At 42.6% G+C, this 144,179-nt stretch overlaps 3 protein-coding genes across 3 annotated transcripts; 1 reads left to right on the top strand and 2 right to left on the bottom strand.

Moving 5' to 3' along the window:
* Window positions 1–43,582: 43,582 nt before the first annotated feature.
* Window positions 43,583–74,998, bottom strand: LOC136101265 (tyrosine 3-monooxygenase-like). The gene is made up of 13 exons (XM_065837306.2): window positions 74,873–74,998; window positions 73,339–73,530; window positions 72,243–72,423; window positions 68,738–68,826; window positions 66,505–66,572; window positions 65,560–65,610; window positions 61,488–61,633; window positions 56,559–56,694; window positions 55,838–55,907; window positions 54,082–54,138; window positions 50,923–51,018; window positions 45,342–45,475; window positions 43,583–43,742 (listed from the first exon to the last, which is right to left on the bottom strand). The coding sequence occupies exons 1-13, from the start codon at window positions 74,996–74,998 to the stop codon at window positions 43,583–43,585; spliced, it is 1,506 nt and encodes a 501-aa protein (XP_065693378.2).
* A 5,987-nt stretch (window positions 74,999–80,985) lies between these two features.
* On the bottom strand, window positions 80,986–121,844 carry PAH (phenylalanine hydroxylase). Its single transcript, XM_065862753.2, has 13 exons — window positions 121,700–121,844; window positions 117,161–117,268; window positions 104,387–104,570; window positions 95,913–96,001; window positions 93,557–93,624; window positions 90,542–90,738; window positions 90,037–90,172; window positions 88,681–88,750; window positions 87,438–87,494; window positions 86,332–86,427; window positions 85,879–86,012; window positions 82,756–82,871; window positions 80,986–82,133 (listed from the first exon to the last, which is right to left on the bottom strand). The coding sequence occupies exons 1-13, from the start codon at window positions 121,739–121,741 to the stop codon at window positions 82,090–82,092; spliced, it is 1,341 nt and encodes a 446-aa protein (XP_065718825.1). The 5' UTR covers window positions 121,742–121,844; the 3' UTR covers window positions 80,986–82,089.
* An 8,454-nt stretch (window positions 121,845–130,298) lies between these two features.
* On the top strand, window positions 130,299–132,790 carry ASCL1 (achaete-scute family bHLH transcription factor 1). The gene is made up of 2 exons (XM_065846836.2): window positions 130,299–131,502; window positions 131,693–132,790. The coding sequence occupies exon 1, from the start codon at window positions 130,830–130,832 to the stop codon at window positions 131,478–131,480; it is 651 nt and encodes a 216-aa protein (XP_065702908.1). The 5' UTR covers window positions 130,299–130,829; the 3' UTR covers window positions 131,481–131,502; window positions 131,693–132,790.
* Window positions 132,791–144,179: the final 11,389 nt, after the last annotated feature.

Below are 144,179 nucleotides of genomic sequence, written 5' to 3'. Positions count from 1 at the left end.
TCCAGCAGTGCTTCCTCTTTCAGAGTTGGTTAGAAAGCCCCATGAGCTTCAGAGGGCAGAGTGACCCTGTGATGGTAAACCATGAAGGTTCAGAGGTGATTATTTTTAATAGAGATCCAAAATTCTGCTTCTGGGTATGGGGAATTCTGAGAGTTTATCCTCTCTCGTCTTCTATAGATATTAATTTGTGCTTTACTAATTGTTTGAATTCATGTATCATAGTTGTTGGTTTTGGTTAAAATATTTGCTTTTCTTATCAAATTTTCCAAGATTAAAAAATACCTGGAGGGCAAGGGGACATAATTTAGAATCATAGAACCATAGAATCATTTCAGCTGGAAAAGACCCTGAGAATTGAGTTCAACCATAACCTAACTCTAGCACTTAACTATGTCCCTAAGAACATTGTCTAAACACCTTTTAAACACCTCTATGGATGGTGACTCCACCACTTTCCCTGGCAGCCTGTTCCAATGCCTGACAACCCTTTCCATGAAGAATATTTTTCCTAATACTCAATCTAAACCTCCCCTGGTGCAACTTGGGGCCACTTCCTCTTGTCCTATCACTTGTTACTTGAGAGAAGAGATCAACACCCTCCATGCTACAACCTCCTTTCAGATAGTTGTAGACAGCAATAAGGTCTCCTCTCAGCCTCCTTTTCTCCAGGCTAAACAGCCCCAGCTCCCTCAACCTCTTCTCATCAGACTTGTGCTCCAGGCCCCTCATCAGCCTTGTCGCCCCCCTCTGAACTCTCTCCAGCACCTCAATGTCCTTCTTATGATGAGGGGCCCAAAACTGAACACAGGATTCAAGGTGGGGCTTCACCAACACCAAGTACAGTGGCACAATCACTTCTCTAGTCCTGCTGACTGCACTATTCCTGATACAAGCCAGGATGCTGTTGGCCTTTTTTTGCCACCTGGGCACACTGCTGGCTCATGTTCAGCTGGCTGTCAATCAACACCCCCAGATCCCTTTCTGCTACTAAATCCAGTGGTTGGGTCTCTTGTGACCCAACTCATATCCTATGGTTAATGCCAGGAAATACCAACACTCCTTTGTGTTACATTACAATATTGTTTTCCATTAAATGAAACAATCTTTCAGCAGCTTCTCAAGTAAGTCATATAACCAGTAGTTTTTTGTTTTGCGGTAAGGGCTGAGATGCTCAGTTTGCATTTCAGAATCATCACCCAGTTTCTCAGCCACAGGAGTAGGGCTCTTTTAAAAGGTAATCTATTGTTGCCCCAATGTTACTGGTGCCCACTGGCGGAAGAGTACTGGTGTCATGTAACCAGAAGTATTCATGTGAATGAACTCTAAGTTGCTAGTAGTTCCTCTGGCACATCACATGACTTTTCATTGAAGCAATGTACGTATTTGGAAAAAAAGCAACGAGTTTTAGCCTTTCAGTGTGTTCTGCCTGTGCCACTTCTCAGATTCAAATAACTGCCTGCAAATATTTTCAAATATTTTTCAAGATATATTAGGACATAATTATGTTCATATCACATATTTCTACGTTATTGATTGGTGTTTTTAATATTATGAGACAACTGCAGTCTTTTCCAATAAACTTGTTTTTTAAAGTGTGTTTATGCGTTCTGTTGCAGAACGCTGAGCTTTCAGTTCTTTTGTATGTGTACACATTCATCCTTGCTGAAAGCCTTTCATGTTAAATAAAGATAAGTCTGACGTTCTACTAAAGAACAGTAGTAATTATATTCCTAGAATATAAGAAAGTCCAGAAGGTATTTTTCGCTTGTAAATAAAAATGGTAGAAGCAATTTCTCCCCTGCAGACACAGGAGAAAAACAAAAAAAAAAAAAGTAATTTCAGGTCATGATGGGTTCAGAAAGGTTTAAGTGTAGTAATTCACCTTTATCAATGTTGTAGCAGTGTCTGCAACGACTATAATGCTAAAAATTGTCTTTAAGAGCAAAAACAAACTTTCTGAGGGAAAGTTAATTTAGTTTTCAAATAAATGGGAAAGCAGTATGCTCTATAACTAAACTAAGTTATTGCATGCTACAGTAAGACAGACTTCAGCCTTCAGTCACCAACAGAAATTTTCTTATCCCAATTAAGAAATAAAGGTAAACCAAAACACTTCTTATTTGTCTGAAAATTCTGAGATTTTTAGGAAAATAGTGAAAAATTCTGCAAACAGTCTAAGAGACTGGGATCTGGTGAGACAAACCAGACAGTATTTTCTAAGTTCTGCTGTATCAGGTCAGAGAAGATTTGTTTGTCCCAGTCTTCTGTCTCTGGATCATGGCTGGTACTTAGGGAAAGAACATAAAATGATATTGTACAGACAGGTTCTTCCACTGGTATAACTCTCTGAGACAGAAGGTTCCAAGCCCAGTCACTGCATCTTTGTATCCAATGCCATTTAAGTCATTTGCCTCTTATGAAATATATCAAAACACTTCATGCACTTGTGTATGCTTTTTTTTTTTTTGCCAAATCCTGCAGCAAGGACTTCCATAATTAAATTACACCTTATTAACTAAAATACTTCTTTTCATTTACTTCAACACTCCATTTTGATGACCCCTGTTGTTTTTTTTCTAATTACATAGTGACAATTGTGACTTTATAGGTCTTACTTGTCTTTAGCTCTCATTTGTCTTTTTTTTCAAGTCTGAAGAGCTCTAGCCTGATGTCTCCACAAACATGGTCTACCTCATGCTTTTGATCCTTCTTGTCATCTTTTTTTATACTGTTTCTAATTCTAGCATGTTCTTTTCGAGAAGTAGTTGCCAGAACCAGTCACATGGTGGCTTCATGATTTGGCTGTTTTGATTTTGGCAGTAGATGCTTAGGGAAGTACATTATAGATGGTCACCATACAGAATCACTCTATTCTCCCAGTGCCTAGAGTTTAACTAACAGCCAAATAGCTCTTATGTCAGTTAGAAATAACTACAGCAAAGACTAGCTCTTATCTGATTTATGGTGTGGGCCTGCATTTTTCAAGGCGAAAATGGTTGGGCATAGAAAGAAAGAAAGGATCAGGAGCTCCTTAATTTAGAGGGGGGAAGCAGCACGAAACGCTGGCCACAGAAATACAGTCTGGATTAGAATTGTAGAAGTTGTTACTTTTCTATTTTTTTAAATAGTTACTTGGGGCTGGAGGGGGGAGGTTCAGTGGTTGAACCCAAAATAAATATGTACTTGAGGTCAGCCCAAAATCAAATTTTTGTGTGAATTGAAACAAATAGTCATTGCCAGTAGGAATGTACAAACCCATAAGGAGAAAACGCAGTTTCTAGGTTCTGATCTCAACAGCAGAGGTTCCCAACAAATATTCACCTTTTGCACCATATGCTTTCATGACCCATTGTAACCCCACATCCTGTTGCTCTGAATAGGAATAAAGGCTTTCCTATACATGTTTCCATTTTTCCTGTTTCTGAAAGAAATGAGACTTTGTTTAACAGCAAATCTAATTTGGATGTGATTATTACTGTTGAGAGAATAACTGCTGGCTGGGTGGGTAGGGAGCCAAGAAAGGTTTCTAGCCACAAGCAAAGAAAACAGCAAGATGGGACTCAACAACTTCATGCCCTTGCCAAAAGGGTAACACCAAGTTTGAGGGAAGGTCATTGCATATTAGGTATTGGAGTATGCCACTGATTAATTACAGTCTTAAAAGACCTGCAAGCAAGTAGAAAGACCACATAAGCATCTGGTATTTATGATGAGAAGATAGATGGCAAAGGCACAGGACTGTTGTTATTCATATTTATTTTTTTTTTCCTGATGAAGAAGACTTGCTCCATTCACTAATACCGTCTTGGTTGTGTGTGTTTTGAAGTAACTGGGCAAAAAGGGCTGAGCCACTGTGTTTCCTCCACCCTCACTGATATTACACCTATATACAACTCCAGGCTAAAATATCCCAGTATGAGAAAAGTAAATAACTATACAATATCTGTAGTGGTGGGGTGGGAGAGATAGTGGGGAAGAGAGGGAGGAAATCAAGATATAGATTCACCTCCCCTCTCCCTCTGCCATCCTGGTAGAGGACCACATTGGCAAGAATGGCAAGCAAACTGTAAGATCTTAGACCCTGGCAAGTAAGATACCTAACTCCACCCTAAAATTCCTTAGATTGCACACAGTCCCCAGGCTCCTTGGAAATTTTCTTTGGCAAAATTTTTAATGACAGTGGCGAACAAGTGCAAGACAAAGTGAATGTAAGAGAAGACTGCTGAAAATTAGTGTATAGTGTATGTACTCACTAGGTTGTGTGACCTACATACAAGATTCCAAAAGCTTTGTTTCCCTTTAGATGGTGGGCTTGCTCAGAGTTAGTTACAATCTTCTCTAATGCTTACACCTCCATTGCATGCTTGTATCACCACAGCTGCAAAGAAACTACAGTTTGTGCTAAACAAGTAGCTGTTGCTCTACATGCCTGGACTAGTAACAAGATTGAGAACTATCCCCCCAGTTAAGCCGAATGGATAGTATTCAGTAGTTCAGTGTGGGACTGTTACTTATGATAATAGAAAGCATCACTTACAACAAAAATAGTCATTGTCTACACACTTCCAGTAACTTATAATGGTTATGAAGGACTCACCATTGAAATTATTTAAATAATGTAGTTGGAAATACTTTTCCATAAGAAAATGCATGAAGAAGTGAAAACTGGAGGTATTATTTAATAGTTTTGTTTATTTTTAAGAAAACATTAAAAAATACCCTACAGAAAGCAAGTATTGTTTGTTGTGGTGGGGGTGGTGGTGGTGATGGTGGTGGTTGTTGTTGGCTTTGGGGTTTGTTTTTGACAAATCCCCCATTTTCTATCACACAGTTTCAACAAAATTCTTCAAATAGCACAAGGAACAAGAAAGATCAAATGAAATCCGTGAAGTGCTCTTAAAATCGAGGAGTAAAATCCTACAAAGAAAAAAATCTTAAGCTGTTTGGACCACAAAGGAATATTCAGGGAATGATCCCTAAAATCAGCAATTAGTAACAAAATAAGTCTATACAAATAAGGGTCATTGATTTTAGGCATTTACTAAGTTAATAAGAATAAGGTTCACAGATGTTAGGTTTTAGACAGCCGTTAAGTCCCAAGAATGGTATTTGTTAAGTAGGAGAAAGTTAGGAGACAATGCCCTTGCTCTCAGAAGATAAGGTGGTGACACCAACACAAGCAGGTTACAAGCAGAATAACACAGGGTTGTAATGCATATGCAAAGCATTTCTTGGAAATGTAATTAATATGAATGGTCTGGATGGATATAACCTGTGTCTGGAGCTTCTTCCACCGTCCTCCACCCCTGAAGGATGGATTCCCTGGGCTTGGTGGTGTGCCTATAAAAGGATGCTTGCTTTTAAAACCACAAATTTTGGTTTTAAAAGTTTATTTAATTGGACTATTTGCAGTATCAGGAGTGTGCTAAACACTAAATTCAGGAGTTTGCCCTGAAACTGCTAAACAGCTAATGGAGAAAAAGTTAAATTCAAAGAGTTTAACCTAGACCTGACTGAAAAAATACTTTGAGAAAAACATCTCAATATCAAATGACTTTTTGCAAAACCAGAACTTTCAGGAAAAACTTTCAGATTCCTCTAAACTTCCACTTTTTTCTTTTTTAATTGGAACCAAAGATTTTGATCTTCTATTCCTCTCTTTTTTCCTCTTTCCTTTTTTCCTTTTTTCTTTTTTTCTTCCTCCCTGAACCCTGTTTTCTTTTGTCACTGAATACAATGTAAAGACTAATGTCTATTCGTTCCCAACATGTTCTTTAAGTTTGTTTGTTGTTTTTCTATTTGTGACCTTCCAAAACATTCACAACTTCGGAAACATTGGGGACTAACAAAAGGGGGCTGAAGAGGAAATACGTATCTATTTGTAACCTGTAACTTTTTCAAAGTAGAGAAAACTTTGAAAAGTTGCAGGATAGCGATTTTCTGCTGAATAAAATTAATTATGTTCACAGAAAAGGAATGGGCTCAAAACCAGAAATTTAATTTAAAATTTGGCAAAACTCCATATGTCAAGCCACATATGAAATAGCAATATCAATATCTTCTGTAAATATATTTTTTCCAGAGTCATAGATTTCAGTGTCAGGAAGGACCATCAGATTACCCAGTTTTCCTGTGAAGTGCAGGCCATAGTGTATCACCAGTTCTTTCTGTGTGAATTTATTAACTGTGCCAAATTAATGTGGGGTTTTTGAAATGGCTAGTGGACCTTCATTTTGTTCATTAGCTTTCCAAGGTTGGCCGGTGCTGTTGACCACCACTTGAAACTTGCCTAATAATTTGACCAGCAAAGAGAGCTATAGGCATGCTGTGTATTTCCCTCAAATCTTACAATGCATTCACAATAATGCCTGAATTTCAGTATAGAAGTGCCTGGGTTCCTTCAGAAACAGCTAGATCTGGTACCAGGATTTGTGGCTGCAAAACAAACCTGAGGATCTGGATAAATGCTTGGACACTTGGTCTGCACTGACCTCTAGCCTGATGCAGATAAACTCCTGCCTGAGACAACTCAGGTCTTTCTGTACTGTCATTCTTACTGCCAAACAGAGATACCTTTAGACACAAGATTAAATATTTTACTAACTCTAGACCTTAGTTAATATAAAATATCAGTCAGAGGAGCAATTGGGATTCTTGGAAAACAATAAACTGACATAATCTATGGTCAGAGTGCAAATCAAACATGGATGCTAATAACAAGGTGACACTGACTGAAACATCTGAAACAGATCCTGAAAGGACAGCAAATTTCTGCTGAAGCTCCTTCAGTGATAGGTGACAGGCTGTGAATATGCCAGACTCTCCCTGAAGTCTCACTACAAATTTCAAGGTTTTCCAAGTTTTCCAACCTGCCAGTTGGCAATCAACAACTGCGTGGTACCACTGCCATGGAAACCCTGTGACATAGATGAAAATACTTTCTTCTATTTGCCTTTGTTGTGAACAACTTTGGTGTTAGCTGTTACTTTTGTTTATATTTGAGAATGGATAGTGGAGAGTCTGAGAGAAGAGTTAAGGGGCACAGAGACAACAGACAATAGAATAGAGCTACGATTATTATATAAACAGGAAAGATTTTTGCAGTATACAGAATTTTAAAGAATAGGTGCAGAAAAAGCATGTCAAGAGAAGGCAACAATTAACTGTGAGACTAGGAAGAAGTCCAAGAGTGATTCTAGATTTTAAACAATATCTGATCAAGATTAAAGGCTAAAGGAAGAAAACAATCTCAAAGGAGTGAGAGAATCAAACAGAAGAGTTTTTTGTACTTGTGAGGAAGGAGGAAAAATATGTAGAAGAGAATTTAAAGTAGAGAAACATAACATAGGAAAGAAAAGTAATGATTTGAGGAACGTGTGTCAAAGTTGATGCAGAAATAATAGCTTTGAGTAGGTGTGAAGGGAAGGAAAAAGATCACAGAGGAAGTGGCAGGGGATACAGAAAACACGTGAAGATGAGAAACGAGTCAGGACCTCAGAGAAAAACAAAAAAATATAATTGTGAGTAGAATTGGTTTTTTGGTTTTTTTCTTTTTGGTTTCTCCCCTTCCCTCCCCCTTATATGTTCTCCGCTGTTTGGTTATCATAGAATAGTTTGGGTTGGAAGGGACCTTCAAAGTTCATCTAGTCCAATCCCCCTGAAATAAGCAGGGACATAGAGTCATAGAATCATTTCAGTTGGAAGAGACCCTAAGGATCATTGAGTCCAACCATAACCTAACCTAACTCTAGCACTGAACAATGTCCCTAAGAACCTCGTCTAAACATCTTCAACTAGATATCATTGCTCAGAGCCCTGTTCAGCCCAGTTTTGAATGTTTCCAGGGGTGGGGCACCTACCACTTCTGTGGGCAACCTGTGCTGGTGTTCCAGAGTTTAACAACCCTCATTGTAAAAAATTTCTTCCTTATCCAGCTGAGGACAGTGGGATCTTTCACTCTCTGTCAATGCTGTTCACGTTACCTCTAGCTTTGCTGATTTAATAACCATACCCATCACTGAAGGATTTGGTATGCAGAAGCTAGAAAATGACTGTACATCCTGTCAACCATGCGTGCTTAGCTAACAGCATGGGAATTGAGCCCACACTGTCTCTAGCAAATTAAGCAATGACAGGGAATGTTCCTGGGAGCTGAAGACCACTTTTTTCCTATTAAATTGTTAGCACGGATGCTGGCAACACTCTGATCCAGGTCAGATAGCACTCTCCTAGACAATTCCCAAGGATGGCTCGAGAGTTAGTGCATGCCAAGGACAGTTCCCAGTAGGCAGTTTGGATGCACTCACCCCAGTTTGGCGGGTAAGGGAAGTGAATCGGATTGAGGCAGCCTGTTTTGTGCCAGATGCACTGTGGGCCAGGGAACATTCCTTAACACTTCTAGTTTACTAGCATGGATGCAGCCAAAGAGTGCATTGTTTCCTGTCTTTGAAAGAAAGGATGCAGTTACTCCTTAGCTTAGAACAAGGTCAGCTTCCTTTAGATAGGAAAAGGTAAAGAGTTAGAAAGGTGCTGGAAGAGCAGCCCCGAGTCCTTGAAGGGTAAGAGATGAGATATACATAGAACGGCAGAAACACCTCCAGGCAATGAAAGAATGGGGGACAGTGGAACTGCAGGTGCCTCTATAAATCTTGGGTGGAGGGAAAGCAGGGAACTAAAGTGAAGACAGAGCTGTATCTGGATGTTGTGAAACCATCGCCTGCCATGCTGAAACGTATGAGTGTTGCTTTTGTACAGGTGATGATGTGTGGGGTCTTGTCCATGTCCACACTCACAGGCACAAGGGGAGAATATTACACATCAAAGTGAGTGATGTTACTTGTTTAGTGTCTTCTGTAATGATCTGTGCTCATGAAAGTACATGTAGTGAGTTGTGGTGCTGTAGGCAGGACACACAGTCAAGAAGCAACATGAATCTTGTGTCAAATGACCAAATGTTGAACCTGCAAATTGGCAGATGATCTTGTGGAGGGACTTGGAGGTTAGGTACAACTAGATCTGAAAGTAAGTACACAGCATTAGTTAATGTCCACATGTTGAAGATGAAAGATGCTTTATAAACTTATAATTATTGAATTTAAAAAAAAAATAGCTTACTGGTTTACATCATTTGTGCCTTTGTGCCTGGATCCAATCAGCCAGCTGAAATAAAATACTGAGTAAAAACAACTTTTATGGTGAATACCATGTCAATTAATAAAGCCTTCTGTAGTGCCGGAAGTGTTGCTCTTCTATGTTAGCAAGCAGAGTCTGCAGGAAGATTCTGCACTTCTGCAGGACACTGGAGAGTTTAACAATGGAGCTCAGTGCTGTGATCTTGTCAAACAAAATCCTCTAGACTTCTACTCTCTGTTTCCAGTTGGGTCAGGTGCACATACTTTTCCTTTGTTACTGTCTGTCATTGCATAACAGAAACACCTACAAGCCCCACCTCTCAGCTCCTGCCCATCCTAGATACCATATAGAGACTCATACTAAGACACAGCCCTTAACTCAGAATTTATAATCCAAACTGCTATGACAAAAAAAATAATAATAAATGGAGTAAAATGGCTTGACAGGGAAGATCAAGAACTACAATGCAAGCAGATTAAGATGAAATCCTGGCTTCCTAGCCTCATGTCAACAAGAGTTCTGTCATTCATTTACATGTGACCTGGATTTCTTTCCTCTCTGGTTTGTTCAGAACTACAGGGGAAGTCTGCATCAGAGACAGGAATTGAACTCTGAGTCCCTATCCAGAGACACTGCCCTTCCTGTCAAAGGGTTAGGATGATTCAGATGAGCTCCATGCATGATGTGTTCAACAAAATTAACAGAAATTGTGTATGTTGAAGGCCTACAGCAGGGGTGTCAAACTCATTTTCATCAGAGCCCACATCAGCTTCGTGGTTGCCTTCAAAGGGCCGAATGTAATTTTAGGACTGTGTAAATGTATCAGTAGTTACATTTACACAGTCCTAAAATTACATTCGGCCCTTTGAAGGCAACCATGAGGCAGATGTGGTCCCTGGAGAAAATGAGTTTGATGCCTCTGGCCTACAGGCTTTAGCCATTCATCCCTTGTACATCTTTTCCTTTCACCTCCTGGTAGAACCTCCGAGTTCTGGTTGTGAGAGATGAGTAAACTCAGCAGGTTCACAAAGAAGGCACATGCAAACCTTTTGCAGCCTGAGTGTGAGCTTAAGGTTGGAAGGAATCCAAAACCTCAAAAGGAAATTCAGCTGAAATGACCAAGATTTTGCCTGGTTTGGGGTCAAAACCTAGTGAAAACAACATTCAGATGGTTTCCATATGAAAAACCATGAAGCCACCCAGGTTTGTAGAAAACCACCTCAAAATTTCTTACTACACAGCCAGGTTCAGAAAGAAGGTATGGAAAAATGAGTAATACTGCTCAAGTTCCAGGTTGATGGCAAAGATTCAAAATATTTTAAGCTAGCTCCACTCTAGGCTCATTTCACTTCTAAAGCTTGGCATAAATCCAGGAGCTACCTAAAATGGTATAGTACCAAGATACTTACCATACATTTGTAGTCTTGTCCGTCAAGCCATTTGCTAAGTTTTGTTGGTTGGTTGGTTTTTGGTTGGGTTTTTTTTTTTTTGATATTTACATTTAAAACTCCTTTTTCAGGCACTTACATTGATCCTGTCAAAATCTCATTACTTCCAGTGTTCCCTGGAATTTTATTCTCAAGAATTTTGATTCCAAATGGGTCTACCCCAGTGAAGGGTATAAAATACTAAGGTCTAAATTAAATACATTCCAAGAGTTCTCCTTAATGATAGGTCACCAGCCTGTGCCTGTAAAAAGACAAGGCTACAGAAATGCAGCAAACCAGGTAATTTGGTAGAACTAGAGCTCATGAAGTCTTGTTCTTGCAGCAGTAGACAGCTGTCAGCTTCAGCTTAGGTATTCTATGAGGCCTTTATTTTCTTGGTGGAATGTTAGAAAACACACGTGTTTGCTGAAGCTTCATGGTGTTAGATAAAGATCTGTGAACAGTGATATATCAACAGTGATAAGCACAGCAAGATATACGTGAAAGAATAAATTTACCTCTAAGTGAAATGGTCCTGATTCAAATCTGACTGAAAATATGTGTGCTAGTTTCTTCATAGAATATGAGTACTCTACTTGAGTCCAAACTAGATAGTCACTACCATGTAATTAAGAGAAAAAGAATCACTATGATTTTTATGAAGTTGTTCTTCTTGGGAAACTCTACTAATGGTGCCACTCAATTGAAGTATTTGAAAAGGTGAGAATTTGAATTCACTAAATGTGATTAAAAGCTCTTCTCTTATCACAAATGTGAATCAGGATATTACCTTTAGTTCTGGAATAAAACACAAAAACAGATAATGCACAGATTAAAAGTAACTTCTGTGTATGTGTATTTTTAGTAGTCTTATGATTGTCTTTAGTCTTCTCTGGACCAAGAATAAGGTTTTCCCAGGAAAAACAACACTGCGTTTTCAGTTTTACTGAATTTAAAGCCTTACTAAAGTTAGCCATAGCAGTCATGTTATATGAATACCATTCCTTCTATTTTATAATGATGGGAAACAAGATTAAGGTAGATGAGAGAGACATAAGGGGGATAAAAATTGCAATGAACTGGGTGACACTTAGATGGGCCCTCTTTTTCATAGCTTAAATTATTTTACTTACTTTTCTTTTGTGTTTGCTGTCAGACAATGCAGTAGCTGCTAGGATACAGGTGACTTAGGGAATTACCTGCAATTAGATTCTACAAATATTACAAATGAGCAAATTTGTCCAACCTATGAGACTGATAAGTGCTTTGATAAGAAAACTTGTGATTTCATTTCAGTGCTACCATCTGGTGGGCAAAATGCAGACAGCAAAACTCACATTGTTATAACACTGGAACATTCTGATACAGTGAGTTTTTGTTTTATTTTGCGAAGGAAACATAAGATATTATTAAAACAACTTGAACATCTGGTTTGGGGATAAAGTCATTTTGCAGTGTTGCTGCCAAGCCTCAGGGCCAAGCACAAAGAGAACAACCTTCCCTTCCAGCCTCTCCATAATGCATAACTCCAAACTGTAAAATTTCATCTCCAACACAATGAGGAACAAAATATACTGAAGCTATAGCTGTACACATCTAGAGAAATTCACCTGATGACTTGAAAGCCAAATAACTGTATGAGATTAAAGCTGCAGAATTTTAAAAGCCAATAGCAGGGAAGAGGAAAAATGTTCATTTTAGTAAGTTAAAGACAGTTACATCAGGCATTCTGAAGAAAATAAGTGGAAAAGAAAATCACTAGGAAATCTTGGTAATTAGTTCTTGAAAGGCTCTGTTAAGATGCCATAATGAAGAGCAGTGCTGTTTTCTTTGGTACACTTAGAACTTAGAATGTGAAGGTGGAAACAAGGATCAGATCTGATCTTCTCCGACTACTGCCTGAACTTTTGGGATCTGGAAGCAAAGGGACTAATTGTTCCAATTTTGTATTACTTTCAAATTAATCTGACCCCAAACCTCAAACATTTATGCAAACTTCTTGCCTGTTAAAATGTGCGTAACTGTCATAACCACATGACTTTAAGTTTTACAAAACCTTGGGAGAGATTTTACTGAAAACACTTCTTCAGGGTTGAATTCTGGTATCATTAACCTTAGTGTGGCTGACATTTTACCACAGCATTCTACATCTTTCCTGTACTGTAATTTTCTCAGATGTAAATCAGAACTAGCCTCTGATGTTTCAAATGCTTCCAGTCCCTTGCTCTCTTTGGCCTTCTGCCTGCACCCAATAATGCACTGTCTTTTAAAATGTGATTGAAGTTGTATTATACCATCTAGGATCACTGACACCTTTATCCTGGCATAAATCTATGAAAACTAAATCCAGCTTAGCAAAATTTAATCAATAATGGGTTTTTTTTTGGAGCAGGTGTGAATACACCGTTACTGGTGTCTGAGACTGATACATTAAATCCTTTAATTTAACTCAGCAGGCTTTATATAATAATCTTCTGTGTTCAAGTGCTGATAGTGGTATTTTTTGAGTCTTGGGTGATGTAAATCTTCTACTCCAGAAGGTCAGCCAGTAGGTGACTTAATGTCTCTAAGAACTTCCACTAATGAGTACAACAGTAATTCATGATAATTTCAACCTTGGTAATAAGGTTCACAGAGATCTGGTCAAGCATTCCAAAACTCCAGCTTCATCAGGAAGTCTGTACTGTGGTTGAATGAGAACAAATAAGCGTTTTCTGAGATTTGTCTCATATATTGCTCTTCTGAGTTCCTGCCAGCCTGTCAACTAGAACAAATATCCATTCTTCCAATATAGATTAAAGTGACTTCTTTTTTTCCTACTACAGTCTTGGCCCTTGACTTACAACTGGTAGTGATCAGATGCAAGAAAGACTGAGATGAGTTACTATGTTATATGTAGAGAAATGGAAACCATTTTTTGACTTTTGATGAAATATGTTTCTGAGGTTTGAGCCCCTCTACACATTTTATGTTGAAAAGGTGAACAAATATTACAAATTCTGAGATTTTAATGCCAGAAGAGCAGGAAAAACAACTGCTGTTTATTTAATCTGGTTTTCTACAGCAAGCATTTCGAGGGCATATGTAAGTTTGGGTTGTATTTTGGTTTGTCTTTTTTTTTTTTTTTTTTTTTTGTAATGCAAGTGTATTATTGTGATCTGTGGAAAGATCTCTTTTTGCAGTACACCAGAAATTCAGTTATAGCTTCTAGACCTTCTGTGGATAGGAAATGAAACATACTGGCTCAGAGATGCCGTTTCATCCATATACAGTGTTCTGTATTTTTTGAGGGGCAATACCGATTGAAACAACTTTTGCCAAATGCTGAGCTTGAGAGAACCTCAGCATGTACCTGGGACTTTAATACCATGTGCTTTCCCTTGCCTTAAATGGTTAATTAGATACCTCTTCCCAGAGACAGGCTACTGGGCCAGACAGAGCTTCTCTGAGCCTGTACAGGTGTCCTCATGTGTTTTAGTATGCTTATGTGAGACCTGGTCACCTGGGAGGCAATATTTTGCTTTCCTTTGCAGCAAAATCATTTCAAAACCCCCAAGTCCAAAAGGTGATGTGCTGTAATCCAATATGGTATGGTCCTCCCACTGTGGGAAGCACGCCTGCCTGTCTCCCTGGACTATGATCTCAGAGGAATCTGGGGACTAGGAGCAGCTGCCTCATGCCAGAGGCCATATTCTGACTCTCTGGTACTGGCTTTCAGTTCCAGCTGAATTGAAAGTTTACCATATGCCCTAACTCCCGAAAGGATGGAGTCTTCTCTGTGTGAAAAGCAAATGATTTTGGCTCCCCCTTATACTGAACTATACTGAATTCCTATTTTCCCTGCTTCATTTCAGGCCTCTCCTGTATGAGGCCAGCCATAAACTATTCCCTAGAAATCACTTTTTTAACATATTTCTTCTTTTTGATTGCTATGGTATATTTTAGACAGAGATCCAGTTCCAATTTGAAGACTTGATCTGATAAATATTTCTTCCACTCCTCAGCATTCAGTAACCTGACTACATACGTGTGTATGCATTTATTTATTCCTTGGCTTTGAGATAGGATACTACACGGCCAGGGAAGAGATGTAAATAACATGCCCAGAGGAAAAGCATGAAAAGAAAACCATAAGGATTCCTTACTCAGGTTTTAGTGCCTTTTGAAGAAAAATTGGTTTTGACATTTTTCACAATTTTTGGTTTGCTTTTCGTGGTAGTTTACAAAAAACATTTTGAGCTAAGTATTTCTTATAGAGCAGGACTGAAAACAACATCTCTACATCAGGATAAGGTGCTGGTAGTACTGTAGGAACGATATGCCGTTGAGATTATCCAGGAGATCTGCTAGGTTTTTCCCTTTCATCCTATCACTTTTTTTTATGACCCACATAGATAAGTATGTGAAAACTATCTTGGGCTCTGGTCTTGCATAGGCAGCATATTTTTCACCATCAGAATTACCTGCTCTGTATGAAGCTAGTCTGACCTCACAATTTTCTTCATTATAAACCACAGAAATATCAGTCTTGCTGCTAGTGTCTGTCTCATTAAGTGCACTCACAGATATTAAAAAAATAAGCAAATAGAGTTGTTTGCTTCCTCCACAGGGAATCCAAGTTGATTTTTAAACTGAGAGTAGTGGAGTCCTGCAAAGACTATGTATTTTTTGATATGTCTAGCAATACCAGATTTGAGAGAGGCAATTTCCTGTATTTAATGTTTTAGCATGCTGAGTGGCGAAGTAATGACTATTTTCAATAACAGCACTTTTTTTTTTTTCCAGTGGCAGCTCTTTCCCTTTTCATACAGCAGCTGCTTCCTACAGGACTACTTTAAGGCTGCACATGTTACAAAGAGGTATTGAAAGCCACAATGGCTGGATGCTCTTCAACTATGTCAGAAAAGAAGCCTACAGGCCTTCAAAGTGCCTGGGATGGATGGCACAGGATCAGAAAGTGCAGACTGGTACACCTATTAGATCTGAAGCTGCAAGAGTCCATCATCTCTAGGCTTTTGTTATTAATCTGTGCATTAGCAATCATTTCACATACATTCTGCCAATTCCCCAGGCTTCTTTGCTAGTAGGGTTCATTCCGCCAGATTTTTCGGCCTTCCTTCTGGACCCCTTCTCTTGGGGATCACTCCCACCTCCTTTATGTCAGAATGGATAACAAGGCACTTACCTCAGTAAGCCAGCAAAGTTTATGCAACATTTCCCAGCAGGCTTCACTTTGGATAACGAAGCAGGTTGTGTCTGGCAAGGACTAGTGGTCTGTGATATAGTCCTTTTAAAAGCTATGGTAAAATAGCATTTACAATGATACTGACTATTGAGAGTTTGGTTTCTCTGGTGCTGTTAACAGAGTTTTATTCTCCTTCAGTTTTTTTGTCTCTTAGCAATAGTATCCATTCATTTCATGAACTTATGAATACTCTTATGATCCTTTTGCGGCCAGCAACAATGTCTGGCACTAGAATGTTTGATTATGGACAGCAGAAGAGAAAGTGAAGATGTAACCTCCCTATAGAAAGTGTAGAGTTTTCAAGGGAGAAGATGTATTGAATATACAGGTTACCTTCCTGTGTAACTAGCTGGCTTCCCAAGCTTTTGCTATCAGTGTAGTATATAATAAATAGCATTATATCACCATTTACCTTCTTTCTGCTGATTTTTTTGAACAGTACCACAGCATAATGATTGAAATTCTTGGATTCCTGCACTAGCTTTTTCAGGACCCGGTAGACTCTAGTGAAATTCCTTCTTTTTTTTTAACTTTTCTATGCCACCAAGCATTTCAGCAGACCTATGGAACACATTCTAATGGCTTTCTTGAGTTTTCCATTACATTTCACAGATGAAAGAAAAAAAAGGGTGTTTTTAAAACACTAATCCCAGTCTTGAGGCAGAACTGGTTATGCCTGTTGACATTTTCAAGTGTGGAGGTCCCCAAAGTTTAAGAGTTGCTTCCTGCCCTGCTATCTGTGATAGGACAAGGCAAACATGAGATCAAAGTATCAGTGATATAGAGGCTGCATATATTCTTATGGAAGTAGGTGATTTTGTTTGCATGCAGTCAGTAGGTACTAAACTGTGTCATTTTACACACTTCTAGCTAGATCCCCTTTTTATGGCGAGAGAACAAGCTCAGGTTTTTGATTCATGGGAAAGTTAATGAATAGTTTGGGGCAAACCTGAAAAGAGTGCCTGGAGATTAGCTAATCCTGTACATTGGAAGACTTAAAAGCTAATCAAATCCATGCTTAGGGAGTGACATGGTAAGTTTTCCCTGTACTACTTCCTGATAATGATCAAGCTTGGAGAAAATTTCCCATATTTCCTAACATACTTTACAGATGCAGATGATCTCAGTGAAATCAGAGAGCCTCCTGGCCTTCTTAACCAGGTGTGTAGGAGCAGGGCCTTGTGCATTAAAAGTCCAGTTGAAACACAGAAGATTATATTATGTGAAGGACTGAAGAAGAGCAAATGGTATCACGTCCAAAAAATGTTATTTTCATGGACCTTTCACAAAAAGTTTCACTACCATTTAAGTCAGTTCTTGTCACTTGAGGGTCCTGAGAGACAACATTTGCAAGTTGTATTTATATGAGCCTCTGTTAAGACCAATAATTACACACAAGCTTCCTGTCACTGCATTTGCAATCACACATACCTTTCCTGTGCTTCTCTGTGTTGAAACCAGTTAAAGTCTGATTCAGGGACAGAATAATTGCCTTTCTCTGAATATCAACACAATAGTTTGATTATTCATTTTTCATGACTAATTAATTCAGAGCTGTAAGGATTTCATTTTTTAATTTTTCCTTTTTCTTTTATTTTTCCTTGGAAATTCCTGATCTGGAATAAAAAGAAGGACTTATGTAACGTTACGTATGATCTTGTATGTTTGTGAGTTTTTCCTCAGTTGCAGCACCATTCTTTGCACCATAGGTAGTGTGTGGCCTAAATGAAGCCTTCAAATCAGAGCTCCTACAGAAGACCAACTTCATGCCTGAGGCTAGTCTCTTCTAAAAGGCTTAGTTAAAAGTCAATGGAGTGGTTAAAACCGCCTCTGATTCCACTGTACTTGGGATCAGGATGATGAATATACATTTCCATTGTAAATCCTTTCATATACCTATGTTTGTAGATATAGTGTCTTTGTAACATAAGAATACTCAAGTCACAGACATCTGTAACACAGGCAGTAGACAAAACTATAAGCAAGCAACTAAACAAAACAAAAAACCAACCAAACAAGAAAACCCACAAAAAAAAAAAACCACTGAAACCACATAGACAATACATTTCCATAAAGGCAAGATAAAGTTCAAAGGGAACGCTGGACTCAGACATTCAGTTATAAGAGAGATTTATGACTGTACTGGAGAAATATTTAAATATGACAGTTCCTATGTTTATGACCAAAATGCCAACTTCTCAATGCAGATAAGTAAAATGTATTTCAATATTTTTATGCTAGTTTATATGAGTTTATGCCGGAATTCAGACTAATGAGAAGGATTTGCTACTGCAAATAACTGAAGATTAATCCAGATGTTCATGTTGGTTCTTACAGAAGTACAAAGCAGATGGATTGAAAGCAGTGAAGCTGCTGTTGACAGTTTCTTATCTTTAGTATTACATTTTGTGACATGTGGTAGGGATGAAAGCGGTTCATAGAACAGTTGAATGATATTTCAATGTTTATGGAGCAGTTAGCAAGAAACAAACTTTGTGCTGGATGGTGGATTATCATAAAGCATCCAGTCTTTCTTCCGTGCTTTTGTAGAATTCTGTTTTTATTAAAAATCTAATTCTCCTTGTGTCTTTTTTGTTGTTATAAGGGAAAACATGGTGACTTTGCTGTTAAGACTTGTTTTTTTACCATATCTGAAAAAAAAAAAAAAATTAAAAATTAAAAAGCTGTTGTTTTGCTTTGGGAACCTAAATGCCTTGTTACAGAGTAGGATGGAATGTGATCCCTTCAACTCTACTATGGATTACAGGATACTGTAGGGCAAAAAGTACTCTTAGTGCACAGAAGGACAACTACTACTGACGGAATGTAACTTCCTGGGAACCATGGAAGCAGGGGTCACCATTCAGTCTGATAACCAGTTTGTGCTGCTGGATCAGATTTACATGAGAGAAATACCAACAGCAACTAGAGGAGAAGACGAAGGACAGAGAGTAGGAAATGCAGAGAGAGGAGCACCAAAGCTTCACTCATTCTTCCAAAAGTTCCAAACCTCCTAATTTCCAACCTAAATTTAGTCCCAGCCAACTTACAAACACTGATACTGTTATTGTCTTTAGATTTTCAATTTTCTTCTCTGTATTTACTTTCATATCTTCCCCTTATGTCTGCTGAACTTACAATTATTGGAACATCCAGCAGCCTTTGTTTTGCTAGACTAAACAACCTATTGGTTTAGGTCCTCTTCTGTGAGGCAGGCTGTGATCAGCTGTGTGGCTACTCTCTGTACCTGCTTCATTTTCAGTACATTTTTGTTGTACATGGGTGGTCAGAATTGTATTGTATTCACAATGGAGGCTTGCCAAAGCTTTTTTGCAATAGCATTAATACTTCCCTTCAGCAAGACATGCTAGAGTCATAGCTGTCATCTTTATTGCTATATCTCATTAATGACTAATCATCAACCTTTTCCCTCTTCTCCTGTCCTGTTAGAGATGTCCTTATAAAATCTAGAGCTGTGTGCTGTAACTAATAAGATGGATTTTGCTGCAAGGCTATGCTTGAATATTGCAATAAAGGTTTCAAATTAGAAGTTCCTTCTGTTTGTATTTTTCTGGCAAAATTCACTGCTTGCTCTGACCTCAGGAGTCAAAGTATTGTTTTAATAGGTCTGGTGTTTATGGGTAAAGAATCAAACAAGTGAGGTTGGTTTTGTAGGGCTTTTCCCCCTGTTTTCATCCTTTCCTTTGATTATAACAAAAGATCCAGGAGTAAGGTGAGTAGAGTCAGCCGATGGCAGATGATCCCACTTCCACTCAATTTGTAGAGCAGAAAGAATTCATCAGCTGAGCAGTAGGACCACATTGTTTAGGTGACCTACCTAGGTCCTCACCTAGTGCTGTGGTGCCACTTGGCAACTGTGTACATGGTCATGGCTGGTGCTTGCTCAGCCCTGCCTGCCTTCCCCCACAACTACCTAGAGGAGCTGCCTGGGTCAGCAGCATTATTTTTAAACAGGCATCTGTGTTGTTCTAAAGGAATACACAAAAAATGACAGGCATGATGGAACAGAAAAGCAGAATTTTAGTAGGGGTCTCCTCATTCTCTCATTAGCACGTCTTGATGCTCCCTGCTATTCCAAACCACCATCTGCTGCCTAATGGGTCCAAATGCACATCTCTCAAATTTACAGCTCCAGAATGCCTATGCAACCGCAGAGACCGTACAATCATAGAATGGTTTGGATTGGAAGGGACCTTTAAAGGTCATCTGTCCCTCTTCCAGTGTCTGGCTGAAAAGCCAGAGAAAATAAGCCCTAGTTGATGTTCTCAGAATGAATTACATGGAATCCACTAGGACTCACTAGAATTCCATCAGGAATTCATTAGGAATAGAGTTTATCTCTTCAAAGCCTATTGATATATTAATGTTGCTACTATTACTACCATAAACATCACAGCTTATACAGTATCTGAAGGACACCTAAGGCTGATATAAAACACCTTGTATATTTTGGATAACACTTTATTCAACATTTCATGTAATGCATGTTCAATTTCCTTGGACATTTGGTGTTGACATTGGTTATTTTTTCACTGTATCCAAAGTTGTTCTTCAAGGTGTGATCCTCTGCCTTCCTCTCATGATTGCTTTGTTTTGCCTTCCAGGGTTTTTTCCCTATGGGTGGAAAATTCAGCCATCAACAGCATCTGACTCTTTTGCATTTAAGGCACAGGGCTCTCTTTAATGGTAAGAACACTGTGTTTGTCCAAAAGCAGCTTTACTGCGATGCTCATACTCCCATCATCCTACAGCACTTGAGATCAAGTCTCCCAGTGGTTTCTCTGCCACTGGAAGGTTCCTGTATTACACTGCTCATAGCTCCCAAAGGGCTGTTTCTCTAGCTGAGGAGCAATAAAAGTATTAGGTCTTTCCAGTTAAAACATCATTATCTCACTACCCTGTCCAAGGAGGTGAGCAGAGTGCTACTATATTCCAAAATTACCATCCTCCAAATCAGAGAAATTGTCCCAAAGGGTGTGAAGCCAGGTGTGAGGCATGTTTATGCCACTGGCCTGCTGCACGGTAGTCTTGTTGGAGCTGGCAGGCTGGCCTGGACCATAAGTGTATTCTGAGAGGCAGGCAATTCAGAAACTCAGGAGCCACTTCTCTGTGCTGGCCACAATTCCTGCTTCCCCTGCCAATAAGCTTATGGTTTGGCATTTGTAGACACACCGCAGCTGTCCGGTTGATAAACTGACACACTCTGGGTGGCCCTCATCTCTTGAGATTTTACAACTGCTGTTTGCTTCACCAGACATGAATTGAAGTCTTCCAAACTCTCCCACAGAGACTTTCCTGGTACTCTGGTGTCAAGTTCAGAACAAGAATCTGGAGCAGACATTTTATTACTAATAACACTTGTTTTCCTACAGTGCTGCTCTCCTTCAGCCAACTGGTGCCTGTAATGAACCCATACTTTTGTTCACTGGTTTGACCTGCTCAGCAGTAGTCAGGAGGTATTTACAGTACCCTCCAATCCAGTAGCCCTCTACACTTGAAGGAGAAAGGACTGTATATGCTCTACAGTCAAACTCAGGACTACAGATCAAATGCATTGCTGGGCATGTACATTTATATGATCCTTGGGTCTCTTCCTGATGTTTTCTGTATGCTCATTGTCCAGGTTAAAGAATCAGCTATCACCCACTTACATACAGTAAAACAGTGCTGAAAAATGCAATGTCCTTAGCAGAGATCTTGAGAAACACAGCTGGTGGACTGTCTGCATTTAAGATGAATTTTGTAGTAGCTTATAGTGACTGTTACGTGTCTTGGATCTCTCATACAATTCTTGCTTCACTCACGTATTACTCCTGGAATACGTAGCTACTTCATCTAGTAGAAAAGGAAAAAAGAAATTTAACGCCCGTAGGCGATGATGTTTCAAGCACAAGGAACTGAAATAGTTTCAGTTTTTAGTGGCCGTTATCAAAATATTGTCAGTATTGTTCTTTTCTGTCTCCCACATCATGGCATTCAGGTAACAGTGAATATAGATTTACGGCTAATTTTATGCCAAATTGATACCATAGTACAGCAACTGTTGGATTGCGGACAGAAGGAGAGGTATTCATTTCCGTTTGCTTCTGCAGTGGATTCATTGAAATGTGTTAGCTCAGCTGTGTGCATATATGCTGATGTAATCAAGCCAGGTGCATGCACAGGATTTTCTAACAGGAGGTGGAGATGAGTCTGGATCATGTAAAGAGGAGATGGAGAGCTGTGCGGGATGTTTAAAGGTCACAAGGATGCTTCACATTTTGTACCAGACATGTGAGGAGGGAAAATAGCACAGGGGCACAGAGTCCTTAGTACACTGAATGACAAGAGAGGTACAAGTTCGGCATTTAAAGGTCCAGAGTTCCAGATCATTTATGGTGCAAAGGAGAGGGAGGAGACTCTGCCACTTTGTGAGTTTAGATAGAAAAGATTAGGGAACCTGGGTGGCTTATAGGAAAGGCAGGGAACAGAGCAAGGATTATCTAGGGAACATTTTACTATGCCACTTGTTTGCTTCCAGCAAAATGGACTCAGAAGCAGATCTCATAAAATGTAGAAGGCTTTTTTCAGTTGGCCAAATACTACATTCTAGTTCAGTATGTTATTTTTCAAGGGAATGTGGTTTTCCTTTGCCTTCACAGAAGCATAGAGAGATGTGGGACAAGGGTGTACAGGAGGACACATGGATAAACAAGGCTGAGCTTGTAGAGAAAGCTCTCCAGCTTGATTCTTGCCACCAGAGACTTGTATACCATTAAACTTCCTAGATAGCCTCTCAGATTGTATAAGTGAAAAAGACATTACATAAACTGCCAGCATTTTTCTCTTTCTCACTTTGAGAACCACCCTTGTGGGATAGTTGTAAGGAATGTAGTATGGTTGGCTCTAATAAGTTTCTGCGAATAGTGCTCTAAAAATGCAGACAGAAAAGGAAGCAATGCCTTTTTTCTGGTATTGTTTTTAAACAGTTATAGAATTCTACAAAAGAGATAATTATTTCAAAAGTTTTATAGGATACTGTGTGAAACCTTTCCATTTTCATTTCGTCCTATTACACTTTCAGTATAGAGCAGGTGCCATCAGATATTTTCAGTGGATGTGAATATGTGCTTTCTGGTCTAACCAAAAACTAATTACATTATGTGCTCTATTCCAAGCCTTCCCCACCTCCCTATGTTCACCTTTTCTTCTCGGTAACAACTGCTGTCTCTTAATACTGGCATCTCATGAATGGCTTCAGTTCCAATCCCAATGGCAATAGTCTGGGATAGAAGAAATCCTTTTTTTCTTTTATAGTTTCAGTAAAAGTTTCATGACCCATGAATACTTGCATGAAATCCAAATCTAGTTAGTTTAGTTTTCAGGTTATATGGAGGCCTGAGATCATTTTCTCCCAAAGAAGTGCAGTTTGACATACCAAGTAATGGGTATAAAAAGCACCACCCTTGCTTATTTCAACCTAGAAGCTGCCACACTAGTTCCTGCAACTGGCCACTGCTGGAATATGCAGGGCAATGCATGACCTCCCACAGAGCTCTGCCACCAGATCATCTGGAAAAGCTTTGGCTCTTACCTGTCCCACATAATTTCTCTTTCTTGTTCCCTCATGGAGTTGCTCAAAATCAACTGAATTATGCGAAGAAAGCTGATGGAGGTCTCTGTTGGTAAACCCAGTCTTACAGGCCTTTGCACAATAAGTCCAGGATCAGACTTTCCATCTTCCACGAAATTTGATAGCTAAAGATTATGACAACTTTGCAGAGTAACTTTTCCAGATCAGTGACCATTCCCTATGAAGGTTTCATCTGTCACTGAATGTTCACGGTGACTTTAGAAACAATTTCTTGTATCCCTTTTTACTTATATCATTTTGGAATTACCAGTGTTTCTTCCAAGGTCAAATCTATACCAGCATTCATTTTCATGAAAATCACTAGTTACCCCTCAAAAAAAATGACCTCGCAAATGACAATATTTGTCAAAGGCATTTGGAGGAGAATGGTACCATAGACAGACATACACTCAGCAGCTGGGAAAAAAGAAAAAAGGCTCTTCTCAGAACGTCTCTTCATGTATATTTTTTGTAGCCAAAAACTAGAGTGGGAAAGGAAAAGATAACATCTGAGTTGGGATGACCAAAGAACACAGAGAGAACAATTTAGTCTCTTAAAACAATGCAAGAAGTTAGATTCCAGTAGTAATTCAAGTGAAGGCAGGGGGTTGGGCCATATCCAAATATCTATGCTGTCCCAGTGACCCGAACGATCACATGCAATATACTTCACTTTTTTATTTGCTTGTTTATTCTGAATGACTACAAGGGCATTTGATGTGATAAAATGTGGACAATGTCCTGAGTTCAGCTGGAGAGAGTTAGGGTATTACCTTTCTGGAGCTTCTCCCTGCAGTAATGATGATACCTGTTTTGGGGTTAATTTTCTGTTGAATAAGCACGTCAGGTTTTAAGGCACTGGTCCAGACTGTAAACAAGTCAGTCTCTTTGGAGCCTGCCTTGGCAGCTCAGCTGAGGTTACTATTTGTATTAAAATATTTGCTAACCTATTCTTCATAAAGCCAGGTATGTTTCCATGAAAAGGAGAGGCAAGGTTGACATCTGCCCTCTTGCCAGCATAAGCAATCATGTTTCCTTGTTATCTCAGCTAGCACCCCCCCCATGCTGATGCACTAAATAAGGGACTGTTGAAATTCTGGGCTGGGGCTGATTACATTTCTACTCCATACACAACTCTGAGTATCTGTGCAAAAGGCAAGAGAAATTCGGTCCCCTCGTTCCAGTGGCACCGAGATCAGAAGAAACCTTACTGCCGAGAGAAATCAATGATAGAGATATCTGGAATGTAAATTTTAAATTAGGTAGAGATTTTTCACATGTGGCAGACAAGCAATTTAAAGCACTAAGGAGAGTTCAAGAGCGAGTTAAGTGGTCCATGTAGATATACAGCTATTAGAATAATTTGGATGCATTTAGGATGCAGGATAGACAAAGAATTCATCTCATCCCCAAGCTGTTTGGAGCTGTGACTACATTTTGGTTTTCTCAGCTTGTGGAGTTTTCTATAGCAAGACTGGTCCCAACTATAATAGATCATTGTAATAGCTCTGTTCTTATTATGAGATCGGGGAGTGGAAAGCAAACAATCTAAACAATGTAAGACCACTGCAATTGCTTCAATTGTTTTTATAGGTTACCCATAAAATTGTGGCCACTTTTCAAGCATAGAAAAAGGCATAGGCTCAGACTTAGATCTTCTAGCCCAAAGCATGCTCCTTGAACTTTCATAACTGCCATTGACTGTGGATAAAATTACCTAGGATCATCTAGATCAACTACCGTTGACCTAGGATAAAACGCAGGAAGTTCAGGATGATAATTTATGCTCCAAAATTCAATGAGGTGTTTGCAAGAAGAAAAAGCACTAGCTCTGGGGGACAGAAAGTTGCTGTCCCTTTTGTATAAATGTGCAGTCTCAAGGCACAGGAGTTTTTATCAGGTTGGGATTCTTTGCATTTTGATACTTCAGTTTGCCATTGGATAGAGTAGGCCGCAATTACTTTGCTTAGACTTGCTGTTCTCCATTTCTTTGCATTAGATATACAGTTCAAAGTCTGATGAAGAAATGTTAGAAATAATTGGTGTTTTTCCCACAAACAAGGAATTAAATCAGGCACACTATTTTCTGATTTTTAAATGATGGGAGATTTACACCTGTAAGGCAGAGAATTTTTTTCTTTGAAATAGGGAAGATTTTTCAAAGCACCTGGGGCTGGCCTCATCCCGCTCCCACCAAAATGAAAGATCAATGCTTCCACTCACTTCAGTTGGAGCAAACGTCGATAAATGATCAGAACATTTGGGAGCATTCCATGTAAAGCAATTAGAACTAAGCATGCTGCTGCCTAGATTCTGGAGTGATTTATCAACTAATAAAAACTGATATGCATTCACTTTACTCAATGTAGCTGGATCAACTTATATCTGACCCTCTGTTCTGGGAATTTCTAGTGACGATATCGATATAGCTATGATGGGCTAAGTATACAGGCAAAATAAGTTTTGTGGGAAGAGGTGGTACATTTGTTACTCCATCTCATATTGTTGGAATATCAGATAAACTTCAAGGCATACAAAGTCTTTTTCTACTTCATACTTAAAAGTTGGCTGATATTTCTGAAGGCATGTTTGTTTTTTTCTCATAGTATTTGTTGGACTGATGGGAGGTGCTATCTTTCTCTGCAAGCTTCAATATGGAAATTTCTTCAAGGCACAACTGTGTTGCAGCTCTTTCTCAGGTATCTATCTAACACAAGGCAGCCTCTTCTTTTACTCGCTATTCACTGCTATTAATTACTGCACTTTTTCTTCTCTTCTTCATGCTTCTGTCCATTCCCATCCATTATGGTTCCCTTCTTGTAATCATCATGTTGAACTCGTATTTAACTTTTTGCCATATTTGGTGGTATGGATGGGCTTGCTCTGTAAAAGACAAAACACTCCATAGTATCTTCGTTATTGTGTTTTGACATTTTTCAATTTTCATGTAATTATAGACTGAGTTACTTCGATATGGACCTGGTCCAACATTTGAGTATTTTATTGGTCTGCATGCAGTCAGTGTTAAAAATTCCTTTTTTCTTTTAAAGTGACAAACTTCCTTTATTTTTCCCATCTTGTTTTCATTAACTTTGCTTGATGGTAGGTCAGGTTAGGTTCTTTACCATCTCTGCTGCTTCTGTGATCTCCTAATGTTGTAACTGACTTTTACAGAGGCTGTTTTTCTTATCTTTGAGCTTTCAGAGCAATGTTTGTATGTGGGGTAGATTTTTTTTTTTTTTCCCTCTCTCTGTCTTCTTTGCTGTCTCTGCTCCTTGTCTTTTTGGTTTGCCTTTGGCTTTTGTCTTTCTGTTTTTTTGGCTCAGCTGTTCAGTAGCAGAGGCAAAGTTATTGTTAGCTCTGGCTGAGAGAAAATACAGGATGGAGAGATGCTTCTTTCTTCCGCAGTTTAGTTTGATGTAATTCTTCCATCATAAGCCTGGTTTTGAATCCCACCCTGAGTTTTCCAAGCTAAAATTAATCTACCTGAGATTTCACAGGCAAACTTTTATGTCAGACTACAATTTTTCAGGAAAACTTGACTGATATTAGGCAAAATATTTGGGAGATAAGAAGATAGTTTTAAAAGTGGATTGATGTCACTTTCTGGATAATTTACTAATGCTTATTTTAAAGAAATGTCATGACTCAAAACTATCTTGACCAAGAAACTCCAAATTTGGGTTACTTTATTGTCCCTGGCAAGGATAGGTGCTTTGGACTCAGTATGGGGATGCGGGTATAATTTAGATATTAGTAACAACAGTGTATCCATACATTAGAAACACATCAGCTTTCTGAATACCACATTCTGGCTTGTGCATTGTTTATAAACCACATACCAGCAGCCTTTGTGCTCTTTAAGCAGCATGCAGTAGTACACATGCTTTAGGACTCACATAGCCAAAGGCTACCAGATGCCTGAGCAGTTGCTGTTATATCCATCAAGCAGGATGTAAGAAACACTCAGTTTGAAGCATCTTCTGATCTCCACTGAAGTTTCTACAGTGTCTGTCAACTTCATGGGCATTCTCAGGGTTGTGCATGTTGACAAGACCCCTCAGTGCCTCTCTAGGTATATCCCAAAAGCAAGGTCTCAATGCACTCTGTTCCTAGCCTAAGACTTGGTTGTGTGTAGCTCCCTGCATTAACTATGGCCTCTAGGGAAGCACTTACACATTTCTCTTAAGCCCCAGGATGCTGAAATGTGGCAGTTCCTTAACCTAGAACTAAGTCTAAGGAAAAAACAGTAGTTAAAAGGTCAAATGAGGATGTGAAGGTACTTGTGGATAAAAGGGTAATCCTGAAATAATGTAATTACCTGAACTCAATTACTGGCAAATAAATATATGGAAAGTACAGACTTAGGGTAAACTGCCCCTAAACATCTTGATAAAGAAAATGACTCTGTTATGCCTGAATCTTAGCACATTCTAAGGCAACCTGGTCTACCATGAAAGCTTTGCACTGCTTATATATAATCTTATTATTGTTATACATTCATTATTTATAAACAATAAGTTGATATAATAAATACATAAAATTATTGTTATATATAATAAATATAAGTATTCTGGTTTGTAATTCCTGAAGTCCCACATCTGTTGTTTTGGGGTTCTCTGCTCTTAAAACTGATGTAGGTCAGGCAAACACTTTATGAACTGACATTACTATGGCACATCGTAGGATATCTTAAGAATGAGCTTTGAGTGAGCTTTGATTCCATCAAAACATCAAGGTGGCAGACTTGGCTTCCAGCTGCAGATGAGTGCCAGCAGGGACAGTCTGGGCATTGGAGCAGAGAATTCAGCAGAGACTGCGGAACTCTCCCGAGATGGCTAAAGCAGCCCTTACTAAGCTCCTTGCTGGCACAGCTACCAGTGCACAAGAAAGGCGGCTTAGGTTAGGCAAGTTTACATTACAGAACGTTTCTGTCTGCCATATAGAGAAATGCTGAAACATTTTGAAATTCCTGTAATAGCAGTACCTTTATTCATAATGAGTCTGGGATAATATACCACCTTGTAAAATCATAGTCCAGACTTACTCAGAGTTTAAATACTTACAATAATTAAAACAAACTATCGAAATGCAATCTACTTCCAAAAAAGGAGACCAACACTTCCCCAGGATACTACTTTGAATGCTTCTCTTTTGGACATTCCAGTTGTCATGGGGAAAGTAATGAAACGGGATATGAAATATCCAGTTTCTGAAATACTCCACAGAGCAGTGAACTTATGAGGAAGGTCTTCTTGTTGTGAAATGCGTGTGTTTCACTATTTTGGACCCAAGACCTCTGTTCCAATCTGTAGAAATGAGAAACAAATTTACTAGACTAGTGAAATGGGCAAATGGATATATCTCCAGCAGAGACCTTCTGTACTCCAGGGATTAGATTTGGCAAAAGTAAATGAAGCTTCAGGCAAAAAGTAAATGAAGTTAACAAATGTAAGTACATCTTCTGAGAAGCACTAACTATCTTTTACCTTTGGGAAGGTGAATTTTTTGACAGGTTAGGATTTTCTAGAACACAGAATATATAATTCCTCCAAAATCAGTCTCAACTGTGCTTGCTGTCTCTTCCAAGCATCATCAGAAACACTTTGGGATAAAGGATCAGTTTCTAGAGAATACTTTGGTAAGATGAAGGGTCTCTAGCCAAATATGACAACAGTCAACAAAGTTCCTTGTGTACTTCACCGTTAAGAAATCTTATTGAAAGTTCAAAGGATTGGATTAAATTCTGCTTGGATTTCCTGTGATAATCTCAGTTGGATCATCTGCTCTTACATGTTAGAGCTCAGCAATGTCTGACTCTGTTAAGGAAAAATGACATTTATTAGAAACAACTTTCCTTTACAAACCTTCCTCATCTGGCTGGGACAACTCCTGCTATTTAAAGGGCTGTCTTGCATCTAACAAGAGTTTTGTATAGAGAACCAATAAATATCAGATGGGAAAGAATGAACTGCATTAGCCCTTTACCTGAAAAAAATCAATAAATACAAAATTTTGGACTTGGTTTCTCACCCTCTGTTTATCTGTTTAATATATACTGCAATTTCAGTTTTTGTTAGAAAAGACTGAATTCATCCTGCTTTGCATCACTTTAGGACCTGCTTTTAAACTGTCATATTATCCATATTCTTCAGCAGCATACAAGAAGTAGTTGCAGAGAATGATCATTTTCAACACTTGCATGCCAGTCCGAAGGTTCAAAAGGAGGTTCACAACAAGTAATTTGGTGAATATTCAGGGTCAGAGTCTTTGGATATAGATTTGTATCTCAGGAGATGTGGTTTGTGGGTATTGAAAGATAGAACATGAACCAAATGGGAACTTTTATGCAGAAGATTTACTCTTTGTGTTTGCCCTTCTTGTCTTTATTGGTATCCCCCATTAGCTATTTTTAAGGGCACTATACTTTGGGAAGGATAACTTATATCTTTGCTCTGTTAAAATCTATGTAGGCAAGTACTAAATGTTCAGCTAATAGAAATCAAGCTATTCCTACTGATATTACATTTACTCAGCTAAGCTTCTGTTTCGCTCTGTGTGAAGCCACTGGAAGTTTTGCTGTCAACTTTACACGGCCAGATTTCACTCACTCTTTCAAATATTTGAACAACCATATTTAGGAATTGCAACCTTCATGAATGTTTTGAATACACCTGATAAAGGAAATTAGTTTGTGATGTGTTGTAGCACGTGCTGAGAATGCATAGATTGTTGTTTAGTTTAGTCTATTTTTATAAAGGAGAGAATCAGTAAATTTAGATACCTGAGGAAAAATCCATAAGTTTGAATAATTTAGTCTACTAGTTAAGTAAGCGTAGTGATCTCTGTTGGGCCGGATTATCTTGCTTCCTTTCTTTCTAATGTAGCATTGTCTTGTAAAGATTTAGCTATATGACAGAGGCAAAGTTACTAATTCTGTCTGTTAGCAGATGCAGATTTTGCTAGAGCAAGATTAAGTGACTGATAGTGATCCATGTCATGACTCAAACACAAGTAAGGAAGAAAGTTTTTGCTGGCTTCCCTGAAATAAGACCTTTGCTGATTTTTATAGGCTTCATCCAAAACCCAATAAGAGAAATTTTCAGTGCCCTTAGAGAGGCAGAAGCATTTCCAAGAAAAAGGAAAATTTGAAAATCTGCGTTTTCAGCAGTGACTAGTATTGGTTATTCCTCAGTTTCAAAGTTCACAAGCAGAGAATTCAAAGGAAAATTTGGAAGGAAATCCAAAATGGAAAGGGGCCCTGGTTTCAGGTTGTTGGTACTTTCTGCTTTTCAGACTCCTCTTTTGAAGTGTCTCCAGTCAGGCATCTGAATTGCTAGTCATTTTAGAACTTTCAGGCTCATTCTTTTCTTTTTTCCTCATCTTTTTCTCTTTTCCTCTTCTCTTTTCTATTAAGGTCAAATCCTGCTTCTCATGATGCCAATAATAAAACTCCCATTGATTTCAACATGAGCAGGAAATATGCAGTTTGCTATTTACCACAACCACCACAATGAATCTCTGGGAAGAATTCATTTATATTCATTCCAACGATGCCATGAAAAATGGGTTCTTGCTATTTTATCACATCCAAACTGTTGCTCTAACTCTAACATCCTAGCTGTTGCTAACAAGTCAGTGATGATTTGTAAACCAACAATTTATGGTAACCACATTCCATCCCCATTATGATGTGTGGTTTGGAAATGGAAAAGTAATCAAGACCTCCTGTTAAGAGACTATTTCAGTTGAATGTTTCTGTAAATAAAGGCATTTTGAAAGAAGCATTGCTATATGTTTCTAACTCGAAACTGTTCATTTGATCTAGACCCCATCTATGCTCCAAATTCCTGCCAGGCTCTGTCTGTCAGGAGCGTGAGATCCCCAACGGTGGCAGAAGCATATTGGCAAAGCTGTTTCCATCAGTACAAGTATTTTCAGTCAACTGGATAGTTTCACTAGGCTGGAACGGCAGTTCCATTTCTTGGAGACAGCTACATCCATTCCCTGGAATACTTCGTAATATTTTATCAGCACACTATAAGGGTATTCTGACATAAATAAAGGCCTCCTACTACAGTTACGGTAACAGATGAAGAATTATAGTCAGATCCATGGTATGCAGTAATGCCCTTGGGAACTAAGAGCCTGCGTAGTTTGTGCAACACTTTGTCTTGGTTGTGAGGATTGTGGGCAGTCACTGTGACACTAAGGAGGATTTTCCAGCACTTTGGTGGAAGACCACCTAGAATTACTGGTAAATAGACTCAAACAAGGGAACTTTGTTCCAGTACTAGGTTCTGATACAAACTAGGTTCAAAACCTTCTTTTGATCTCTTTGACACTAATACACTCTGTCCCTTCAACCCTTCATAAGGAATCTAGCAGCCAGGGTTTGAGGTTAGAGCCACTTTGTTTGGTAACCTGCTGAAGGAGATATCAAATTAGGCAGTCTAGAGAGTGAACTGGTTAATCAACACTAACTATAATATGATATGAAGATAGAGACCACACTGATTAGGACATAAAGCTCTCTTCCTATGCCTTCCTCTTCAGTAAAACATCACTACTTGATTAGTTTACATATTCCAGGACTGAGCACAATTCACTGGGGTAGGATGTCACCTCAAAGCGTTTATATGAATGCCCTGATTTTCTGTTGAACAAAAGACTGACTACTAAAAGTCACTCTCAAACTAGTATTAAGAGGTTTTTAGCATATATAAATCCCCATGAGGTGTTAATTAGCTTGTCTATGTTGTAATAAAGTTATGAAAAATTAACAAGTATTTTGTTATTAAGTAACTTTATAAGTAGTGATCTCCATTACATTAGTGTGAAATATATATATTTTTAAAGGACATTCTACCTCATTTGGTACAACATGCTGAAAAATAAGCTGCGAATACTGGCAAGATTGCTCATTCACCATGGGGAACTTCAGCCACAGGCCCATGATGAAAAGTCTTCATGGGCTTAACTTCAGTTTCATTTGTTCCTTCCCACTCCTGACCCTCTGCTGCAAGCACAATGCATTTTTGTTAATGACAGCACAACCATTCATGAGCCTGTGTTATGAGTTAGACGTCTGAAATATGGTTGAAAAAAAAATATATATGTAAGGGGGAGAGTAATAATGTTGAAGTAGTTTCCTGATCTGTCATTGTCGTGCTGCCAAGTGTGGTGGGCAGCAATGAGCAGTGGAAAATGGAAGGAGGTTGGTAGATGGAACTGTCTGAAGCCCATAGTAGTGTTGCCAAAGGCAAAACTATACCCTAAACCAGCTTTAGAAAACAGATTTGTTATTTCATTGAAGAGGTGACCAACATAGGATCCTACAAACTGCTAGATATGGGTTCTGGTGGGCCTTGAAAAAACTGTGTCTACCATGACACATTTTGCAGCCAGAGAGCCAGTCAAGTATGATGTTAGGAGCCATTGCAGCCCAGCCAGTTTCATTCCCCTTGAGCAGAATTTGATCATATCTGACCTCAGCAGTTCTGGAAGCAAGACAAAAATCTCAAAGCTAGTTTACATGATTTTATCCCTACCACTCATTCTTTCCAAATAGACCTTTTAGGCATGGAATAGGTTTCCATTTCCTTTATTTTCAGAAATGATTACTATCCTGCTGTATATGTCTTTGGTCTGACATATCACGCTATTGTGTAATTAGAAAGTTAACAAAAAGAAGAAGCTTGTCAACATTTGTCCAGTAGTAGGAGCCTTTCAGGTAACTGGGCAAGAGTTAAGCGAGCCACCATGTTTACAGTAATGCTAATGCTGCGCTACCACCTGGTGGACAAAAGGTAAATAGCACAAAGCTGTTCCACACGCAGATACACTGGCCTTATGAAATAAATACAGCACTGGTTGGAAAGGTGATAGTGGACTGAAAAGGACGATGTAGTCTGAATCTTCCAGATTGTGCCCGCTGAGCAGCTAGCAGAAGCCAAACAGATTTCGAAAATCCACTGGAGTTTTCAAGTGTGACAGCAGGGTAGCCCTCAAAGGGATATGACCATCTGATTCTCCTCTAGGATATAGAGAAAAGCAGGTAGGAATGAAATAATATTCCTATGATACTAAAGCATTTATGCCTTTAAATAAGCAACTCCTCTGACCTGTCTCTTCTCAACAGCAATCCTCAGAGCTACTTGCAGCATCCTTGACTGTCTTCTATCTGCTAGCTCAAATGATAAGTCCTTTGGCAGTTGATTACCTTGAAGTCTTGACTTCTCCATGGTCTTCTCTCCACATGTTGGGATCACAGCAGCTCTCTTTCCTTTCAATGCTGTGCTTCAGAGAAGAAAAGAAATCAAAACACCACCTAAAATTTCAGTTACTGAATATGTAATTTATAAGAATATTTTTGGTTACCTCTTTATCCCATCAGGATGAAGTGCCCTTTGGCACTTAACAGATTCTCAGAGAAGAAGGTGTGTTCAAAACCTAATCTTCCTTTTCCCTAAAACAGAAGGAATTCCCCTGCAGGTCTGAAACTCTGCACAATCAGGAGGAGATGTACTGTGTGACATGCCTCTTCACACAGAGGGAACTACAGAGGCATTAGAAAAACACATATTACACAGACATCTCAAGTACATGTCAAAAACGATTAGCATGGCCTGATTTGGGTCTTACATGGCTGAAGGTAAAAGCTTTTGGGGGACTTTCCCTCTTGTTAGTCAATCGGCTAGAGATCCAGATTTATACCTATGTCAGATTCTCTCTATGGTCTGATGTGACACAAAATCAAACTGAGGCTTTTCCATATCCAGAGAACATGTCCAAAACCACACTTTATTTGATCCTACAGAGCAAGCCTTCCTCTGCTTTTGGCAAGAAAGCTTGGACCAAATGATGCTTGTGGTCCCTTCCAACCTGGTATTCTATGATTCTATGATGTTCTTTGCATGGTGAATTAGATATCTACTGGAGCGAGCACATGAACTTGTGTCTCTAACATGACTGCAGATTGCCTTAATGGTAGGCAGTAAAATTCTTTCTGCATTCCTTCTGTCTCGCCTCTCTCATCCTCTACAAATTTTGTAAGACAGTTTGAGAATTTTTTCCAAGATTGCCCCCTCCAAACCCAAGAATGGTCGATCCTGACATAGAGGAAGCCAAGGAGGGTTGGCAGCAGGCCTGCATGGATGAAATGAGGAGCTCCAGACAAACCTGAAACATAAAAAAGAAACATGCAAGAGGTGGAATCAGTTTCAAATCTCCCATTAAGAATGCAGACACATCATATCATGTAGGGATTAGGTTAGAAAATCTGAAGTCCAGGTGGTGCTGAATCTGGTGAGGGCAACAGGAAGGGCTTCTACAAGTATATCTGCAGGAAAACAAACGAACAAACAAACCCCACCACACACTGGGGGAAATGTAGGCATGTTTCTGAATGGGGTCATGAAAAAGGCTGAGGAACAAACTGACTTCTTAGCTGGAGCAATGTGACAAGAGGAATCTCAGAAAACTCAGTTATGGGCAAATTCCTGTACCCAGGAATGATTAGCCCCATGCACTAGTGCAAGCTAGGGGCATCCATCAGCTGAAAAAAAAAAAAAAAAAAGCTTGGCAGAAAAGGTCTGCTGGCCTGGGTGTAGAGGTAGACAACAGGTTGACTGTAAACAAGGAATCTGCCCTGGAGGCAAAGATGGCCAACAGCATCCTGGGCTTCATTAGAGAGACCATTGCAGGCAGGGGGAGGAAGGTTATCCTTACTTACTGCTCATCACTGGTGAAACCCCATCTGGAATGCTGCAGCCAGTGCTGGGCTCCTCAGTACAAGGACATGGACATACTGTGGCAAGTCTAACAAAGGATCATGAAAATTATTTAGGGATCAGAGCATGTGACATACAGGGAAATACTTGGAGAGCTGGGACTGTTCAGCCTGGAAAAGAGAAAGCTCAGTGGTATCTTATCAATGTGTATAAATACCTGACAGGGAGAGTAAAGGTAGAGACAGACTCCTTGCAGCAGTAGCATGTAAAAGGAAAAGAGGCAATGGGCACAAATTCAAATACAGAAATTTCCATTTAAACATAAAAAACCCCTATTCTACTGTCAGAGTGGTCAAACACTAGAACAGGCTGTCCAGAGAAGTTGTGGAGTCTCTGTCCTTGGAGATATTCCAAGCCTGACTGAACACAATACTGAGCAACCTGCTCTAGTTGACCCTGCTCTGATTAGAGTGTTGCACTAGACAGTCTCCAGAGGTCCTGTCCAACCTCTGTGATTCTGTTCAGTACCATGTTCATTATTCCAGACACAGTTCTGACAGGAACAATGCTCCTGTGTACAGCTTGCTTCTTTTTCTGTTTTTGGCAGAGAGAGGAAAAACATTTCTATCTTTTGATTCTGCTTTCAGGATAACATTCAGCCCACAGGTACTGTGGGACATGAGTGACTCCTTGTGCTTGCTTCAGCACTTTTTTCTACCTTAATTCTCCTGTTGCCCAAATAAACTTATTGAAGCATCACAGCCCTCTTCTGGTTCCATGTTCTGTCTTACAAGGAGATAGGAAAGACCAAAGTACATATACTATTTTTTTTTGATGTGTCAGAAGCACAGGATAAGCTTAGGACACGAAGGGCGGTAAATGCACTGCAGATGTTTTCCACTCTAATCCTATGGAAGAGTGGTCTTTTAACTCACAATTAGATCCCTCACCCCCTGCTCTGCCTCAAGCACAACAAAATTGCTCCACGGGAATACTATGGATCTAGGACTTTCTCTCATTTATGCTCGCATGCCGTCCTTTTGCTCCTCTCTTCCACAGACCAGTACTGTGAAATAGCAGAGGTGCCATGGAGAAACGGGTTGTATACCAAAGACCTTAATGTTAAAGATGTGTTTATTTCATCTTCTAAGATCTTCCTAGCGAAAGATTTTCATGTCATGCCAAAAATAACAACTGCTTTACTTAGGGTGGAAATCTGGTAATGTGACAAATGCTGAATCTGTTTCTCTGGAAAGAGGTTGCAAGCAGAAGACTGTTATGGTATTATAGGAAGAATTCAGAGCAAAACAGTTCTTGCTGGGTTTGGTTGGTGCCCTCAGCTAGAAGAGTACGTTCTTCCTCACTTCTGTGACTTGGGTTCCTTCTGCAAAATCTATTTCTCTGTGCCTCATGTTTCCTAAATGATATAATTTATATTATTCTGTCTTGCACACAAATATGAAGAGGATGCCATAATCTCAAAACTGATACATTAGAAAGCACAAAAGCTGAACTCCCTTTCCTGAATTCTCAGGCAACATGTAGCATAGCCTAAGACAGCTCTTCTGAAACTGGTGGTGTAATAGCATTTTATATCCATTTAGGATACATAATTAAGTCAGTGGGAATCATGCTGAGCCCAAAAGTCCTCTGTAATAACTTCAGTTTCCTCAGTTGTTTGTCAGTACCTGAAGTTTTTTGTAAAGAGCTGGAATGTGAAGAACAATTTGCAAAAAATAATCAGGAAAGTCTTTGTACAACCCATCTTTGCCATTCCAGTAGTAAAGAGTGAGGTGTTCTCTAACTTTCTGCATAATGACATCATTGCTTCTTTGCTTCTTGTTTTTGGTCTGATTCCTGGGCAAGTAGAGATGCCAAGGCAATAGAAAAGTCAATTTTCTCCACCCATTTTTTTTTAATCTTCTTTAACTCCAGTTAACCAAGAAAGATAGCAATGTGCAAACTAATGATGTACTGCAAAGTACTGAGAAAATGTTCTTGAGTGTTTTGCCCACAATCCAAACAAGCGATATCATAATGAATCTATTACCACTGTAGTGATGGGGTAGAAGTAAAATAAAACTGTGTTCACACTTGATAGCGCTATTGGATGATACATTTGTAATAGAAAGTCTATTCTGGTAACCTTTGACTTGTTTCCTGCCTAGGGATAAAGACTGGTAATTGGAAGAAAGTTACAACAAGCAACAGTGACCAGCAATTTTCATTTACGAAACTCCTTCTTCCTCAAGCTCCCTGCAACTAAAACAACGTTTCACAAAGAGGGATAAAATTCAGATTCAGTTACAGATTCTGCCTTTGTAGGCCACTAGAGACATAAGAATTGAGTGAAATCATTTTGTTTACTCAGATTTAAACCAAGAAATATGAACTAATGCAAGAGTCAGAACCAAATTGAAATATCTGAAGAACAAGACTTAAACACTGTACAAAATTTGTATCATCATCCAACACACATTCCATTTCTAACCCATCAGTTTTGGGATTCATTCAGGAAATACTTAAAAACAGGCTTTTTTTTTTTTTTCCCTTTTTATGGGTTCTATTGAGAATGTTTCTAACACTCTTGTACAAAATATAATGATGATCATCTGTGTCATCTTGTGAGATGTTCTTGAAAGACAGCATTTGTTAATTAACAAATTAATAGATATTTTCCTTCTATGAGTTCATTTTAATTGTCTATTTATGTCAGAATATTTAAAGTGTGCCAGTCTACCACTTCAAGGAATATTTCTGTAATACTGATAGCTTGGGTTTTTTCTCTGTCATTAAGTACAAGAGCAAAGTACTAAATGCTGCACAGTGATATGACTGTAAATGGATCCTTTATTTTTACTTCCTCACTTTAGCTATTAGCCTGTTCAACAGAAATTTTGTTGTTGATTCAGAGTCTGTAAGTGGGATCAGAAAAACTGGCTTCAGTAAATTCAACAGCATGTCCTGCTTTATTGCCCATCATGTTCAGACTCCAGAATTTCAGCAACAGCAGAAATGGGCCACATAGTGGCAAATGGTATCCAAAATTTTTACAAAGCAGCCAGTTCGGATACTGAACTTCCTAACTGGAGGATTTTTCTAGTTACTGTACCTGACAGGTGTTATATGTTATATGTTACATTTAGTAGTTTATGTTTAAATCTATCCTGTGTAATTTTGTGCAAGATGCACCTTGAAGACAAACACTACTGGTTGTGGGTGGGAGTAGAGATTTCATTTGGATATATCAAGTGGTAGTTGTCACCTCTTTTATCCAAGTGTAACCATTTTGCCAGGTCTTGATTGCCTTCACCAAGGGTCTGGTTTAAGTTCAAAAGAGCCCATTTCTTGTTCAAGTTCTCCGCAAAACCCTGTGAAAATTATATTGAACTTTCTCACTTTCAGTGAGCTGATTTTCCCTGTTTGCAAGCACAAGTCAAATAGATCAATAAATAACACTTTAAATAAAGAGGAAAACAAAACTCTTAATAAAATAATTGAGCGGGCTAAAACACAGCACCTAGCATACAGTTATAACACAAGCAATACTACAGTCTTCTCTGGAGGGACAGTGTTTGGCCAGCTATTTGCTTTCCACTCCTAAGGTAGCCTTCACTCAAAATTTAGGACTTTTGTGTCTTGCAGGGCAGCAAGGCCTGGTCAGCTCCAGCTTTCCCACACAGCATGTAAAAGACTCTTTCCTGAAGACCCCCTTTCTACTTTCTAACCTTTGTAACCCATGCTGAAAGTAAATGCCTTAGGTAAGGCTAACATTTCTCATGCACAGTTAAAAAGTCTGAATTGACCTCAACTCCTCTATACTTACAGGTACAAACTTTCCTGCTTTATGCTAAAAAGCTCCTTGACAAACACAAACGTTTCTCAAATATAATGAAACAACATACACAAACCAAACATGTTTTAGGCCTGTCTACCAGTCCTTTCCATTCCTTGTCCCCCTGCTTTGCCAGTTGTCAGCCAGACTCCTTTTCCAGTCTGATTTCCTTTCCCCCCGAGGAATACTTGTAGTGGGAGACAGTGCCAGAGATTTTCTTTCACTGCAGGCCTCAAACACCAGCATTACCCAAAGTTAATGTATATTTACTATAATGCAGCCAGTATCGCTTTCTGCCAACCTCTGATCATGTGCCAGCAGAAGAATGCTGCAAAACAATGTCCTCTAACTAAATCTCAAAGCCCATGTATAAACTCCTGATTAGTGGTGGGTGAGATTACTAGGGATATATGTATGTACCCCTCTGTTTCTTTGCCAGCTGGAATTTCTCCATGCTGTAGGATATCTATGGAAGCAGGCTCCAGAGAACCTTCTGTTTTTGCAGTATGTGTGTAAGGCAAAGCTACTAGAGGGTTTTTCTTGGTCGCTTCATTTCCTGTCTCAAGCAGTCATGTAACACTTCTGTGTATGGTTAATAGACAGTCATGATTTACTGGGTAAGTTATGGCATTTCAGTGATGAGTGTAAGGAGATCTTCATGTGTATAGTTGTACATGGAACAATTTCATCTTTTTGGTTTCTTCAGGAAGACGCTACCATTTTCATTGAAGTTTGATTTTTGTTGTTGTTTGCTTCTTCCTTCTTGGATCAGCAGAGACAAGGAAGAATGAGTGTCATGAAGCTTTCTTTCTTGGAAGGTTTTTTTTTTATTATTATTATTTTCCTCTCTGGTATTTCTTTAATTGGATAAGTAAGGTTCATGTTCACCAGGTAGTGTAAAGGTCAAAATATTATAGGAACCCGAGGGAAGTGATTGAGAAGGTCTTTCTGAGGATGACAGCTTTGCCTTGTAATACAATACTATCTCTCATGGGAGTGGGTGGGAGGCCTGCCTAAATTTCCTCTTCCTGTCCTGCCAAATTCCCCAAATTGCATAACTGTGTATTCTCCTTACACAGTGGTACCCTTGGCATCCCTAGTAAATCTGCAGGGAAGCAGTGAAGCAGCTGGAAGCTTGAAGGAAGACCAAAATTGGTAGAGGACAGAGTTGGTTAGCCAAAAACCAAAACAAACCCAAAGCCATGAACTGAATTTACTAACTCTCCCATGTATAACAGAACAACACAATACAGATTTAATAACATACACTATTTTGTTCTAAATGCACTCCATCTAGGAAAAATAAGTTTATCAGGATAAGCAAAGGACCCATGGGGAGTTCATCAGTTCAGTTTCAAGTCACAAGATGTGTTTTACTTGGCTTCGCAGCCTTCTTGTGCAAGAGTAATGTGAAACTGCTGAAGTGCAAACTGACACAAAGACATATTTTTACTGGTTGGTGCTTTTTCCTGTGTCCCATTATTTTCATCAGTAGGCCCCATCACTGCCTTCCTCATCACCCCTGCCTCAGACTGACAGAAGTATGAGGTACTTATTGGCTTCTATGAGGAAAAGAAAGAATGACTATTGGAAGAGCAGCATGACCACTGTATCTCATAAGCATGTAGCCCTGAAGGCCTTTGCTTTGTCACTACACTGAATCAGAAGAGAATTTGGACCTCCTTAGAGGGGAGTATCAAACATGGCTATCCAGGGGTAGGTTTTGCCTGAGCAAGGCAGGAAAGGTATGCCTCCTTTGGGAAAAAATATTTATGCTTCTCAAAATTCAAGTAACTGAATTCACTACTTCTGAAGCTTTGGTAAGCTTCACTGGAGCCTACTCTAGCTGATTATGCTGGCTTACTGTCATTAAGATGACAAAAAGCAAGTACACTCACAGAGGTTTTGATAATCCTGCTCTTATTTTCTGTGTACAGCACCTAAAATGGGCACAGCACTGTGGCTGGGATTGCTCGAGAGATTGGGTACTACTCAGTCTGTGTAAGGGTGGGAGAATCTGGCTCCAAATGGTTTCTTTTTCTCTCCTTGCTACAGGAACTGGAAAAGACAAGGGTGTGTGGGCGGGCCTGGAGTCCCTCCAAGGAAAGTGTGAGGCCTTGGGCAAAACAAATCCATCAGGTCTCTCATTTCTTCCAAATATAGGTCTGTTCTGAGCAATAGCCAAACTTAAGTCTAAACTCCACATTCAACTGTTTCAGAGGGAATACATGAAAAAGACCCTATGGCCTACAGAGTCTGTCTATAGAAAATATTTTGATAGCTCTTCCTCTCTGGCATTATCTTCCACTTAAAAGAAAGAAAAAGAAAACACACAAAACTGGAGCACACGGTTCAATTTTCACTCTAAAACAACTGATTGATGAAAATAATACTTCTGAAAACAATCTGTTGTGAGCTATCAAGAGTTTTTGCCTATGCACCAGTTGGCAGGAAGCAGACAGATAAATTATTACAATATGTAACAAAACAAATTACTCTGAAGAGAAGTGGTATTTCTGTGTGTGTGTATGAGCAGGATAAGTAGAATTAAATCCATGAAAGTATGCTGAGAAATCATCCTCCATCACAGCAATAATATACTGGAAGCAAGGAACTCATTTCAGATCTATCCCCTCCCTGAATCACTAGCAAAAAAAGGTTTATGATATGCAAATTTTCTCATGGAGTAGAGTAGAAAAATCATGGACCTAAACGAAGAAGAAGAAGAAAAGGAAAAAAAAAAAAAAAGAACAAACTAACAAAATTGGGATGTTCTTGCTGTTGAGGGGAAGGGGTCTCACAGCCATTTTTGCCAAGATACTTCCACATTTTTCAGGCACCATCACATTTTAATGAAATGGAGCAGTTACAGCAGCTCCCCAGATCTTGAATACTCTATTACTGCCCATGGGAAAATTTTCTGAAATGCCTATAGACATGAAGATTTAAGAGACAAAATTCCATTAACTTCCAATATGATGGTTTCTTTAGAACCTGGCATGTGGACAAATTACAGTGAGATAAGCTCTGAATGAAGTAACATCATGTGAATTGCTCTGTTGTGACTTTCTGCGTACATGCTCCTATCCCACAGTGACCAGTTAAGGCAGAGATGATGACTCTTTTTCTATCAAGAGCCAAACCACCTCACAGTCACCTCAGAGTTCAGACCATGTACACTGGAAGTTAGTGGATAGCAGTGGACAAACTTGCTGTTTGCCATGTGCTAAATATGCTTTTGAAAAAATAGGTAGAACTTCTAAGTTGCACAGGATAAATCTACCTTGACATTTGTGAATCACTGTCACCCATCTTGAGCCATGAGATCCATATTATCCCTGCTTATGGCATACCTATAACATGCACTGACCCCATCTGTTCGTACTGCTGCTAGGAGGAGAAGGAATCCTTCCAGGCATGAGCCTCATCGTCTTTTCCTGACCTATTTTCTACTTGTGTATCGTAGAGGAAGGACCGGGACACAAAGTGTGTGAAAGTCTAGAAAAGAAAATTATGGGTTGGTTTCTGGGAAACATGACCTATAGAGTGTAGAGAAATTTCAGACCCATCTCAGGTAGAGACTGGAGAAGGAGGCAAGAGGAGTCTGGTGCACATATCTGATATTGTTTCCATAGCAAGACAATATGGCTGCTAGTAATTGATCTTAGGTTTTACACTAAATGTTCCACAGACTTGGCCTTTTAGGTATTACCGCAATCATCATTACATCAATATGAAACAAAGATTTTTAAAGGTCTCCAGCAGTATCCAAATCCCATGAAAAACCAATATGGCTCTGTTTCTTAAAGGCTTCTTTGAAAATCCTTCCTTACACGTGAATTTCTTTCCCAGAATCCAAATTTCCCTTTAAAATTATGTATCCTTGTATGTGACAGAGACAGAGTGTCATGGGTCTATAATTTCCTGCCTTTTTTTTTAGCCAAGGGACAAATATTATGTGGTCTCAAATATGACAGGAAATTATTTCACCATATTTGAAGGCTACAGAATGAGACGAGTATCTAAAAAATAAATAAGAAGTAAAGGGTTCCTCTTGCAAAGTCTTGCATTTGCACATTGTAAGGGAACCTTTCATAATTTGTGAGCACAATAGCTGATAGTGATTTCTAGCAGAAATGAGCTAGCTGCAAGGACTTCTAACTGTAGGCAGCTAGACAACCTAGAAGATTGTGACCATGTCATTTAAGCAGCAAGTAAAAGACTGTGCAGCTGAAGAGTTACTGTGCTATTTAGCGACAACTTGAAAAGGTGGCAGGTGACAAAAAAAAACCTGTAAGAGTCCAATAATAACAGATAAATACACTCCAGAGAGCTGTAGCTCCTATCACCTACCAAAAATTGGAGTAATTTGGTCTTTTTTGTCATTGAGACATACTCAATAGGAACTCATTAACATGGCTAAGTCAGCAGCATAAATTACAGTGGAAAGATTAGCTTGACAGAGCTGTTTTGTGTCTTGAAGATTTTTGCATGCAACTACAACTTCATCACTAAGTCTGCAAATGCTGGAACCATCTACAAATATCCCAGTGATAGGTGAGAAGTACTGCTGTAGTTTTAAGAGAGGTTTTCAAGGGCCAAGCAGAGATTTTTCAGTTCCTCTTTCATTTGACAGAGTGCCCTCTTGACCTTCTGAGGTGTGTTCATAACCTCTATGCTGCTGGTGAATGGGTTGTAGTGCAGAGAAAAAGGTTTCTTGATCTTCATTGCGTAGTTTCTGTGGGTGAAGAAGACAGAACTGCTAGCTCAGAAGCCATTTTCCTAAGTGTAAAAGCTGCAGGACCTAATTTCTCAGTATGTAGGCATGGACCTATCAGGGTGCAGAGGTTGCTGTGACATCTCCTCCCTGTTGCTCCTTAACTTTGTCTGGTACAGTACATTCCCCCTATGGCTGAACTACCTGCAGCCCAAGAGATCTGCAGTGTCTTGCTTTTCAGCGTGGCTGGCTCAGACCTGTCTGTGCTCTTAGAGCTCTAACACAATTCAGAGTTATTACAACCACAAGCTGAGGAATGCAGGAACACAGCATGTCTACTGCCTTCACTTCCAAGAAATAACCTGGAGTAGCTCTTTCTACATAAAATTCTAAAAGCCTGTTGATACTCGGCATCCTGGGCTATTTTGCTGTCTCTATTAAAAGAAAAAACATGGTTGCTTGCCATTTTAGACAAAGTTTCCATTAAGTACATACTGATAGGAACCCCCTGTACTGATGGTGCCTATGTTTTCTGTTCTGACAGATTCTTTTGCCTTTGATTATTTTCAACAGCTTTGGCTGCACAACTATCTCAAAAAAAAGGTATGAAAAAAATTAGAATCTGAGAATGGTGTATTCCTTGTCCTTGTAAGTTCTTTTCAGGTTTGTCTGAATCTAATGCTCTTGAAAATCCTCTCTTCTGCCAGTGATTTCTCAGTCGTGTTTTTACACACATTAATAATTTAATGTGAACCTTCATATTTAAGATGAGAGGCCCAATTTGCCATTGTTATGACCCCAGCAGACGATGCTGCTGGGGAAGGGGCGGGGGGAGTAGGGAAGAAGTCTGGCCAAGGTTCTCTTCCTCTAATAAATTCTTCGTTTCAGCTCCTACATGCTCCCCAGTAGCTCCACAACCAGCCTTCTGCCTCCAGCCAGAATTGGTCATGTTGTTCTAACTGTTGGAGATGACAGCTGGAATTTAAACTCTGCTTACTTTAAAAAGAAATACATTTTTAAAATCTCCTTACTGCATAACATAACACAGTCAAAGAAATGCATTTAGAAACAACCTGAGCTAATTTGAAGTAATGTTACTTAGATTGCAGTCAGCTACTTTGTAGAAATTAGATTGCCTGTGAATGCTGACTCTGCATTTTATATACAGATATAATCAGAGGAGAAAGGCAATCTTGTTTTTAAGCCCCCTGCAGATCCATGTTAATTCCTGAGTCTGCTGAGAAAATTCCATATGGCCTTGAGTAAATCAGTTCTTCATGACCTGCTATGACCTGCTATCTGTATGGACTAACGCACAGGCACGCCAACTGTGGAATTGTGCTCTACTCAGTTACAGAATTTACTGCAGAAATTGCTAAAATGAGGCACTGCTGAGATGAAGCATGGGGCAGGGCATAGCAATATGTAGTTATGACTTTTTATGAAGCTTTTCTGAGATAATCTCATATTTAGCCTTGTTGTCAAAAATCCCGCTGTGCAGACGAAGTGTGCAGTGAGATAGCCTTGCGTGGTAACTGCAGTAGTGGTAGATGTATTTGAGATTAGGATTCAAGCTGGTGTGCCCCTATTAGTGAAAACACCCACAAACATTTTACTTACTGAAGCTTGGCCTTGGCATCTTCCAGATTTTCTGCTATGAAATAGACAGGCTGGAAATCTTGATCTTGATAGGGGTGAACTGCAGTCACTTCTGGATCAAAGGGCTTGTACTCTGGCTTGTTTGATAAAGCGTACTTTGTAAGGAGAACAACACAGGTTAGAGCAGGTGAATGAACATAGCAAGAACTAGTGCCTACTGGGCCTTGAAATGCCCTTTGTGGTGTAGTTAAAGGTAATATCAACTTCTGTTCTTTCAGAAGTGAAACCTGCTTTTCATAATCAGCAATCAATCAATAAAACAAATAATAAATAACTTTTTAAAAGAAGAAAAAAAGGAAAGAAAAATATTTCCTGTATTAGAGTGACATATGATTTGGTACCATAAACCAACTTCTCAGACAGGGAGGGGAAAGTCTATGCCACCTCCCAAAATCTGAATATCTAAAAGAAAAAATAATATCATGCTGCTTTTTTCAACCACTATCAGAGAAGTTTCACAGCCCTGTGCAGCACTGTTTCTAAGCTCTCAGGCCAGGTCGCCAATCTCACATTTCCTGCTGCACTGAAGAACAGATAGAACACTCCTGGTATTTTCTGCACAGCTTCCATGCCAGTTAAGCAGCCTAAAAGCTTCCCTGAAACACAAGATGTAAATATGCACTATGCCCTGTGTGTGCATGTTTGTGTTTTGGGCCCACAGAGGTTCTTCTATATGTTTTGGTCAGTTTCTTCTACATCGTTCCCTTAGGCAGACAGGAGAATTATGGAAGTCGCTTATGTCAGCTCATCTATCATTTGTTTACACACACTGGAGATACCTTTTAAACAATCCAGCAGCAGAGCTGGTGACAGTGTGATTGTATAGGTATTGGTGTTGGTTGTTTAGTACTTGCACAGGGTCCTGTCAGGCTTAAAGCAAGTTCCTGCACAGTTTGTCTGTCCCTGAAACCCAAATGAGATAGTTTAAAAATAGCTCAGCTCCCATGATGTTCGAACTGCACCACAGATGTGCTTAAAATCTGGTTTGGCCTCCAATTGGCCAGGTTGGTGAGTGCCATGGCCACTTTGGTGAAGTGTCCTGGGTACAAACAAAAAGGAAAAAGGTAGCCCATCCCAGTCAATGTTGAGAACTTTCTTTCCACCTTCTGCCTGGACAGTGGGCACCGTCCACCTACGGAAAGTGTTTCAGCACCCACCCCTTCTTTGAGATTTGTCTGTTTGTCTTTCTCTCTTCTTCCCCAGTCTTCAGAAGGCTCCCGTCACTATCTTATGATCTAAAATGCCAACTCCCATGGTACTTGTAAATAACTGGTAAGACACTAGTAAGAGTGGGTGACACTGCGCAAGACTTTCAGCTCAGTCTGCTAACTGGAAAAAACTCAGACAGTACCCTTAGGCAGACTGTAGACATTTCACTGAACTGAGGCTGAATTCTCCATCACTAGAGGCCTGCCTTAACCAATAGGCCAGTTTGCTGCAGAACTGGTGCAGAAATTAATACAGGGTACTTTTTTTTTTTTTTTTTAACTAAAAAAGAACAAGATATAAAATGCTAAAAGATGGTGTTTTTCCTGTTCTTCATTTGCAGTGTGTAATTGAAGAATAAACCTTGGAGAGCACTCATACAGTCTAAGATGGATGATATACACAATCGTGAGGCTGCTTTTATAATCTTAGAAGCTCTGGGGACTAATGGGAAAAGATTTCAGAAACTCAAAACCTGACAGGGGTCCTGCTATGCTGTCAGTGTTCAAGCATAACTGAAATCCCATTGATTTCAGTGGAAGTTCAGCTTGAAACCGGATGGCCTTAAAGGCCTCTACAAGTTAAGTACTTGTGCTGCAAGAACAGCATATGTAGCACAGAGTTCTGCCAGAAGTGTGGTATGAGCCATAGATTTTACTGTATATAGGACAGAGTCCAGCTGGGTGTTAACAGGAGAAGCATTTTGGATAATGTAGAACAGCTGACAGAATATAATGAAATAAATAGTGGAATACCAATAACTGTTGGGGAGGAATTCTTACAGTTCAGAGGAGGCAAGGTTGGCCAGCAGTCAGACCCATTACAACTGTTCAGTTTAGACTTGGGTATGGTTATCCTGTCCCTTCTGATACCTAGCTGCTACCACTAAATGATTTGTTAGATAACATGGATTCAAGTGCAAGTCTCATGCAGAAGATGTCTAGCTCTACCTCTCATCTCTGCCTTTCTCCCAAGTAACACCCTGAGTTTGGGCAGGATCAGTTCATCCACAGAAAATAATTATCTGAAGCTGAGTTCAAACTGGCCAGACTGCATGCTATGGAGAAGAGGAAAACATTTTGAAGATTTCAGGTTGTGGTTCCCTGGATTACAGTCACACACCCACAGACCATCAATCCAGGCTGCAGCTCAGGGATGTTCCCAGACTCCTTGCTGATACTAAGTTTTCACATAACATCAGTTGCACGCGCTGCTGCTGACCCTTTCCAGCTGGTTAGATGTCTCATAGACAATCACTAGCCTTAGTAACTCATGCTTTTTTTGCCTCCTCAGTGACCAAATCATCCTGCTATTCCTGGTTCAGAAACCTTCAGTCATGAGCAAACTCCTCCTTTGCATGGGTTGTTGTAAAGTGTCACCTCTGTCACATGAGCTGCAGTGAACCTTCCTGTGTCAGATATGCCAATCAGTTAAATTATATGGAATCAAGTTTGGGGCCTCCATGCACAAGCCGACATCTGGGTCCATACTGAGAAGACTGGTAGATCATTATCAGGATGGACAATGGCTTTCTCCTAAGCAGTAGCAAAGCTTATCCAGAGCTTTCTCATGAGCCAGTCTAAGAATGCAAAATGAGCTTTGCAAGAAACTGAAGGCTATCATGCGCCTCAATATCTTCCAGTCTTCATCTTCTCTAACAAAACTGTCTAGCCACTGCTATATTTCTTAAAAAATCCCTTCTTCAAAATAGACATTGCACCACATATCTTTCCTCTCTTCAGCTGTGAAAGAAATGGTTGGTATACATTTTCAAGTTGCTAGCAGGTACTTCGGACCTCGGCACTTTATTCACACTGCCACTGCCTATACAGAAGTTAGAATCAGATGCTTGTGCAGACTAGAATGATTAAATGGAAACATTTCTGTATTTCAGTTTCATTCCAATTAAAAATCTGTGACATAATCAGTGAGCTGTAAAAGGAAACTTCAGCAATGAAGGCCATGGTTATAATTAATTTGTGTATGAGAAGTTTCAGATGCTCAAGGTGTAGTGCACAGAAATCACTGAGCTGCTGTCCCAAAAGCTGCACAGTGATGAACTTGTTGAGCTCACATAAGGATTGTACAGAGCACATAGCAGCATTGCTGGTGAACTACTTCCCATCTTCAGATTATCTTAGGTGTTAAGTGAAAGATGGACACACTTTTGGAAGGGAGATAATCCTTTTTCGTTACTTATTGAATGCTATCACATCCGCATGTAATTTCAGGAATATGAGGGATGAAGACCCAGGTGGATCCAGCTGTACCAAAAGTTTATCCTGCAGCGTTACCAAACAACAACTGATGATAAAAGTAATGACAAGAATCTACCCTTTATCAACTCAAAGATAGTTACTACTTCCATTTTCAACCTTAGAGGTAGGGAATTTGAAATGCAGTTATAATTTTGTGTTATATAGCACCGTTTTGTGAAAAAGCAGTTCTTGCCTACAACTTTAATAAAAAGCAGAAGAGCTTGCTGATGCCTGGTGAATAGATGTGTAGAAAGAAAAGAGTGACCACAAGTCTGGTACACTCAACTCTAACCCCCAAAAGCAAGCATTCCTGATACAACTTTTACCTTCATCTTTGTTGAAATTAAACAGAAGAAGGAGATAACATCATGTGGATAGATTCTGTGGTGCATGTTATTATGAAAGCTAGTAATACATAGGTATTGTAGACATGAACACCTCTGCCCTTTAGTACCCTGATTTAAAATGATAAAGTATTCAGGCAGGTAGAGTAGAATAAAAGTTGCCTTGAACTGTACTTTGATATAGGACATTTTTGGTTTTACCAGGTAGATAAAAGCAAGCTTAGGTTTCCTGTTTGTTGTCTGTGAATATAGCAAGTATTGAAGGATTTTCAGAAAAATAGTTGCTTCAGCCTTAACCAGAATGCAGATAGACATAAAGCAAACACATTGCACTGGAGCATAATTTGTAGGGGAGCTCACTGATTCACTGTTTTACAACACTTTCCACTGTTGTACAGATGAATGCTGCAATAGTGCTAGCAGACTTCTGCTTCTGTCCATTAGCAGTCAAGCACAAGATGAGGTTGTTATGTAGAAAGGAAGACACATTTATTTCTCTAGAGGACCATTGGGCATGCAGATCTCTCAGCTTATCGATAAAGAAAACTTTAGAAACCATGTACCACAGAGTTTCCTCCCGAAAGTCTCCAAATTGCAAGTGTTGGGAGAAAACCAATGATAAAATGAAGGTTGATGTCTGGGAGGATTCTCCTTTCTATATGTTAAATCTCAACTACTCCTCTGTTGGGACTCCTGTTATAAATGTCTTGAGATATGTTAACATGTTGTTGCTTCCTTCTGTCGATCAACTGGGAAGCAGTCTGACCTGTATGCCATTAGGAGAGTTTTGTAGTACATTTATCATCATGATGACCCAACTCTTTCCAGCTATGAGAGTCCAAGCTGTGCTAATCCAGCAATGGTTCCATGTAAATGCATCATGTAGCTGGCTGTTAAGCTGTTGTGTCTATGTGTTAAGCTTAAACTATATCTCCCATGGAAAAAAAAAAAAAAAATTCTATTTTATAAAAATGCATGAAAAGAGTGCTTTTTATTTTCCTATGCCTCTTACTAATTCAAATAAATCATCCAATATCTGCACAAACTGAAGCTCTTGAGAGCTACTAGTACCAGTTTAGGGGTTTTGCTGTCAGCTGTTTGTCCAAAGAAGGGGAAACCTGTAAGCTTTCTGTAAAGGTGCACAGTCCCTCTTTCCACAGTTAATCTGTCCAGGAATGGCAGTATCAAACCTGTGTACGCAGATTTTCATCTACATAAAACTTGAGCTGGGATTAGTTTTGAAACTTGTTTAGGAATGTAGAACTCTAAAGGATTTTCTTTTTGTCAGTGTCCATGCTATTTACAGTTTCTTCACACTTTATTTGCTCCAGTCAGTCAGTGCCTTTCTGAGTCGTATGGACATGAATGTCAATGGCATGGATAAAGTAGCAGAGTTCATAACAGGCATGATATTGCCCTCTAGTGAGTAACTCAGAAACGTGCATGAGTTTTATGTTTAAGTCACTGGCCAGGAGCTGTAAGAAGCAAATTATTTCTTTATAAGATGGTTGTTTTTGTTGCATTTCTTCTCTTTAGGTGGAAGACAGGCACAATCCTACAGTAGTTTTTCCTCTACTCAGTAGCTTCTGGGAAAGGAGAATGAATTTCTTTGCAAAAAGAGAAATAAATATTTTAAATCATATTGTTATGCGAGGAAACAATATTTTACTTTTACCAGAGAGTTCAGAAAATCGGATCATAGAAATCTTTCAATACCATAGGTTTTACACATACCATAAGCTCCCCGTAAGACGAAAGCAGTCCTGCCCCATAAGCTTTGATCGATCCGTTTTGCTTGCAAAGACCAAACTCTACAGTGAACCAATAAAGCTGGTAATAAGAACAACTTGTGAAAAACAGTTTCAACAGGCAGTTCATTTTTAAGCTGCTCATTTTTCCTCTAATTTTCTTTTATCCTTATTGCTTAATGTCTTTGTATCTTTAAATTTTGTAGTTGTATATTTTAAGAAAATTATCTTTTCTTTCAAACACATAACACACACATAACACACATGAATTATAACATATTTTTTCAAAACTTGTCATCCTTCTTAATCTCACTCCCCTCACCAAAAAAAAAAAAAAAAAAAACAACAAACCACAAAACCAAAACACAACCACAAACAAGCAAACAACAATGCTAATGATAATTACATGGGTAAATAAAGCCATAAAGTCCTATGACCTTCTTTCTTTGGAAAATGCTACATATTACCTTGCAACCTCTTAGCCCTGAGCTTCATTACAGTCAGTGGAAGCTGACAGATATTAACCCGTAGTCCCTAGAAGGACAGGTAGACCCCTGTAGAGGATTCAAGACCCTAGGAAAGGTCCTTGAAAGGATGTTTCCCTCCATCTTTGTCTGTGTGATAGCATTCAGAAGAACTGAAGAATGACTTAACACTTAGCAGCAATGTGCCCTTTAAGATTATTCCAGTTACATCTTCAGCATGCTCCAGTAGAAAATAAAGATAAACCTCTCTGGGCTTTTCTTGCAATTAAGTATGCTTAGGACAATACTTTCTTTACCTGCTGGACAGCAGTGGGATTAAAGCAACTCTTGGGCCTGCTAACCTGTTAGTCCTTCCCTAATTATAGCATCTAAGGAAATGAACAGTGAAGGAGCAGTTTTGGACACAACCTGACACCTGAGCAGATGGATAGGTGTTGTGCAAAAGAAAAACGTGGATAACATGAGGCATTTCAAGAATACGTCTTTGTGTCTCAGCTCTTCAAGGTTCCTTTAGGGACACAGCCGTTTGTTGCCTCATAGGTAGGACTGGACCTTGGTTTCGATTTAGCCATAAGTGTTGCATTCTCAGCACCCTTCTCAAAGAACAGCAGGCAATTTGTAATATAATGTGAAACGATGTTATTCTGTCTATTTTGCCTTTTACCTTCTCTTTCTTTCTCCCACCCTATCTCACATGTCTTGACAGCTTGGTTTTAGCCTGCAAATTCACCTCTGAAGAAACAGCATACCAGGATCTTTATTTCTGCAAAATCCTGAGTTGCTTCCTCTAAAGTTCATCTAATAATTCTGCATCCTTGTTGCGCTAATAATCTTGATTCTTATTATTTCACAGTGAAAAATCTTTCCAGTATCTCCCCATTTAGCAGACAGTCTTTTGGACTGGAGAATGACACTTGGGAGGAGGAGGAATTTTTTTCAGTGTTTCCTTAGATATCTTGTATTTGGCTTAACAGAGTACAAGACATGATACTAGTGGCACTCTGTGAACAGCATGAACACTGGCAATTTCCCATTTCTTGTGCACAGATCCACCTGCTTGGAGAAGTCCATGGACTGGATGAAGTAATGGCATTTCGAAGTTTGTCTTACAAATGTTATAGACCATAGCAACCAGCAAAGTTAAGGTTCTTTAAATAATCTTTTAGTTTGCTTAAATGTTGCCAAATAATATAATCTAGTTACCTACGTTTTCTTTATAATGGATAGAGAATGATAGGAACTTCCAGAGAGAAAAAAGAACTTATGTTAGACATTTATGTCAGGATAGCAAATACAAGTTCTTCTCTACCTTCACTTTCTAGTGAAGTAACCTAATTAATAAGACTAGATCAGATGTTTAACTTTTAAACAATTGAAGACTGAGATGTTAATCCAGAATATGTTTACAGTTTAGAATACTTGAATGGCTCTTACAAATTTGTATTCTCACAGATCCTTAACTGCAGATAGTCCTTTCAAAAGCTGCCCTTATTCTACCTCTCCCAAACCTAGATGATGCTATGACAATTTCAGGTATGAGAACTATCGTTCTTCTAACCTTAACCCTACCTCTAATCTAGTCCTAGGCAGTCTAGGTTCAGGGAGAGGTGGTTGCAGAGAAATGCTATGTGAACCACTGGCCTTTACAAAGTCCCACCAAGATCTGGGTAATGATGCAATACAGCTCTCCAGGATGCCTACTTCTTTTAATCTTAGCAAAAGCATGGATCTTAATCTTACTGTAGCCTCTCTAGACCCAGAGAGGGGAAATTGCAGAGGAAATGTGCGCATGTCACTGCATAGTCCCCTCACATCACCAGCCCAGGACCTGGCTGATGCTATGAAAAATTCAGCACTGGTACCTTTTGCTCTTCAAACTCTAAAAATACTGCTAGTCTTATCTAGTCCTTACCCACAGACAGATATGTGCAGGTAGATTTTAGGTGAGCCATGATGTCCTTAACACAGTGAAGTTCCACTTCACCATGAGTGGGGCTGTGGGCTGGGTGAGGAATTTAAGGAGTGACACTCTCCTCCTATCTACCCCCTTTCCTGGATTAGCCTCACTCATCTGGGTGAGGGTAAGGCTCCTCTCTTCCCCTGAGAAAATCATCAAGACTGGGAAATGGCTGTCATTATCAGGAAAAAAAAGGAAAAATAATTTTGGTAGATGTTATACAGGCTAGTCACTCAGAACTGAAGGACGGTACCTGCTATCAAATTGTTTTAAAAACTTCACCTATTCTGTGAGATTAATGAATACAGGGTGCACCAAATTCTGATGGTCCCTTGCAACTTTCATAGGAGAAAATGTGGCAATCACTTTGGGTATCTAGCCGATTAGGTGAATCTGGAGAGTGAGTTGGGACCCTGCTGTGGCTGAAGTTGTAGAAAATCAGCTTCAGCAATATATTCTCATAGAAGCAAAAACTATAAGCATTTTCTCAGTTGGAATCACATGCTTCTGGGCTCCCCCAGAGGGATTCCAGTCCCTGCTCCAGCATGTCCCTAACCTGTGGATGAGAAGACACAATCCTGCTGATGCTCCCACTTCTGTGGCTAGTCTCAGACACTAGAGAAGACCTTTCCCTGCACAGTAAGGGATATGCAGTGAATTGTTTGGGTTTTGCCTCGGATATTAAACTGCCATCTGCACTTACTGTGGCCAGTTTCTCAATCTCCGCTTCAGATGATCCAAGAGAAGCCAGTCCAATATCCTAAAGCAAGTAAGCAAGCAGGCAGTGTTACACTAGTGTGATTATTCAGCCCAAGGGAGAGAAAGAGGGGAAGAGGGAGGACCACATCATTTCTAGCATGAATAGCATGAACTATTCATTGTTTTTGTCACCCAAAATGACCTTCCATGGCTTCCAGGATGCCTACCTCTCCCTGGCTCCCAGCTACATAGCACTGAGAGCCACATTAGATGAGTCTTTAATCCTCAGCATTCTCTGTGTAAAGTTAACCATCTCTTGGCTTAATGCTTGACTGTCCGTGGCAGAGATTTATAGGGAGGCATGAGAAGGAAGGACAGCAAGGTGGGTTTTATCTTTGACATTACCTTTCTGTCTCTCACTCTCTTTCTGACAGCTCTTACAAGTGGGTCAGATCTATGCAGGGAGGATTCTGTTTACTCTCATCTGTGCTCCCTGTTAATTGTTATTCTCACAATAGGAATCTCTAGATGTCTCTTCTTAGTTATCCCAGGAGCCATATCATGCAACAAACAAACAGAACTGGGGGATTTTCACCATTCATTGTCTTATGTTGAATGGAACAAAAAACAGTTTTCATGGGATGAATTTCAACTGTGAAAATACTTTGGGGGAAAAATAAAAGTGAAATGTGAAAATTCATTTAATGTGATCCCATTTTGTATAGTCTGTGTTATAGGTGGGAAAATAGGAAAGCTGAAAGTTTTGGAATTGCTATAATCTCTTATTTCTAATGAGCATTCAGTTCTGGTATTGAACTAAACTGAAGAGATTTCTCCCTGAATAAATTATAGACCACTAGGATATTTTAAGTACTAGTCAACTGAATCGGATAATAACCAATATTTATGACCAAAATAGAAATTGGCGTTTATCCAAGTCAACACAACTGGAAACCACATTATATGAGGTGAACTGGCATTCTTTTTAAGACATTCTGACAAGGACCTACATCATGTAACCCCTCTGCTCTTATTACCAGTTTCCATACTGACCACTGACCGATAAGCCTAGAATATGAGTTATCTTCTTTTCTCTGCTATGGTTTTGAGGCACATTGATAGTTCTGAAGTCTTTCATTATATGAGGTCATTGAGTTCACTTGGGTTTGACACTGACTGCTCATACTAAATAGGCCTTTATTGTACAAAGAAGCTCTGTTTGCTTTTTGGAGCCTCCTCACAAGTGTGAGCAATGCTGTGAGAATCTGGTGAGCTGCAAAAGGAAAAACATCCTTAATGAAAGACATGGTGATGGGCACAACTAAAGTATCATGTGAGATAAAAAGGTACATCTAGAGACAGAATCATCCTGGGGACTCGATGGCTGTTGCTGGTTGGGCTCTTGTGGTGTAGGAATGGAAGCCAGGGGAACAGCATAGTGGGTACAACTCAAACACGCAGCACCACAGAGGCTCCACTGGAATCCTTCTGAAAACTGACATGGCCCTCCCACAGAGAAGTCTCACAAGCACTGTCTGCCCTTTCTTCTACATCACATCCATAGGGAGCAGTGCTACCACTCCTTTGCAGTAAAAGTCTCCTGAGGCCCTGCTAGCCCACTCAACTGGAGGTTGTGATTCAGGCATAAACAAGTCTTACTTAAAACAGCATTTCAAATATGGTGAGCTCCATGCCTTTGAGGCACTTCTGGTCTGCTATCTAGAGCAGTTGGTTAACAACCAGCAGAACAAGCTTCTTACCTGTGAGAACTGGGCAAACTCCTTGTCAGCTAGCATGGGAACGTGACCCAATAACTCATGGCAGCAGTCTCTGGAAAACAAGTGACCTTTGTGTTTAAGAAATGTCTCTCTTCCTGCTCTACATGAACTTCCCATGAAGGACTTTAGCCAATAGACCCCTAAGTGGAGCGAGTGTGAGTGCTGATCCACAGTAGCTGCCTCCATACCTGGCCTCGCTCTGGAGGGAGCAGGACAGGGCATTCCCTTTTGCCTGCCATAGGAAGCCAGCAGCCCCCCGCTACCCTGGCTATTGTCTCACTTGGGATGGCACGGGTACTAGTCTCCTATGTCACAACAACTTTGAAAGGCCCCTGTTTTGTTACAGCATACAACAAAAACGTCTCTGTGAACTTGTAATTTCTCATGAAATGTAATTGCTGTTGTCTGGCCAGCACTTACTGGGAGAGTTTCACAGCAGGGAATCAAACCCCAGCAGATGGTAACTGAAGGCAGGATGAAAAGATTAAACCAGATATTCTCCAGTCTTTTCCTTCCCCAGACAACTTTGCAAGAGAGACAGAGACCCACACCCTCCCATGCATGACTTCCCCTTCTAACTCTCCAGCTACCAGTTTCTCAAATTGTTTCATTCTGTGGACTACTGGATAGAGCTCCAGAGCTGTTCCCAAGAGAATCATCCCCGACACATTAAGGATGGATTTTGCCAAAGCATCAAACTTACGGTTCTGGGGAATGCATAGGAGAAGAGAAATGCCTTATATACTGTGTGCTCTGGAAGACACGAAATGCCAGGCTGGCAAGGAAGTCACGAGCAGACAGCAGTCCTGCAGCTGGTCTCAGCTGAAAACCTGTTCTCTCTGCAAAGGGAAGTGAGACCGAATTCAGATGTTTCTAGGGTAAACTACATGGCATACTTACTTCAGGTAAGCAGCTTTGGAGGACCTTCATGCTCTGTTGCAGTAGCTCCCTCCATCTAAGCGTAGCAGGAAGGCCCTGGCTCCCTGGCTTATCATTACCAATGTGCCTCTGTAATGCTGAGTCCAGTTACTACAATATCAAATCACCTAGCCATTCATCCTATGTGTATTCACACAGCAATGACATGAGATATGGGAGTACTGCTTACTCCAGTTTACATTTTTAGCACATTTACACACATTTATCCACTACGTTTGTCTAGAACTACACAACGTCCCAGTGATGTGATCATATGTGTTTTGCTTTGCATGTATCTATAGAACAGGACAGAATAGTGCAATACGTTTGCACTGTGATCTCAGCTTACACTATCACTGTTATCCCAGGACTCCCTGCATTACTATGAAAGGTCTGTGAGGGACAACTAACAAAATAACCAGTCCTATGCTCAGCAGAACACAAAAATCTACATTTCCATGGGAAACATGTTGGTGGTCTGTAAAGCTAAGAAAATTGAAGATCACTGCTTTAAAAGAAAGACAATAATAATCTTTTTGAAGTCCTATATTCAAAATCTGTGTTGCATTCTCAGCTCCCATAAATGACATGCCATCTTCTTTAAAGTATAAAACTACATTTTAAAAAAATCAGAAATGGCTTTATTCTGCCTTCTTTATCCATATTCTATTGTGTCGTGAAGCCTGGAATCCAATTTATTTTATGTAAACAAACAAAAAAATCCCACCCAGAAACCGAGCAATTTACAAGATTTGTTTTGTTTTGGTTTTTAATGTTCCTTCCAGCATTTCTTGTCTTGCTCTGTCTGGCTATTAGCACTTTTCTCATTATTCAAAAAAAAAAAAAAAAAGGGCTTCACTGCTTCACTGGAAGAATTTGAAGTGACAAAAAAACATCTGAAGCCATACAGTACAAAAGAAGAGTGGACAGCAAGTAATGCTTCTCTCTGAAAATATGAGGGACTAGATGGTTAGTATTTGCCATGGTTATCATCTTCTGTTGCTCCACTGAATTCAATGGTAGTGGGTACAGGACTGCCTCAAAACTGAACAGCAGCAAAAGCCTATGGAGATTATGTCTTTGTCTATATCCTGAGCAATGACATTAGAGTTAACCAGGGAACCAGAAGAGATGGTAAATCAGCTTACTGTTCTCCCCCATCCCCAGTTAAGAAAGCAGGGAGTTTGCAGGAATAGACAGACCATCAGCTATGTCTCCTTAGGCAGCAGCCAGGAGCTGGCACAAAAACTCCCTTGCTACTAAGACAATCCAGAGGAACGTGAAAAACTGAGAATCTGGTCATTTTGGGGCTAAATTCTGAGTCTGAGTGAAGTGAAAACTGCACCAGCTGAAAAATATATCAGACAAGCACCAAACCCTAAGTAATTCAGTTTTGGAAGGACTATGAAAAAGTCTAGGGAAATTTATATTGCTTTAGCTTCCACATTGGAGAAGCAGAAGGGAAAATGAAAATTACAACTTATGTTCCCTGAGATGCCCTTTTAAATATAGGCCAGTGATTCAGACAGTCTGCTGGTGGAACAGGCTTGGCCAGTTGCCTTGAAAAGCCATAGGAAAAAGTTATCTCCTGAAGGTAATATCTGCAAAATCTGAACTTCTATTTCATTACTGCAAAAAAGCAGCAATTGGAAGAGAAGTGGGGGTGTGTCTGATTGGACCTGCTGCCCAAAGATCTCTTAAATCAAAATGTCTTGAAGAAAATGTCTTGAGCAGTTGACCTAAAGTGATCTGCAAGGCTTAGTTCTTGGCCTAAAAACCTCATGTATACAGGCCTCTGTGTTGTAGTGTGAGCTTGCTTGAGTTCACTGGCTGTAATTTCTTCCAGCTGTGGAGGACAATGAATGCCTAAATCCAAACATCTTTCCTAGAAAGAAAAATGTGCCTAGGTCCATCTAGTTAACCCTTTAGGAAAACACTCGTCATGGTAAACCATTAAGTAACCCTCTAAGCAATTATGAAATACTTATGATATAGAGTTCATTTCTATTCAAACCAGCCTCACTAGTAGGCCAGGTAACACTAGACAGGTCAACTTGTATTAAAGCCAAAAGGAATTTCTTGCCTCAGTTCACAGACCTGGCTGAGTAAAAGAGAAAATGGAAGTTTATCTGTTTGTGTGGGCTGGTTATAGCATGATCACTTTCTTTCCAGGATATTCCTCTCTCTCTTTCTGCATGCCTACAGTTGATTATATAAAGACTTAATCACAATGTATGCTAAAGAATGATCCAGTCCTTAGAGGCAGTATTTAGCAAAGATACATGCTGGAATTTGAGTCCTAACTGGGACAGTTCAGGGCTCACTCAGAGCTAACCAGTGACAGAAGGAGCCGTGCTATGCATCTCCACATAGGTTGTAGTAGCTGAAACACATCCACTGTATGCCAAGGAATCTTGGGAGACACACCACAGTCTGTAGTTTGGATGAGGTTTGTTTGGTTGAGCACTGTACACCTGTAACATAGGAAAGAACCTAAACACAGAGTTGATTCGTGAGTTGTAATGACCAAAATTTCTGGCCTTGCTGATGCTGGTGGTAAAAGCCACCCAAATTGGTTTTAAATCAGAATTTCTTATAAATCTTACCTCTCACCCAGTGACTGCTTGGCATGTGATTTAATACAGATTTTACAGACCTTCCAGATGCTTCTGAGTTAGACTGAGTTTGTTACAAAAGGACCTTGCAATAATGTCAATCTTCATGCTATTCTACAAAGTAATCTGGATAGTGAAACTACCTTATTAGAGGTAATTATTGAAGATAAGTAAGATATCAGCTCAAAGCCCCACATAATTAAAAGGCTAAAATATCTTACTCTTAATTATGTCTAGCTGTATACACAGTTCTTTTGAACAAACTTTATTCTGTCTGTGCATAATCTTTTACAAAGCCTCTAGGCTAAAATAATCTAGGTTTTGTCTACAGTTTAAGGAAGGTAGGACCAGCACTCCCAAGAGCCATTCTTTCCATTTTCCTTAGACACCCGTTCCAGGACAGAATAAAATCCCTCTGAATTGCCTGTTTCTCATTCCCAGTTAGAATAGTTTGGACAGTTAGCTTACAATAGACACCCCAAGTTTACAGTAGGTGCATTGAAACTCACTGTGAAGATCTTCCTAACCCTTACTAGCAGAATTTAAAGAATTACCATTTTCATTGCTATTTTTTTTTTTTTTTCTTAAGGCATCTTGTATAGGATAGAGAATATTTAGAACCAGAGCCCACAAAAGAGGCCCAGACTCCAGGCAGTCAAATCCTGTCCACCAATATGAGTAACAGAAATAATATTATGACAGGATACTCTTACATTATCCTAAATACACTCCTCGGCCCTCCCCTTTAAAATCACCTGATTCACTTAAGGAATATGAATATTTGTGGTAATCAAATCAGCTTCACATGATTTCTGGAGCTCCCTGCTGTCAGCTACTGCGTAAATGAGAGAAGATGAGAATACCTACTTCATGAGAAAAAATATTTATGAGCCCAGTTACCATAGGAGAGAAGATGGACAGCTGAATAGAAGGGAAAATACATGAGAAAATGCAGGATGCATACACAGAAAAATTCCTGCATCTGGATGTGAATGCGCTTGAGAGATGCTTTTCACATGCCAAACCTCCATTCCCTTATATTAAAGGTGCAATAAAAACTTTGCCATCGAACAGCTTAATCTTCCCTAAAAATGGCAATGTCTTAGAAAACTCTTCGGCAACAGAAAGCTTGTTCAAGGTTAGTAACATCACCTGCTGATACACGCAGCAGATTACATGATTTTCTGAATATTGTGTTTAATTTAATTTATTTGAAGTTAAACCACACTTTTTGTTATTTATTTCAGCATAGTGCTGAGCTGTTCTCCACTCTCTGGTACATTTCCTTGCCACAGAGAAGAAACAAGGACTCTTTAAAGATCATCATTCTCTAGTCATCCTGGATAACAGTAGGAAATCAGCTGTTTGACACAAAGCACCTGGCCTTGGGAACCCATGCAGCCTGTGCCCTCATAAAAATAATGCAGGTTCCCTTCCTCTCCTGCCCCTTGCTAGTCAGCTCCCAGCTAACAGTAGGTAGGTCAGTCTAACAGTCTTATGTGTCCCTTCATCTAAGGCCACATCTTTGTGCATTTACAGACTAGCATTTCAGTATTTCTGCTCTCCTGTCAGCCATGTGACAGGTATCAAAGAGTTTAGTCTAGCAAGTGGGGCCACGGAGAGTGAGAAGTGTTATTTCAAGGTAGCTGCTGACTGACTAGCAGAACCTCCTGGAAATAATTTCTTTTAGGAGACATTGCTATCCTGTCTCATGCATCAGACTTGAGAGGTATGTACCTTTATTTGCGTTTGGGTGTTACTAGCGGCATAGCTTTAGAAGCAGAAATTACAGCCAAACCCATAGAAAACCGGCGTGTGGCAGTCATGCTGTGTAGTGTGCTGCTGTGGCTGTACTGCTGCTGGTACTAGAATTGGCTGGTCAGTGCTACACCAGCTGCAGCCACTCACAGAGCAAACATCAATGTAGTTACAGCTTGGTCCCTAGATACATCTGGTATTAATGCCCAGTGCTACAGCTCATCTTGCACAAGGGAACTCTACAGCTAATCAGCTCTGTTCACCAGCTTGGGCCCTATGAGAGGGAAAGCTTTGAATAAACCAGGAAAGCCTAGAATAAACCATGGTTCATAATGACTGACCTTTTAAAAATCTGGAGACATCCTGAAGTTGAGGTATGTGATCCTCTTGGTAGCCACAGTATTTCTCCAGCTGTCGGAAGGCATCCAGGTACTGCATACAGGCATGAGTAGGGTAAAGGCTGCTCAGCTTCCTGTAGACTTCTCTCCTGAAAAGCAAAAACCGTAGAGCATGACCCACCTCGATAAGGCAGTACTTATCTGCCCTATCTACAGATCTACAGAGAGTCATAAACCCCTTGCATAGGCAATGGTCTTAAAATCTGAACTCAGGACAGTTGGTGCTTGGAAGCTGCTGCCTGGGTGGATGTAGCAAAACATAAGGGGTTTTATTTCACTTTTCCTATAGAAGGTGGGTTCTCTTCAGCAAATATGGTTTATCCCTTCCAATACCCTCCTTTAATGTAACAGGACTCTAATCCTGATTCAGAAGTGTTTCTTGCTTGGGCATAAGGGTGTTTTAGGTACCAGTGAAATCCTAGAGAAAAGCTAAAGCTGTGACCCTCTCTATGTTGCCCAACTTGAAATGCCAATCCCTTCATCTCTGTGCTGAAGCCTAGCGTGTGTTCGACTCTTATCAGCATCCTCCTAAAAAAGGCACATTTTCTGATACTAAAAAGTAATATCAGAACAGGCAAAGAGGTTCATACTTTTGCATTTCAAAATGTCTGGCATGGGCTATGTATTTGAAAGACATGCCAACTTCCTGAAGCATTTAGCTCATTATACAAAAAGAGATCAGCTGAGGAAAAATATATATAACCAGATTTGGGCACAAGTTTCAAGCTTCTCCTAGACTTGATCATGCTTGGATTTAGAGCTGTGGTTTGGAATATATTTAGCTGTTGCAAAATAAACAAGTAGTAATAGGATGGCAAAGAACCTTATAGAAATGGTTATTTTTGTTCAGACATGGCCCTAGGGTGTTAAAAATTTTATAAACATTAGTTTATGAAAATTGAGATCATTCTTGGAAATGCTGGCTACAGAAATGACCTTTTGTTGTTTTTGTATTGTATTTTTTTGTGTGATACTGTTGTTGCTATGGAAGTGATTGCCAGTCCCTGGTAATGGCTCTTTTCATTTGTACGAGTGTATTACACAATGTAGGAGCAAAGAACCAGAATGAAGGGGGGCAGGAAGACCTTAGGAGGAAAAAAAAAACCTAAAAGGATCAAGTGAAACAGTGGCTGCTGTCATTATTGCTGAAGTCACAGAAGACAGGGCCGTTTCCATAGAAGAATTCGGAAAAAACGAGTAGAACTGCAGTTGAAGTGTTGCCCTGGCTTATTTATCTGTAGAATACTGGTGACTTCAGTGGGATTGCACAGGATCTTAACCAGAACAGAGTTCAATCCCAGACTAGAGTCTAGAGAGAGCAGGCTTGTTTACGCTTCTGCACATATGGTCTCTTTTATCAAAGTATTAATATCATTCTACTGTGTATCCAAACATTGACTACCAGAGAAATATAGGCAGCCTCAGAGACTAGTGATGAATTATCCAAAGCTGAGTCCCTCCTTTCTAAATACCTCTAAGGCAATCATCTAAGTTCACTCTGAAGTCAATTGAACAGCAGATATTTGCAGACAAACATTAAGCTTACGCTAGTGTAGTGTCTCAAATAGGTGTAATGTCTCACTATAGGACCATTAAGCTGCTGCTTGATGGTGCTTCAATCCAGAGATGGAAAGAGAAACTGCTGAAAGCACAGTCCATGAAATATTCTAGAAAGGAACCTCATAACGAAGGATAGAGCCAGCCACTTTAAAGACTTTAAAGGCAATGAGCTTGTTTTATATAAATGTCCTTATTCTTTTAGGAAAAAAAAAAAAAGTGGCACTATTGAGCTTTATTATGAAGATGGGACAGATGCATCCCCATAATTTTCACAGAACCATAGAATTATTTTGGTTGGAAGAGACCCTCAAGATCATCAAGTCCAAATATTAACCTGACTGGCACTCTGGCAACGATGTCCCTAAAAACTTTGTCTATACATCTTTTAAACACCCCCAGGAATGGTGCCTCAACCACTTCCCTGGGCAGCCTGTTACAGTGCTTGACGACCCTTTCCATGAGGAAATTTTTCCTAATATCCAAGCTAAACCTCCCCTGGCACAACTTGAGGCCATTTCCTCTTGTCCTATCACTGGCTACTTGGGTGAAAATTCTGTCCTAGATTCTCCCTTTTTCTTATATAGCCTTTACCCATAAGACATCTTTTGTGACCACTTAGTTTCAGGGCCTTCCAATAAGCCTTCTTGAAAACAGAAACTCAGGTCATCTGTACCTTCTGTTTACTGAAAATTGTATTTCTTCACTTGATTAGTTTTAGTTTTTATAACCATGTTGCTACAAACTGAAGGCATCCAACAGCTCTTCAGAGTGAACACCAAGGGAATTTAGTCTCCGCTACAGATTTCTGGTTCAATTGCACAGAGCTCAATTAAATTGTGCTGTAATGCAGCTGACCTCAGGGCATAGCCCCCGGGGGTTATGATAACCATTATGAGGTCTAATTTTGGAAACAGTTTTACATAACAAGAAAACCTGGGTTGCTGGGACTGGCTGTTTGGGGAAATGGGCGGATACTCCTTTAAAGGTCTATTCCGTTACCACAGTGGGACTAATTCTAGGTGGAGAAGAGCTGGAATGACAGATATTGGCAACAAAAGGGAAAAACAGGAAAGAACACAAAATTAAATTTTCTTAAATATGACATTCCCACACATCATCCCATGCCAAGATTATTGGCTGGTGGTAGCAATCATGAGCATGAAACTGACCATCAGTCTTTGTCAATTGAAAGATGCTCTAAAAAACTATGTGAGGTTAATATAATTGTGACTGCCTGGATAAGTTGTATGCAGGGTTTCTATGTGATTGTGGGCAATGCCTCTCAAGCTTTCTGTGACACAGTAGATTTTATTTAAAAGAAAACGATCACCAAAAAGTATCGGATGACCCTGTGGTTGAGGTTCTGGCATGAAGTGACATCTAGTGTATGGATTTAATTCCTGGCATTGACATAGACTTTGTGTATAATTTTGGGCAAATCACTTAAGCTCTAGCTTTTTCAGTTACAGTTATAAAATGTTGTCATAATTCTTCTTCTTTTCCACCTTTAGGCTGTATTTCCATTTAAATTGTAAACTTTTCTAAACAAAGACTCTCATTATGTGTACATGTAGAACTTTGCACAACCCTGGGACTCTGCTCTTATTTGGGACATTTGGACATATTTATGTTTGTATTATCATACAAACATGTAATTATTGCTGCTTACTGAGATTTGGTAAAGTTAGTGGGACAAAGTGGAAACAGGGGTATGAGAAATAAGAACCCTGCTTTCTTTCAAATCTGCTATGTACTTCACATAAAGTCTGCAAACATACTTTGAGTTGAATTAATTTCGTTTAGTCGTTTGTTGTTCTTGTTGGTTTTGTTTGTTTGTTTGTTTTGAGTGGCAAATCTTCAGGAGAAATGAAGCTCCAGTGAAGAAATGCTGCATCCATGTAAAAGTAACTTGCCACTATTTTGTATAATATCAAAGTCTTTTTTTTACAGTGTAAACAGTATATCCTGGAAGGTCCCTCCAAAATTTCCTTTATCTTACTTTGAGAGAATGATATATATTCATATTAACAGCAATAAATGCATGCAGAACAAACAAGGCTCATCTGTCCTATGAACATTGAATTAGCCACATCCTATGAGTAAATTTCCATCCTGTGAGTGGGCATTTGCTTCTGGTAACAGATTTGGAGAGGTGATATTTCTGTCACCACCATAGCTGTGGTTATTTAGAGGTCAGTTAGAAGAAGTTATATTATAGGCTCTAGGTGTTTTCTGGCTTTTGATATCTTGATGCGATTGCCAGGCAGAGTCATGGTCAGGAAAATGAATTTTGCTGTAGAAAGTGCAAAGTTAAGAGCAGCCACTATGAATGGCTTTCTGCAACACAAATTACCAGAAGGTGACACTTAACCAAGGCGTAAAATTTGAGATTGCCAGCCTTTCCTGGGACTGCAATGGAATGACCCACGAGTTGGAGTATAAGTAACAGACTCACCAAGTTGCAGTCTCCTGTGCTGTGTACTCGATGTGAGGCAAAGGATCTCCTCTGTAATGAAAAGAGGAAAAAATATATGTGCCTGAAATAGATTTCAAGTTCAGTTTCCAAGTATTATTTTCTTTGCTTGCACATGAATATTTGTTGTAATGAAGATAGAAACAGCAACATAGTACATAATTAACAACTTATTTGTCTTGGTAGTCTCTAATGTGTGCATTTTCATCTTTGTTCCAGTGTGGGAAGGAAAAGGGATATTGTAAGAAAGGGAGGCACATTCTGCTTTGCAGAAGACAAAAGAAGCCTTTAGGCTTACCCTTACCTCTGCTAAGGTGGTCTAGCAACCAAAATGCAGTGTATGCCTGGAGGGTCCACCCCTGGAGGATGTGATCAGCACAGCATCATTTCAGAGAAACATTCATAAACTCATCAGCAGAGAGATGCCCAGGCATACGTTGCGTGGTTATCACTAGCTTCTCTGATGGGCCATCTCCTCTTACTCATTGTTGCTTCTTCAGGAGCTCTGAGTCAGTTCAGTGTGTGCTTTTGTGCTGTTTTGCACTGTGCTAACTGTGATATATATGGTAGCAGTGAGAAATCTGTCCTCAAATAGAGGTCGCTCAAGACTTGAGAGATTTCACCAGTTCTTGAACACCATGAGGCTGATAAACCACAACCAGCTCTACCTGCACATCTGCTTGACTCTGCCAGACAGCAGTGTGATTCTGGTGAAATTTTACACGTAAGACGGAAGCATTTCTTATCACCCATATGCGACCTGACAGGGTTTTAGGAGTGAAAGCTATTGTGGCTGAACTCTCTTTTCTAAAATATAGCCACATTCACACATTGACAAAAGATCAAGGCTCTGGTATGTCTTGCACGTAAAGATGTCTGAATGCACATATGGACCACTGAAGTCTCCTTCAGCAGCCTTGTACTTACGCTCTGTAATTAAAGGCAAGGTCAGCAAAGAATGCCCTCCGTTTCTTATACTGCAGGTCAGCATATCCCTGAGTTAGAAAATAATTAAAAAAAAAAAAAAGTTTTACATTAGGAGAGATTCGTGAACATAATTAAATTTGCTAACAGAAGCATTCAGAAAACCTAGGCCTCAAACATGTCATTTTCTCTGAGGCAATGGATCTTGAGCCTTATGAACAGGGTAAGACAAAGGCTGTCGACAGCTACATCTCTGACATTTTGATGAAAATTTAGGGTCTGTGTCCAGAAAGGAAAGTAACATGGCTTGGTGGGAAATTTTCGGAGCTGTTCAGAAACACTCTATCAGAGACTATTACACTTACAGTCAAATTTAAATGCAAATCACATTGAAAATGGAATTGTAATATGGGTGTCACTTCTGCTGGGGAAGAGATGAATCTCTGAATCATTTGTTTCCTGGGCTAAGCATGAAGATTGCAATATAGGGCTGTGTTGGACACAATGGTACCAAGCCTAGTACCACCTCATCAGAGACAGTATAATACACCTGCATAATACTCTGCACTTTGGCTGAAGAAGGGGTCCTCATTGGTTAGAAATCATTAGGGCTGTCACTATCTGCAGAAAGGACAGGCTTTCAGCTAAGTCCCCTTGCCCATTTATATTACCACATTATAATACAGACAGATTCAGTGGTATATGTTTAAAGGGGCAGTTTACTTATTTATTAAATACCAGAGTTTTCTTTTTGCCCCTTCAGTGCGTACTAGAAGTTGAGCTTCAGGCAGACCTCTCCAACTATTAAATACAAATAGAGATGTGGAATTAAATTCCTTTGAATTTTACATAATTCATAATAGGAATAAAATCTGAAATCTGGCACTGTGTTACTAATATAACTCATAAAGCGGCGTTGATCAGCATCACTGTACAAATATTTATTATTCTAAAATATTCAGAATTTACTGGAACCACTTTGCATACTACAAGCCAAATTTTTCCCTTAGGTTTATTCACATAATTTTCAGTGTAGCAATAATACCAGTAATACTGCAGTTAATGAGCATTGTGTACGTGAATCTGAGGAAAGAACTGGATCCCAAGAGCATGTTTATTTTTGTCATGTGTTACGGATAATATGTTCGTTCTGATGCCACCCTTGCTTGTCAGTAGTTGTAACAAGTCCATGCAAAACACGTGGAAAAGACATGACCTGTCAGCTTTGTCCCTGCTATTCCCAGGGCTCTGTATCCACCCCCTGAGCAGCAGGAGCCTCCTTAGGCGGTCACTACAGCCAGTGACAGGGTGCCCCAGAGGCTGGTGTCATAGTGTGATCGGTTTGCTTTTCTGGCCATCAAAGTCACAGTAAAGAACAAAGTGAAGCTGTTGAGATGGACAACCTAAATTGCCTATTTGGTAGTAAAAATATACGCAAAATCTCTGCTGAGCTACCTGCTCATCAGCCTCCTTGGTACTTTCCTCTAACCTGTCAATTTTTTAGCCGTGCTTAGAAACACAGTAAATGAGCCCATGTTGTGCTCCCTCCTGCCACAGACAAATGATTTTTAGTGCCTGAGCTAACTTGTTTCAAGCTAGTTTAGGTATTTCTACATCACACTGCATCATTCTGCAGTGTGGATTTATCCCCACTCTTTACTTTAGTAGCTCTGCACTACTTGTGCTGTCTCTCATCCTCTTCAGTGCTCATATCTCCTATTTGGCAAAGTAGAAGAGGAACTTAGCCCAGTTCAAAGAATTCTTAATGTGCATTTGTTTATCTAACGAAAAATAATTTCAGGGCTAGCTCTGGAGAATGACAAATACTTAGGTTGTTGCTATCAGAAAGATATGAGGAAGAATGAAAGATGTCCTACTTAAGGAACATATGAAGCTCTTCAGGAGCACTGTAGTTTGATAAGTGATTCTTAAAAGTAGAAGATAGACTTGGAAAGTTTTTGTACCACACAGAACTGTACATAGAAAACAACATTAATTACTTCAGCATGTGTCTGATGTTAATCATATGTACCTTGATGAATCAGGACCCATAAGCTTTTCTCATTAAATTATTAATTCTATACTTCCTAATCTTGCTAAAGATCAGCCTTTATCTGATCCCTTACTTTTTCTGTCCTTTCATGAGTATTTTCTTCCTCCTGAAATTTTCCTTACAAAAATTGCCCTACAGAGAGTTTCTCTTTTAAAAATGAAATAACAGTGATGACAAACTTACCGGGTGACCATGGTCCAAACTGGGTTCATGCTTAGTAATCAGATGATGACACTTGTCCAGATCTTGAATTTTTCTGGGGAACCAGGGCACTGCAGAGAAAGTAGCAAGAGTTAGATGAGAAAGGATCAAATAATTTTCAGGAGACACAGAAAATAAAAGTTGTCTGGAAGATTACAAGCTTTCTTTACATCAAGATCTAAGAATATTCACATCCATGTGTTACCATGTCAGTAATTGAATTCATTTGCAAGCCAAACCAGCAGATTGGATGAAAAATTATCTGAAAGTAACTTGGAATGATAATCTCTCAGTTTTAATTACTAGAAACAATTTTTAAAGGCAAAGTCTTTTTCTTTTAGGCCAAATGAGATGTTCTGTGTAACACAGTACAACAAATTTATTTCTATATTTTGGATTTAAGAAAATATTTTGATCATGTAGTCTTAAATTTTTGTTTCTTTAAAAGTGAAAACAACATTTTAAAAGGAAAATGGGAAATATCTTGTCTTTGAGTTTTTTTCTTTCTGGCTCTTTTTTTTTTTATTTTTATTTTTTTTTATTTTTCTCCAGCCAACTTTTTCTAGCATTAGCTGAATTTCCAAATTATTTTCTTTCCCTGAAGTGGGGACCTTGCTAGTAACCAAAATAAAATTAAAGTATGCTCATTTTAATTTAAGTGCTAGCATTTATAATCCATGAATTTAAAAAATACTGAAAAAAAACAAAGTTGATACTGCTATCTGAGGTCTGACTGATGTTATCATCATACTTAGTGTGTTACAGCTCAGAAAAGATCCATTTGGGGTCACCTTAATCTCATACTTGTCAAGAGACCAGGCATCTCTGTACTGAATGGTAAGTCTAGCTTTAGCCCTGTTATATTATATCCAGACACAGCCAGTTCACAAAGGTACAAGGCTACACACACACCCCAATGTTGTGAAATTCCAGTTCTTTCATGCAGTTATGGCCAATTCTGTGGTAAGAGTGAAGAAGTACTAGTCTGACAGATGTCTTACGTGACACCAGATTAATTTTGTTGAGGCTTTGTCTTTGTCTGTACTGATGGTTCTGCTTGGAAGATGCCTGTCCTACCATTTATGGCCATATCTCCTCAAAACCTGTACCTGATCATAGGTCCTCCAGTGTATGTCCCCATACACATCCTGCCTATCCCTTACCAAGTCCTTGGAGAGGGCAGACAGGTTAAAGGAGAGGAGAGGAAGGACCATGGCAGAATCCTTGGTCTGGTCACAGAAATAGATGCAGTCAATAAAACAGGGATAGTGCTGACTGATGTAATTTTCACTGCAACTGTCTCTGCTTCATGGAAGCAGAGAAAACCACTGCTTTTCTCAATTGTACCAAATTAATTTGGATTAAAGCCTCTACGGCCAGGGCATTGTCTCTTCTCTGTTCTTTAGCAAACTGCCTGGGAAGGCTTATACGGCTCACCTGAAAATTCTGAAGAAAAAGTCCAAAAAAAATAAATTAATCCGGGAACTGGAGCCTCAGATGATGGGTGCAGCCAGAACATACATGTTTGCCTCTTCCCAGAATAATAGTTGCTGACCAGTAAGCATGTCTATACGACTTAGATATCTCCTAGTTACCAATATGCTCTGGCTGGCATCTGCAAACCCCACTAGAAAGTGAAGCTTCAGGTAGCCTCTTTCAATAAGATTCACCACCACTTTCAATAAGGTATATCAGTAAAACGGGCCAATAGCCAATTGTAGACCTAGGGGATAGCTGAACTGAAAGTCCTCTGACACTTTAGAACCCCTGAATTCACCTCCATAGGTCCAAAACCACAAAAAACTTTAAAGTTAAAACCTCCAAATCCACAGTTCTTGCTGGTGCCCATACCTAAGGTGTCTCTGTGCACCACAAATACCAACTCTTGGACCCTTTCATCTTAAAATCAAATTAACTACTTAGGGCACTACTCAATTCTGGGTTCTGAAATATCCAGAAAAGTCTCCTTACAAACTGAGGAGTGCTGTGTTTAAGTCTGAGCTAACTTAGAAACAGACTTTGTCCATTTTCATGCCAAGTATATTAATTCTAACATTATTACCTCCAAACCAAGCCTGATTATTTTTGTGATTGTTGTTCAAATCCATAAGAAAAAGGGAAATGTGAAGAAAACTGCGTCCCTAATATTTCTCTGCTTTAACCATAAACACACCCTCTTTTAGCAGTCCATTAATTTTTGTTGTAGGTCCCAGTCCCAGCACACCTATAACTAGTTGCTACTTCCTAGCACAAAACTCTCAAGTGTCAAGAAAAACCTAAATAAATGCCTCTTTAGTTTCAATACCCTCTTTGGTTTTCCAGTTTCCCTGATGACAGCAATATCCTTTTGATATCCCCACAGTTCCTGAGAACAGCTTGCCTGTCATCACTAACCTGAAGGTGAATTTCAAGCAATACCCAAAGGTTTTCAAACAGGACTGTGTTAGCTAAAAGGGTCCTGGGGATTTCTGCCTGGCCGTGTCAAGGGTGGCAAACCTCATGACAATTGTGTATTTAGAAAACTCAATCTGTGAGCTGGACCCTCAGCCTTCTCAATCTATAGGGGCACCTCTGGCATCCTCAGGATTGTACTGAAGGTCTCTAACAGCTTATTGTACTCATCAATCTCCTACCTGTCTGTAAATGGGAAAAATTCCCATCTACCTCTGTCAAACTCATTTTCCTTCCCAATGACTGGTAGGGATGGTGACTCAAATACAATGGAGGCAGAGGAGTAACAACTTGCATCACTTTTCCAAATGAAATACTGTTCCTAAAGTATAACCTTTGAAGCTGAACAATCTCCAAAGAAGCTTTTCAGGTGCCTGAGGAGATGCCTGATGCTCTGTTACTCTAAATTTGGTAATGGGTCTATGCTCTACAAAAAGTTCATCCCCTGTTTCTACCAGCCTGCCCTACAAAACTTTCTGCTGACCCTCTCTCTCTTTCTCTCTGGAAGCTTCTTTGAGTTGGTTGTATCTAGTTCTTTTCAGTGGAGGAGCAATCTACCTACAGACTACTTTACTTAGATGGCAGTGGACACCTTAAACAGCTACTGCTTCTTTTAACAAAACCAACACAATACACTACAAGCAAATGAAACATTCAGACCATCTGCTGTATCATGTATTCCTATCAACTATCTGTGTTCACCTCAGACGGGTCAGTTCTCTGCCCACCTCTCAGCCCACAATCTTCCTGTCATTGTGAAGTTACTGGTTTCTCCTCAGCTTCCTGTTTTGCTCGTTTATCCTTCTCATCTCCCTTTTTGCTGGAATGCTTTTCTCACTTCAATTCCACCGGCTATGATGAAGTGCCTCTGTTTCCACACCAGTGGGAATGGTTTCAATTCAGGGAAAACTGTCATGCAGTGAAGAAAAACTAATGCATGCTCACTTGCTTTCCAGACTAATTAAATTACTGTTATGGTGCTAATAGTAAAAAAGTTACTGCACAAAGAAACAAAACAGCACTATCAGATGCATACTTTTCTTACCTTCTTCTCTGTTAGTTTTCACATCCTCTGCTACTCTCCTTAAGGAGGTGATAATGACAGCAACATCAGCACTGGGAACTTCACATTCAACAAAAATGTCAAGATCATCAGTAGAGTTCTTGGGCTTTTTGGCTTGTCTGGTTTCAAAATGATGGATCTGTGTTTCAAACATCTGCAAGAGATGTTCATATGAAGAAGCTTCTCCAAAGACTGACAATCCAGGTAAGTCTAGGTACACTTCTACAGTGTCTAAAAAGCGGCTAAAAGAGATCTTAACAAGAAGTGCATGTTAAGCAATGAAGCCTAATAATGCCCAGATTAGAATGAGCTAAAAAAACAGGCAGAGCTAAAGATTAAACATTGTACAATTAGGTAGAGATAGATGGAGATGAAAGATGAGATACTGTTGACTGTAGCATTTAATCTGTGCCAGAATAACAAAAGAGTGGCTGGGTAACTCTTATGACCCTGGCAGAATAAAAGAAGATCTATTGATGTATAATAACACCCTAATCATTAAATAATTGCGAACAGTTAAAAATAAGTAACGAATATAAGACTTTTGTTTTGAATTATTCATTTTCACAGATGAGGCTGAGCACCTGGTAGGGATACTTCAAGTGCCCAGAAGATACAATGTCTGTATGGTTTACAGCTCTTGTGTTCTCTGTATCTCCTGCCAAATATGCGGAGAAAATTCATTGGCTTCTAATATTCCCCCAATCTGAGTGTTTGATATGCTGGCCTGTTGCTTAGTCATGACTGGCCACCATAACTGCTAGAAAGAAATAATAGATTGGTATCTGCTCTAAGCAGCCCTTATATAAAATGATGATGCTTCTAAATGACTGTGTCCAGCTGCTCCCTCCCTCCAGACCACTCTCCTCCTTCACTTGGAGAGGTTAGCCAACCTCTCAGGGTAGCTGTAGCAAAACAGGGACAGTGAGAAGGGGGGAAGGCAGGTGGAGGCACAAATCAGGCAGGGAGCAAGAGAAGGGTGAGAGAGAGGGAAATGCAAAGTGAGGCATGTGAAGGCAGTAGGGACAGAAGAGGTCTCAGTGAAGGAAGCAAGTGGTGATGTCTGTACCTCAAAGACTTTGGCTGCCTTAGAGAGCTCAGTCTTCCTCACATTGGAAAGGGTCAGGGTCAGGATGAGACTAGTTCTGCCATCCTCCCTGTTGGAGTCCGTGTTTCCTTGCCTGTTCAATGACTCCATGCCACACATCTCCTTCTCCTTGCTGGCCTCTTCCTTTTGACCTGAGTCCCCCACCAAATTGGTCTTCATTGGGAGACAGAGGAGTGGATTGCAATTGCCAGATGTTAAGTGGAAACTGCCTGAGGATGTGAGCATTTCTCCCAGAGCAATGGCCAGGGGATATGGTGAGACTGGAGATGCAGTCTGTATATGTGTGTGGTGAGATCAGCACCACCAGACAGCAGCAAAGTAAGTTGGTTGCTGCTGTGTTAGGTGTAGGGACATTTATGCTGGCCATGCCAGACACATCAAGGGAAACCGCCTGCGTAGGATATGCGCAGATGCCCAAGAGAACCCTCCTCCTCTGGGTAACTTCAAAGCGTGACCCTCTTGCTCTGTTTGAAGGTGTCTGCAAGCTGTTCAACCCTGAAGATGGGCTGCTTTGTGGAGAGGCAATTAGACTGAGCCCCATTTGCATCTCCCAGTCTGGACTGCCCTGCACGATGTATGATATTGCCCTTCCTCTTCCCCACTCTCTCTTACGTCACTGGGCCTCTCTTTGCATTGACCATGGCCCTGAGGAACCAAAGGGGCTCTTCCCCCAAACCCTAGACCAATCCAAATGGTGTCCCCTCTGCACAGACACAATTGTGAGAGTGCCAGAGAGACCTGAGCCAGTGACAAAGTTCACTGCCTACTTCTGAGCTTTTCCTACACACAGGATCTGACCTGTTCTACCCTAGCCCTACAGAAGCTGAGTACTGCCTCCAGGCTAAGTTCCTCTGTTAAAATTATGACAGAAACAAGTTCAATCTCCAGTGAAGTAGACTCTCAAAAAGACCAGGGTCACATCTTTCTCACAGCTGGCAGGACAAGCTCAGGAAGGGTTCAGCTCTACCTCTGTCAGGGCATGGCATCCCTTGACATCCACAAATGTGTTTCTGGCTATGAACAATACCCCAGAAACCTTCATACCCCAAGTTATAGTGTACTGGAACCTCTGTGAAAGTCATCTTGCTGGCCCACAGAGAAGACCACCTCTCTGTCCTCCCTTTGCAGATGGAGCCATTATTAATGTGCCCCTTAGCTGATCCTGGCTGGGTCATACACCCCAGTGCTGTGTTGCTCTTACCTCCTCCCTGGCCAAGGAAGATAAAGACAGTGCAACCAAATCATGTTCTCCAGAGACCATGACAGTGCAGTGTTTGCCCTTGGCTCAAGACAGAGCACTGGGAAGGTCTTGATTTCCCCATCTATTACCTGGCTGAGACACAAAATTCACGGTGAGTTTTGAAGCACTATGACCAGGCAGCAGGTCTCAATGTCTTGAGGAATATCATTCCATCCAGACCACGGGCACTACGGGATTTGCAGAGCGTGGTTAAGTGCTAGCCCAGGCAGAGGCCATCCCGGGGCTGTGCCCAACCCGGGCCCGGGCCGGAGTAGGGTAGGGCAGGCCGCTGTCCGCGGTGCTGAACCCGGCCTGGTTCCGGGCTGCGGTACCGTTCACTCCACGGGCTGCCTCGGGGCTCCTGCCTCTGGCCCGTTTCATCTCCCGGGGGACACCGGGAGGGCAAGGTGGCACTGCAGAGGTGGGTGAATTGCAGCTGCAAAGTGAATGGGACAGGGGAGAAGAGGTGGGCTTTAGCGGGGGAGTAAGGCTCCTTGCACTCCCACATTCCCCCAGCAGTGGTGGCAAGTGAAGTGGAGACCAAGCTGAACTGAGCCTGACTGAGTCCAGACTGGACCTTTCCCATGCATGCATCTCCATATCCTTGGAGGGACTAGGTTAATGATTGGACTTGATGATCTTAAAGGTCTTTTCCAACCAAAACAATTCTATCATTACATTCTACTACTCTAGGCCATAAGCATGGCACAAATAACAATCATGGAATCATAGAATAACTTTAGTTGGAAAAGGCCCTCAGGGTCTCTGAGTCCAGTCATAACCTAATTCTAGTACTGAACCATGTCACTAAGAACATCATCTATACATCTTTCAAACACCTCCAGGGGTGGCGACTCAGTCATTTCCCTGGGCAGCCTGTTCCAATGCCTGACAACCCTTTCTGTGAAGAAATTTTTCCTAATATCCAATCTGAACCATCCCTGGCACAACCTGAGGCCTTTTCCTCTTGTCCTTTTTCTTGTTACCTGGGAGAAGAGACCAACATCCTCCATGCTACAACCTCCTTTCAGGCAGTTGTAGAGAGCAATAAGGTCTCCCCTCAGCCTCCTCTTCTCCAGGCTAAACAGCCCCAGTTCCCTCAGACGCCTCTCATAAGGTTTATTCTCTAGATTCCTCACCATCTTCATTGTCCTTCTTTCAACTTACTCCAGCACCTCATTGTCTTTCTTGTAGTGAAGGACTCAAAGCTTGACACAGCATTTGAGGTGTGGCCTCACTAGCACTGAGTATAGGGGGACAATCACTTCTCTTGTCCTGCTGGCCACACTATTCCTGATACAAGCCGGGATGCTGTTGGCCTTTTTGGCCACTTGGGCACACGACTGGCTCATGTTCACAGAATCACAGAATGTTAGGCACTGGAAGGGACCTCAAAAGATCATCTAGTCCAATCCCCCTGCCAGAGCAGGAACACCTAGATGAGGCTACACAGGAATGTGTCCAGGCGGGTTTTGAATGTCTCCAGAGTAGGAGACTCCACAACTCCCCCTGGGCAGCCTGTTCCAGTGCTCTGTAACCCTCACTGAGAAGAAGTTTCTTCTCAAATTTAAGTGGAACCTCTTGTGTTCCAGTTTGAACCCATTACCCCTTGTCCTACCATTGGTTGTCAGCGAGAAGAGTCTGGCTCCATCCTTGTGACACTCGCCCTTTATATGTTTATAAACATTAATAACGTCACCCCTCAGTCTCCTCCAAACTAAAGAGACCCAACTCCCTCAGCCTTTCCTCATAAGGGAGATGCTCCACTCCCTTAATCATCTTTGTTGCCCTGCGCTGGGCTCTCTCCAACAGTTCCCTGTCCTTCCTGAACTGAGGGCCCCAGAACTGGACGCAATATTCCAGATGTGGTCTCACCAGGGCAGAGTAGAGGGGAAGGAGCTACTAACCACCCCCCTTCTAATACACCCCAGGATGCCATTTGCCTTCTTGGCCACAAGGGCACAGTGCTGGCTCATGGTCATCCTGCTGTCCACCAGGATCCACAGGTCCCTTTCCCCTACACTGCTCTCTAATAAGTGATTCCCCAATTTATAATAGAACCTGGAGTTGTTCCTACTCAGATGTAAGACTCTACACTTGCCCTTGTTATATTTCATTAATTTTTTCCTCGCCCAATTCTCCAACCTGTCCAGGTCTCTCTGGATGGCAGCACAGCCTTCCTATTCCCTCATCCAAAACACTGATGAATATATTGAATAATACCAGCCCCAGTACTGACCCTTGAGGTACTCCACTAGATTCATGTTGATCAAGACACCCAGATCCTTTTCCATCAAGCAGAATTTCAGACACTGCTCTCCAATCTTGTAGCATTGCCTGCGGTTATTGTGATCAAGGGCAGGGCCTGGCACTTGGTGTTGTTGAACCCCATGCGATTGGCCTCAGCCCATTGATCCAGATGGTCCAGATCCCTCTGTAGAGCTTTCCTACCCTTCAGCACATCAACACTCCCACCCAACTTGGTGTCATCTGCAAACTTACTGAGGGTGCACTCAATTCCCTTGTCCAGATCGTTGATAAATATATTAAACAGAACTGACCCAAATACTGAGCTCTGGGGGATCATCACTTGTGACCAGCCACCAAGTGGATTTTACTCCATTCACTACAACAATTTGGGCCCAGCCATCCAGACAGTTCTTTACCCAGTGAAGAATATGACAGTCCAAGCCATAAGCTGCCAGCTTTTCCAGGAGAATGCTGTGGGAAACAGTGTCAAAGGCTTTATTGAAGTCCAAGTACACAACATCCACAGCCTTTCCCTCATCCACTAAGTGGGTCACCTTGTCATAGAAGGAGATCAGCCTGAACAAGCAGGACTTGCCTTTCGTAAACCCATGCTGACTGGGCCTGATCGCTTGGTTGAAAAGTGACTTGATGAGCACTTCCACCAGCTCCCTCAGTAGCCTTGGATGGATCCATATGGCCCCACAGACTTGTGTGTGTCTAAGTGGTGTATTGGGTTGCTAACCATTTCCCCTTGTATTATTGGGGTTTCATTTTTCTCCCTGTTCCTGTCTTCCAGCTCAGAAGGCTGAGTACCCGGAGCACAACTGGCCTTACTATTAAAGACTAAGGTAAAGACATACTTTATTACCTCAGCTTCTCGCTTGTCCTCTTTCCCAACCCACATCCACCAGAGGGTGGAGATTCTCCTTAGCTTTTCTTTTGTTGCTGATGTATTCATAGAAGCATTTTTTTTTTGTTTCCTTTTACAGCAGTAGCCAGGCTCAGCTCTAGTTGGGCTTTGTCCCTTCTGATTTTCTCCTTGCATAACTTCACAGCATCCTTGTATGTCACAAGGTCTCCTACTCCAGCTATGTGTGGATGTGCAGTTGAAAGCCCTAGAGCTCAAGATGCTTGTTTAAGGCACTGGTTGTAAATACTGGCAGACCAGGTCACCAGGTTCCTATGGCTGTCTTTATGCCCCAGTGTCAGAGGCCCATCTCTATCTGCTGTACAGCACTGATCATGGTTCTGTGTACAAATTGAGGTTTCTCTATAGAGCCAAACTGGACTCATCAGTCAAGGTAACAGTTGAAGCAATACAGATGGAGCTTACAGCACAACTTTGCAGCCCACTGCAAAACCAGCACAGAGAGCCCTGTCTCTCCAGGTGGTGACAGGCCCATCCCCAGACAGTGGACACTCTAATACTATCTTGAATCCATGTTTGGGGCAGGCCCAGGAAGACCTTACTCATGCTGTCATGGTGTAAGTCAGCTCTGCTGAGACATCCAAAGTCCTGCTTTCAGCACTTCTGGTGTCCTCTAGGAGTGCAGGAGGAGAGATTTGAGTCTGGGTGCTACAATTTAAAGGGCTATGCAAGGGCTGGAGCACAGTGTGTCGTCCTTTCCCATGGGACAGGCAACTTCTCCCTCCATAAGGTGGGGATCTCCCACCCCAAGAGTAGACTCACCCCCTCTCATGCAGCCCCTGAGGTCGATGCTTTGAAAGGCCATAGCTGGTTGCTACAAACAATCTACCCATTTTTGATCTCTTCTCATGCAAATACCTCCACCCTGTATGAGCACAGTGCTATTCATTTGAGATGGATGCAGCATTAATATTTCTGTTTATTTAGGTTAGTTTATATGGTTACATTTGAATATGAAAAAAGTCTTCTCTACCAGGCGCCAGACTGGTTGAAGCAGTGAAGAGACAAGCTTTAAAATAATGCACTCTTGTTGAGTCCTTCTGTGCTTAATCCCTCTTTGAACAATTTCTGCATCCTTTGGGGAATAATGCATCCTTACTCCAAGGCTGCTGTTGTATCTAGGTATCTTAGGAAATTCAGAGGAGACCACCTTTCTGTATAAGCTGTGCTGACAACTCCCCCCTCCATCACCAAGGTCACTTGGCCAAGGTCACTGCAAAGGAAGAGGGCCTCATGAGTGTTCTTCTTTGGTCACCTGAAACAGGCCTGGAGGTGAGGACATCAAGAAATGTGGTCATAGTGGGACAGAAGAGATGAAGGTTATGTAAAAGAGTAGCTTGGGATAGGTTATTCAGAGTAGCATAAAAAAATGTCCAGAGTAAGCAAAGGTAGAGCAATTCAGGCTTTGCTGTATATTTCTAGGTAATCACATAAATCAAGAGATTTTTCTTTTTATATATATGATTTTCATGATCTTGTCTGGATGAGTGATACTCAACCAGTGCAAGACAGCCTTTTTTGAGCTGGAACCCATGTCAAATGGGCATGTCACCTACCTGGGTATTTAATATTGATAGACCTGTGTGGTTACCTTGCAAAGAGAAATTACACTGGCCAGATAAATGGCCAGTTTGCTACACTACTTATTTTTTTTTAGCGTGGAAATAAGAAATCACCCATTAAGAAACACTATTTAAAATGCAACTTATTAAAGCACATATGCACAGGCTAATTTGTTCTGCGAGAAAAATCTGCTTTCAGTATACTTCCTTTGCTTTTAAAATACTGAGCATTTAAACTTTTCTTCTTCTCTCACTATTGCTGAACAGCTATGTTAAGCTGCTTTGGCTGGAGTTATTGCTCATTTAAACCTGCATTAAGGGACACAGAATTGGATATGTGGCATCAATACTCTTTAACCATTCCACTTGCACAAAAAAAACCAACCATGAATCCTGGGTTCTCAATATCACTATAGACTTGCTGCTGCTGTCACTCATAACAACAAGCATAAGCAGAGGAGTTTGGAAAGCTGTCCGAGGATTAGTTCGAAAGACTTCACCCTTGAGATGAAATTGTCTCTTTGTGATACACAGTTGCCTTATGGGTCCTATTATATTAAGAGAGAAAAATATGGGCTTCTTTCACACTGAAAATACATGCCAAGCAGGACTGAAAGATCTACACCTGAAAGATCTACACAGACATTGCCATGAGAAAGAAAAAAAAAAAAAAAGAAAAAGGATACAGAGATAAAAAAGCTTACTTCAAAGCACCAAAATGATACCATTTTGCATAAGTATACGTCTATTGAAAAGGGTTCCAGCTGGTATGCTTAGATTAATGTTATTACCCACCATAAATATAATGGAAACAGATGTACTTTCTGTCTTCCTAAAGGATGATGCTTACATTAAAGCTTCATTGATTTTCAAACTATAAATATGAGAGTAATACAATAGTAGGTAAAAGACCTGTGGACATTCAATTCCCTCTCCATATTTGGATCTCCTAACAGAAACATGACTCCTGAATCATGTAAGTATCATGACACAGAATTGTTTCAAATACTGTTCTGCTTTGCTCTGTTCTGTTCCAATGTAGCAGTGCTGATCTCCTTCCTCCTTCAACTAAAAAGCTACAGGGAGGCATTATACAATGTGGACTAGTCCAAGAGGGCTTTTAGCTGCTTTCAGTGAAAGTTATTAGATAAAATACCAAAATAGCTTTTTGAACTGACAAGCTCTTTTGTCTCCATGACTCAGCCATTGAGTTAAGCTGGATTCATCCTTGCTTTCATTTGCTGCCTCAGTCAAGTTGTACTCCAGGAAGAATAAAACTGCTTTAACTGAAAAAGGGAGAGTAAAGCTCAAGTGGGGGAAGGAAGGAGACTCCAAAAAGCATTATGACTTAGGGCCTGTCTTGAAAGATATCAGGTCTGGGTTCAAATGCACTCAGACTGGGACACAGCTAACCCAGGTCTTCCATAGCTTTGGTGGGGACTCTGGCCACAGATACAGTGAGTTAGGATTTGGAAGGCTCTGAGACCTTCAAATGCATTGTAAGAACCACTTCTCCACGTCCAAGGTGTTGGTATCCACTTCCTGGATTGTGAGTCCAGAAAGTTAGAAGACAGCTTGTAGAAGTTCTGAATAAAACACTCTCAGAGAAGGACAGACACGACACAAGGTAGACTTCACACATCAGCCTTCCACAGTGAGTAGCTGATTATATATATTAAGAGAAGTGTCCCCCTTCTGTAAGCTAGCTGGTCCTGAATCAGCTCTGAATCCGTGATGTTACACAATATTACAGACAGCACAGCTCTGAGACTGGACTATTAATAATAAGGCTTTGATGTTATGTTAAAACATCTGCATGGTTTCTTGTTTGCATGAGATATTGACAAACTGACCTCACATCCAACCACAAAAAGCCACACAGCCTTGCCTTTAGGTAACTCTCCTCTGAAGGGGTTTGTTTGCGGGTGCTGTATTGAGGCACAGGCTCCATGCTCTGGATAGACAGTGTCAGTGCCTTGCTTAGAAACTCTACTCTGCAAACTAATGTCACACCACAGCATACAATGTTCTTGACCTGCAAAGACCCTTTCAGGATCGGTGCTTGTGCAAGTACAGTGTGTTTATTCATGGTGATAAATCTTCGTTAGTAAGGCTGCAGCATACTTGCTGTCTCTTCCGTTGGCATCTATGCTTTGGATCAATGGCAATATCTGATTTTTAGGAAAAAAAAATCAGGATAGAGGTGCTTGTGTGCAGAAGTAGAGCTACAGAGGGCTAAGTGGTATATGTATACCCACTGATAGGTGTAGAATTTGGGAGTCCATGGGAACCTTGCACAAAGGTGAGGAATTGAAGGGAGAATGACTGTGAAAAAAAATCAAGGTGGATTAGTCTGTTAGTGATTACTATCCCATCCCTGGCCCCAGGGTGGTAATGCAACTTCACAGCTGCATCAGACTATAGCTCTGCAGGGTGGAGATCTCATTCTGCTAACCTTTGGCATAAGAGACATGGAGGCTTTCCCCAGATTCCCAGTATTAAGGTCATTTTTATGCATTAGTGATAAAAATTGGATTAGTGTCTGAAGGCCAAAAGATTCAAGGGTAGCGTGCAGGTGTCTCTTTCTCTGCTAATCTATAGTAATTAAGATACATAACGTAAGCATTCATGCAGTACACAGGAAGATAATAGACTGAAACTAGACAAAGACTGGCATTTGCACATGGCAGCTTCTAGTCAGTGGCCAGCAATTAGCAAGTTATAGCAAATCTTCACTTTATTTTCTGGAGGGCATTGCAAAGGATCCCCATCTCACCTGAAAAGAAAATAATCAGAGAAGTTAATCCTAAAGCTGGCCCATTTCTAACACTCTTGTATTTATTTACCCTTTATATCCATTCCCTGAAAGAATAAGGTGAAAAAATAAATGCTGAATTGGACACGTTTATTAGGGTCTTAGCGGAGTAAGGTCTGCAGAGTCAGGCCTTTGCCTTCATCAGCCATACAATGATGGCTCACAGGATCAGGGGTGCTGGCTTTTAGCAGGCTAGCCGATGTTAAGGGGTAAATGAACTAGGAAGAAGGCTAGAATGGCAAAATGAAATATGACTAAAGCCAAGCTTTTCTTTTTCTTCCTTATTGAGAACAGGTAAAGCACACATCAGAATCCATCATAAGTCACTCTGGCCCTTCCTAGCATCTCCACTAAAGCACTCTTGCTGGATATTTCAGACGTAACCAACTCCAGCCAAATGGAAAAACTATTTTGAATCTTGGCTAGAATCAGGAAGCAATTTTTCCAGCAGAAAAGAGATGTGTATGGCTTGAACTTGGTCAGGCTGAGAACATTAAATGCAACCAGATGAAATCTGCTTTGTGGTTGCTATTTCTGATCCAAGTTTTGAGGAATTCAAGGTAAAAAAACTGTAGTTCCTTACTATTGATAGTGTCAGCTAAGTTCTTCAGCTGCTTTGCATTGTCCAAGACTTCAATCCTTTGGGTATAGGGATTGTACCGAACAGAGAAAGGACGAGGGATCGTTTGAGCAAATTTCCTGAGGCAAAAAAACACAAAAACATAAACAAACTTGAAAAGCTTATTTTTGCAGTAAGTCACTCTTTTATTGGTATGTACATTTGATGAGGAGAATAAGAAAGTCTGTGAGAGGAAATAATTAAATTCCTGCTGAGTGATATGAGACCTACAGCATTCTGTAACACTCTTGAATCTGCATTTGCCCTTACTACCTTTTTTTCTTTTTTCCAAACAGGATTAATTATGTAATTAGCATGGCAACACTGCTCCTGGTATAGACCAACTACGCAACTATTTGGATTTGAACTTGAAAACCTCATTTTCCTTTCAGTAATGCAAAATATAAGAATCCTGATCCAAGTCTGCAATTTCTGGGAAAGTAAGGTCAAGTACCTATGCCATCCTGGCATATTAAGGAACAAGCAGAATGCTAACATCCCATGGTTGGCAGTGGCTTTCAGGCCATTGCAAAGATAGGAGATGATAGTCAATAGAGTAAAGCAGTATTCTTGCCAACCCTTATCTGAAGCCTTCCCTTCTGCAAAATAGTAAATTCCATGGCAGACTCTGAATGGGATGACATGGTCAGAGCTATTGTTCCAGGCTCCTTGTAGACCCCAGCAGGATACTGGTTTATATATCTGTTTTGGATTACTGAAGTTATTGCTGAAAGAGGAAGGAAATCACGCAGGAGTTGATTATGGAGCCCCTGATTGTGACTCAGCATGGCAAATCCCATATAACCAGAACAATGGAGTATACTGGATGCCACCTCCACATTTCTCTTTCAGTTTATTCCTAATTAGTAGCAGCTAAGGCCATTGTCTCAAACTGCAGTGTGAGCAGGACACAAGGTGTGACAGTGGGAAAAAAAAATGTTAGCTAGGATGGAAAATTGTTTAGTGGTATCAGTCCAGTTTTTCTAAGGCAAGAGATGCACATTAGAAGACAATCTTCCCAAATCTCAGCTGAAGGTAAGATCCTAATCAGAAGATGAATGCCTTAAGATGAAAAATATTTTAGGTCAGCCTCAGTATAATTTTTCAGGGATGTTTTCCATTGCACACAAACACACATGGCCAGGTGTATGCCATGAACACAGGCACTGGATTAACCCCCAGACTCCAATTTAATCAGTTTTCCAGTTTGGTCATTGAAACACTTAAAGAAGTTCCAAGATTGTATTTATAGGCAGCATCTTCTGTTTTCTCAAGGAATTTTCTACTGAGTTAGAGTATACAGAGAAGAAAGGAACCGTGTGTAGGATATTAATAGCACAACACAGAAAAGAAGGCCACCTTTCTCAGGTATTACCCCAGAGAAAATGGCAAAAGGAGAAGCTACAGGCTTATGACAACTGAAGAAGCAACAGACGAGGTAGCTAGGAAGACTTTGGAATTGGGGAATGTGGGGGCAGCAGAATATCCTGGATCTCTGTATGTGTTTATCTGTGAATGGGAGAGAGGGAGAGAGAAGAGACTGCAGGTCTGGGACAAGTCCCTGTATGGCATCTCCAAGTGAAATATTTGTTAAGTGTGTACCAAAGCTAACCCCTAATGGCTTGACTAATATCCAGAAACACAGTGGTGCTTTTTTAAAGAGAAACAGAAATATTGTTGTGAGGTGGAACCCAAGCTGAACAACACAGTCTGAGCCATTTCTGTTTCAAAAACCAGAACTGAACCTGGACTGTTATTAAAAAGTCTTGTTGAACTGGACCTGAGTCTGTATTTCAGTCACAGATGACTGAAAGATTTACTGTGTAGCCCTGTAGTCTTGTAAACACACTGCTGGTAACAAGCTGGAGACTCTCTATTAAGCTAACCACACAAGCCTCAGGATTGGGGTTATTAGGATTGCTTGGAGTTTTGTTTAGTTGTAATAGCAATTGTCTAATGACCATGTGGCTATTACCTAATTTGTCTTAGTTTTGCTTAATTCCAAATAATTGTGTGCTATTATGCCTATTGTTAATAGTTTTTATATAGGCAAGAATAGCAAGTAGTTACACTGCACATAGTATTAATAAACTAAATCTGACCCTAAAGTGATCACAGAATCATAGAATGGTTGTAGTTGGAAGGGATCTCTGGAGATCATGTATTCCAACCCACAACGATGTAGCATAACAAAGCACCAGCATGGGCTGATACAAGAGGCCTTGAAGGTGTGAGCACAGGATGAAGCTGGTAGTCCCCAGGCTATCAACAACTCGCCACTGGACAGTTATTTATAGTAAAGCAAACTTAGGAGCTGAGAGAGAAACAAAACAAAACCAACAACAACAACAACCACAACCAGTTTTAGAGGAAACAAAAGGGACAAATATTTTACATAAATTGTGAAGTCAGAAGCAACACAGATTTGCAGATCAATGTAGAGAAAGAGCAAGATGTAAAGCATGTTAGAAAACATAAAAATGACCCTGAGGAAATCTTGGGCTGAGGAGGAAGAAAGGAAGCATCAACACCACTTGCCTCCTCCAAAAACAGAGGAAGAAACCCCATTCATTAACATCACAGCCCTGCTCTGAAGACCTCAAACTTCTGATCACTTGACAACTCTACCCCACACCATCAGACAGAAACTGTTGGCTGAAGACTCAAAAGAAAGTATTAGGGTGAGTATAACTTCAGAGGAAAAGGAATAGATAATAGGAGATTTTTTATATTAAAACTTTTAACTATAGCATTGTTAAAGAGACTTGTTTTGCATTAATTAGCTAGCTTTGACCCTAAGTGTTAATATCATTGCAACTGGACTAATAATTTTTTGCTGCATTTTGGTTATACAGATGAAACTCTAAGACTAACCATAAACTCTTGACTTCATGTATAAGGTATCTTCCCTTCATTGTCCTTAACAACATTTTGAGTGCAACAACTACTCAGCCTCTTTAACCAATGCACATTTTTTTGTAGTGCCTCTGAAAATATTACTGTCAATCCAATATCTATTACAGCAATGGGATCCAGCGTATTGTCAATGGACAACAAACTGGTCCTTCTGTGAAATGACTGGATTACCTTAGCTTTTCTTTTGCATCTTTAAAACTTTCAGCAACATAGTAGACAGGCTGGAATTCAGTAACAGGGTACTTCTGCACAGAAGTCTTCTCCAGGACAAGAGGCTGAATCTCAGGTTTACTTGATAAACAATACTATATGAGCAAAAGGGTAAGAAATTTATTTCAGTTAAAAAGTGCTTGAATTTGCTGTGAAAGAAAGAGCTACTCAATGCCACCCAATTTCAGACAGGAAAGAGCTGTTTCTGTGGAATACAATGACAATGTCACCTACTAGGAAAGAAGCAGTTATGAGTCCCCTGTGCACACTGCCACATTTACTAGAGGTCTTCCATGAAGTATAACATTTCGTGCTACTTCTATGTGCAAAATGCGAAGCAAAATAAGAGCCGAAAGTCATTCAGAAATTTGAGCAACTATAAACTTATTTGAAATGTTGTTTTATAGAACATACCTGCAGTTCCCCAAATGAAGACAGCAGTCCTGCACCATATGCCTTGAGTGAATCACCTTCCTTACATAGTCCAAACTCCACTGTAAACCAATAAACCTAGCAAGAAAATTATACAGAAGCGTACAATCAATGCATCATAAAAAGCAGGCACACATAATTGATTTGAATATATTTGCAGTTTTCATTTCTATTTAAAATGTTGCCATGTGTCAAATATCAAGTGTATAAATACAAAAAAATATCCCCACAGACTGAAATTCTTCTGGAAGGGGCACAGTGCTAGACTTAGTGTGCCTGTGAATCAGTTCAGTTCCCTGACAAACACAGTTGTGTTTTACTGTGCTTATGTTTGTCAGCAGAGCAGAAACAATGAAACTACAGCAAGAAAATTTCATTTTGGCTGGCCAGCCCAGTTGAAGTCAGAACCTTAGCTGATAGAAGTTTGTGTCCTGTTTCACACAGAGGTTGTCCAGCTGCAGCAGCAAGAGAGGGAATAAGCTATTAGTGCAATATTGAAGGAAGATGATCTGTGGCTTAGTATGATTTCCTGGTCTGTCATTTTGAAGGGAAACCTGCTCTGGCTCAGAAGAACTACCTCATCTGTCAGAAACAGTACAGATGGTGCAATGGTTTGCCCAGACACTGAGGATGCTGATCTCATAGACAAATCCCTGGTTTTAGAAGTTTGCGACTCTGGGTCTCAGTAGTCTCAGAGTAGGATTCAGGGTAGCCACACTGACTGCAGAGCGCATCATCTGCCTGGGAAATTGGAATAGAAGGGACATTCACAGGTAGGACTGCTACCAAAGCTGCCTCCCGAGATTTCCTGTGGGGATGTAGTAACACATAATATCTTCTTGCCCAATATGTTTGTGCTGGAGGAAGTCTTGTCTAGGCTTCTGTGTTTAATCACAACTGTCACTTTGAATAAGGGGTGCCAAAGTTATTTTCCTTTAATGCAACTGTTTCAGGGTGGGGTTTTCCAATCATGGACTTCACTTCATTCCCATTCAACTCTATGGGAGTTCTATCAGTGTTTTCAGTGGCAGAAGAATTAAGACAACGCAGGGTGCTTTGGAAAACTGAGCTCTCATTTATTAAATTACCGTAGCGAGTTTCTCGATGAAATCATCCGGAGCTCCCAGAGATGCCAGTCCAATTTCCTGTAACAATAAACCATTATTCTTCAAGCTGTTTATTGCAAACATTCTTCCTGTCTCATCTTGTGTAATTTCTCACATTTTAAATGTTACCATTGCTTACTACCACACACAAATGTTTACAGGACATGTTCCTATCATGCAACATCAATTTTAAACCAGAAATCTCTCCAGAAATGAACAAAAGGTCCTGTCCAAATGTCATTTACAAAGCATGATCCTTTGTGTCTGGTACAAAGCCCATTGAGGTCAAATAAAATTCTCTTTTTGCTTTGACAGGCTTTTGATCAAGTCTACAATGCACACCCAAGAGAATGATACAGTCAAAAGGAAGTAAATCAATCACACCCACACACCTGAAATATTTCTCTTTGTTTGAACAGGCCCTGATTGCAGGAGTTTTCCTGGAGCCTTGAATGAGTAATTTTTTCTGAAGGACAGGGCATGATTTGAAAGAGCTTGTTCACTCTTGGCAGCTAATGGAGACTTTCCTGGGAGGCTTGCAACAGCTGGATTCAGAAGACAGCCACCAGAGACTGTATATAACCAGACACCTTTCTCAGTTTGTTCCAGTGAGGACTGCACAACGCAAAAATCAGAACGCCGCACACACACACCAAAAGCATGGGAGCAGCCGTCACCATGTAAAATCCTAATAAGCCAAGATGCAGTGAGGCTTATCTTAAAGGAAATCCTCCATTCGGGAAAGGTCAGAGCCTGAGTCCAATACTGAGTGCTTACTAACTACACAAAGTTGACTTTTGTCTTGTGAGCAGGATGTTACATAGCTCATTTTGCCTTCTTCCCCTCTGTCCTTTTTTCCTTTCTTTCTCTCTCTCTTTCTGTGTTTGTCTGCTTTTCTGATTCTTTCTGACTTTCTCTGTTTCTGTCTTTTCATGTTTTCTGGTAAGATGCAAACAAAAGTTTACTCCTTCACTTCTTTAGCTTTGCAAAAAGTTTGCCTGTAAAAAACCACCTCACACAAGACAGACATTTAGTGTTTGGGTGTATGAGTTCACCTAAGTGATTTGTGTCAAGATTTCAAGCAATAAATAGATCAGCCTTGGCCACTCTCAATATGCTTAAAGGTGAATCCACACCACTTCTCATAGCTCTTGGCTCATCCTCTGAATTAACTAGTCTCTTGTGTGATCAATTATAAAAACAGTATAACCACTGAGTAACTTACCTGGGAAAACTGAGCAAAACTGGGATCAGCAAAAAGAGGCACATGTCCTAGCAGCTCGTGGCAAATATCACTGCAGGAAAACATGACATCTGAATAACTTTAATTTAGAAGTTCAGCAATGCTGGATGAATGCCTCAGAGTCAGAACATAGTCAGGAGTGCAGTGCCTTTGCTCCTACCAGCAAATAATGTTCAGGACTCACAGGAAAACATTTTGCTCTAAAATGATTCTTGTGATGGAAAGGGTCGCACACTCCAGGGTTTTCAGTGTTTTCATCATCATATATCCCTCAAAGGAAGAATGATATATTATTCATTTTCCCTTATGGAAGAAAACCATTCATTCAACTGCCCACCCAGCTCAATAAAGCTCAGAAAGAAATCACCTAACTGAAGGGAAAATGGACTTTACAGTCTCAATGACAAGAAACCTCTTTAGATCAAGTTCAAGATACTAAGACACCATGGTGTCAACATGTACCACAAGAGCTCAACTCCAGTTCCTGTTCAGGCCCACAGCCTTCCACTGAGAGGTGGAAGCTTGCCCTTCCTCTGGTAGGACTTCTTTCATTGCAAGTTGAAGGCAGCAGCTGGGCAGCCATGTTTGAGGACAGACTCACCTAGGGGCTTCTAGATTTTTCAAAGACAGAGAAGTGGTTTGGTGAGAAGGGGAGAGGTATAAGATGCTCTCAGGAGGGCAAGTCTATGGAAGACATTTCAGCCTGGCTTTGTGCATGGTGAGAAGAGGGTAAGGAGAGGCAAGGAGGAAAATCAGAAGTATAAGGGATGGAAAAATGGAGGGGAAAAGGAGGCTGTGGAAAGGACTAGGAAGCAAAGAAACAGTAAGGGAGGAGAGAAAGAATTACAACAATATGAAGCAGAGGAAGAAAATTGTTTTGAAAATAGCAAGTGGAAAAGGACAATGGACAGGGACAGAGAGAAACATTACAACATAAAACTGAAAAAGAGAAGGGAACAATGATCTGAGTTTCGTCTGCCTTGGTGCCAGAAACTTGCTTGCAACATGTTGAGTCATTCCTGCACAAGATTTCACACCACTGTTTGAGTATTAATAGCCTTTGTACACTGCTCTCTTGCTTCCCAGCCATCATGCAAGCATGCCTTCAGTAGCAAAACTGTCTGATCAGTCCCATAAGAACTTGCAGAAGAGGATGCAGCTTGTTAAAAAGACTAGAAATCTTCTGAAAATGTTTTCAGAAGAGAGCAGTTGCTTGGCCGCTCTCCATTAGCTCTATTCCCAGGAGCACTCCAGAGTCCCACATGGTTATTATCAGTTGGGCTGACCCTGTTGTTAGTCTGCTGCAACTTTACACACTTTCTGTGTCAAAGTACTTACGGCTCTGGTGTGTACATGGGTTTGGACGCGTGGCGAATATACTGCGTAGAGTGAAATACTCGGAATGCCAGCCCAGCCAAGAAGTCCCGAGAGGAGAGCAAGCCTGCAACAGGACGCAGACGAAATCCAGTGCAGGCTGAAGGGACAAAAAATGGAATCTTAGAAGCAGCTAGTGTGCTTGATTTTTCTTTGTCTAGACTCCTCACAGTGGAAGACATTTGTTAATTGTTTTCTTTGCTCTCCCTATGCAAAACAGAGATTAGTTGTGAGAGAGTAGGAAATGTTCTACCCATGTGTACCACCATCACAGTATCTGAGCATCTGTATCTTCATACCCCTGAAAGTTTTAGAGAGGGATCTGGGACACACGGATGTAGTGATGTGCCCAAGCACCAGAGGGAGCCTGTGATAAAGCAGGGACTACTTTTCCATCTCTGGAAGCACCACCGCCACTGACAGTTGAGGCCTTTCATTTGATTTCAGTTTTTATATGCTTCAAACTTACTCTGCAAAAATTTTGAAATATCCTCAAGCTGTGGAATGTTATCCTCCTGGTAGCCACAGTACTTCTCCAGCAGTGGGAACACGTGGTTGTGTTCATAACAAGCATGAGTTGGATAGAGGCTCTTCAGCTCCCTGAAGACAGTGCCCCATGTTTTCTTTTCTTCTTCTGTGTAGGTGACTCGAGGAATAGGTTGGCCACTGAAAAGAAAGCAGATACCCTCGATAGGAGCAACAGAGAAAATGTTCTATGCCAGCAGCATTATACTCAGGAGCTTTACATGGGCTGGCCAGGAGCTGCTGGTGCAGGAGGAGAGTTGCCTTTTGTCTGACAAGCAGGTGCAAAAGGAGCTTCACTTGCCCCTAGGCATAAGCTTGCAAGTACCCTACTGACCTCAGCTGAGATACTGGCATTCAGACAACTCCTTTTATTAATGTGGTAAAAATAATGTATTGCTTATTTGTGTTATCAAGATGTTATTCTAAAAATATTTGATGGCTGATGGTTTCAATTTATTTGCATTTCTAGATATGGAGCAGCTGTTGTATTTCTTGCTCTAATACACATAACATTGATTGTTTTGTTACAACAGGGAAATCATCAGCTCCAGAAACCTGTTTCGTGGAGATGTGGAGAAATTCTGAGCTGTGCTTCATGCTTTAACACATGCAGACTTAAGCCACTTTTATGCTATTTAATAATAAAAAAAGAGTAATTTTGAGTCAAATCCCACCCTCAAGCCTCCATGTCTTTAGCTCATGTTGAAGCTAGCAGGAATTAGAAAATCACAAGCAATATAGTTTGGCCTCCTGTGAATATTCAATTCCTTAGCAATAACGATAGGGCCATAGGTGAATCCAGCAGCTTTGAAAAATCAAAGGGGTTTAAGGAACTTAATAGGGTTAACATCACTGCTGGAATAATGCTGGAGCCTTCTAAGCCCCAGAGATCCATTGTTAAACTCTTGATGATACCCCACCATCTCCCACCCCCTCATTTTTTCCTTGAGCCTCAGGGCAGCTCCTCTGGAGCACCATCATTTTCTGTCTCTCTGTGTCAGCCCTCCTTGATCTGTGGAGCTTTAAACAGCATGTTGAATTATGAGGATTGCTGGGAGATTGTTGGCACTGGGGGATTGTTGGGCACTCCTAGTAATCTTCAGCCACTTTCAAGGGCTACAGGGGGAAGCTATGGCTTAAAAACCCTTCAAATTTCAATTAAAAATTTCAGGGAACAACAGGGCCAGAAGCAAAGGAAGGCAGAGGGAAGAGGAGAGCTAAAAGTAAAAAAAAGAGAGAAGTCAGGGAAATGAGGCATACAACAAAAATGACCAGTAAATGTGTCAGGAGAGAAGACAAAAGAGCAAAGGCAGAATAGAGAAGGGAACAGCAGGAGGCAAGAGGACAAAACAGGTGCAAGAGAAGGGACACAGAAGTGGATGAAATCGATGGTAGGAAGAGCAGTACGAGACAAACAACCACAGAGCCACCTCACCTTTGTAGCTGACTCCACAAGCTAAGCCTACTTGCCATTTCAGATACTTCCCATGAAGCCTGATAACTTTGGTTGTCCCTTTCCTCCTGCCTAGTCTCTGCATCTCTGTTCCCCCAGCTGGAGACACCCCTTCAACCTCTCCTCCCCACTGTAGACCCTGAAAGGCATATCTGCCAGGTGTAGCACCCAGGGGCAAGGACATCACACGTCCATCTGGGCCTTCCCAAATCAATACCCAAAGTCACAAAAAACATGTGCTTTCTTTCCACAAGTCCCAGAAGCCCAGATGTGGGCTTTCACAACCTGTTACTGGAAGACCTTATTGGAAAGTCCAAGAACTTCACGTAGAAGGTGCTTTTGGGACATAGGTCCAGGTTGGTATAGGCCCTGTTTCCAATGTATCTAAGGATCTGGATAGAAGACTAAATATCAATTGGTTAAATCTTGGAATATAATGGTTTCATCTTCTTAAGATGGTTTCAGTTTGAATCTTGTGGGGAGGAGGCAGTTAACATGTTTTTTTGCTTTATCTCTACATGATTTGATGAAAGCCTGAAAACTAGAGATCAGAATTTGCTATTCATTATGTAGGAAAGGTAAATTTTCTGTGGGATACCTATAAATGGACACTAGGTCCACCCACATGTAGCCACAAAGTTTCATCCAAATTTTTTAACTATAAACTGGGCTCCTGACTTTTTTTTTTTTTGCTTTCCGTCAATCAGTCAAATTTTGTCTCTCATTTTGTGATTAGATTATTAGCTCTTTGGCTCAGGGACTATATTTTCATTGCAGTCCTGTGCAAAGTGAAGCCCTAAATGTACAACATATGTTGCTTTATTCTTTACAATCACAATTTTTGGCAGTCTCAGCAAGAATAAGGCCCAGTAGTACTGATGTAAATGTGTGAGTGGCTCTGGGAACAGAATTTTATCTCTTCCAGATCTGATCACTGAAAGCAATCAAGCAAGCCTTTTCTAACTGAGTTTATCATCTCTATTCATTTATTTTTCTTGGGAAATGAGAGCTCAAATTGCTGATTGCAGCTGGGTCAGACATAATAAAATTAGAGTATCAGGAACTGGATTAGCATCAGAACCATAAGTTATTAATTATTTTAATAGTGTATGCAGCTCCTGCTTTAATGTAAATGTAAATGATCGGCAGTCCTCCCTTAGCCCTGGTTTAATGGAGAGAATACCAGAAGCAGATTTATTCAACACTCAGGTCTTTGTAGTAGCAACGGAGTCTACTGCTCAATTAGACAACAAAGCCAGGGAAGAGGGGCATTGTGAGGAAAGAAGGGAGGCGATGTTATCTTCTGAACATGTGCCTGGAACAATTTACTTTTGTTTTACTGTGATTTGGGGATAAATACATGAACAGGGAGATTTAAACACGTGGCAGAGGAAAGCCAACAGCAGGAGGATGCTTATGGAAAAGCAGGGATTGCCAGCAGCGTGAGAGCTTTAGGAAAGGGCAAAAGATGTGGGGTTGCTTTATGCCCACACTCTCAGCACTCACTGCCTGTAGTTGTAGGCGATATCTGCAAACTCCTTCCTCCGGGCCCGGTACACAGGATCTTTGAATCCCTAAAGAGAAACACCGATAGTCAGTTCCTCTGTAAATGCAGGTGGTAAACAGCGTTCCTCTCACTGAGCACCCTTGGGCATGGCTGGTGCAGTCCAAGAAGTGCAGGAGGACAAGTGAGGAAGCTGCCTTCATCCTGCCCAGCTCAGGTGCACCCTGCTTGCACAGGGCACTGCTCCTTCCCCATCTGCAAGACCACCAGGTCAATCATTCAGCCACAGCCTCCCAGCACCTCTCACCCCCCAAGTTCTTTCATTTTCTCATTTCCACGTGCTACAAAAAAGGTAAACATGCTCCTTTACAGAGTCAGCAAGGTGCTCCCACAAGAGCAATACACCTCATTAATGGCACTCAGATAACCAGGTCCTTTTGGATTCTCAGGAAGCTTGTTGCAGTTCCTAGCAGGGCCAGGCTGGTCTAGCAAAACAGAGTTAAACCACATTAGAAACACACTGATCAACTCAGTCAGACATTTTAGGTGGATTTTCAGCATGAATTGTGCTTAAAGGTACGCATTTTCAAACTGTTAGAAGACCAGTAGGCACTCTGCTGGCCAAAAAGCTCTATTTGGTCTACAAATTCAACCATTTGAAGTGATTTAATTACTACTGAGAACTTCTAATAGACCTTGCGGTTTGGAGCTTGGCCTTTGCAGCTAATTAGCAATAAAACCAGAGATAAGGAATATAATCTCTAAATCTTCATCTAAGATAGCCATTTTCCTGTTCCAGTGTGCCTGCTATTTAGACTGAGAGTTCCTCAGGGCTAGGAGTGTCTTTACCACCTAAAGTGGAGAAATGTCCTTCCAAGCTAGGACATAGTTCTGCAGGACAAACAGCAACTATCCACTGGACACTGCGGCTGCTTACAAATGCATGTTTCGGCAGTGCATGGCACATCTGGACCAAAGGACCATGAAACACAATGAAGTACAGGAGACAGCTGAAGTAGAGTGCAGATCTAAGAGTGTTGGTCAAAAAGAGGCAGCCAAGGGTCTAAAATGTGTGCTGTTCAAGATTAACCTGGCATAGAGGCATTTGTGATTGAATCCCATATCACTTTACTAAAACCACAAGCTCCTTTATTTTCTCTTTTTCTACTCTCTGTGTACTGTCACACTTATTTACCCCAGCAGCTGGGTTCCCTTTTTAAGGCTTAACCTGCTCACTAACTAATTCTAGGAACTGGAGCAGAGATGCTTAATTCCTTTTAGTATCTTTTGTTGTTGTTGTTGTTTTCCTTTTTCAAACACAATCTTGGTCTATTCCCACATGACACACAAGGGGGCCATTGACTCAGTGTATCTCCTTTCATTCTGTCTTTCATATGTGACCTCACTGAACATCATGAATCATTGTACATGATACATAACACATCTCAAATTAAGCAATGGGTAGTGAATGACTAATCACCCCATCTCAATTAAACTAATAGCAGCAATTTTTGTTGCGCTGCATGTAATTTATTTATAATCAACCTATCCCAATTAAACTAATAGCAGCAATTTCTGTTGCACTGCATGGAACTCAGTGTGTTTTGACAAATGAAAATAAGTTGTTGTTTGCTTGGAGAGGGAATAGAGGCAGAAATCATTCTTACATCTGGAAGAGCTGTAAAACCGCTGAACAAGTTGTTTTTATCAGCTAATCTGATGAACAAAACTTTCTGACTCTACCATTTAAACCACAAACTTTTCAAAACAGAGACATTTTCTTTTGTTCTGTCTCAACATACAAGAATCATGTCAGATTTAAAAACCACATAACAAGGCACCAAGCTCAATCACATGTATGTGATCAGAGATGAAAAAAAAACCAACCAAACTTCCTATTACATCTCTGGTCTATGATATGCTGCTTCCAAAGTTTTTGTTGCTACTGATTCACAAAATGAGTCTGAAGTCATCATATCAGAGCCACTTGGGAAAACCAGAGGTGTCCTGTGGTGGTTCTGTGCTCTGACAACCACTATGACTTTTAAGGTCTCCTGGTGTTTGCTTAAATTAAAGCAACCTTTGGTCTGATTTACTTCATACTAGGGATTTGGTTGATTCTAACCCTGTAAACATGGTACCTTTCTGGTCCTAAACCACATGAGAGTCAGGCTACTAAACTTGTCTTAAAGCAAAGCATATGTAAATAAAAGAAACATCTGTCCCAATAACTAGAAACATGTTAAAACAACAACAACAACAAACAAACAAACAGACAAACCAAAACAAAACAAAAAAAAACAAACAAAACAAAAACAAAACAAACCAACCAACCAAACAAAAAACTTTGTTTCTTACAGGATGGTCAGCATCCAATTCTGCTCCATAGCTTAGGATCTGATTAGCAAATCTGTCCAGCTCCTGAATACTTCTTGGGAACCATGGCACTGCAAAACAAAAAAAAAAAAAAAGAAATAGAGACTTCTCTTCTTCTTCATTACTTGGTTTGGAGCCTTCTACTGGTTTTTCCATTTTTTCATCATAAAATAAAGAAACATATGCAAGGGGCTAAATTCTTTGGGCAGCAATGGCTTTTCCCTGTGGTAGGGGGCAAGAACAAACCCTGTAAATTGTCTTGAATTTGTGGCTGTTTTGCACTGTTGGAAGAACACAGAACATCAGGAATGTCTAGCCCTTGGCAAAGAGTTGGCTTGTAATATTTATTATTTTCTGTTTATTATTCTGGTGTCTTGGCTTACCAAAATGTAGCAATTTTTTCCAGAGTATCCTTCCTTTCACAGTTGCTAGAATGAGCCATTTCAAAGGAACAGCACAAAACCCCACATCAAGAAGGATACAGGATTATTTGACTCTCTGAAAATCTCTTTCTAAGACTTACTTGGTGGCCTCACTTAAGCTAGGATGCTGAAATGAAATGATAAATGGCACCCTAATACCTCAGACTAGCATAGTATTACTGCAGTCATTATACAATAATGTACTAATTTAATTAACATTCTGGTTCTGGTTTTCTATTGGATTGTAGCTCACATACTATATACACTTCCTGCGGCACAGTCAGGATATGAAATGGGACCACACAGCATGTAATGCCCCTTTACACAAGTACATAAGGTGGAGGGCAAAGAAGACTCGCAGGGCTTTCCAGATGTGGCGTTCAGATAGGGGAAAGCAGATACCAAGTGTCTGCATAGCAACTAGACTACAAGGAGAGGCTCTTTGCAGCTCATGAGGTGCATGGAGCAGCCATCCCAGGTTGGACCTCCTTCCTGGAGTGATGAACACAGGTGTATTCACTCACTGGTCCAGGCAGTCCCCTGGCATGTGTCCCCTCACCAGCCAGAGGCCTGATGCACACGTTGCCCACAGTTGTTGTATCAGGCTGGAGTTTCCTCTTCCATCTGGTCTAGGAGGATCCGATTGCATACCAAACTAGGAATTCCCCTGTTGGTCACCACTGTGCCTGGCCACCCCAGCTCTCTGCCATGCTGATACAGGGAAGCTTGGTGGAGAGAGCAGGGCGTCCACGGGCCCTTTCCTCTCCCTTGGCCCTTCATCGCTTATGAAGCATATCTGTAGGTACCACTGCTAGGTACCGCTGGCAGCTGGGCACATTCTGGGTGCTGCTGGTGCTGCTGGATATGGCTTCCTTGGCTTGCCCTTCTGCTGCCCCTTTCTTATATTTTTCAGCCCTTTGATCCTGGCTGCTTGCCTCTTTTTCCCTTCCACTCCCTCCTGCCTGAGGCAGAAGTTAAAGCCATACCTCAAGTTAATAGCCTCTGATGAACTTTTTACAAATACATTAATTGCTCTTTAAGCCCATGTACACTTCTGCCTTCAAGACACTGCAGCACTGAGCTCTATTGTTTCTTTACATGCGATATGAAAAATAACTCCTTTTTGTTTTAAACTTGATTATTTCATATGATGTGTATTAGTTCCTGCATACAAACACCATTTGCCATTATTCACCTTCTCCAGGCCACCTAGGATTTTATAGCTTGATGACAGATCCTCCATCTATCATGCATCATACTGGCCGGCACCTTACTTCTGTATCTATTTCGGGCACAAAAATCATGGGCTACCTTTGAGCACCCTCATCACTTCTCCCTCCATCTGAGAAAGTACCCCATACTCAGACTCTGCAATCATGTCCCGTATGCTCCCCATGCTGAGTACAAGTCAGATACATGGACTCCGAGGTTAACATCACCCAAAGGTCTGCTGGTCCAAGCCCAGGGGCTCTGAGCAATCTCTCTATCAATTAAATGTTGCAGTTCATTAATGACTTTCTTGCATGAATGGGTGTCACTGGTTGAGTCAGTGCTTGGAAAACAGCTCGTTCTCCTGTGTGGCTCTTTGCTCGGCTGGGAGCACTGCCACTCAGCCATACATCCCCAATTGATTTTGCGTTTTGTGCTAAATGAACCTGATCCCCAGCCACAGCTGCCGCACGACCTCCCTGCAGCTCCTGGCTGATGGGGCTGGTCCCAGATCTGGGTGGATCACCTACAGGATAAGAGGATCACTCTGTTTCCAGGACTATTCAGCCTTGCTTTTTTTTGCTGAGCCTAACAACACACTGGGCACTTGCGTTGCGGCGTTTCTGCAAGACATCTGCAGAGAGGGGCCAAGGCAACAACAGCAGATTTACAGGGCACATTTTGGGCGGCTACAGCTCAGCCCCATGTAGGGTGCTTCCTCCCCCTGACCTACTGTCCCACCACCAGCCTGTCTTTGCCCAACGCTCCCTCTGGGAGCCCTCAGATGTGTTTCAGGCAGGACAGGGAAAGCAGGCAGCTGGTGGCTGCCAGCCGGGAGAGGTCCCGGGCTGCCCGGGCTCACCGGGCTGCTCCCGACTGTGCCTCCCCTTCTCCCGACCAGCACAAGTGGGTTTTCGTTCCCCCCCGCCCCGTTCTGAGCTTCACACCCTTCTGCTTTGCCTTAAAAACCACACCTGGATAAGTCACTAGATGGCAGCAGCAGTCCCAGGAAGATCTTCCCGAAACGACTTAATTTGCTGGGTGTACCTATCACTAGCTCTCTAGTTTCTCCAGACATATTCTTCCACCTTGCAGTTAGCAACATTCCTGCACTTCCAGCTCCTTGAGTTAAACCAGTCAGAGGGGGTGAATAGAAAAAGACATGTTTGAGTCCTAGAGAGGAGTCACTACTCACACCATATGAAGCATAAGCACAACAAATCTTCCTGATTCTGTTTTCTACACGGGCAGCTGAGCACCAGGTTTACCTTCTAGCTCTGCCACTGAGCTTTGTGTGATGATGGGGGAATCACTTCACTGTTTTGTGCTTCAGACTCCCCCCGTCAGGTTGGGGTAAGGCACACTGATAGAGGTTTTGGGATTGGGCACTAGACAAAAAGCTGTCTCCAGCACCACAGCAAAGGATTTGCCAGTGAATAACCACTGTTCTCAGAGACACACCATGACATGAAGGATCCAGGTTGTGCAGGCAGATTGATGAAGCTGAGGTCTGCAGTGGATTTCAACAGCAATGTGTGTAGGGTTTTGCTGCCCTGAATCAGAAATGTGGGCAGGGTTTGAATCATTGCAACTTCAAGAAGGGATAAAATGTATATATAACACCAACTTACTTTTGTTAAATACATTTTATTCTCAAGATCCCCACCATACTTGCTGCAGAGTTCATTATAAACTCTGGGATATACTGACTTCCAGGCTGGTGCGGTGTCAATCCCAGGCATGGAGGTGGGTGGCTTGTTTTTCCCCTACGCAGGAGAAGCACCTTTTATTTTAGGCATGCAGCCCCTATGGGTACCTAACCTATTTTCAGCAGATTTCTGCCCTGCACCCATGTTCCCCCAGACACCATCAGTAGCTAAGAGAGAGGAGCTCTGATCTGCAGAGCTGGATAAAAGGGGCAGGCTGTGAAAGGGAAATCCTCAGGATGTTTAGTACTATTTGCACAAGCATAGTGGATGTTAAGTCGGGTTCTGGAAAGTCCTGAGCTTACTCAGCATTTGTGGAAACAAGAAATGAAGGTGCAAAGCACAGCCCCAGGGCAATCATGTTGCACCAAGTTCATACAATCCTCGTGTTAGGGACTAGAGCGCAAAGAGGCTACTGGGTCTTCTGCCTAGCTGTACTGTGCCAGGACGCTGTTCCCAGTCCTCCCAGCAACTATTTAAAAGATCAAATCAAATTACCCCCTGGCTGAATCTACCCCATATATCGTTTGTAACATCCTCCTCCAGCCCCATTTGCCAGACTCACTGTCTCTCTGCACGGCCATTAATGAATTGCCAGAGCAAGCTGCTGCAACACTGGGCCTCTGTGAAGGTCTGAGGAGCAAACGTGGGCTGATCAGTAATAAATATTGATTTGTCTGTAAATGAAACAGCAGCATTTATGGGATTGTGCCGAACACCCAAGTGGTGACCAAATTACCATGAGGTCAAATGCTTAGCAGAACGCTAATAAGCCATTTATATGAGGGGCAGCAAAGCAGGGGCAGCGAGGACTTCTGCAGAACTCTTCCATTTGGACCATTGTGAGGAGGGTCAAAGACAGGTCTATGCAATTTATAGCAGCTCGAGGCCCAGGTTTAGCCCTTTTTTAAACAGTCCCAAATGCTTTGGCCAGCCTCAGGGTTTAGAAAACAAGGCCCCTACAGAACCTCAGCCTCCAGCCTGTCTCAGAAATGCAATAAATTTTCTGCATTTCCCTAATGCTGCAACAGAATAATATTTAATTATTTTTATTCATGGGCTCTGAGTTCTCTGTGGGTACCCAGTTTGTTTCCAAAAAGAGCCATGAAGAGATGTACTGTGTTTTTACAACAAATCTTTCCATCTCTACAGAGGGGTTTTGGTCCAGTGACTGCTAGCCCATCTCATCTGAAGCTCTAAAACTACCTTTGTATGTAGAACATTTTGCTGGTCTGTCCTCAGCTAAAATGGCACTGTTGATCCAAACTTCATATTTGTAACTATTTTGATGTGTACATGGGAAACCAAAATTACATTTCGCTTTTAAGAGGGGAAAGACCCTATAAACAGCTATAGTGATCAGAACAAGAAAAAAAAAAATAAAATAAAATAAAAAGGGTGCTGTTCATTTATACCTTGCCCAATATACCACATAAAGCACACACACATGTGTGTAATGCTAAGCTATACAGAAAAGGCAAGACAAGAAATCTTTTAGACTGCCCACAGAACACTGTCACAAGAATGGCACTGTGTGCTTCCTAGAAGAAACAGTAAAATAGGGATATTTTTTCTCAAATCATGAGCATAAGCAAAGTGAAGCCTCAACAAAGAAGGGCTGAGAGTATCTAAAGCAGTGATGGAAGAATCAGTCAAATGGATGTTTGGGCTGTCTTCAGGAGAAAACTTTTCCAGCCTTTACCTGTCAACTGAGAAAAGCGTGACAATGTCCCCATAAACCATAGTCCTGAGATTTTGCTCCCTGGAGACATATTGCTCTCATTCTGTGTTTTATGAATCAAATATCACAAAATCACATCTGTGGATTATGACCAGATCTGCCAGGGCTCTGCCAGTGTAGCTGCCTCATCCCAGAATTTGCCACCCACAGTTCATAATCTAAGCAGGGTTTATTTGACCTTTTAAAATACGGCTCTTTGGGAATTTCAGTTTGACTGGACCTTTACTACACATGAAAGAATCTGAAATCGAAAAAGAAAAAAAAAAAGGGGAAAGGGCAAAAAGAAACTTCCATCTTCTCCTCTCTTCTTCTCTTTCCTTGGCAGCAAATTGTTCCCACTTTATAGTATTTATGAATTACTGAAACTAACAAACATAGGTTATCTTCTGAGACAGAAGGGTGTCGGGTCCTTTTTCGCAGCACTGACAGGATAATCTAGCTCAAAAAATCCTTTGATCAACACGGTAACATGCAGTGAAATCCTAATCCTACAGCTGGTCAAAGGAGTCTTGACTTCTGTGAGGTCAGAATTTCACTCACAGGTCCTTCTCAGCTGACATTTAGAGCTATAGCTCTATGCAACTCTGGTCTATGCTTATACACAACTTTATTATTTAATAGTTTATTATTAACTTCTTAATAATAATTAGAAAAACAAAATAATGCCAACACCTGCTAGGCCCTGTATCTTTCTTCTGAAAGTGCGAAAGCCCCTGAAAGAGAATATCCTTAATTTGATGTGATCATAAATCACCTAACCAACCTTTTGTGCCTCTGACTGATGAATGGAGAGAACTGACTCCAAAGAATATCTGCTTTATTCTTTTTCATCTTCAAATGTAATGTCATGGGTAGGACACAAAGGGAACAGTAAAAGGATTACCAACACTGATCTCAATAAGGTATTAATGTCCTTTCATGTTGTTCCTAGGAAGGAAAAGGAAGGTCTAGGCCTAAAGTATTTAAAGTCTGAAATCCTATTAAAATCACATCTGTTATCTCAGGAGGCATTTAAGTGTGTCTCAGACTGGATGCTGGGCAGCCACCCCTGTACTGAGCAGCCTCAGCTCCAGCAAAAATCTCTGAGAATTAGAAGCATGGACAATTTCCGAAATCTTTTCTTATTGCCCTCTAAAGGCAGAATTGCAACTGACCTCCCTGAGATTTCTTCCAGGAACCAAGTTAGTCCTGCTCCCACCAAAGTGGGTGGCAGACCCTCCCCGGTTTCAACAGCAGAAGTGAGGGGCATCCACAAGCCCAAAAAGTGGAGAGGCAGATGGATGATGTTAGACCTGTATACACCTGTGTGATGGACAGGTGGCTAGCAGGGGGGATGATCACTCTGGGGAACTTTTCCTCCCCTCCTCCCATCTCATCTCAGCCCAGGGGTGCAAGGTGTCCTGCAAGGACAGGGCTGCAGCAGCAAGCAGCAGCAGTCCATGATATCAAAACTAGAAAATAAATCCAGGTGTTCAAAGGGGTGTGCCAACCTGGGACCTCAGGAGGGCAATTCCTCCTCCTGCCCCATGAGGATAACACCACTTCATACCAGGCTCTTAGCACATCAGCTACACCACAAGGTTTGTGCAAACTTGATTTGTGAGGTCCCAGAGATATTTGGCAAGGGGGAAGGCACTACAACAGCAGGTCACTGCCACTTTTTTTTTTGTTATGCTACCCTTTACCAGCAGTTCCTGCCTGAATTAGTAGAATCTGGAAGACAGCTGGAATTTGTGTAAAGAATCCATCAAATAAACAGTTTAGAAAGAGTCAGCAAACGAGCAACAACTGGTTTAATAACTAGTTAATTAATTGCTCAGCAGAGCAATAGAACCCTTATCTCCTGTAGTTACACATAGGTTTTATCTAATCTACTGGAGACACCCTAGAAAAGAACAACAAGACTGGCCACAAACCTAGAAACCAGGTGCCCTGAGAAGGCTGAGGTTGGACAGGATACAACACCAGACACCAAAAAGGCTGGTCTAAAGAGGAAGAGTATCTTCTGTTCCAGATGTCAAAGGCAGGCAGGAGGAGAAGTCATCAGCTCTCAGTGCAGCATGTGAGAATGGGCCAGAACAGGGCAGCCCTGCAGTGCAGAGACATGGAGGTCAGGTAATCTCCAGTGCTCAGGACACACAGTGCTTTAGCTAGTCCTGCCTTTTGCCAGGGGACAGACAAAATAACCCCTTGCAGAGCTTTCCTCCCCATCTCCTGATTTAAAATTTTATGTCTATTTTTAAGATGGTCTATCACAATTTTAACATACTCATCCATCAGTGCTGGCTATGTATGAACTGACTCTGAATGGACTCACTGTACAAGATAGCAAAGTTTAACTGGGTTCATGCAGTCTACGTATCACTTAGAAATTAAAAAAAACACAGCTTCTTTTCACCTGAGGCAGGCCCCGAGCTGGGACACACAATGCACAGGCAGTGTCTTCAGGACACCCTCTTGGTTTCCTTCCTTGGGGCTCCGGGGAACCATCCTTCTTTAGGAATGTGAAAGGCAGTCTTCAACAGGTAACATTTTTCCACAAAATGGTACTGTACAGGCTCAAATCTGCTGGGTACTGAACAGGCATGGATTTATCATGGGGATGGGGTGGGACGGAAGAGGAAGCAGATCAATGCCTGGATTTCTCAAAGAACTGATCTACAAGCCAAGTCCATGCATAAGTCTGAAGATTTTGCTGGAACTGTTCACCCTTTTAAATTGTGATTGAGTTTATGTGGTTTTTTTTGACTCAGTAACTGGACAGATGTAGTGCATCCCTCATGGAGATCCTTGTCATTTCTCTTCTTCTGTTTTAAGTTCTCATGTGGGCAGAGTTATTCCTTCAACTTACAGGTGTGTGTCAAGAACAAAAGTTGGCATCCTGCATTGCTTATCAAAAGCTGTGTATATAAATGCCGCCTGTTTGGACACCAGGCAGAGACTGCAAGCAGAAAATAGATGTACCCACGACTTCCTGCAACCATTGCTGAGAGATTTGCAAATTGAGCCCTTAACCTGTAATCAAATCATCTTTTGATTCCAGTTAACTTCTGCATGTAGTGTAGCAAGCTACTGCAGCAAAGCTGTCTTTAAGAGACCGTGAGTGCTGCCAACTAACCAGACAGATGACAACATAACACCTTAACACCAGTTCCTAGGAGACCTAGTCAGAAACATGACAGAAGATGAATCATGCCAGTTCATACCAAGAGAAAATCTTCATATGAAAATACTTATAATACAGGCAAAATGGGTAGAGAGAGGCAAATGCAGCCATACAGATCCAAGAGGAACTCCTTTGCTACCGGAAAAAGAAGTCATTTAAATATGTGAAGTAAATATTCCTTGTTAACATTATCCTTGTCAGTGTATCCTTACCAGTGTCCTTCTTCTTTGTTCTTGAAAGCTCATGGACAGTTGCTCCAATATCATTTCTCAAGGACTTGATGATCTCATCCAGTGCTGGAATGTTCTTGCCTTCCAAGTTAATGAAGAATTCATATTCATCTTTGTTGAGACGGGAAGGTCGAGACTCAATGTGGGTCAGGTTTATACCTTTTTCCTATGAGAAAGATAGATTTTGGTCACATCGGGTTTGGGGAAAGAAATATGACATAAAGATTAACTAAAATTCATGTGTTAGTCAACAACCCATACTATACAATCCAAATAACTCAAAAGTAGAGACTTGGCTCTGGTGGCCGCTGGGCAGAGGGCTTTCACAACAGGGAGAAGGACAAAAAGGAAGAATGAGAAGGATGTGAGATTCACCCTTGTGCAGAGCTCCAACATAAAGACTATGTACTACATAAACCTTTGAAACAGGTGGAAACAGGATACAAATAGTAAACAGGCTTTGTATTGTAAATGGTGACTCCAGTACGGCAAATACATAATGAAAGCTTGTCTGTGTGGACAAGAGTATTTCCCCAGGATCAACACGGTAAGTAGGCATTCCACCTGTAGAGAACCCTCTTGTGAGAAACTGAATGCTGTATTTACGAGCATCTTGAAAGGAGGTTGGAAAAGGAAGCAGCTGGGCACTCTGTGAGATAAGTGCCTGCCAAGCCACTACACAATCACCTACAAAGCCACCTGCAACAGTTTCCAGGGCTGTGAGCAGGTGTTGGGCAGAGATCCAATGGGAAACATGGATCTGCACCAAAAAGGCAGCTCAAGTTTGTGCAAATAAAAACATCGGTGTTCTAAATCATAAAATCACAAAATCACAGCACGGCAGAGTTGCTGAGGCTGGACAAGGCCTCTGGCTCAGGCAGGGTCTGCTAGACCAGATTGGTCAGGACTGTTTCCATTCAGTTTTTGAGTATCTCCAAAGATGGAGACTTCACAAGCTCTCTGGGCAACTGCTCCAGAGTATGATCACTCTTAAAGCAAAGAAGTCTTTTCTTTAGCACAGAAATTCAAATTCCATCTCACCAAATATCTTCTGATCAGCAGGAGTTCCTCCTAACTCTGAAGTAAGGGATCGTTGGCAACTAATAGCCTTGACGACTACAGCCAGTGAGTACCTGACCTTAGACATGCCACCATGTCAATGTGTAAAGCAAAAAATAGTTAAATATCCTGGGGTTTTGGTCACTGAAACACAAGTCTAGGAAAATCTGCCTTGATTTATGAAAATATTACTTTATCTTTTTTTTGATAAAAGCCTTTTGAACAGATTTCCATTGATGCTGACTTAACCATCTGACCTGTCTGCCAAGCTCACACTGGACTGCATCCACAGCACGCCGAGATCAGGTCTGGGCTTCTGTTCACTGGAAAGAACAGACAAACCCCTGGAGGAAATTTGAGCCTGAAGATCAAGCACAAAAGAGTCAGAGGAGCTCACAGATACTGCTCAGCAGCCCTGGAGAAGCTACTGGTCTACTGTTTTCAGGCTTAAGAAGACCTCAAACTACATGTAGTGAAATGATGGCTCTACTGGTGTCGGTGACAAACCCCCTGCTGCAGTGGGATCAGGATTTCATCCATGAAGAAATGCTGTGAGGATCTACTTGTGACCTACAGGGAAGAAAAACGGAAATTTTTTTCTATATCTCCCTCTAGTCTGAGCTTCTCAAGCCCTTTAAGATTTTCTTTGCTCCTCTCAGTGCTTGCATAGTGCAGGAGGGCATCTGGCCATCAGTGGCAATGGCCTCATTCACTCCAGCACAAAGGCCAGTTTATTACTTGGTAGGAAAGAGCACACATGTCATTCCTCTGTTTCCTGAGTGTTGCACGCTACAGATGAACTTAAATTGTTTGGCTAGATACCAACACAATAAGTTGAAAAGGTCAAAAGCTCATTTGCCAACTGCTGCATTTGAGAGATTCTGTCCTGGCGGGGACATCTTGGGGAGAGAATGGCTGCCAGTGTCCTCAGCCCTGAGGACAATTTGTTTTAGGCCTCCAAAGCCTCATTTCACAAACAGAGTGCTCATTGTACCCTCTGCTTGGTGAGGCAGAGGGAGGTGGGGCAGCCCAAAAATGGAAGTTCAGATGACTTGGGGCTGGAACGATTTTGAAAGAGAGCAGGCGCAGAGGGCTGCAGGCCCCTTTGCCACGGCCATGTCATGTGGAGCAGTGCGGCAACGTGAAGGGAGTGGAGCATCTCCCTTATGAGAAAAGGCTGAGGAAGCTGGGTCTCTTTAGTTTGGAGGAGACTGAGGGGTCTTATTAATGCTTACAAATATATAAAGGGCAAGTGTCACGAGGATGGAAGCAGGTTCTTCTCACTGACAACCAGTGGTAGGACAAGAGGTAATGGGTTCAAACTGGAACACAAGAGGTTCCGCTTCAATTTGAGAAGAAACTTCTTCTCAGTAAGGGTGACAGAACACTGGAACAGGCTGCCCAGGGCGGGTGTGGAGTCTCCTACTCTGGAGACATTCAAAACCCGCCTGGACACATTCCTGTGTAACCTCATCTAGGTGTTCCTGCTCCGGCAGAGGGATTGGACTAAATGATCTTTCAAGGTCCCTTCCAATCCCTAACATTCTGTGATTCTCTGATGCTATGAAGCTGGCACCTGGAGCACAGGGCCATTCAGTTGCTCTGTAGAGCCACTCAGAAAGGTAGAGAGTGAGGGTAAAACATCCCTCAACCCAAGTCTCAGCTCAAGCACACTGAGTTGCTGCTTTACTTTTGCATTGCACTGATGTGTTGGGCTGATACATCAGGGTGTTGTATTCTGTCTCTGTGTAGATTCACAGACCCTCTTTGGACTTTTCACGTCTTGCAGAGGCTGTGATAAAATGGACCACTCCTCAGTGACCACTATCCCCTGCTTGCATCCCCCTCTCACAAATGTCCATCCCTGCCTCAGCATCCTTCCCGTGGAGATAGCAGAACTGCTTGAGAGATCGCACCGGTACCTTGACTACAAGAATGATGCAGGGGTTGGGAATGCAGAGACAAGCTGTGGGGTGGGCACAAGCTGTGGGGTGGGCACAAGGCATGCTTAAGGCAGCAGGAGCATCAATGCCTCCCAAAGTAATGTCACAACCGAAGAGAATGGGAAAAGGGAAAGGAAAATGAAAAAAAAAAAAAAAAAGAAGACATGGAGGAGGGAGCATCACCTCCCACAGAGTTTGTGAAGCTGGTTTGCTGTTTATTTGAGAGGTGCCTGTAGCTCAGCGATGTGCAGAGCCAACACATTTCCACCTTGTGATGAGGCTTCAGGACCTCACAACCGAGAAGCTGAAGGGAGAACCCTCTGGTGTTTGTTTTTGAAGCAAGAATTCAGCAGCATACATCCAAACAGCTGAACTGGCGCTCCTGTAGAAACATGCTTTCATATGCTGTGACTTGCTACTAAGCTCCCGATTTCAAAATATTTACAATGGCTCTGTTACTAGAGCTGTTATTCAAATCTTGATTTCATTCTAGTACAACTACTCCACCTAGTGTTTAATCTTCATAGTGTCACACTGTTCAAAACTTTTTTGTACTCTCAGTATCGCCAAATCTTGCAATTGCGTGAGAATTCTCATAGTAGTTGATGTTTTATTTAAAGCTCCAACTTGTGGAGACAAATAAAAACCTGAGAAAGGAGAATGGGTACAGTTTTTGGTTTAGTTTATTTTAAGAAGTTTTGTTTTGTTTTGTTTTGTTTTATACAACTTCATTATTTCTCAGCTATTTTTTGTTGACAGAACCTAGCTCCTAACCTAGCTGGTTTTGGGAGATTTGGGCTGTCACATGTTTGAGCCTGGATTCATGCCTGAGCTGTTAACATCGGTCTCTTCTGTTCTTCCTATTCTAGAGCTGGTAGGAATCAGATGAGCCCATTGCTTGAGATCTGATATGTCTTTGCTGCATTCTCCCCACCATTCATCAGCTTCAAAGAATTTGCAGCAGGTTTCTCCTTCCCTACTTCCCCTCAGGATTATGGCCACCACAGAGGATGAGTCTTTCCTGCATGAACACATCCCATCATAAAACCACATATCTGCTGGAGTGCTTCTGTATCAGTAGAGGAAGGCATAGCTGTTCACCTTGCCTTTATATCAAAAGAGTGTACTAGGCCATTTCTAATATACTTTTTAGCAAGTATTAACAATTCAGAACAGATTTTGCCTTGAGGACTGAAGGCAGCAGTAAGTGTAACTCCTAAGGATGCCACAGGGGTACAGTATTGCCAGATGCCTTGGAGTTAGCAGAAGTCATTGTAAATTTCTTGCTTTTTTTCTTAAAACCTCCACTCCTGGGGGTGAAAGATTTCAGCTTTAATATCCAAGTTAACTGTATCTCTACCACTCCCCTCCAGAGAAAGAGGTCTCAAGACATTCTCAGAGCCCAAAAAGCAAGTTAGAATCTAAGTCCATTTTGTGTAAGTCATGATTTTTGAATGACAGGAGTTAGCAATGCAGATACCAATTTACAACAGAGGCAATGAGGGATGCAGGAGAAGATTGCCCATCTCCCTGCCTGCCTTTCCCCACAGTGCTGGATCTCAGCCTTGGCTCCCTCTCAGAGGCTGTGAAGCAGCTCCAGCCCCCTCCCCATGTTATTCCACTTACGCCGTCCCAACCAAGCATCTCTCATGCTGCAGCTGCCCCACACCAGCAGGATCAAACCAGCCTGGTGTTACACTAAGTCAGCAGTATTGTAGAGGTCACCACCAAGACAATTTAGTCCTACTCTCAGAGACTTTAATGACCTGATCATTGGAAAATAAAAGTTACGTTTTCATAGCCACATAGAGAAGCTTTCAGTGCAGATGGATACTTTGTGCTTTCAGAAACACAAGAAGAAACTAAGTACCTAATTTTCACAGGAGCTGAGAAAGTTACAATGATGCCTTCAGCCAAGGTGAAGGCGAAAGCAGACGCCTGGTTCAGATGCACTGCCCAAAGCCCTGTTTCTCAGCTGCAGGCAGTGCTTCCCCATCTACTCCTTCACATTTCCTAGGGTCTTCCTCACATGACAAACTCATGGAGGCAAAGGGACCCAGACCTGGTCCCTGCCAGCAAGTAGCTTCAACAGGCAGCCAGTCCAGGAGCTGCCCCTGGTGTCCATCACTCCACAGTTCTGCTACAAACCTAAAGTTTGGTATGAGGCATCTAGCATAATCTAGCCACAAAACTCATAGAGCAGAACAAGCCAAAAAGCTTATGTGACAGCATGTGGCACTGCACAAACACCTAGCAAGAAGGCACTCCTTCCTTTGAACTCATGTTGGTTTACTAGATCGAGGTGTCCTGCTCTCCTGGCCCATCAAGAGGAGAAATCAGACCGAAGATGATTGTAGCTGTGCATGTGCATACTGTGATGAAAAAACAAGCATCACAGGACAGGCACGCCTGGCCTTCTCACCTATCACTGCAGATACCTCCAACACACCCCCTGGCCAAAGTGACCGTTCACTTCTCCTGATTTGGAAACAACCCAAAACACTGCAGAGCCAATACCTTCACAAGGGACAAAGAGATAAGAGTCATTTTAGACTTTCTGTTCAATAATGTGAACTCCTAAACAGAAAAAGAGCACAATCATTTTCATCGGCTCTGAAAGCAACAGGGTTTCATATGGTGCAGCTTGTTACTCTCATCCAGTCCTCCCATGGAGCAGTAACTTGCTCCAGGAGCAGGAATACTACTCAGTGCAAATTAGTGGGGCTGCTTTTGAGCTAAAGCCCTACCCACTGTAAGTAACACCACTGATGGATGGACCTTGTACTGAAGTCTCACTCTATATTTGGGAAGGTCACATCAGTGAAGAGAAAATGGAAGGCTCCTCTCCAAGAACGGGCTGAGAAAACTTGTAATATATTCCAACCCAATGTTTGCCACATACCACAGCTAACATGTCTTCTACTTTGTGTAAATCCATTAGGAAAAGGACTTTGGAGCAGATAATTTTATTCACAAACTCATGTGGAAAAATTTCAATTAAAACTTTTTGCATATTAAAATGTCTAGTTCTGACTTTTTTAATGATTAATTTAAATCTTGAAATTACAGTCTTTGAGAGGGGACAAGTTCTTTTTCCTTTCCATTTTTTTTCTTTCAGAATGGACTTTGTTGTCATTTAAAAAAGCGATCTCAATTCCAATAGGCTTTTATCCTCACAGAAAAAATTAACATTCCATCACGTGTGACACTTGGTTTAACCCAAATTGCTTTGCTTTGCTTTTTCAGTTTTGATAAGACACCTGGAAGATTTCTGTCTTTTTTCTGACCTGGACTGATACTCTGGAACCTCTTCATTTGGCTTTTTCAGGGATCTGCTTGGTGCAGTACCACAGGACAAAGCCTTGGAAGGAAGAGGGGCCAAAGAAAGCTGGTTACTATTCAGGGATCATCTCCTCCAAGCTCAGAAGGGATGCATCCCAACAAAGAGGAAGTCAGGTAAAAATCACCTGCATGGATGAGCAAGGAGCTCCTGGGCAAACTCAGACACAAATATGAAGTCTACAGAGGGTGGAAGCAAGGACGGGTAACCAATAGAGAGAAATTGTCTGAGCAGTCAGGGATCATGCTAGGAAAGATAAAGCCTTGATAGAATCAAATCTGACCAGGGACATCAAGGGCAATGAGAAAAGCTTCTGTAGGTATGTCAGTGGTGAAAGGAAGACTAGGGAAAATGTGGGCTCTCTCCAGAAGGAAAAGGAAGACGTGGTTACCTGGGATATGGAGGAGACTGATGTACTCAATGACTTTTTTGCCTCAGTCTTCACCACACTTGGGCCACACTGCCCAAATCACAAAAGGCAAAGGCAGGGACTGGGAGAATGAAGAACCACCCACTGTAGAAGAAGATCAGGTTCAAGACCAACTAAGGAACCTGAAGATGCACAAGTCCATGGGACCTGAGGAAACATATCCATGGGTCCTCAGGGAACTGGCGGATGAAGTTGCTAAGCCACTATCGATCATATTTGAGAAGTCATGGCAGTCTGAAGATCCCACTGACTGAAAAGGGGAAACATAACCCCTATTTGTAAAAAGGGAAAAAAGGAAGACCTGAAGAACTACAGGCCTATACCTGGCAAGATCATGGAGCAGATCCTTCTGGAAGCTACGCTAAGGCAGAAGGAAAAGAAGGAGGTGATTGGCGACAGCTAACATGGCTTCACTAAGGGTGAATCATGCCAGACAAATTTGGTGACCTTCTACAATGGAGTTACAGCATTGATGGATAAGGGAAGAGCAACTGACATCATCTACTTGGACTTGTGCAAAGCACTTAACAGTGTCCTGCATGATATTCTTGTCTCTAAAGTAGGGAGACATGAGTTTGATGGATGGACCACTTGGAAGATAAAGAATTGGCTGGGCAGTCACAGTCAAAGAGCTGTGGTCAATGGCTTGATGTCCAAGTGGAAACCAGTGAAAAGTGACGTTCCAAGCTGTGTGGTGCAGTCAACATGCTGGAGGGAAGGGATGCCATCCAGAGGGACCTTGACAGAATTGAGAGGTGGGTCAGTGTGAACCTCGTGAAGTCCAAGAAAGCCAAGTGCAAGGTCCTGCACATGGGTCAAGGCAATCCCAAGCACAAATAGAGGCTGGGCAGAGAATGGATTGAGAGCAGCTCTGAGAAGAAGGACTTGGAAGTGTTTGTTGATGAGAAGCTCAACATGACCCAGTAATGTGCACTTGCAGCCCAGAAAGCCAACTGCATCCTGGGCTGCATTAAAAGAAGCTTCTCCTGCTCTACTCTGTTCTCATGAGACCCCACCTGGAGTAGTGTGTTCACCTCTGGGGCCTCCAACATAAGAAGCATATGGACTTGTTTGAGCGAGTTCAGAGGAGGGCCTTGAATATGAACTGGTGTACTTCTCCTATTAAGACAGGCTAAGAGAGATGGGGTTGTTCAGTCTGGAGAAGAGAAGGCTCTGGGAAAACCTTATAGAAGCTTCCTAGTACCTAAAGGGAACCTACAAGAAAGCTGGAGAGGGACTTTTTACAAGGGCATGTAGTGACAGGACAAAGGGTAATGGCTTTAAACTGAAAGAGGATACATTTAGATTAGTTACAAGGAAGAAATTATTCACCATGAGGATGGTGAGGTTGCCCAGAGATGTTGTGAATGCTCCATCCCTAAAAGTGTTCAAGGTCAGGTTGAATGGGCTTTGAGCAACCTGGTCTAGTGGAAGATGTTGAAACTAGTTGAAACTAGATGATCTCTAAGGTCCCTTCCAACCTAAATCATTCTATGATTCTATGATTTGTCCAGTAAATTGAAACAAACAAACAAACAAACAAAACAACAAATCATAGTTCACAATGACTGTTCTGTTTTCCTGATTTTAAGCATGATATTTTGCTTATGTGTGATACTGTCTTTCAGACTAAGGTATTTATTCAAGTTTTGGTTTCCTAGCTATCATCTTCTGTAATAGCATTAGACAAACCAACAGTATACCGTTGCACTAAGTAGTACCTTAGGGTTTGGTGGGTCTTATTAAAATGAAGTTGGTGTAAAGGCTCTGCTGGCAGGTTCGTGTTGCCTCTATGGCAACCCTCAAGCCTGCAGGGAGGAAAAAGGTGTTCTCCAAGAATAACCCATAAGGAAGTTGTATACACACCAGGATGGATAAAGTTCATGGCCAAATAGATTATTCAAGTGCAGAATAATTGGGTCTGATAAGCAGAAAGTGAATCCTTACCACATCCCGATACACACACAGAGCATCTAGTATGGAAGCAAAGTGGATTCAGTTTTAACAGTCTGCTTATTGCTGGGCATGATTGAGCTGCTATTACTTTACGACATGCCAGAGTGTGAGTCTGGTCCTGTGGATGCTGCCTCTCTGCAGGGAAGGTGGAGAAGGGACTCAGGGTATCCACTGTCAATCGTGGCATAGGGCACCCTGGGTTCAGAACAGTCCAGGAGGAGCAGGTTCACACAACCAGGCAAGGATTTGCAAAACAGAGGGAAGGCAAGAGCCAGGGGCCAGAAGAGCTTAGGAGCCTGTTGATGTCTGGTGTTTGGGGATGCCTTCCTTAGTGCTGCTTGTTTTTGTGTGACAGCCTGGGAAAAGATTCTTCTCCTATCCAAAGTGGATGTTGAAACCTTCCATAGACATGGTTTGGGTTTGTTTTTAAAGACAGAAATGCTTTCAGCTTAAAAAGCCATACGGTCTTTCTTTAAATATGTGCCTACCCTTCTGAGGGTCCAGCCCTTCTTCCATACAGACTGCTTGCTCTTTTTGGACATTGTGCATTGGCCTGACACCAAAATGCTTTAGAGATAATATGAATCGACAGTAAACAAAAGAGAAAAGTGGATATAATCAAGTACATATTGGACATAAAGCCAACAGACATAAGGAACTTGAGTACATGGAGGAAATTCCTCAGAAAAAAAGCCTTCAAGGTACATAGGAAAAACAATATTTGTCACCGTAGCCACACACTTATGTGCAACTGGGACCTGAACAGAAACCAAGTGTCTCTGAACAAAAAAACAAATGTGAGAGTATGCAGCACCCTGTCAACTGCATGAGTAACCTTGAGGGATGTTTGAGTAGGACAAATGTTAATGGACTAGTCCCCAAAACACATTGAAATTCTATTAAACTTGGTGTCTCAGTTAACAGGATGTAACTCTGTGCCATGAGCACTCTCTCTGTAGAGACTGGACTTGTGCCTTCACCTGCCTGGCTACAAGGCTCCCCTACCTTCAGGCCATCTTGGCCCACAACAGGGGCTTACCCTGTTCATCTGGCCTGTGTTTGGACACTGTTTCCCTCCTTGGGAGGTTTGTCTCCTGAGCAAGTACAGATGACGGCTAGACTGGGGAGCAGCCATGGTGTTTGATTGGCCATCAGTCCTGGATCTCCTGTTATCTGCATGCAAAGCCGGACTGGAGCACACCGCAGCTCCCTTTGGACTCCTTCATCCCATGGACATCAGGCTTCAGTGAGGGCTAACACCTGGCCAAGTTTCACCCCTGCATGAAGACGAGACACAGATGGTATGCGTACCTGGGAGTGAAGAGGTGTTCCTGTGTTGAGCAGGGACATAAAAGTGACTGAACAGCCCTCCCAGAGTAACAGAAACTTTTTCTCCAGCTCTTCAGCCAAGGAGAAGATGAACCTCCCAAGGCCCACACAGACACCTCTTTTACAGAAAGGCAGCCTGGCTGATGATGACATGGCGTGATCACTCATTTTTTTTTAGGTACCCCCTCAATTCCCTGTGTCTCAGTCTGGATCATGTCTCCACACTTTCTTCCCTGTCTTGAAAGAGGATTTATTTTCCAAGACTTTCATATTTACAGCTCTCTGAACCCTCCTCCTCCACCCTTCATTTCCCAGAGTAATTTTATAAATTGGCTAGAGAAGAGGCAAAATCCTCAAAGCCAGTGCTGGAGGCACCGTCCCTTAATAATTCCCAAGCGCAAGCTGGGAGGAGTAGAGGGTTGAGCTGTGCTCTTCTGCTGTGTTCCCACACAAGAATGCTGAGAGAGACTGGTGGCCTGGGCAACCCCCAGCCTCAGCAAGGCTCAGAGGGGCTGCAAATGTTCCATGCATGGCCATCAGCACCAACAGCCACACAAGGTCTGGTCCTCAGTGGGAGTCAACATCCACTCTGGGGAGCAGTCTGATCATATTTTGTGGCTTTCATGTTTTCCTTTTTCCTACTTCTTGTGGTTGCTTAAGGCAACGACAGCCAGAGCAGCCATCCCCACATCTCCTCCCTGTGCTGTTTCTCTGAGACACATCTGCTGGCTTTCCCCAGGCCAGTGCCAAGCTGGTGACAGAAACCATGGGGGCAAGGTGAGGGATATCCCTTCCCAGAGGTGCCCAGCAACAGAGTCTGAACTAACTCCTGTAGCTAACCTGCATCTCAGAATTGTTTTTTTTTTTTTTAAGCAGTGAATGGATAAAGATGAAAAAAATCCTCTGAAGATCTTCCTCCTTGTTCCCACCCTTCCCCTGCATAACACCATCTTTCTCATATCTGCTGCAGATGTCAGTGAGCACTTTGTATCTCTGAGGCACCATGGTCATGGCCCAAGTGGGAAAAGGTGGAGATTACCTCAGCTGTGTGTGCACATGGGTTTTACACTGCTGTACTCAGGGCGAGGGCCTTTGCACTGAGTTAGAACAGCCCAAGGGCTGCTCTTGCTGACACACCCCAGTGCTCATTAATTCCCTAATGACAACCCTGAGGAGCTGAAGCTGCAGGTCAGGCTTGCACCATTAAATCCCTTTCCTCCAGCCACCCATGCATTTCCCCACTACATTGCCAACAGCATGCAAAACTGATATAAGAACATCTATGCCAGGTCTCTTGTCAAGCCTTGGTGTTGAAGGAGACTGCCAGTTTGCACAAAAAGAATTGGCTTCATTGGGATGGGAAACCACCCAGCCACCAGTACAGACAGCTTTATCTGAGCTCCATCCCCTCAGTTGCCATCAGGGTCGCTGGGGAAAACTATGACTCAGATGGTCTAGTTTAGGTACCCGCTTTGGGGCAAGGAGGGTCACATCCAAGAAGTGGCTACTTCTCTCCTTCCTATACTAGCTCCCATGCAGATTTTCCTCTAGACCTGGCAGCAATTTGGTTAGTAGACAGTAATGCATTTATCTAGAGAATGTCAGTAGCCTCTTTAATTCACTTACATGCCACCGACATATGGACATTTTGCAGGACTTTATTACTCTGGTCAGTCCACAGATTTGGACTAGCTCTGCTGTGGTTAGTATGAATTTCCTTTCATCTTAATGAATCAAGTATGTCCTATAACTCATAATCAGTTTTCATTTGTACTAATACCACACAAACCTTTCATTTCCTAGTCAGTTTGGTTTATGAATGGAAAGTATGTAGGCCACAACTTTTTACAGTGTTCTACAGAAAGAGCTGCTTTGAGGCACAACTGTTACATGATGGTGTTCTAAAAAAGAAGTAGTCACAAAACCAACCTAACAATATATTTGCTTGGGAGCACAGAGTACACAGCGGTGTGAGTTGTAACACAACCATCTTGAATTGCAAAGATTTTGTGCTTTTTAAATGGTATCCATGACATCTGGGAATAATTTCTGGAAGAATAAATAGGCACACAATGTCCTGACAGGTAAATGGCTCCTTATTTCCCCAAAAGATTTCCAAATCAGTCAGTAAAAGCTGCTGAGTTCCTTTGGATTGAATAAAGTGCAAAATACTGCCATTTTTGGGCTTTATTGTAGGTAGACTCTACCCTCTCTGTTAAGTGACAACAGTGGGAAATGGTAGGCTTATTTACATCAGATTAAGAGGGCAGTAGCTGTCCCGAGTAGAAATACTTCATGGAACATGGAAGAGAGCTCACATTCTGGTTATATTTGCCTAAATATAAATATAAACTCAGATGTCAACCTCAGGCTATGGCACAATTCACTTCTACCTGTTGCTCAAGCAGTTGCAGTGAAATATCTCCTCCTTAAATGGAGAAAATGCATTTTTTCCACCCTTATATGAGTTTAAAGTAGAAGTTTTAACGTAAAAGTTTGAAGTCAAATTTCAACTTTAAAAGGCTACTTCTGCTCCAGGACTTCCAGTTATTTTAGCTCCAGAAAAGAACCTCATGCTAGTTTCCCCCATTATGGCAAAGAAATGGAATTACAAACGTGACCACAAATGCCCTGAGAATATGTTGCTGCATTGCAAAAATGCAAAGACATGGTCAGGTCTCCTGGAGGAAAATATTTACCTCAAATGTGCGCAGAACTTTAGCCAATGCCCCAACTTCTTCCTTCAGAGAGAAAATCAAGGAAATCACACCATTTTTATTTGGGGACTCTTCAATGTACATAGATTCCTGAAAGAAAACAAACAATCAAACAAAAAAGATCTATAGTTACACTAGAAGTCAGTTTTGATTTACTCCATTTCCCTTTTGCACAGCATCAGCGATGTAAAGAGGATATAAAGTTGCTTTAAGCGAGAATTAAGGTCAGTGTTGCTGCCTGAAGTAGAGCAGTTCTGGGGCTGCTGTGGTACAGTCACAAATCCCTTCTCTCCAGGGAGAGGGAGGTGGTTAAAAAGGATATGAAAATACTCTAATATCATCTTTACCTTGCTTCACCTCTCAAGTGTATCAAACTCAGGAAAGACTGGAAACATTACTGCACTTTCGGTTTCAGCTATGGTGAGATCTTCCCTCACGCTTTCTTTTCATTAACACTCAAGATTAAGCAGAGCAATGTAGGTGAGCTCTGTGTAGAGCTTCAGGCCATGATCTGTGTTTCCCTTCAGTTCTGCTTGTACCTTCCAGGTAGCACCAGGAGAGGTGTATTCACAAGGCGGATAAAAACAGAATAAAAACAACAACAACAAAAAAAGGGAACAACACTGGAGCAAATGTTCATTCATATCCTTCCTAAATCCTATAGTGAGTAAAGACCCAGTTAGGGAGAGATATGTTTTCATTTTTGTTTGCTCTCTTTCTCTTATTGATTTTCTGCTCATTTCCAGAATGTCTTGATATGTCCCAGTACATGTATTTCTGTTTTAAAAAGCTATGTCGTGTAGGGAAGAGCTATTTCACTGCTTTAGAAACAGGAAACGCAGTCCTGGAGTTGGACCAGATCTTCAAAATTATCTGGGTACCTACCATGGCAGGTAAGTGCCTGCTGAGATTTCCAGAATCGCTTCTGGAGCTTTTAATGTTAAATTTGATGTGCAACCATCACAAACTTTCAAAAGTCACATTAAGGCCTTATTTGTGTTTTTTTTACTGCTGGCCTTGGGCAGCACTCGTGGCTGGTATTTCAAAGATCATACCAGACATCTGCAATACACACAGGTCCTGATGTAACAAGTCCTGGGCTAAAACCTGACTTAAGGTACCCATCCTTTCAATTTTTCTTCATTGTGGGCTGGATTTTCAGTCAGAGTCTGTCTCCATTACAGCTATCGCATAATTTAACACATAAATCAGATCATAAGGAGTCTCAGTTCCCAAATATTGTCCTCAGAAATAGCAAAGGCAGTCTTTGTAGCTGAAGGATTAATAATCAAATCCAGCTGTCCCTGAAGCCACAAAGCTCTTGGTGGGACTACATTTTCTGAGACAGTGTTTTAAGGAACTGCTTTATTTTGTAAAGTAAATAATTGCCAGTTCTTCAAGGTGTCTCTGAGGCTGCTGCTAACCTGAGAATTCTTTGCCAGAGACTAGCCGCACATTTTTCTACCTGGCTTTATTTCCAGAGGTTGTAAAATTTATCCAAATGTTTTCCATCTTTATGGGGAGCCTCTAATGAGAACTGTAGTAGAAATACTGGTTTTATACACCAGAGGGAAGTTTGTCACCTGCTGAACTGTGACACTTAAAGCAGCATCTCTGTGTTTTCTGGTTCCTCACCCAACCAGGGAGCCATCCCAGCTCTTAGCTGGTGGGAACCAAGAGGAGAAGCAGTCAGGAGTGGTGTGGCAGCTGGCTAATGAAACTCATTCGCACCTGAAGCAACATGAGGGGAAACAACGACAGGAGTCTGCCAAAAGGCAAACCAAAATGTCAGTCATCAGGAAATCTTATGCAAGCTAGTGTAACCAAAACCATCATCTGAAATACCATCCCTGCATAGCTTTGACATTCTGTTTTCACCCACTGCAACCAAAACAGATCTTAAGGACAGAGCTGTGTTACACCAGTGTCTGCCCAATGGACCAAGAATTTGGTTTTCATGGTCTGCTCTGGAACTGTTTTAAAAGCCATGTGTTTCTGCATTTAAAATTCTCCTGACAAAAGATGCCTCAAGGACTAATTTCTATGGCAGGTTGACTTGAATCTGTGTGACAGTCACTTGGTTTGTTCAGCCTGGAGAAGAGGAGACTAAGAGGACACCTCATGGAGGCTACAGCTTCCTCACAAGGGGAGGAGGAGGGGCAGGCACCGAACTCTTCTCTTTAGTGGCCAATGACAGAACCCAAGGGAATGTCAGGAAGATGTGCCAGGGGAGGATTAGATTGGACATTAGGAAAAGGTTCTTCACCCAGAGGGTGATGGAGCACTGGAACAGGCTCCCCAGGGAGGTGTCACGGCCCCAAGCCTGACAGTGTTCAAGAAGAGACTGGACAAGCCCTCAGACACATGGTGTGAACTGTGGGGTTGTCCTGTGCAGGGACAGGAGTTGGACTCAATGATCCCTGTGGGTCCCTTCCAACTCACAACATTCTATGATTCTATGATAAAGAATTTGTTGTTTGGATACCTGCATGGGATACAATGCAAGGTTCAAGTCCTGCAAGGTAGTTTTGATGTTAATTGATCTCTTTATACCATAAAATAATCCAAAACCACCTTAAAAACCTTATTTCCAACCCAAATAGATTCTCATTTGTCACTAGCCTTGATGTGTTGAGATCAGCCATTTTCAAGCTGCCCTCACTCATTTTCCCGATCTTTTAAATTGATTTATTTTACTGCTTTAAAGTAAGACCCGTTGCAGTAAGGAGTAGGCACTAATCCTGTGAACAGGGTGATACTTGCTTAACTTCTTGCACATCTGCATGTGCACGCATTTCACTTGACAAAAGTTAGTTCATACCGACAGAGGTAACAGCTTTCATTGCAAGAAGAAAGAAGAGAAAAATGTTTGTCTTCCTGGTACCCAGTTCTTATCAATATATATGGAAGTGATATAAATGAATACACTGAAGACAATGTACATCAACATATCCACTGGAGTTGATATACATCAACAGACACACATGCACTCTCATTTGTTGTTAAGCTTTTTTTACTACCTATATATAGTTTTAAGTGTTGATCACAGTTTATCCATTTTCAATTCTGATTCTAATTTCTTGGTTTTCAACCTCTTATATTGAGAGGAATTGCAACTTTGGGACAGTTCTACTATTCTGTTACTACTGTGATTATGATTAAGAATTGAACAATAATTTCATTGTCATTGAAACACTGTCTATATGACCTGTATATGTGATTTATAAATGTAGTGTGGAATAAATTAAATACTCATTTTCTTCTGGCATTTTTTTTTTTTCCAGAAGTAAAATATGAAATAGTAGATCAACATGAACATCCGTTTCTGAACATAGTACAGTCTCACAGATAGGTGATGTGTAGATGCAAGGACAGGTTTATCTGAGTGCAATGCAAATCTGCATTTTTAGTTAACCACTTTGTACATAGACTGATATTGCCTTCCTGGCACATGTGGCACTATTGGAGGTCAATAACACAGACCTGTCAACCTTCTAATCCATTTTTGAGCTGGTTAGATAAAGCCCGTCAGAGTGAATTCCAACACTGTTAAAGCCAGAGGAAGTTGTGCTTGCTGTTTCAGTGAGAGAAAAATCTCACCTCTGCGTTGTAAATTCCAGACTTACTGGATATACAAAATAGTAGGGAAAAAATGGGGGAAAGTGTCTCAAAGGCAATAAGATTTATGAGTTACTTCTGAAAATTGAACTAGTTTCCAAGTCAGATTTTTTAAGGCACTTAGATGCTGAGCTGCCACAGAGCTCATTGGGAAAAGTAGCATGGTGAAACCATAGAGAATGGTTGTGGTATTTCAGCTTCAGCACACAAGGCTTCCTTGGCTGCTCCACTCTTAAAAAGGCTTGTAGAAACTAAAGCCCTTTTTTGACTACCTTCTACAGCTTTTTTTCTAACTTCAGTGGCATTGCATAGGATACATGCACACAGAATTTGGTCCTAATAATTAACCATGCTGGCCTCAGGTTACATCACTTGCCCTTGCAGTAACTATAGTGCCTGTAATCGAAAGGTGGGGGCTTCAGGACTTTCCTGATTTTTTGAAAGCAAAGAGTTCAAAGTAAATAAATAAATATTTAAAAGGGCGACATCAAAGTCACAAAATTTAACAAATAGCTTCACTAGAAGAACTGTTTTCCTTTAACAGAAGAAGACAACTTACATTTCCTCACACATGTTTAAGACCTCTAGTTAGCTGTTGGTCTTTTCTGCTGCTTCTTCTATTTGTCATATCTGTGAGGATACTGCTGCAGTCTTCTTTTTTGTTCTCACTGCAGTTTTGTGAGCACAAGTAACAACAGACAAGTACTTCAGCTGCCAAAAGGGAAAACGGTGGCAAACAGGCATGGCAAAGCATCAAGACAGGCAAGTTGTTTCCTCCCATCTCAGATCACACTGCTTCTCAGAGAGGGGGAGACAAGATTTTCCAGCATGGCGGAAGGGGGCAGGAGGGACGCAGCTACAGCCCCTTCTGCGAAGAGTGGGCATGCAGACCCCATCACTTACCTGGAAAGGGTCACCGTTCATTTTGCAGTGCTGTGCGTCCATGTTGCAGAGGCAGCGATACCTACTCAGGGAGGTCCCTTTGACACTCCAGGTGAAGCCTTCTGATCTTATGACAGCAGCCAGAGCTCTGTGCAAAGGTATTTAAAGTGGAGCAAGCCAGGCAAAGCCATCCCCTTTCCCTCCCTTCTCCAGCTCCCTCCCCTGGACACAGTGCCAAGGGGGCGTTCTCCCCACACGCCTCTTCCACCCACCCCCGGCGCATGGACAAGCGAGTCCCACCCCAGAGCACAGTGGCACTCCAGCATATTGTTTCTATCTTCAACCAACGTGGACGAGCAGCATGCTTTGAATTAACAGCCTTCCTCCTCCTGATCAACATCAGCTGCTGTTTTCATTTTTGCACATCAACACATCATCTTCGGTTCATCCTTCCCCCCGTCCATTCCCACTGCCCCATGTGTGTTCTGCCTCAGGTGAGTTTCCTATTGAGGCTCGCTCTGTGTGACCAGAGATCAGATGGTCTCCAGGATCTGCTCTTTGGATGCCAAACGTGAGCTGGGGAGGGCCATAGAGCAGCAGCTGGGGGATTTGTCCTTTAGTAGGACCTCCTGGGCTGCATCCAAGAGATCAGAGAGCAGGAAACACCACTCCACACACCATACGTTGGAGAGAAACAGTCTGTGCAAAGGAAGCATGAGACAGGAGTTAGCTGCATGAACCTCACAGTGGGATATGAGTATGGACACAGAGAAAGGGAAGAAGATAAAGGAAGAAAAAGAGCAGGGAAGAGCACATCAGAGCTAGAGGGCAGGGCAGAATAGTTCAGAAGAACTGCAGATCTTTGTGTGCTTCTATATAGTGTCCATTGTGGAGAACTACAAGAGGAAGAGAGTTAGAGGCATAAATGATTTCAGAGAATGTCGGTAAAGGCTTGGTACAAAAGAGCCCAGATTTGGTTTAGAGTCACCCAAGTGGTTGAGGGAATAATGGAAAGCTGTAGCCCAATACCGGAGGGCAGATTTAAAACAAACAAACAAACAAACAAAAAACACAAATAAACAAACAAAAAAACAAACAAAAAGCAAACAAAAAAACAAAACTGATCAAGTATCTGACTTGTTATATGAAATTATGAAGTCTGTACTGACAAACTATGTCAAGGCAGGTGATCTTGTCATATTTTTCTGATGGAGATAAACTCTGTGAGCTTTCAGGGAAGCTCTAATGCACGCACCACAGCAAACCAAGATTGGTAACTGCTAACAAAGACTTACCATGAATCAGCTGTACTCAAAAAATCCAATAGCTGCTAAATAGAATCAGTTTCGCAGTAGGGAAACTGGGTGGAGCCATTTTCAGAGATCTCAGTCCAAACCCCTGTTGAACTCTATGATCATGGAGTCGGAATCCAGCCCACTGAAATTATCTACCTGATAATGTGCCTCTGAAGTAACTCAGTGTTTTGGCACAAATACATACCTTTTTCAGAAGAGCTGCTTGTTTGTGCATCTTGTGGCTATACACAGGGGTAGAAAGTTACTTTCTGAAGTGACCAGCAAGCCTGTGGTATGGGCTGGCAGGTCAAGGTAGGCAGCCAAGTGTGATGTACGCATAAACCACTGAGCCCTACAGACACCATGGCAGCAGGTGGAGGCAAGTAGAGATGAAGCAGAGAGAAAAAGGGAGGTTAACCTTGGTAATTGCCAGCAGTACAAAATCTAATATATTTTAACTCCTCAACCAATAAATCCACTAGTAGCCTCTTTTTTTCTTCTCTGTGGCTTTTACATGCATTTAGTCTTTTTTTTTTTTTCCTTTCTTCCATCACTTTTCTTAAGTATTACACCCTCTGTTCACTCTACCCTCACACTAATGGCAAAGCAAAGTGAAATATTTGGTATGCAAAATACCACCCATGCCAAATCCTCATAATTATTCTGACTCTTCCTGCTGCCAGTCTTATCTGTTTATATTGCCATCTTATGTCTTACTCTTATTGCTACATAACCATAATAATATCACCACTGTACTGCCACCAGTTCACTGTTTAATCAGCCCAGACTGTCAGAGGTTGCCTGGTAGCACAAGGCACTGGCTGAGGGAAGCAAATCTCCTCTTTGCCAGGAGAAATTTCCAAATTCCCTTGTCCTGGAGCAAAGAGGGTATGTGGTTGGGGGGCGGGTGGGCAGTTGGTGGTGGGAGGACAGTGTGAAATTGCATACATAAGTGTCTCCAGTGCCATTACAGTATAAACACACAATTGCATCACTGCTGGTTACCTTGGACCATTTCAGAGTCCAAACTGTCTGATCTTCCCTGTCTTCTTTGAAGTACTAGTTCAGTGTACAAGTTCATTCCCCTGCAGTGACATCGCTAACTGAGATTTCCTACTTGCGTTTCAAGTTGCCCCATGTGTCTGGTTCCCTGTGCTCTGGGTGCGCATCTGAACTTCGGGTCCATTAGTCCTGCTCTGGGCTCCTTCTGCAGCATTGTGCGGCCCTACACCTTCCAAGCATAGGCATAGATGCACTGATGTCCTACATTGTCTCCATCTAAAAACAACTTTTTGCCCTCAGAAATGCACACCTTCTTGGAGTACACACATGTGCACTACAGACATCCATTCCTGGCTATGCTGCCCCGGCACTACTAAGAGGGCTCTTTGCACTCCAAGTTGGCTGGATCCCCTGGTCAGCATGATGCAAGTTCAAATGGCCACAGACTTTGGCTGCTTTTCAGGCTGCTCTTCCCTGTCTCTGCCTGTAGCCAGTATTTGCAGAGTGGCAGCCTCCTCAGAGCTGTGTGTTTTCTGGCTTGGGCAGGGATGTCCCTTCCCATGCACGGACACTGTGAGTATCCCTGGCCTGCAGCTTGCTGCCTGCCCTGCTGCCTCAGGAGGTCCCGGTCAATCTGAGGCAGCAGTGAGCAATGGAAGGGGGCTTCTCTAGTGAAACCAGAAGCTCCTGAAAATTTTCCAGATGGGGACCGAGCGAGTATCTCAAGGGGTTTGTGTGTGTCTGTATGGCAGGGGGGAGTCCCTCTTACTGATACTATGTGTGCATTTACTAGAGGTCTCCGGCTGCTGCAGCTCTTCATAACATGCTGGCCAGTCTGCCCTTCCTCACACCCCGGTCTACATCGTGGTTGCAAAACCGCGCAACCACATCCCCTCTCCTTGCAGAACCGTGTTTCCCGACACCTCCTGCAGTCCGCCGCTTAAATGCTTTTTGCCGCACACCATCCCCTCCCCAAATGCATTTCCCCCGAATTTCTCCCTCCCCCCGGAGCGCGGCGTTGCCGGGAGGTGGCACTGTGTCCTCACGGCTGCGCCCGGAGGAGCAGAGGTGGGTGTGGGCGACGACGACACCCGGTTGCCCCCGCCGACAGCTCCCGGCTTGGGGGGCTCCACCTCCCAGGCTGTGGTAGGCATCACCCAGACCCCCCTCCCACCCCCCCCTGCCAGGGGACTACCGCTGCGGAGGCGCCGGGAAACCTGCAAACTTTAGCTCTCTAAAAAAGTGGGGATGAGGGAAGGTGGGGGGCAGCCCGGTGTGATTTATCCCCTGGGGCTGTGATGGGCGCGAGACGCGTGGCCCGACAATGGGGCCACATGGCGGGGCCGACGGGCGAAGGGCCCCACTCCGCGGGCGCGGAGGGCCGGGGGAGACGCGCAGCGCGGTGGGACCCGCGGAAACAGCGAAGAGGCGAGCGGGCCGGGGCTGGGGCCGGGGCTGGGGCCGGGGCTGAGGCCGGGGGGAGGGCGACTGCCGCGGCTGCTGCTTTTCTTTTTTTTTCCTTTTTTTTTTTTTCGTTTTTTTTGCAGCCCTATATGCAAACTGTCACTTCAGGTTAGCACAAGACCTGATGTAGCTCATTAGCATGAGCTGTATCTAATATGCTTAAAACCTCTAATTATTTATTATGCCCTAATTGGCAGCCCAAGAAATGTCTGCAAAGTGATGAGTGTTCATCCTAAAACGCCTTTCGAGAAGAATTCAGCAGTGTCCCTGGTCAAACGTCGTTTTTAATTCTTCATTTGGGGCACGGGCTTTATTCCTCTTGTAGACGATACAACGCTAAGAAAACTCATACAACTCACTATCCCAAGAACTAGTCTCCCTCACTCTGGGCAGGATAGGCAACAATTACTCACGAACACGGTTTAATGCTCAAAGTCCTACTTTCTGTGAAGGGATGCTTAGGAAGAGACATTAAAGTTCATCAAGTATGCAAAAGTGTAGGCGGATGTTCCTTGAAAATTACTTGAAGGAACTAGTCGTCAGGGAAAAATCACTTTCCCGACTTCTGAAAGGAGCAAAGTTTTGAAAATTATATTCACATAGAAACTGTTTCAAAATAAGTTTACCTCTCTAAGGTCGCCCTCCCCTCTCTCCTAATTGCCTTTTTTTCCCTCACAAGTCCGTATTATGTTTCTTCAGGTTGCGCCAACTATTTATTTATCTTTATTCTTTTTCTTTTCATTCATTATTCTCTCTCCCCTTCTTTTTTTCTTCTTTTCTTCCTTGTGTGTGTGGCTTCTCGGTCTGATCTGTAGCTTGTTACCACCCACTGCACGCTCTCTCCTGCAGCCGAGGTGTTTCTATACAAACTTCAGCGTCCAGTTGTCATATTAATTATTACACTGAGTAATGACTGAAATAGTCAAAATAAGGGGAGACTCAAGAGAGCTTTTTCTTGCTGCTCAAAGATTCAGCAAAGAAGCCTTGCAACAAAGCACTAATTGGTCCCCAGAAATACTCTGACAAGGCATGGAAGATAGGTTTCATAAAGCCCGGCAATTGTGAAGGGGGAAAAGATCCTTGAATAGACCCCACGCTTCTTTTCTAAACTCTCTTGCTGAGCAAAAAATGGACTGCTTCTTGAATACTGGACTGATCTTGAATGCTATACCCAGCAGAGAAAAAAATGCACCATTTATTGTAAGTTTTTTTTTCCAGCTATTCATGTGTTCTATGTGGAGAATAAGCTGGTTTTGTTTACCATGAAAGACCTTTTACTTTATTTTCACTCTTGGGGGGGAAGCTGGAAAGGGGAGGGGGAGGGTGAGGGGAGGGAAACACATGTGCCCAAATCCAGACGAGCTGCCTACTGTAACAAAATGGAGTGTAACAAATCCTACAGAACTCCCGAATGTATCGATTCTTTGAAGATCCATATAGATTAACGACTTTCGTTCTGCTTTTCTAAGACGGCATTTAATCATAACGTAAATGGCCTTTAAAAAAAGAAAAGGGCATTAAAAAAAAAAAAAAAGGCATACCAAAGTTGTTTCATTTGGGGATTTTGTTTGTTTGCTTGTTGTTGGGGTTTTTAAGGAAAAAAAAAAAAAAGGAAAAAAAGAAAAGCAAGGACTTCAAAAGACCTCATGAGTGTGGCTACAATTTAGGTACACAAAAAAGCCACTATAAAATAATGACGGTTCAAGATTAAAAAAAAAAAAAAAAAAAAAAAAGGAGGTGGGGAGGAAGCCCAATGAAAAGGGCAAGGGCTATTTATCATTATGTTAGAATTAAGAATTTCGAAGTGCAGGTGCAGGACTATGCATGTGAGTGGGTGGAGGTGGGGGACCTTCATTATTCGTAAATCTGGAAGGCCCAGATCCCTCACTCTGTGCAGGAAGAGGACAGGGGAGCTGGCAAGATGGGCCAACATGAGGGCTGAGTTTTCTCCCCAGTGGCAGCGGATGGTAAAGGACGTGCTGGGCGAAGGGAGGAAAAGGTTCTGCCCTCCCCCTTCGCTCCCCCAGGCCCCAGAGCCAGGGGAGCTGAGAGCAGACAGGGCCATGGAGGCAAAATTACATGGGAGTTACACTCAGTGACCTCTGGGACTGGCGTCTTTTGCCTTTTTAAGAGCCCTTTGAGACTGAAGAAAGAGGGACCCAGACATTCCAGTCTCATTCTGCCATTTTGGGGGAAAAGGGCAGGAATTTCCCTACGTGGTGTTTCTGGTAGTGGGCTGCTACAGAATTACTCTGTTTACGTACATACATATTTTACAAGGCTGCAATTATTTGATATTTCTGTTGTCACTTCCCTAAGCACTGGGATGCAAATCATGGGGCTGGTTCATTACTGTTCTCTCACTCCAGTGATGGGACATCGCAATGCAGAGCTAATGATGCAACAACTATTTCCAGTGCAGAGAATTCTGATGTCAGACAAGGGATGTTGAACAAACCATCCAGAAGACTTGGACCTGAAGAGGGAAAGCTCCTATACAGAAAATAAAAATGAGTGTTTTATTCTGCTTAGGTCTGGCTGTCCCACCCAAAAGATAATAAAATCATGTAATACCTTTCACATGTAATGAGACAGTAGGCTAAAAATCAGAAAAAAAACCCTCAGTGACCAATGAGGAGGGTCCTGAAATAAATATGACAGAGGTTAGACCACAACTACTTCACCTTTTTCATCATGCAGGTGTATTGAAAGCTTACACGTTAAAAATTATTAAACTACTAGCCAGCAGGTGCACGTTGAAGTTTTGCTGAATGACATTGTGCTTTTCACTGTTTAAACTCACGTGTCCAGCCAGGGTCAGGGATCCAGTGGCAGATGAGAAGAAGTGATCTCTATAGCTCCAGGCTGCTGTAACTGAGGGCCGCAGCAGAGCGCGGCTTGTTTTTGCACTCATTTCTACTGAAAGCTGAACACACATTTCACAGGTTCACTCCCTCCATGCTTTAGGGCTGGTGTGAGCATAAGGGATGACAGCCACTTGCAGGACATTCTACAGCCATAATCTCACTCCATGGCAAGACTGTCATACCATAGCTCTGCCTTTTTTAGGAGCTTAGACAGCACACATCTCAGTTTTCAGACTGGAAAGGTACAAAGTGTGGTGGAGATGGGCCAGAGCTGAAGGCAGAAAATTTTTTAAAGCTTGCACAAATCCGTGGATATGTGAAAAGCAGGAGGGCATGGAGGGGCCAAGCTGGGGTCCTCACTGCTGCTTGTGCCAAGAGCAGGGCCACCAGCATCCCCCAGTGCTAAGCCTGGCCAAGTTTTCTAGGCTGCTCACACCCATGCAGCCCCAAGGGTCAGTGTGATCACCAAGTCATGCCAGCCTCAGGTTCTCAGCACCGCTTTTCCACATTTGGTCCTGAGTCACAAGAGTGACTTCACCTGGCAGCAGGGATAATTTCCCCTGTATTGCCTGGATCTGTCCTGACTCCCCTAATCACAAGCAGATGCCATCACCTGCTTGGAAAGGTGATGACTCACTCCCACTTTGTAGGCTGTTATGGGAGGAAGCAGGGGCTCTGTGGATTCCCCAGGACCAATATGCGGACTGCATCACCTGGGAAATGGGCTCTGCCAGCGAAAAGAGAGCTGACCCTGCATCTGCTTGCTCTGCTTAGCACACCCACACTTTATAATGCCCTCTGAGACAAACCACTTCCCTCCGTGTCGGTGGCAGTACCGTAGCACTCAGACCTTCCAAGTAACCGTCCACTTTGGACGCACCCAAGAGGGGTTTATTCATTCTCCAGACAGGCTCGCCCCTTGGAACGCAGCATTTCAGAGAGGTAACTCAAGGCGGCTTCTCCCGAGGTTATGCACGCTGCTGCTTTCAGCAGTGCTCCTCGGAACACCCGCACTGGTTCCCCCGCCGTCGTCGCAAGCTAATGGAGCCATCAGGCCGAGCACACACGCGGCTCCAGCCGCTGTGAAGGGAGCAGCCCCCCGGCAGCAGGTCGCGGACACTAGAGAAACTCAGACTCGCAGCACTTGATGAGCGAAGGAAGCGGTAGCGGACATCCCTGTGGTTCCCAGGGACTAGGATAAACCCACCTTTTCGTGGTTCCGCACACGGGAAGTTTCAATTCGCGACTGCCTGTGCATATGCACGGGCCGCGTCACGGCGCTGTCACGGGCGCTTTTCCCGCGGGCATGCACCGGCCGCGGGACCCGCCGTGCCGCGCCGCACCGCGGCTTCTTCCCTCCAAACCCTGGCAGGTGCCGCTAAGGTCGCCCCCAGCCCGCAAGCGCCCCGGCGGCACGCGCCGCAGAGGACACCCCGCACCTCCCGGAGCTGTCCACACCTCCCTGCGCCCAGCGAACCACCCCCTCCTCCCCCTCGCCATTATCCCTCCGCAGCAGCGCTCCGGCGCGCACCCCACCTCCGCGGATAGCGGGAGGACATGGCAGCAAACGTCGCTTAGGCACCCCCATCCCCGGGCACGGCTCCCCTCTTTCCCTTTCGCCTGCATCCCCCCCTGCTCCCCCGGAGCCGCGACTGCCCCCCCTCAGCCCCCTCCCCGCGGCGGCCCACGCGCGCCGCCTCCCGTCCCGCCGGGGCGCGCCCGCCGCCGCCCGCCCCGCGCGGCGCCCCGGCGCGGGTGTTTGCTCAGGGCCGGGAGCGCGGCACGCGCCGGGCGCACGCACTTGCAACAACAAACCCGCGAGGGGTGGGGGCGGCGGGGCGGGGGCGGGGGAGCGGGCACCGGGGGGCGGTGGAGGGGGGCGGGGGAAGGCGGGGCCGCGCGGTGGCCAGCGCGTGTGCGCCGGGGGCCGCGGGGGGGGCGCGCGCGCGCGTGCGTGTGTGTGTGTGTGTGTGCGCGTCCCCCCCCCACTCCGCCCACGGCGCTGAAAAGACGGCGGCGCTCCACGGCCGGCAAAGCTGGGGAGCGTGGAAGGCGCAAGGTGCAGAGTGTGTGTGAGTGTGTGTGAGCGCGGGGGGGCGGCAGGGGGAGAGTGCGTGTGTGTGTGTGTGTGTGTGTGTAGGAAGGGGGGGGCGGGCGAGCCCCGTCCGCCCCTTATAAGAGACACAATCCCCAGCCACTTTTTTGCAAAAGGGGCTTTGCAAAGCAGTCTGCGCACACGCGAGCGCCACGAGCCTCCCCGCGGCCGCCGCACGGAGGGCGAGAGGGAGGGGGGCGGGCAGAGCCTCCCGCCATCCCCGGCCGCCCGCCCGCCCGCCCGTCTCCGCCGCCTGCTACCTTTGGTCGCCGTTGCCCCTTTCCCCCTGCTCTCCATCGCCTATCTCATTTTTTTGAAACGAACGCCGCCAATTTTTTTTCCCTCTTTTTAAATTTCTTTTTGGTGGTGGGGGGACGGGGCTCGGCCGCCGCTCGGGCGCCCCCGCCTCGCAGGACGCCCCTGCGCCCATGGCCAGCGGCAGCCCCGCCAGAATGGCCAGCGGCGCCGGGCAGCCGCCCTTCCTGCAGCCAGCGTGCTTCTTCGCCGCGGCGGTGGCCGCCGCCGCCGCCCCGCCGGGGCCGCCGCCGGGGGCGCCGCCGCAGCAGCTAAGCCCGGCGGGCGGGCAGCCCTCGCCGGCCGGCAAGCCCTCGGCACCGCGGGCCGCCAAGCGGCAGCGCTCGGCCTCGCCTGAGTTGATGCGCTGCAAGCGGCGGCTCAACTTCAGCGGCTTCGGGTACAGCCTGCCGCAGCAGCAGCCGGCGGCCGTGGCGCGGCGCAACGAGCGGGAGCGCAACCGGGTGAAGCTGGTGAACCTGGGCTTCGCCACCCTGCGGGAGCACGTCCCCAACGGCGCCGCCAACAAGAAGATGAGCAAAGTCGAGACGCTCCGCTCCGCCGTCGAGTACATCCGCGCCCTGCAGCAGCTGCTCGACGAGCACGACGCCGTCAGCGCCGCCTTCCAGGCCGGCGTCCTCTCGCCCACCATCTCGCCCAGCTACTCCCACGACATGAACTCCATGGCAGGCTCCCCCGTCTCCTCCTACTCCTCCGACGAGGGCTCCTACGACCCGCTCAGCCCCGAGGAGCAGGAGCTGCTCGACTTCACCAGCTGGTTCTGAGCGCCGGCGGCCCCCGCAGCAGGTGGGTGCGCGCCTGCGGAGGGCCGGGGCGCCGTGGGCCGAGGGAGGCCGAGGGTGGGGGGACACGGAGCGGCGCGGGGGTGCAGCCGGCGGGGTACTCCCGTCCCGCGGTACTTACGAGCGGCTCCGGCAGCCCGGCGCTGCGCTAGTTCCGGCGCGGCTCTGATCTCCTCTTTCTTTTATTGTTACAGGACAGTTGCAAAAGGGAAAAAAAACCCACAGAAGTATATATGTCACACTGAAAGACAAGACAAACATCCACACAGAAAAAGAACCTGTTGCATTTCCCTCTTCCCCGCCGTCGGAGGGCGGTGCGGGCACGTCTCTCGGCAGGCGGGCACAGCGCTGCGCGCCGCGGGGGCGGTCGGGGCGGCCGCCCCCAGCCCCGGAGCTCGGCCGGCCTTTGCGCTCCGTCGCGCCGCCACAGACTGCGCGCCGACGGAGTGGATATCTCGCGGGGGAGCCACGGCGGCCCCGGCCGGGCGGAGGAGCTCTTCCTCCTCCTCAGCAGAAAGGCACCCCGCTCCGCACCCCGGCCTCACCGCTGCGGCCCTTCAGGGACTCGCATTTATCACTCTGTGGACAAAGTTAGTCCCCCGATGTTTGTGGAGATGTTGAAATGAAGCTATGCTCTACTCAAAGACGACCCTGGAGCCCCGTCTCCCCCACTCCCCGCATCTCTCCCTCCACTCTCTCCGAGCTTTTCCTCTCGTTTCCATGATAGAATGCTTCCAATCTTTTTTTGTGAATTTTTTTATTATAAGAAAATCTATTTGTATCTATCCTAACCCCTTTGGGGATATATTAAGCTATTTTTGTACATAAGAGAGAGAGATTTATAGAGGTTTTGTACAAATGGTTTAAAATGTGTATATCTTGATACTTTTTTTAATATGTAATGCTTATTACCTCTTCATGTTTAGACTTGTAGTCGACGTTACCTTACAACTGCCATTTTTGTATGTGGTTTTGTAAAGGACTTGGATTTCCTCCAGATGTACTTTAGCACCAACGTGTCTTACTTTATAGAAACTTTGTTAATGTATTAATAATGTTATTAAACAATGTTCAAAGTGAACAAAGTTTATGCAGCTATTGCCCAAACGCAAATGGTAGCCATTTGTTTTTATATGCTGCCTTTTGAAAAAAAAAATACACAAGCAAACAAACAAACAAAACCCGTGCCACTGCCTTTTCTTACTGTTTTATTACAAACGTACAAAGGTCCTGTGTAACCTTGTTTTATACAAATTAGTTTCGTAATAAAACTTCCTTTTTAATTAAAATGATCGGCTGCCCACTGCATGCAATTTTTTTCTTTCTGCCATTGACAACGATGAATGTAAGGACAAAATGTTAAATGCTGTCATGCCTGAGATAAGCTGCATATGAAGTGCTTGTATCTGATGGATGTAACATATATATCTTTATATAAATATGCAAAGATCTAGCGGTATCACCATTGTTTTCTTGCCCTTCTGTGTTGCGAATGTGTACCCAAATCAAAAGGCGAGGGGATGATTAATGCTTGCATTGTCCTTCCTGAAATCACTGCACATTAAAGAATTCCTCCCAAAGCCCAAGTTTTAAAAAAGAGGGCGCTCCATCCCGCACTTCAGCGGTGTGACACTGTCCTCCGGGGCCCTGACCCAACGGGGCAGAAAAACCCGGGGGAAGGCACAGCCGCCGCCACCGAAAACACGGGCTACTGTGTGACCTCTGCAAAGACAGTGGCTGGGTAAATAAAACCGTCGGGGGAAGACGAGAAGCGAGAGACGAAGAGAGATAAAATTAAATAAATAAAGTGCTAGAAATGGGTGGCAGCTTAGAGACACTGGTCTTTCTAAGCTTGTTATTCTACCCAAATAGCGTGATCTGCCTGTAAAAGTACCCAATTACCAAGACTCAAAAAGAAATTGGACTCTTCCCCCCCCGCTACGATTTTTTTTTTTTTGGCTAGCCTGCTTGTTGTCAGTTAGCAAGGACGTGATCAGAATTCGCCTTCTCCTTTTCGCCTGGCTCCTGCATCACTTGCAAATTCAGTTTGCGTGCACCAAGTCAAGCGGAAAGCAAAGCGCAAAATGCATCTTACAAAAAAACCCCACCAAACCCCAAAACAACAAAGACCGGGGAGAGACAGCGTATCGTACAGAGTTAAAAAAATCTGTCCCGCTTCGAGCCGAGTACTGAGGGATGCGCTATTTTAAAAAAATAGGAGGGAAAAACTTTGGTAGAGGACCCTGGAGTTTTCTGTGTGTGTGTATGTATGTGTACCTATATACAGGCACACACGTATATGCATAGGTGGACATATATACATGCGCATATCAACGTATAGTCCTTTCTGTATTGCTGTATTTTTGCCCCTTCGCCTCCTCCCCCACGCCCTGAAATGATCAATATATGATTTAATCGAGGGGGGAAGGGACGAGGGACGGGGACGGGACACGCTGGGGTCACGAAATCCCTCATTACTTCAGCACAAACACTCATTGTTTTAACCGCTCGTGGAACTAATGTTTAGTTATGAAAATAATAACCGTTATATGCCTCCATCCGCTCTCTCTTTACAGCATCTTTTTATTTACCCACTTTTGCAAATGTACAGATAAGGTATGCAAAGAGAGTGTAGCGACTAATTTATAGCTATGAATATAACATTAGGATAATGTTTCATTCTGTTACAAAGGCGAAATTTCTCTTCCTTGTGTAGACAGGTGTTCTTTTTTGCTCACTTCTGAATAGTAAATATCCAGACTCATTAAACTAAAGGCAAAGTTACGCTGTTGTTCGCTACAATGTATAAGGCAGGCTCAGAAATTCACCACCTCCTCCCTCCCTTTTCCCCTCAGCCCCCTCCCTAAAGAAAGGAAGAAAGAAAACACACACACACAATTTTACTGAAGATAGGGAAAGGGCAAAGCAGGATTGGGGTAAATCTCATTACATCTGCTCTAATCGCTTAGCAACACAAAGCCTTTTCTTGTATTAGTGCGGAGAGCCTTTCAGCGCTGCCTGACAGACAGTATTCAGTTAGCATTAGTAAACTCCATAAATCAGGGACTTCTTTGGGCGCAGTATAAGTTTTAGAGCTACTCGGGGCTGGGGGGGCGCGGAGAGGGGGAGCGATGCAGATGGAGGTTGCTGGACCGCGGCTTTATCAATTTCTTTATCTGTGTATTTATTTCTCGTAATGCTGGGAAAGTGTCTCGTTAAAAAAAAATGCCTGATCCTGAGTCCGTCGCTCCCCCCCCGACCCCGCAAATGAAGACTCTGGGGCAGCGACGGAGAAGTACGACGAGACCCCTGCCGTTAGGCCGCGGAGGTGGGCTGCGCTGCTTCCCCGCCCCGCGACGTGCGCTGTGACCCGCTGCGGTCCGCGCCTGCGGAGCCATGGGGGAGCCGGGGGGAGCCTTCCCGTGGCGTGGGCCTTCCCCTCCCTGCTCCTGCCACTGACCCCTCCCCACGGGCCCCTCCGCTGCCCAAACTTTTTTTTTCTGCGCCCGGGACCAGCGCCGGCCCCGCGGAGCCTCCGCGCACTGCCCCGCCCCCGCGCGGAGGGTGCTCAGGTAAGAGCGGAGGCGGTGGCACCCCCGACCCTGCTTCGGGAAAGGGGCGCAGGCACCCTGCAGACCCTCCCTTTGCCCCCAGCCCGCCTCTCCCACCCTCCCCTCGGGGAGAGGCTTCGACCCGCACCCAACCCCGCAAGCACGGGGCTTTGGGAAGGCTGGGACGCTTTCCTCCTTTTTAAAAACTTTTCCCCCTCCTCTTCCTCTTTCTGGATTAAAAAAAAAAAAAAAAAAAAAAAAAAAGTTTGTTGGTTGGTTGTTTGTTTTCTTTTTCTTCCCCTCCCTTTTTTTTTTTTTTTTTTTTTTCTTTTTCCCTCCCCCTCCTCCCCGCGGTGCAAGTCCTGCCTTTTGTGTGCGGGCTTCCAGGGGCACAAAGTGTGGGGGCTATGGGGGCCGGACAGGCAGCGGGCAGCGCTGCCCCCGCGCGTGTCCCGCCTCAGCTTTTATTCCGCCGGCGGCGGCGCGGCGGGGACCCGGCGGGCTCGGGGCGGGGGGCGGGGGCCGTGCGCCCGCCGCAGCTGCCGCCCGCCCCGCTCCGCGTCCGCGCTGCGCGTCCCCCTGTCCGGGGCGCGGGTAGGGGTGGCCGGCAGGCAGGCAGCACGCGAGGAGAGCGGGCACCTGCCCAAAGAGCGGCCACGGCCAGGGGGACTCCCTGGCTCGCCGCTGCTCGCCGCTCCATAATGCAGCGCGTATAACTCAGCGCATTCAGGGATTAGCTCGCCTTGAAGTGTAGGGGGGATTCTGTGTCTCCCCCCTCCTCGCCTCTTGGAAAGGGGAGCAGGGAGAAGCGGCCCCCCGCCCTCGGCCGCCACCCCGGTCCGTCCCAGCGCACAGCAACTTCTTGCTCCCAAGCGAGCTCGCTTTTAGCGTGTCAGCCCGCACAATGCAGGGCTAATTCCTGCTGCAAAAGGCAAGTGGTGAGGAATCAATCGCAGGCTTTATACAATCAAAAGGGATGATGGGTCTGGGATTTTTTTTCTTTTTAAAGTTCCCTGCCCCAGACTGAATTTCTCCTGCTCCTTACCCCTGTCCTATTAATAATCCCATGCAGGCGATTGCAGACCGAGGTAAAGCTATCATTTGTATGCGCCTGAAGATTAATTTCCCCCATGTACCAACTCAACGGCATAGTTATCTCTTTAACAGGGAAAACAGTTTGGCTCCATTGTCGAGTTGCCAAGACCGCCTTTTGAGAAAGGGAGCCCAGCTATCCTCTGATCAAACTCAAAGGTTAGTTAAAAGACAAAAACAGCTGAAAATCTTCATGAATAATGCTGTTTCCTCGAGCCCAGTGTAGTGCAAGCGCACATTTCAATGCCAGAGCATTTTGTTATGCTGCTCGCCTAAGTCAGAATTTCACAGAAAAGGCAGAGAAGAAAAGCTTCAACAATTAGAGGGGGCCTGTCAGAAAACATTAACGCCTTCCTCGCCCAGCCTGTCAAGCGTGCTGGAAATAAAAAACTGGCATAGCGAATTGCACCTCCACCCTCTGGAGCTGCGAGAGGGGAGAGGGAGGGGGATTTAGAGATGGAGAAGTAGAGAGAGAGACAAATGGATAGTCCCAGGATGTTAACAGTCCTCCTCAGCTTTGCAGTTCATTCAAAAGCTGGAAAAAGAAAGGGAAAGGACCTGCAACTGGATATTCGCTCTTGATATTTTTCCCTCCATTTCATTCTCCAAAATTACATTTTCTCTTGGGACCATCACACACACTCACACTGTCTCTGCAGCTTCAACCCTTTCCTGCATCTGTCCTGCAAAGCACAAGTGAGGTGCCTGGTCAAATAGCAGCATGGCAGATCTGTTGACACCTTTTGCTTTCTGCTCCCTCAGATGCATATATTTAACTACGCAGACACACATGCTCAAATCCTTTCCACCTAGTGAAATACCTACTATTAAGGACACCAAACTAAAGCCTCCCTTGCACTGCCTGTAAGTGAACATCTATGCTTTGACTTTTCTGGCCACAGCATGGGTTTTTCCCAAGCATCTAAATTACAAGAGAGTTCTGCTCCTTTTCTTACTGTAAACAAAACCTCAGACCACCACTTGACTGCGTTTTTGTTTGCCCTTGTTGCTTTTGTTGTATTATACCATTGCAAATATACATATATGTGCAGTCTACTCTGGGTGAACTTGCTTTAGCAGGTGGGTTGGACTAGGTGATTTCCACATGTCCCTTCCAAACCTAACCATTCTGTGATTCTGTGACATGCTGATATCTGATAAGGACCAGATCAGTACTCTGCAGCTTTTATGGCCAGTCATTTGTTGGGTGAAATCAGGGAGATGAGTGGAGAAGAGTACTGCTGTGTGTTGTAATATTCGCATGTGGGTTTCAAAAATAGATTTACGGCAAAATATGGGGTGACTGAAGAAAAAGGAGGAGTATCTCCAAACCTCATCTCAGGTGTTCTAGGGGGTTATACCGGTAAAGGAACACAGCAACACAGCTCAGATGACATATGAAAATAAGACAAGTCAGACTTTGCCCATAGTCCTCAGGGACAGCAGCCCCAGCCCTCCATCCCACACACACTCTGGAGCAGTACAATGCATTCAGGCAATATGGTGCTTGCTCCCCTGCTTCAGAGGAGACAGGCATTTCCTGTGGCTTTGGAGCCAGATGTGTTTCCAGAAGGATGTAAGCAAAGGAAGAGCCCCCCTGAGAGCTGGTACTTTCATTGGTTCTGACACTTTTGTCCTGCGCAAACACAGGCAACCAGCAGGAGAGGGGAGAAGCTTCATAGTACTCACTAGTACAACTAGTATAGTACTCACTGTACTAGTTGCAAAGGGAGAGGTTGGGTAAAAATGCAGGGAAGGGTAACTAAGGGACAGCTGCCCTTATTGACAGGGCATTGACCTTGGACTGAAGCTATCTAGATTCATTGCTGGGTATGATTTGTCCCTGTCTGAATTTATTTTAGTCTGATACCCATGAATTTTAAACAGATACCATGAGTAGTTCCTCACAGGTGTCCAGGGATGCACCGCATTGGGAGAAGGTGAGGAAGCTGGCAAGACTAAGGGGGTCACCGCTCCAGACTCTGTTCTTGTGGAAAGTGCTGTGGGAAGACCCAGTGCATATTAATAGTCTGGCTTGTCTTTTTGGGGGTCGGACAATTCATGTTTCCTTTCATCCTACTGTGAACAAGATTCAATCCGGTTTGTGCTCTTCACCTACCAGCCCAGAAAGGGACAGTTATGTGTTTTTCACAGAAGAGCTTTGCTTCCTCTAAAATATCAGAGCAAACATCTGTATGTTGACGTGTGTATTACCTGGAAGTTGCTTGGGAGCAAAATTCCTCTGAAAATGTCACCCACCAGGCCATGTATTTCAGGCCTTTCTTAGACCCTGTAAACAACTGCAGCAGTCAAGTTGACCAATTTTTCTGCTGGTCACTCTTAATTTGCAGCAACATGTTGCTTTCTTGTTTTCTGCTTTTATAAACTCCTGATGGAGGTTCCCAATAGCACTGGAGAAAGAAAGGTAAAATTGACAAAGAACCCTAAATCCAGCCCCAGGCTTTTGTGATAGGGGTGGTGATGGTCTTCTGAAGTGGACCCCAAATTTGTTTGGTTCAATTTCACAGGAGCAGGTCACAGAAAGAGCACGTGTTCCCATTTTGGGATGGGGTCTTCCTCCCTCCCCCCAGCCACACCACTCTTTCTCCCCTCCTGCTGGCTGGCTGAGCTGTGAGCTATTTTAATTTGCACTTGCTGCACCGGCAGGGCTATATTATTCTGGAACAGGAAAGGAAAAGCCCCATATTAGTAAAGTGCGAAATGCAGTTTTGACTGAAAAAGGAAGCCATTTCAACAGGATTATACCATGACAATGCAGATTAAAACCCTGCCATATGGCCTAAGCTAGGCTTGCTTTTGCTTTCAGGTAACAATGCATTGCTAATTAAATGGTGATGACATTTCTAAACAAAAAAAAAAAAAGGAAAAAGGAAAAAAAAAAAGAAAAAATTAAAAAAGCCACCTGTATGTGAAGTAAAGACAGTCAAGTGAAGGGAAGACATTAATTGGTGGTAATGATACTGGAAACCAGCCCGCTTTTATCACTGCGGTTTGCTTTGAATAAGAGAGGGAATTTGTTTGATTTGTTATTGAGTAAACAATAATTCACGTATGCACTTGGAGGAGTGAACACAGTGCTTCTGAAAGGTGCCTAACTGACAGCACAGGAGAGCAAAGTCCTGCATCATAACCAGGACAAACACTGCCTGGGCAATAGGACAGAGCGGTTGGTTCCCCAACCTGTTTTGCCAAGGGCCTGCAAGAGAGTGATGGAGGGTTTCCCTGAGCAAGGCAGGCGGCCAGCCTGCCTGCCTAAGTGTCAGTAACATTTATGTATGTGCTTAAGTGCCAGACTGTACTGGAGATCTTTGCTTTTTCATCTCTAAGGATACACCAGCGAACGATGGTATAACCAGTCAACACAAAAGCTACAGTCTCTTCCACATGCACTACTGTGTCACTGTGGGACAGCAAGAGCTTTCAGATAATACATGGAACTGTTGATCTACAAGCAAAGGGTCACTGGTTATTAATAACTCCCTGAGTCTTTCAGATGATGGGTGTTGTTCAAAGACATGAGACTTCTACTAAGTTTCTAATCAGTGTCTGTGCATGTTCCTTCATGCCATACAAACTGTATTTGGAGCTGCTGACCCAAGAGGCTGAAGAACAGGCAGTGGGACACACTTTGCTTCATTCACTTTTAACTTTCATGGCAAACCACATTTTTGGGTTTCTATTGTGCATATCATGTTGATCTGCCCAGCTATGGTTCCTGACCTAGCAAAGAGACATACAGTGCTTCATACCCTCTCAAACTTGAGGTTCCACCAAAAAAAGGCTCAGCTTATCCCTCACATCTCTCACTGACTGTGCTGCCACTCAGATTAACCCCAGTCTAGGATGGTCCTGGACTGTATGGAAAAAAATTTCCTGACACAGCTTGTCAGTGAGCCAACTAGAGAAGGCTGTGTACGGAGCAATGTTCATGCAGTGCTGTGCTTCACACGGCATGCCTTTTGCAGCCCCAGTGTCTCTGGAGCTGTAGGCTTTGTGGCTTTCACAACCCTAACCCTAACCATAACCCTAATGGCAACTTGGTCCTTGGGCTCAGGTTCCCACATGCGTGGGTGGCCCAGATGAGAAAGGTGTGGAGTGAACCATGTCGGTGCAGTGCTGTGCTCCCCTTGGCATGCCTTTTGCAGTCCCAGTGTCCCTGGAACTGTTGTTTGCTAACAGAGAAGGACTCATGCATAATGTGACAGTCTGAGCTCACCTGGGGCATAGCGATCATGAAATTATCGAGTTTCCTATTCTTGGAGACCTAAGGAAGGCAGTCAGCAGAACTGCTACCTTGTACTTCTGAAGGGCAGACTTTGACCTGTTGAGGAGGCTGGTTAGCAGAGTCCCTTGGGAGACAGTCCTAAAGGGTAAAGTAGTCCAGGAAGGTTGGTCATGCTTCAAGAAGGAAATCTTAGAGGTGCAAGAGCAGTGTGCCAAAAGATGAGCTGTCAGGGAAGAAGACCAGCCTGGCTGAATAGAGACCTTCAACTGGAACTCTGGAATAAAAGGAGAATGTATAACCTTTGGAAGAAGGGGCATACTACTCAGGAGGACTGCAAGGATGCCATGAAGTTATGCAGGGAAAAAAGATTAGAAGGGTCAAAGTCCAACTAGAGCTGTTAATTATCCATTAACAACAAAAGAAGGGCTAAGGAGAATCTCCACCCTTTGGTGGATGTGGAGGGAAACATAGTGACAGAGGATGAGGCAAAAGCTCAGGTCCTAAATGCCTTCTTTGCCTCAGTCTTTAATAGGAAGACTAGTTGTGCTCTACCCAGCCCCCTGAGCCACAAGACAGGAACAAGCAGCAGAAAGAAGCACAAATAATCCAAGGAAAAATGGTTGGAAACCTGCTACACAACTTAGACATGCAGAAGTCTATTTGGCCAGATGGGATTCACCTAAGGGTCCTGAGGGAGTTGGCAGTGGTGGTCACGAAGCCACTTACCATAATTTATCAGCAGTTGTGGCTGACTGGGGAGGTCCCAGTTGACTGGAAGTTGGCAAATGTGATGCCCATCTACAAGAAGAGCTAGAAGGAGGACCTGGGGAATTACAGGCCTGTCAGTCTGACCTTGGTGCCAGGGAAGGTTATGGACCAGATTACCTTGAGTACCATTGTGCGGCAAGTATGGGACAACCAGGTGATCAGCCCCACCCAGCATAGGCATATGAAAAGCAGGTCCTGCTTGACCAGCCTGATCTCCTTCTATGACAAGGTGACCCACTTAGTAGATGAGGGAAAGACTGTGGATGTTGTGTACTTAAACGGCAATAAAACCTTCGACACTACCTCCTGCAGCAGTCTCCTGGAGAAGCTGGCAGCTGATGGTCTGCACAGGCGCACTCTTTGCTGCTTAAAGAGCTGGCTGGTTGGCAGAGCCCAAAGAGTTCTGGTGAATGGAGACAAATCCAGTTAGTGGTTGGTCAAAAGTGGTGTTCCCCAGGGCTCAGTGTTGGAGCCAGTTCTATTTAATATCGTTATTCATGATCTGGACAAGAGGATTGAGTGCACCCTCAGTAAGTTTGCAGATGACACCAAGTTGGGTGGGACTGTTGATCTGCTGGAGGGTAGGAAGGCTCTACAAAGGGATCTGGACTGACTGGATTGATGGGCTGTGGCCAGTTGTATGGGGTTCAGCAAGGTGAAGTGTCGGGTCCTGCATTTGAGTCACAACAACCCCAGGCAGCGCTACACGCTCAGGGAAGAGTGGCTGGAAAGCTTCCTGGAGGAAAAGAACCTGGGGGTGTTGATCAACAACTGGCTGAACATGAGTCAGCTCTGTGCCTAGGTGGCCAAAAAGGCCAACAGCATCCTGGCATGCATCAAGAATAGTGTGACCAATAGCACTAAGGAAGTGATCATCCCCCTGTACTCAGTGCTGGTGAGCCTGGCAGCACTTTACACTTTCTGCTGTCAAATTTTTGCTTCCTTCTCCTCCACTACTTTGGTCTCATCTTTAGGCTCCATTGTTTCTTACACCTTGGGCCATAGGAGGTCTAGTGTTGCACCATGAACACACTTGCAGGGTAATTACTCAGTTGCATATGTCTTCGTCCAGGCATTGCTCATCAGTGTGGTATACCCAGAACAACTGTGGAGTAAGAGGAAACCAACAAGCCAAGGAGAAAGCACAGACATGACTTTCAGAAGCATCTCATTGCAATTAATACCGATTTGAATCCCAAATTCCCCTGGGCTTCACCAAAGGTTTGGGTTCTGCCTCTTAGGGACCCACTGGTGGGGATGGTGGCCAACTGCTCCTGCCTCTGAGGCCAGGGAGCCTCTCATACGATGAGGAAAAATGCTGGCAATTTCCCCTACCTGTACAGAAAGGAGGATGGTATGGACCTGCAATATCATAGGATGCTATACAAGGTGCTATAGCAGAAATTCACAGTCATCATGAGAGGGAGAGAGGCACCCTCCCAAACAGACATGCCGTGTACTGCTGGGCAGGATGACAGCACAGAGAAGGGATGCTGATGAGCAAAATGAGAACATATAGAAAGAGCAATGCTGGGCAGACACCTCCAAGACCTGGGCAGTGCCAGCCCTACGAGATGATCCCATAGCAGCAAGTAGCACCTCAGGGCTCCCACAGCTCCCTCTCTTTGTGTCTGTGTCAGAAGAGAGATGTGTTTGTGCAAGTGGCTTGCAGAGGAGGCTGTTGGGAGTGTGAGCGGCACACAGGAGGATTATCTTCCCTCAGGCTGTGCAGCATCTCAGCTTCCTGTAGCTGGGCACTGGTTTGGAGGCTACACCTGCCCATTTTTAAAACCCACTGATGACTCTATCCTCCATTCACTTACCTGTTCCTTTTCTGAACCCAGATATATTTTAGCCTTCTACAACACTCTGTGGTAATCACTATAAAGAGATTATGATGTACAGACAAACAGAAATAAAACAGTTTCTGGCAGAAGTAGTGAGCAAACCTCATCCCTCCCTCCCCTGCTCCAAAGTTTCTTGTCATAAGACCACCACGGCTGCAGGGGCAGGTGATGAGGACAATGACAGGTCCATGAAGGGCACTTTACTCAGTCTGGGTTGTCCCTTGGCTTCTCTGCATGGACAAATTGTGTCTTCTTGGCACATCTCTTATAGTTACCACTACCCCGTCTCACTCTGTGTGTGTGGAACTGCTACTGACCAATGGAGCATTTATAAATAGAACAATGTTTAATTAACACAACAGTAGGACAGACTTGTTGAAATACTTCCCAGACAGCAGGCAAGAGTGCTGACAAGGAGACTATTATGGGAATTTTAATGAATCCTTCCAGAGTGGGACAGCTTCCATACACCTACATTGCAATGACTAATTTTGTTTGTGAAAATTGTATTGGTAAATGATGGAGGTTGACAATAACGTTGAGGACCAGTGAACTGAATAAAGTTACTGGGTGACTCTGTGAAATACTGCCTACAGGACAGAGTAGAGTGCTTACTAAATACAGTGCAGTCAAGAGTCCAAGTGCCCAAAAGCCCACGTCAAACCCAGCTACAAATGTAGTTTGCATAAGGCAGGCAAAGAAGCAATTAAATAACCCAAACAAGGATCTAGCTGTGCCAGATGCCACCACAGCATGAAAAGAAGCAAGGGCTGCATGACTGCACAACTACTTCTGTGAGACACAACCAGGAGCATGTGCCTTATTAACACCACTCTTAAATGCGTGCCTGCTGCTACTGCTGTAATTGAGACAATGCACACATATCCTTGCCATCTCCCTATCTAAAAAAACAGGAAATTAAAGCTGGCTACCTCAGTGATGGGCCTGTGTGATGTTCCCATCTACCATGCAACAGCCTACTTCTTCTAGCAGGGATGTGTGAAATGTGAATCAAGGAGCACAGAAAGAATTAGGTTTACAATGCTGGTGCATTCCCTCAAGTCCACCTCCTCCAAGCTCTGTAAACTGTTTTTTATCCTCTACCAGATAAATTGCACACCATCAGTAACCCAGGGGTCATAACCAATGAGTCCTAATGAGCTCAGAAGTTCAGAAA

The sequence above is a fragment of the Patagioenas fasciata genome, chromosome 1, assembly GCF_037038585.1.
Source record: "Patagioenas fasciata isolate bPatFas1 chromosome 1, bPatFas1.hap1, whole genome shotgun sequence".
Taxonomy (NCBI): domain Eukaryota; kingdom Metazoa; phylum Chordata; class Aves; order Columbiformes; family Columbidae; genus Patagioenas; species Patagioenas fasciata.
The sequence above is the reverse complement of the archived record's forward strand: the minus strand, read 5'-3'. Positions and strand labels throughout refer to the sequence as shown.

Excerpts from the sequence above, each read along its gene's own strand:
- ASCL1 (XM_065846836.2), top strand. The coding sequence starts at position 130,830 with ATGGCCAGCGGCAGCCCCGCCAGAATGGCCAGCGGCGCCGGGCAGCCG.
- PAH (XM_065862753.2), bottom strand. The coding sequence starts at position 121,741 with ATGGACGCACAGCACTGCAAAATGAACGGTGACCCTTTCCAG. Across the intron at positions 87,495-88,680 it reads GTTTTGCTCAGTTTTCCCAG|GAAATTGGACTGGCATCTCT; the intron begins GTAAGTTACTCA and ends TTATTGTTACAG. Across the intron at positions 86,013-86,331 it reads CTTCATTTGGGGAACTGCAG|TATTGTTTATCAAGTAAACC; the intron begins GTATGTTCTATA and ends TTGCTCATATAG.
- LOC136101265 (XM_065837306.2), bottom strand. The coding sequence starts at position 74,998 with ATGAAACGGGCCAGAGGCAGGAGCCCCGAGGCAGCCCGTGGAGTGAAC. Across the intron at positions 68,827-72,242 it reads CAGAGAAGAAGGTAAGAAAA|TGCCCTGGTTCCCCAGAAAA; the intron begins GTATGCATCTGA and ends CTTTCTCTGCAG. Across the intron at positions 55,908-56,558 it reads CCTATGCATTCCCCAGAACC|AGACTGCTGCCATGAGTTAT; the intron begins GTAAGTTTGATG and ends CTTGTTTTCCAG.